Here is a 106,510-nt window from a genome sequence, read left to right on the forward strand (position 1 = left end):
TTTCCTTCAAATATATATAGCGAGAGAATAGAATACCACTCAGCCCTAAAAAAGAATGAAATTTTGACACTTGCAACAGCATGGATGGACTTGGAGGGTATTACACCTAGTGAAGTAAGTCAGACAAAAAAAGAAAAGTGTATGCCATCACTTATATGTGGAATCTTAAAAAAATAAACAACTGAATGATTATAATAAACCAGACTCACAGATATAGCAAACAAAGCAGTGGTGGTTACCAGAGGGAAGAGAAGGGGAAAGAAGGAGAGAATTAAGAGGTACAAACTACTAGGTATAAAATTAGGAAAATTTTCAGGGATATATTTATAGCACAGAGAATATAGTCAATATTTTATAACTTTACATGGAGTATAAGCTATAAAAATTTTGAATCAGTATGTTGTGCACCTAAAACTAATATAATATTGTAAGTCAACTATATTTCAATTTTAAAAGATAAAGGAAAAAATCCTATCTGAATTCATTTATATTATAATGAAGCTAGTTGTCAGTTGAGGTGATTCAACACGTTGAGGCTTACAGTAAGTCTTCTTACTCATAAACATGGTATTTCATACAGAACTTTAGCTTTATTATAAATGGACTTTTCTTTCTATTATATAATCTAACTTGTTATTGGGGTAGGAGAAAGGAATTGAGTTTTTAATGTTGACATTTTGGCTATCTTACTGAACTTTCTGGTGTTATAACCCATCATTTAAGAAGCTTGAATTTTCTATGTAAAATTTGAATTTTTTTTAACAATTTTATACTTCATTTTATATTTTTTATTTTAGTTCCTTGGCTAACCTATCTGGTACAATATGAAGCATAAGCAAGTATCCTAATTGCATTTTTATTTTTGTATGAAATTGTTCTAATGTTTTACCAGTCACATAACTGATGTAGATTTTTAATAAAAATTCCATCTGTTCAAAGCATTTTCTTCTAATCTCAGCTTGCCAAGATTTTTTAAATTAAAAATTTGATAATTATATCAAACATTTTCCAGCACTGATTAAAATTTAATTCAGCACATTAACAAAATTATAAACCATCCTTGTACTCCTGAAAAAACCTGATTGGTTCACTATCCATTGCAGTTGACCCTTGAACAAGGAGGAAGTTAATCTGTGTATGACTTAAGAGTCAGTCCTCCATATCTGCAGTTCCTCCAATTTGCAGATTCAACCAAACATGAACCATGTAGTACTGTAGAACTTACTATTGAAAAATACCTGCATATCAGTGGAGCTGCACAGTTCAAACTCATGTTGTTCAAGTGTAAATTATATTCTTTTAATGCATAGTGGATATCATTTACTTATATCTCATTTTGTGCCTCTATTTGTAAACGAATTTATTACTTTCCATTTTGGGGCCAGTCTCTCAAGTTTGCATTGGGGCTGTGCTGGCAATATCACATAGGTTGAAGAGCATTCCAGGTTTTTCTGTTTTTTTGTTTGCCCTCTCTGCAAACTGGACCGTCTGAGTCAGTGTTCTAACTAATCCCTGATGGTCTCTGAGCTACTGTTCTACCAGACTCAGTAGTTATGTGCTTCAGGAATTTTTCGGTAGAATTGGTCCTATTAGGAGACTCTTGGTGTCATGTTTGTTATGTTAAAAGCTGATCCCTTCGCTGAGGCTCTTAATTTTTTGAAAACTTGATGCTATTTCAGCTGAAAAAAATTGGCAAGGCTATTTAAAAATTTGAGGGAAGCCATTTAAAAAATTGAAAAGTAATCGAAAACAACACTGGGTAGTTGTGACTTTCAGTTCTGTATCAGTTGAATTTTTGTGCTCTTTTCCCTGTGTACATGGTGGTTCTATTTTTCTCCAATAAAACTTTTTATTTAAAAAAAAAAAAAAAAGACTCCAAGGGATCTTCCCAACCCAGGGATCAAACCCAGGTCTCCTGCATTGCAGGTGGATTCTTTACCAGCTGAGCCACAGGGAAGCCAAAGAATACAGGAGTGAGTAGCCTATCCCTTCTCCAGTGGATTTTCCTGACCCAGGAACCGAGCCAGGGTCTCCTGCATTGCAGGTGGATTCTTCACCAACTGAGCTATCAGGAAAGCCCCTCCTTGTAGGCTAGCTGCCAGGATCTATTCTCAGCTTGGCAAAACTCTATTGGCCTTTGCCCTCCTTCATTCCGTACTCCAAGGCCAAATTTGCTGTTACTCCAGGTGTTTCTTGACTTCCTACTTTTGCATTCCAATCCCCTATAATGAAAAGGACATCTTTTTTCGGTGTTAGTTCTAGAAGGTCTTATAGGTCTTCATAGTGAAGTTGCTCAGTCGTGTCCGACTCTTTGTGACCCCATGGACTGCAGCCTACCAGGCTCCTCAGTCCATGGAATTTTCCAGGCAAGAGTACTGGAGTGGATTGCCATTTCCTTCTCCAGGGCATCTTCCCAACCCAGGGATTGAACCCAGGTCTCCCACATTGCAGGCAGACGCTTTACTGTCTGAGTCACCAGGGAAGCCTGTAGGTCTTCATAGAACCATTCAACTTCAGCTTCTTCAGCATTACTGGTTGGGGCATAGACTTGGATTACCGTGATATTGAATGGTTTGCCTTGGAAACGAACAGAGATCATTCTGTCATTTTTGAGATTGCATCCAAGTACTGCATTTCAGACTCTTTTGTTGACCATGATGGTTACTCCATTTCTTCCAAGGGATTCCTGCCCACAGTAGTAGATATAATGGTTATCTGAGTTAAATTCACCCATTCCTGTCCATTTTAGCTCGCTGATTCCTAGAATGTCGACATTCACTCTTGCCATCTCCTGTTTGACCAAAAGACATTGCTGTAAAGAGCAATATTGCATAGGAACCTGGAATGTTAGGTCCATGAATCAAGGCAAATTGGAAGTGGTCAGACAGGAGATAGCAAGAGTAAATGTCGACATTCTAGGAATCAGCGAGCTAAAATGGACAGGAATGGGTGAATTTAACTCAGATAACCATTATATCTACTACTGTGGGCAGGAATCCCTTGGAAGAAATGGAGTAGCCATCATGGTCAACAAAAGAGTCTGAAATGCAGTACTTGGATGCAATCTCAAAAATGACAGAATGATCTCTGTTCGTTTCCAAGGCAAACCATTCAATATCACAGTAATCCGAGCCTATGCCCCAACCAGTAATGCTGAAGAAGCTGAAGTTGAACAGTTCTATGAAGACCTACAAGACCTTTTAGAACTAACACCCCAAAAAAGATGTCCTTTTCATTATAGGGGACTGGAATACAAAGGTAGGAAGTCAAGAAACACCTGGAGTAACAGGCAAATTTGGCCTTGGAGTACGGAATGAAGCAGGGCAAACACTAATAGAGTTTTGCCAAGAGAACACACTGGTCATAGCAAAAACCCTCTTCCAACAACACAAGAGAAGACTCTACACATGGACATCACCAGATGGTCAACACCACAATGAGATTGATTATATTCTCTGCAGCCAAAGATGGAGAAGCTCTATACAGTCAGCAAAAACAAGACCGGGAGCTGACTGTGGCTCAGATCATGAACTCCTTATTGCCAAATTCAGACTTTAATTGAAGAAAGTAGGGAAAACCACAAGACCACTCAGGTATGACCTAAATCAAATTCCTTATGACTATACAGTGGAAGTGAGAAATAGATTTAAGGGACTAGATCTGATAGACAGAGGGCCTGATGAACTATGGACGGAGGTTCATGACATTGTACAGGAGACAGGGATCAAGACCATCCCCATGGAAAAGAAATGCAAAAAGGCAAAATGGTTGTCTGAGGAGGCCTTACAAATAGCTGTGAAAAAAGAGAAGCAAAAAACAAAGGAGAAAAGGAAAGATATTCCCATTTGAATGCAGAGTTCCAAAGAATAGCAAAGAGAGATAAGAAAGCCTTCCTCAGCAATCAATGCAAAGAAATAAAGGAAAACAACAGAATGGGAAAGACTAGAGCTCTCTTCAAGAAAATTAGAGATACTAAGGGAACATTTCATGCAAAGATGGATTTGATAAGGACAGAAATGGTATGGACTTAACAGAAGCAGAAGATATTAAGAAGAGGTGGCAAGAATACACAGAAGAACTGTACAAAAAAGATCTTCATGACCCAGATAATCACGATGGTGTGATCACTCACCTAGAGCCAGACATCCTGGAATGTGAAGTCAAGTGGGCCTTAGAAAGCATCACTATGAACAAAGCTAGTGGAGGTGAAGGAATTCCAGTTGAGCTGTTTCAAATCCTGAAAGATGATGCTGTGAAAGTGCTGCACTCAATATGCCAGCAAATTTGGAAAACTCAGCAGTGGCCACAGGACTGGAAAAGGTCAGTTTTCACTCCAATCCCAAAAAAAGGCAATGCGAAAGAATGCTCAAACTACTGCACAATTGCACTCATCTCACACGCTAGTAAAGTAATGCTCAAAATTCTCCAAGCCAGGCTTCAAGGCTACGTGAACCGTGAACTTCCAGATGTTCAAGCTGGTTTTAGAAAAGGCAGAGGAACCAGATATCAAATTGCCAACATCCGCTGGATCATCGAAAAAGCAAGAGAGTTCCAGAAAAACATCTATTTCTGCTTTATTGACTATGCCAAAGCCTTCGACTGTGTGGATCACCACAAACTATGGAAAATTCTGAAAGAGATGGGAATACCAGACCACCTGACCTGCCTCTTGAGAAACCTGTATGCAGGTCAGGAAGCAACAGTTAGAACTGGATATGGAACAACAGACTGGTTCCAAATAGGAAAAGGAGTATGTCAAGGCTGCATATTGTCACCCTGCTTATTTAAGTTATATGCAGAGTACATCATGAGAAACGCTGGGCTGGAATCAAGATTGCCGGGAGAAATATCAATAACCTCAGATATGCAGATGACACCACCCTTATGGCAGAAAGTGAAGAGGAACTAAAAAGCCTCTTGATGAAAGTGAAAGAGGAGAGTGATAAAGTTGGCTTAAAGCTCAAAATTCAGAAAACTAAGATCAAGGCATCTGGTCCCATCACCTCATGGGAAATAGATGGGGAGACAGTGGAAATAGTGTCAGACTTTATTTTTGGGGGGCTCCAAAATCACTGCAGATGGTGATTGCAGCCATGAAATTAAAAGACACTTACTCCTTGGAAGGAAAGTTATGACCAACCTAGAACAGCATATTAAAAAGCAGAGACATTACCTTGTCAGCAAAGGTCCATCTAGTCAAGGCTATGGTTTTTCCAGTGGTCATGTATGGATGTGAGAGTTGGACTGTGAAGAAAGCTGAGCGCTGAAGAATTGATGCTTTTGAACTGTAGTGTTGGAGAAGACTCTTGAGAGTCCCTTGGACTGCAAGGAGATCCAACCAGTCCATCCTAGAGGAGATTAGTCCTGGGTGTTCATTGGAGGTACTGATGCTGAAGCTGAAACTCCAGTACTTTGGCCACCTCATGCGAAGGGTTGACTCATTGGAAAAGACCCTGATGCTGGGAGGGATTGGGGGCAGGAAGGGAAGAGGATGATGGAGGATAAGATGGCTGGATGGCATCACTAACTCGATGGACATGAATTTGAGTAGACCCCAGGAGTTGGTGATGGACAGGGAGGCCTGGCGTGCTGCGATTCATGGGGTTGCAAAGAGTCGGACACGACTGTGGGACTGAACTGAACTGAAAGCACACCTGCATTCCTTGACATGTGGTCCTGTTCATCTTCAAAGCTTTGAACAGAGAATCTCCCTCCATCAAAACCACACTCATACTTTGTATCTGACTTCCTCTGTCTCTGACCTCTAGAACCACATTTAAAAGCTTCATCATGTGTTTAGGTTAGGTCCACCCAGATAATCTTTTTAAGGTCAACTATACCAAAAATATCACAGGAGTGACATCCCATCATAGTCACAGTCTCAGAGATTATATAGGATTGTACACTAGGGACAGGAATTATTTTTGCGGTTGGGGGGCACATTAGAGTTTTGCAAACCACAGTCAGATAATATGATTTTGTATGATTTAAACCCTTTGAATTTGTTAGTTTTATGACGAAGGATGTGGTCCATCTTGATGAAGTTCCATGTGCACTTGAAAAGAATATGATCTGCTTTTATTGGGTGGAGTGTTCTATAACTGGCAATTAGATCTAATTGTTTGATAATATTCAGTTTTTCAATGTACATGCTAATCGTCTGTTCTATCAGTTACTGAGAGAGGAATGTTGAAGTCTTCAAGTATAATTGCAGATTTGTTCATTTGTTATTTTTTTCAGGTTTTGACTCATGTATCTTTAAGTTCTGTTAGGCGCACATACAATTAGCATTCTTGTCCTCTCATTGAATTGTCCCTTTTTGCATTATTTAATGTCCCTCTTTATCCATGCTAATTATCCTCACTCTGATATCTCTGCCTGACATCAATATAACCACACATCTCTGTTTTGTGTTTGTGTTGCGTACCTTCCCTCCTCCCAATCTTTACTTTTATCCTATATGCATCTTTAATGTTAGTCTTATAGACAGGATATAATTGGATCTTTTTTTAAAATGAATTCTGAAAATCTTTATAATTTTCGTGTTTATCACATGTGCATTTAATGTAATGGCTGGTATGTTTGGCATTAAGTCTACCATTTTATTACTTGTTTTATTTGTTCCCTCTGTTTTTTGGTCCTCTGTTTTCCCTTTCCGGCTCCCTTTTGGATTACCTGAGTATTATTTTGGTACTCCATTTTAATTGATCTCGTGATTTTTGAGTATATGTCTTTGCAAATTTTGTTCGTGGTTGCTGTAGGGAGTACAATAAACATGCTAGCCCAACCAGAATATTTCACAACTCAGGTAGAATATAGCAACCTCCCACCATGTTGGTCCCTTCACCCCCTCTCCTTTATGTTTTAAAAAGTTAAACATATGTATTACATCTACATACAATGAAAATCTCATCAATGTTATAATTTTTGCTTTCAACTGTAATACACATTTTCAAAAATCAAAAGGTGACTAGTCTATCATGTTTACCCAGATCTTGACCATTTCTATTGCTTCTACTTCTTCCTGACATTCCAAGTTTTCCTGTAGTATCATTTTCCTTTACTAAAGAATTAACTTTGGTTTTCCTTTTAGAGCAGGTCCATGCCAATGTATTCTGTTGGCTTTTTTCATCTGAAACTGTCCTTATTTCACCTTTATTCCTGAAGGGCATTTCCCCCAGAGACAGAATTCTAGATTGACAGTTCTTTTCTCTCAGTACTTATAAATAATGTTTCTCTTCCTACTGAAGGTCTGATTTTTTTTTCTTTTAAAGAGACAGCCTTTATTTGAAATATTTTTACACTGAAGAATTCAAAACGTGGTAAGTTCTGGAACTTATTGACCTGTATTTAAAAGGAACTGTTAACAAAGATTCATCAGAAATAATCTGAACAAGCAAGAAAATACAGTTAATACTACTGAAACCTACTAAAAAAATTCCAGGACATATGGTTTCTCTGACACAATAATACCTCTTAAATACTGTCACAGATATGAAACTGACTGGTTTTCTAAACACACAGCAGTATAGTTAACAACATTCAATCACTTCTGTTCTTTCTTGACTATATAAAAATTAAAATACCAATTAAAAAACTAATACAGTCTTATCTTTAAATGTTACAGATACAATTTTCATATTTTCAGTCAATAGTGGTGTGGCTTCAGAGATTTTTCATTCACGAGCCAAACAACAATCTGCCCAAAGGGAACGGATAGTCTATAGGCTCACAGTGCAAATGAAGAGTTTGGGAATGAAGCAACTGACATTTCTCAAACACAAAACAGACAAAATTCTTAGGAGACACACGGTAAGTTCTTCTAAGCAGCTGGCCACAGAACTAGAACATTGGATAATTTCACTGGTGATTTCAGTGGGACTCCAGATGTTTCCAAACTCAGCTTGAATGTTCACCTTCGGCTTTGTATTTTGCTTCTTCAGTTTCACTAGTGACACAAACATGATTCAAATCCCTGAAGTATTCATTATAGTCGAGGGCACATCTCACAAGGAACTTGTCTGGAATTTCAAATCCAACAAAGTCTGGTCTATATCCAACACTTCGAGGGGTCCTTTTCACCAGCAAGCTTGCAACCTTGACCATCTTTGGATGATGCTGCTTGACCAAAGAAAGCAAAGCTTGCATTGTTTTGCCTGTGTCCATTAAATCTTCAACAATCAAGACATTCTTGCCAGTTAAAGTTGAGAGACCATCTCCTCCAATGACTTTTACGTCACCTGTTGACTGGTCATTACAGTAATTACAGGATTTATCAGTCTGATAAAATCCACAGTCATAGGAATAGATCTATCACAATTTCTGTTCATGCTTTGACGTAATCCAGCAAGTCAGCAAAAAATTTATAGGCCCCCATTGAGTACACAGAGGGCCACGATGTGATGGCCTCCCATCTCCATCGCATCTCGAGCAAGCTGCTCGGTCCTGTCCATTATTAGTCCACGAGGAATAAACACCCTTTTCAAATCCTCAGCATAATGGCTGGGTATACAAAATAAATCTAGATCATAACCTGGTTCATCATCACTAATCACGACGCTGGGGCTGCTGGTCGCCGTAACGGAGCCAGCTGTCGCACGGGCTGAAGGAAGTACGCGGAGGAGCTGAAGGTCTGATTTCTGATAAGACAGTTCAGTCATTTAAACTTTTGTCACTCCTAGCAAACTGTTCAAGAAAGTTTATTATCAAGTTACTTCAAACTCAGAACTGTCTTCTTGAAGAAGTATCAACCGAGCAGTATTGGTAACATATGACGACAACCCATCGCATCAAAGAAAAATCATTAAGAGGGTTTGAAGAGGCGATTGTTGGGGCCCAAGGGTGAACTCAGTGGCCGCGTAACGCCCCCCGCCACCTGCCCCTCCCGGTCATTGCCGCCAGTTGGGGGTCCTCGGGTCCGTGGTCACCCTCGGCTCCAGGTACCGCATCGGGGGTGAGTGGCGACACCAGGTTCATGGCCTCCGCCGCGGCTCCGTCAGCCTTGGTTCTCAGGACCTCGAGTCTGGCGGCGGCGCCCAGCTCCTACGGGGTCTTGCGAGGGGCCCTCCCGCACCCTGCCCACCCTGGCATCTGAACAAGAACTTGTGGTACTTCTACCTCGCGGGCTCTGTGGTCCTCAACATGTGCTTTCAGTTACGCTTTCAGAACCCTGATGAAGCCGCCAACATGCCAAACCACCATTATGGCCGACTCCCAAGAAGCGGGGAGCTGAGAGCGATGAGCCGGCTGACTTGCGAGCGTGTCTGGGCTCCCTCTGCGGCTGCGCTCTCCACCCTTAGCAGAGCTCCCAGACTGTCACTGAGACACGGCGTGGAGAATGAGGTAGAGGAAATGACGCGATTCCAGAAACAGAGACTTCAGTTAAGATCCAGTTCAGTTCAGTTGCTCAGTCGTGTCCGACCCCATGAACTGCAGCACGCCAGCCCTCCCTGCCCATCACCAACTCCCGGAGTCCACCCAAACCCATGCCCATTGAATCGGTGATGCCATCCAACCGTCTCATCCTCTGTCGTCCCCTTCTCCTCCTGCCCTCAATCTTTCCCAGCATCGGGGTCTTTTCAAATGAGTCAGCTCTTCGCATCAGGTGGCCAAAGTACTGGAGTTTCAGCTTCAACATCAGACCTTACAATGAACACCCAGGACTGATCTCCTTTAGGATGGACTGGTTGGATCTCCTTGTAGTCCAAGGCACTCTCAAGAGTCTTCTCCAACACCACACTTCAAAAGCATCAATTCTTCGGCGCTCAGCTTTCTTTATAGTCCAACTCTCACATCCATACATGGCCACTGGAAAAACCATAGCCTTGACTAGATGGACCTTTGTTGACAAGTAATGTCTCTGCTTTTTAATACGCTGTTCTAGGTTGGTCATAACTTTCCTTCCAAGGAGTAAGCGTCTTTTAATTTCATGGCTGCAGTCACCATCTGCAGTGATTTTGGAGCCCAGAAAAATAAAGTCAGCCACTGTTTCCACTGTTTCCCCAGTTAAGACCCACGACCATATTTTAAAAACTGTACATCCTTAAAACAAAAACAGAATGAACAGTATGTGTCATAAAAGAGAAGGCTACCAAAATTTTCAGGACAAAAATGTACAAGCTCACAGTGCATATTAATTTAATAAATCAGATTTCAGCAACAGGAGACTGGATTATAAACTGGACATTAATTGAGTAAGAAGCTGGAGATTTAAGGATATACTGTGGAAGGCATATAGTTTTTCATCCCACAAGCGAAAACAATGATAATCAGAAACTTCCAGTGAAAAAATAACAAGGAAACCAAAAATAAAACAACACTATACAGGAACTCATCCTTCAAATACCAAACAATGTAAAATGTTGCAAAATTTTGAACAGAGGGTTGGAATGTATGAAAGTGGACTCTATTTCAGGGTCCCAACTAGTAACATGCAGTTCTAGACCTTGGAGCCAACAAGAAGGAAATCTAGTTATAGCGCAAAGCATTGTGATATACTGAGTAACATTTAAATAATCATGATCATGTAAAAGCTGAAAAAAATCATTAGAAATCATTAACCTTTTAAAAATTGAGGTTAAATACACATAAAATTAGGGCTTCCCTGATAGCTTAGTTGGTATGGCAGTGGATCCCGAAGATCCGCTGGAAAAGGGATAGATTACCCACTCCGATATTCTGGGGCTTTCCTCGTGGCTCAGCTGGTAAAGAATTCACCTGCAATGTGGGAGACCTGGGTTTGATCCCTGGGTTGGGAAGATTCCCTGGGGAAAGGAAAGGCTACCCACTCCATACTCTGGCCTGGAGAATTCCATGGACTATATAATCCATGGGATCGCAGAGTCAGACAGGACTGAATGACTTACACTTTCACACATAAAACTTGCCATTTTAATCATTTTCAAGCGAAACACCCAGTGGCATTTTGTGCATTTACTTTGCTGTACAACCATCACTGCTGCTCAACTTCAGAAGTTACAGATCCCAAATGAAAATGTACCCATTTAAGTAGTAAATCCTCATTTCCCCCTCCCCATAGTCTCTGGCAACTACTTTCCCCTCCAGCTTTACTGAGATATAACTGAGATAAAATTGTGTCATTTTAAAGTGTACAGTGTGTTAGTTTGATATCCTTTCTATACTGTAGTGTTAATATTATTACCAGTGTAGTGTAGCTAACAACTGCATCACAAGAGATAATTATCAGTTCTTTCTTGTGGAGAGAACATTTAAGATCTACTCTCTTAGCCACTTTCAAGTATGTAGTACAACATTATTATTTGTAATCACTGCATTGTGCATTAAATCCTCAGAAGTTATTCATCTTCTAACTGGAAATTTGGTCCTTTTGAGCAACATCCATTGACATTTATTATTTCCTATTTTCATATCTTGGCTATTGTGAATAATGTTGCAATAAACACAGGAGTACAGATCTTTCTTCCAGAGCCTCTTTTTATTTCCTTTGACTATATACCCAGCAGTGGGTTGCTGGATCATATTTTTAATAAAGAACTTCCACACTGTTTTCCTTAGTGACTGTACCAATTTATATTCCCACAAACAGTATACTAGGGTTCGTTTTTCTCCACATCCTCATTAACCTTCATTATTCCTTGTCTTTTTGATGATAGCCATTCTGACAGGTGTGAGGTGATATCTCACTGTGGTTTTGACTTGCATTTCCCTGGTATTTAGTGATATTGAACATCTTTTCACGTGCCTGTTTGCCATCTGTACATCTTTGGAAAAATGCTTATTTGGGCCCTCTGCCCATTTTTAAACCTTTTATATTGAGTTATATGAGTTCTTTATATATTTTGGATATTAACCCCTTTTAAGACATATTATTTGCAGATTATCTTCTATTCAGTAAGTTGCCTTTTCATTTCATTTATTGTTTCCCTTGCTATGCAAAAGCTTTTTAGTTTGATTGGGTCCCATTTGTTTATTTTGCTTTTGTTTCCCCTGCCTGCAGAGACAGAGTTTAAAAAAATATTGCTAAGACTTATGTGCAAGAGTGCCTTTTACTTCTTTTCATTCCTTGATTCCTCTATTAGGACTTCCAGCATTATGCTGAATAAGAGTGGTGAAAGTGGTCACTCTTTCTTGTTCCTGATCTTAGAGGAATAGTTTCAACATTTCACTACTGAGTGTGATGTTTGCTGTGGGCTTGTCATACATGGTGTTTATTGTGTTGAGGTTATTCCTTCTATACCCAATTTATTGAGAGGTTTTTTAAAGAAAGTATTATTATGAAGGACTGTTGTATTTTGTCAAATGCTTTTTCCCCATGTTTCAAGATTATCATATGATTTTTTTTCTTTCATTCTGTTAATTTAGTCTATCCCATTTATTGATTCATGGCAACTGCTTTTCTACTTTTGTTCTGTATGATGTTGAATATGTCTTGTTTTAGTAATTGACAGTGATGCCGCTTTCAATGTCTTCTATTCTTCTAGCAACTCTTCTCGTGAAGGGCTAATACTCTTAGATAAATTTATTTCCTCTGGACAGATTTTCTTTTTGCTGCCATCAAACATAATTTAATTAACTCACCATTGGTAAATGCTTTCCTTGCTTGACTCACAAATGAGCCATTCAGAAACCTACTTTGGTTGCAACCTCATTTTCATGTTTTCCTTTTTTGTGTGAAGAAATTCTACTGTGATGAGATATTCCCTTTTTCATTTTTAAATTTTTCTGAATATTTATTTCCTGTGAGCTAGGGATATTGCATTGAGTACTTAGTCTGATAATGTCAACATATAGTGTAATTTTTCAGCATAGTCACATTATCATCACATAATGAACACAATGTTTTGCCATCTATTTCAATAACACAATAATTTGCATTTAAAAGTCGACCCTTGGAACTTCCTTAGTGGTCTAGTAGTTAAGACTCCATGCTCCCAATGCAGTGGGGATAGAGGGGGCAGGGGGTTCCATCCCTGATCAGGGAACTAGATCCCACATGCCATAACTAAAGATCCTTCATGCCACAACGAAGATTGAAGATCCCATGTGCGTCAACTAAGACCTGGTGCAGCCAAATAAATAAATATTTTTTAAAAAGAGAAGAAATTTGTTTTGTAACCAAAAAACTCCTGAAATAGAAATCTCTAGACCCAGATGGTTTCACTGGTAAATTATTACCAAACAAATAACATAATTTCCACACAATCTTTTCCAGAAAAATAGAAGAGGAGAGAGTATTTCCCAACTCATTTTTTGAGGCCAGCATTGTCTTGATCTTAAAAGCACATATAGACTATGGATAAAACACTACAGACCAATACATCTTATGAATATAGATGTAAATTTCTCAATGAAATATTAGAAAATTTAAAATAGAAGTGTATAAATAGAACACACCTTCACCAGCTGAGGTTTCTCCAAGACTGCAAAGCTGGTTCAATATTAGAAAGTCAATCAATGTAATCCACTCTATGAACTATTGAAAAAAGGAAAACCACATGATCAAGTGACGCAGAAAAGGCATTTGAGGAAAGTCAACATATATCTACAATAAAAATGGCAAACCAGAACTAAAGGAAACGTCCTCATCCTGAAAAGGGCATCTACAGAAAACCTCTAGCTAATATCATATGTGGTGATGAAAGTGGGAAGGCTTTCTGCCTTAATATATGCAACAGGTAAGGATGTCCTTCTCACAATCCCTGTTCCATGTCAGACTGGGAGTCCTAATCAGCACAGTAGGTCAGAAAAAGAAAAAAGAAAGGGCATACAAATAGTAAAGGAAGAAATAAAAAACTACCCTTATTTGCAGATGACATAAGTGTCTAAGTGGAAAGTCCCAAGGAATCCGTATACACACATACAAAGTTAGAATTGGTAAAATGAGTTAAGATTCAGGTTGCAATACATTTTCAGTAGCCCCCAAATAAGCAATTAGTTGGGTGTGAATCTAAAATGTTATGTTTACAGGCTGTGTGTGTAACTTTGGCTGCTGCTGAAAGAAATCAAAGTTGTCTGAGAATTCCCTGGCAATTCAGTGGTTAGGACGCTGTGCTTTCACTGCTGAGGTTTTAGGTTTGATCCATGGTCAGAGAACTATGATCCCACAAGCTGTGTGGAATGGCCAAAAAAAGGAAGAAAGAATCAAAGAAATCCTAAATAAATGAAGAGCCTTTCCATAGTCATGAGCTGGAAGACTCAACATCTCTCCCAAACTGACGGGAAATTTTAATGCAATTCCCACTAAAATAAAATTTAAAAATTGCAAGATTTATAGATCCAGACAAGCATTGTCAAAATACTTCTGAAAAAAAAGAATAGAGTATTCACATTACCCAGTTTTAAGAATAACTATAAATCTACATTAATAAGAGTGTGGTATTGGCAAATGAATAAACACAGGTCAACAGAACAGAATGAGGGCAGAAAGAGACCCACAATTTATTTATTAGCCATCTTTGGTCAATTTATTTAGAAATGTGTCAAAAGGCAACTAACTTATCAAAGAAATAATCATGTTTTATGGTGTTTAATTGGACCACCATATGTAAAACTCAACTAATCCCAATGAAAACTTCACATCTTATACAAGTATAAACTCAATAAGTATCATAGATCTAAATGTAAATTGTTAACCTATCAAACTTATGGGAGAAAACACAAGAGAAAACCCTGAATTAAGCAGAGTTCTTAGGCATGATACCAAAACACCTCCAGAAAAGAGAAAAAAAGTAATTTAAGCTACACCAAGGGCTTCCCTGGTGGCTCAGCTGGTAAAGAATCTGCCTGCAATGCGGGAGACCTGGGTTCAATCCCTGGGCTGGGAAGATCTCCTGGAGAAGGGAAAGGCTACCCACTCCAGCATTCTGGCCTGGAGAATTCCATGGAATATAGTCCATGGGGTTGCAAAGAGTCGGACAGGACAGAGCAACTTTCACTTTCACTTTCAAACTACATCAAAATTAAATCCTTTTGATCTGCAATGGATACTGTTAGAAAATGAGAAGATTAAGCTACATACCTAGAGAAAATATTTGCAAATCATACATCTGATAAAGAATTTTTACACAAACTATACAAATGACTCTCAAACTTAACTGTAATAAAAACAACCCAATTTTTTTCTTTATGGAAGAAAGACTTGAACTGACACTTCATCAGAGAGGATATGTGTGTTAAGTCATTTCAGTTGTATCCAACTCTTTGCAACCCTATGGACTGTAGCTCACCAGTCTCATCTGGCCACGGGATTCTCCAGGCAAGAATACTGGAGTGAGTTGCCATGTCCTCTTCCAGGGGATCTTCCTGATGCAGGGCAGGAGGCAAATAAACACATAAAATGCTGTTCATTCTTGCAAAGATCGCCATTTACTGCTGAAGTACCAACTTGTTAAATGATCCCTCTCAAGGTGTCTGAAGCAACCTAAGACTCCTAGGCTCACATCACTCTGCACCAAGTGGTGTCTCTCACTTGCTGGGATTGATCAATCATCAGAGAGAATAGGAGGAGTCTGAACTCCTTCAGACCAATCAGCAGCCAGATGAGAACTGGCGTCCTCAACCCCAACACACAACCTCCAATCAGTCAATAGAAGTAGAATGATAGAATAGGAGGCGGGGTCTATCTGGTCTCCATGGTAATCCCTGGCAGATTGGCTTGAGGGACAGGCCCTATGTTACCTTAATAGTAGACGGAGACCCATATGCCCTAATGGAGGTGAGGGGGGCAGGGAGAGAATTTATGGGATGACAGGAGGGAGAAAGAGAGCTAGAGGGAGTGGGGAATGAAGGGGCAAGAAGAGTTTAGAGGGTAGAGAGGGGAGGGTGTAGAGAATTACTTAGGGAGAATGGATTTTGAAGAACTGGAAGGTTGTAATTAGTGGAAGGAGAAGAAATTCAAAGGATCACCAAGCTTGTTTCAGAGACAGAGGTGTTAGGAGGAACAGGTCAGGTCTTTAAAAGGGGACAGAGAAGAGGCTATGAGTGGACAAGCAGAGGACTCAAAGTTTATAGTTGCTCTAAGAAGGTCTTAGAGGAGCCAAGTGAGAGGTTATTGGGGAAGGGAGAAGGGAGGAGTTTAGGGGTGAACAATAAGGGTCAAAACAGGACCATGACAGATTCATAGGGACAAAATGAGTGATATTATTATAAAAGGGACAAGCAAATAGCTAGTAAAGACATTACAGGTATTATAGGGTGAAAGTTTTTAAGGAGACAATGGAGGTTTTATACATGAAAAGTGAGTGTGCTAGTGTTGAGTGAGGGTCTTCTTAGTAAGGTGGTTTATAGGGACAAAGAGAAGGTTGCTTGGAGGATGATGAGAGTGTTAATGGAAACAAAGTATGACAGTGGGTCAGTTGAGGTACAAGGAAGCCAAGTGACAGTCATCTGAATCAGTAGGGATTTTTGTGGCGACAGTGGAAGGGGTCACGTGAGACACCCTGTAGGGACCAGCAAGCCAGTTATAGAAGACAAAGAAGAGCCTATTGGAGATGGGGGAAATGTTACAGAGGACAGAGAGGGGTTATAAGGCATGAAGTAGGGGCCACAGGCTGAGAGTTCTGGGGACAGGAAGGTATTAAAGAGGATAGGGAGATGCCAAGAGGAGACATGGTGGGAGTTAGAGGGAGTTGGTGAGAGTTTTCAAGGGGGTCAGTGAAATTTTTATAGGAGCCAAGAAGAGACATGTTGAGAGGTCAGAGGAGACGTTAGAATTCAGAAGCCATATGAAGCTACATAACCCACTCCCTGCCCCCAGTCATCCGAAATTGAGTCTGAGGAGAACCCCAGGGACCACTTCTTGCTGTCGGTCTTGGCCTGCCATATGTGTTGCCCCTTAGGCACCATAGCCTTGTACTACTCTTTACAGGTGGGAATTCGAATTATGCCAACCCTCGCCCTCCCCTCCCTCTCCATCCTGGCCCCAACCCTGAACAAACTGTATCCATGTCCTCCCTCCTGTTTCTCCAGATCCTACCCTGTGCCCCCACAGACCCATGGCTCACCCCATTCACTAATCCTTTTAAGTCCAACTATTCCTGCTCCACCTCTCCTGTCCAACTCAGACAAGGAACCACATCAATAACAATGAACTTGCCTTGGCCACCAACTCCTCCCGGAAAGCCTTCACATTTGCAGTCTCAGCAATTGTTACAGCATCTGTCTGCCTGGTCTGCGTCGTCCTAGTCTTCATCTCAATTGCAATCCTACTATTCATAATTTCTCAGTAACCTCCTCTCCAGCTCCTGAAAAGAACACCAAATATATTTAAGTGTGACTTACCGTGGCTCTAAGTATCCATTTGGCCAAATGGGACACCATTTCGTGCGTTCGTGTGTGCTCAGTCACTTCAGTCATTCCTTACTCTTTGCGACCGTATGGACTGTAGCCCGCCAGGCTCCTCTGCCCATGGGATTCTGCTAGCAAGAATACTGGAGTGGGTTGCCACATCCCCTCCAGGGCATCTTCCTGACCCAGGGATTGAACCCAGGTCTCCTGCATTGCAAGAGGATTCTTTACAGCTGAACGACCAGGGAAGCCCACACCGTCTCATGGTTGGAAGTAAACGATGTTGCCAGCCTGATCCAGCACCTTGTGGTGGCTGATGGGGAAAGGAAGTGGGAGCTCAGATAGCTCACTGGACCAGAGTTCAACACCAACTCTGGACCCTACCAGGACACGGGCCATGGGAGACAAGAGAGGGCATTCTCTCCCCAGGGCAGCCTCCCCTCCTGCCTACATGCATGCATTCATGCCATAAATCTACTTATGCCAACCAAGGGACTTGACTGTGTTGCATGACTCTCGGGACACAGCAGTCATCACTACAGACTCAACCCCATCCCCTCAGAACCGTTAACCAGACAGCGACACTCCAGAGTGGTTTTGTCTCTCGTGGGGGAAACAGGGAAATGGGTTATAAATGGCCGCACCTAACCTGGGGCACTTGTGGTCTACCAGAAAACCAGGGAGTCAAACATCTATCAGTGAACTGGTTAAAATTAGGGTCAAATTAGGATTGTAGAGAGCTTCTATAACAGCTTTGGTTGCCTCCTCTCCCCACCAACACCAGTGCTTGTGATTTAATCATTATTCAACAATACTGTGGGGGCATCCATGATCTACCAGATGCTGTGCTGGGAACTAGGGAACTTTCAAGAGCAAAATAAACAAGACTCCTGTCTGATGGAGCTTACGTTCTAGTGGGAAGAAAATCATAAACAAAAAGATCTTTAAATAAACAAGATAATTACAGTGAATGGAAAATGCTGTAATTTTGGAGAAAATAAAACAGGATAATAAGCTAAAGCAGCGCCAGTACTGGTCCACCAACTGCTAATGGCCTGCTAATGGCGTGCAACAAGGTAAGTACTGAAATTGCTAGGAGGTGCTTAGAAATAGCAATCTGACATCATCACATCCAAGTATACGATCAAGAGTCTTGTCTTATTTAACAAGGTGTAGACCAAAAGGATCAGTCCATGACAGACTGGAGATATCAAAAACAGATAACTACTTCACAACTGGGCTACTGGGCAATATACAAATAAAAATTATTAATTTGAGAAATTAATGAGAAATATGAATCCTGCTATTTGCCACAACATGAATGGAACTTGAGGGCATTATGATAAGTGAGATAAGTCAGACAGAGAAAGACAATGTATGGAATCACTTCTGTGGAAACTGAAAAAGCCAAATTCACAGAAACAGAAAGTAGAATACTATTTTCCAGGAGCTGGGTGATGGAGGAAATGGAGACAGACTGGTAAAAGTATCCAGACTTTCAGTTGTAAGATGAATGAGGTCTGAGGGTGTAAAATGTAACACAATGACTATGGTTAACAGTACTATTGTATATATCAATACTAACACTTGCTAAGAGAGTAAGTATCCTCACCAGAGATAACTACAGAGGTAATAGATGTGTTAATTAACTTCTTGCTTAGTTCCTAAGCCATGTCTGACTCTTTAAAACCCCATGGACTATATAGCCTGCCAGGCTCTACCTGTCCATGGGATTTCTCAGGCAAGAATATTGGAGTGGGTTACCTTCTCCAGAGGATCTCCCCACCCAGGGTTGAACACATGTCTCCTGCATTGGCAGGCAGGTTCTTTACCACTGAGCCACCAGGGAAGCCCTATTAATTAACTGACTGTGGTAATAACATCACAAAGTATATGCATGTTAGATCACTATATTGTACCCTTTAAATATATTACAATTTTGTCAATTATTCCTCAATAAAGCAGGGTAAAAAATTTTAATAAAGCTTTAACCCTAAAGTACCAACTATCACATTTGCTCTCAGTCCATGGGGCAGAACTAGTCTCATGGCCTCATGTGAATGCAAAGGCATCTGGGAAATGTCGTCCCAGACTGGACACCCAATGCACACCTTTCTAAGATGTTCCTTGAGTTGAGATACAGAAGTCAAAGTGTGACAGCTGTTCCAAGAACTGTGAGAACGGAGTTCCCACGAGTGGGAATAGCAAGTGGAAAGGTCCATAAGCTGGAATGAGCTTGGCAATTCAAGGAACACAAAGGAAGCTAATGTGGCAGTAAGTAATGTCGCACATCTCCCACTCTCCAAAATAGGTGGGGCTCTCTCCTCCTCCTGGTAAGAATCCTTGTAAGTGCTTATGAAAGTCGCAAAGATGTCCCCCATTTCCACTTCTCCTGAAGAGGAAACTCAACACCGGTTCTCACAGATATGCTCACAGGAATATTTACAGACATACAGCCACCCACCTGCAGGACTTCCCAGCTCCCCCCACGTCTGGCTCTGTGATGGATAATGCAGGAGACACAACAGTGACCAAGACAGACCTCAACCTTGCCCTCAGGAAATCCACAGACCAATGAGGAAGGCAGGGCTATGAGTTGTTCTTTCATTCAGCAAACTTTTATTGTGTATCTGTTGTTGTGCCAGGCACAGAGGACATATTGCTGCACAAAACATCTCTCCCACAAGCTCCCTGGTATGATTCAGCCTTGTCATCATCTGCCCTGGTCCGTGCCATGGTCTGTCTCTTCCTCTGGTCCACCCTCCACAAAAACATCAGAGTGTTCTTCACTTAAAAAAAAAATTAATTTCTGACTTTATTTAGATAAAGTTTTCAAATTTACAAATTGTATAGAAAGAGTCTGACAGACCCCCATGTACCATCTGGATTTAACAGATGCAAACATTTTCCTATATTTGCATCAGATCTTTTTTCTTAGAAATAAAATGTTGTTGGTATAAATTAAGCTCATGTCCTCCCCTTCTCTATTCTATTCTTCCCTCCCTCCATATCTGGAAGAAACCACAGAACTCCTGTTGCTATAAATCCATCCTGTGTGTATTTTGCACTTTGACTTCATATGTGCAGGTACACACACACATTTCGAGACAAGATGACAGAGTAGAAGGATGTGTGCTCATCTTCTCCTGAGAGAATGCCAAAATTGCAACTCAAAGCTGAATATCCACTGACAGGAGAATGTTGGATCCCACTAAGAAAACATACCCTATGTCCAAGGGCAAAGGAGAAGCCACAACAAGATGATAAAAAGGGTGAAATTACATTTAGAATCAAACCCCATACCTGCCAGAGATGCTCGGAGGGCTCAAACAAAACTTTGTGCACACTGGAACCCAGAGACCCCACAGAGTCTGAGTCAGGCCTGCTTTTGAGTGTTTGAGTGTCTCCAGAGGAGGCATGGGTCAGCAGGGGCCTGACACAGGGATAGGGGTTCTGACTGTAGGCAGACCTGGGACATGCTGTGTGTGGCATAAGCCCTCTTGGAGGAGGTTGCCATTAGCCCCACCATAGAGCCACCAAGCAGACAACCTACAAATTGCAGAACAGTTATACCAAAGAAATTCTCTAGGACCCACAACAGATTTCCCAACCTGGGGATCCAGCAAAGAGACTGAGAATCCCCAGGGAATTTGACTTCGGAGGCCAGTGGCATTTCACTACAGAACTTCCACAGGACTGGGGAAACAGAATCGTGGAGGGCACAAAACCTTGTATGCACCAGGACCCAGGTGAAAGAAGCAATGTCCCCACAACAGACTGAGCCAGACTTGTCTGTGAGTGTCCAGGAGTCTCCAGCAGAGGCATGGGTCAACAGTGGCTGCTGCAGGGTCAGGGACACTGAATACAACAGTGCAGGATAAGTCCTTTTGAAGGAGGTCACTGTTACCACCATTACACCATTACATCTACCATAGTTTGGCCTCAGGCCAAACAACAGGGAGGGAACACAGCCCCTCCCATCAACAGAAAATTGGATTAAAGATCTACTGAGCATGGCCCCGCCCATCAGAACAAGACCCAGATTCCCCCACAGTCAGTCTCTCCTATCAGGAAGCTTCCATAAGCCTCTTATCCATATCCATCAGAGGGCAGATAGAATGAAAATGACAATCACAGAAAACTAACCAAGCTGATCACCTGGACCACAGCCTTGTCTAACTCAATGAAACTATGAGCCATGCCATGTAGGGCCACCCAAGACAGATGGGTCATGACGGAGAGTTCTGACAAAATGTGGTCCACTGGAGAAGGGAAACTGCTTCAGTATTCTTGCCTTGAGAACCCCATGAAAAGTATGAAAAGGCAAAAAGATAAGGCACTGAAAGATGAACTCCCCAGGTCAGTAGGTGCCCAATATGCTACTGGAGAAGAGTGGAGAAATAACTCCAGAAAGAATGAAGAGACAGAGCCAAAGCGAAAACAACGCCCAGTTGTGGATGTGACTGGTGATGGAAGTCGAGTCTGATGCCATAAAGAACAATATTGCACAGGAACCTGGAATGTTAGGTCCATGAATCAAGGTAAATTGGAAGTGGTCAAACAGGAGATGGTAAGAGTGAGCATTGACATTTTAGGAATCAGTAAACTAATATGGACCAGAATGGGCAAATTTAATTCAGATTACCATTATATCTACTACTGCGGGCAAGAATCCCTTAGAAGAAATGGAGTAGCCCTAATAGTCACCAAAAGAGTTCAAAATGCAGTCTCAAAAATGACAGTGACCTCTGTTTGTTTGCAAGGCAAACCACTCAATATCAGTAATCCAAGTTTATGCCCCAACCATTAATGCTGAAGTTGCTGAAGTTGAATGGTTCTATGAAGACCTACAAGACCTTCTAGAACTACCACCAAAAAACAAAAGATGTTCTTTTCATCATAGGGGACTGGAATGCAAAAGTAGGAAGTCAAGAGATACCTGGAATAACAGGCAAGTTTGTCCTCGGAGTACAAAATGAGGCAGGGCAAAGGCTAACAGAGTTTTTCCAAGAGAACACACTGGTCATACCAAACACTCTCTTCCAACAACACAAGAGATGAGTCTATACATGGACATTACCACACGGTCAATACCAAAATCAGATTGATTATATTCTTTGCAGCTGAAGATGGAGAAGCTCTATATGGTCAGCAAAAACAAGACCAGGAGCTGACTATGGCTCAGATCAAGAACTCCTTATTGCAAAATTTAGACTTAAATTGAAGAAAGTAGGGGAAACCACTAGACCATTCAGGTATGACCTAAATCAAATCCCTTATGATTATACAGTGGAAGTGACAAATAGATTCAAGGGATTAGGTCTGATAGACAGTGCCTGAAGAACTATGGACAGAGGTTCGTGATGTTGTACAGGAGATGGTGACCAATACCATCCCCAAGAAAAAGAAATGCAAAAAGGCAAAATGGTTGTCTCAGACGTCCTTACAAATAGCTGAGAAAAGAAGAGTAGCTAAAGGCAAAGAAGAAAAAGAAAGATATACCATTCTGAATGCAGAGTGCCAAAGAATAGCAAGGAGAGGTAAGAAAGCCTTCCTAAGTGAACAATGCAAAGAAATAGAGGAAAACAATAGAATGGGAAAGACTAGAGCTCTCTTCAAGAAAAACAGATACCAAGGGAACATTTCATGCAAAGATGGGCTCAATAAAGGACAGAAACAGTATGGACCTAACAGAAGCAGAAGATTTTAAGAACAGGTGGCAAGAATACACAGAAACTATACAAAAAAAAGATCTTAATGGCCCAGATAACCACAATGGTGTAGTCACTCACGTAGAGCCAGACATCCTGGAATGCGAAGTCAAGTGGGCCTTAGGAAGCATCACTACAAACAAAGCTAGTGGAGGTGATGGAATTCCAGTTGAGCTATTGCAAATCCTAAAAGAAGATGCTGTGAAAGTGCTGCACTCAATATGCCAGCAAATTTGGAAAACTCAGCAGTGGCCATAGGACTGGAAAAGTCAGTTTTCATTCCAATCCCTAAGAAATGCAATGCCAAAGAATGTTCAAACTACTGCAGAATTGCACTCATCTCACACACTAGCAAAGTAATGCTCAAAATTCTCCAAGCCAGGCTTCAATAGTACCTGAACTGAGAACTTTCAATTGTTCAAGCTGGATTTAGAAAAGGCAGAGGAACCAGAGATCAAATTGCCAACATCCATTGGATCATAGAAAAAGCAAGAGAGTTCCAGAAAAACATCTCTTTCTGTTTTATTGACTATGCCAAAGCCTTTGACTGTGTAGATCACAACAAACTGTGGAAAATTCAAGAGATGAGAATACCAGACCACCTTACCTGTCTCCTGAGAAATCTGTATGCAGGTCAAGAAGCAACAGTTAGAACTGGACATGGAACAACAGACTGGTTCCAAGTCAGGAAAGGAGTACGTCAAGGCTGTATATTGTCACCCTACTTATTTAACTTATATGCGGAGTATATCATGCAAAATGCTGGGCTGGATGAAGCACAAGCTGGAATCAAGGAGGGAGAAATATCAATAACCTCAGATATGCAGATGACACCACCCTTATGGCAGAAAGTGAAGAGGAACTAAAAAGTCTCTTGATGAAAGTGAAAGAGGAGAGTGAAAAAACTGGCTTAAAACTCAGCATTCAAAAACTATGATCATGGCATCCAGCCCCATCACTTCATGGCAAATAGTTGGGGAAACAATGGTAACAGTGACAGACTTTATTTTGGGGGGCTCCAAAATTACTGTAGATGGTGACTGCAGCCATGAAATTAAAAGATGCTTGCCCCATGAAAGAAAAGCTATGACAACCCTTGACAGCATATTAAAAAGGAGAGACACTACTTTGACAACAAAGGTCCATCTAGTCAAAGCTGTGGTTTTTCCAGTAGTTATGTATGGATGTGAGAGTTGGACTATAAAGGAAGCTGAGCACCAAAGAATTTATGCTTTTGAACTGCAGTGTTGGAGAAGACTCTTGAGAGTACCTTGGACAGCAAGCAGGTTCAACCAGTCCATCCGAAAGTAAACTAGTCCTGAATATTCATTGGAAGGACTGTTGCTGAAGCTGAAACTCCAATACTTTGGCCACCTGATGGAAAGAACTGACTCATCTGAAAAGACCCTGCTGCTGGGAAAGACTGAACACAGGAGGAGAAGGGGATGATGGAGAATGGCATCACTGACTCAATGGACATGAGTTTGAGCAAACTGGGAGTTGGTGATGGACAGGGAAGCCTGGCATGATGCAGTCCATGGGGTTGCAAAGAGTCGGACATGACTGAGTGACTGAACTGAACTGAACTGAACACCTGATGGTGCAGTGTTGTTGTTTGAGTGTGTAGTAGTCCTTAGTTCCCTCTGCAAATGTTTACAGCTCTTCACCTTCCAGGACTCACCTTCTGGGTCTCTCAGTTGGTCCAGCTGATCTCTTCCTCCATCTGCAAAAATTGGATTGGCCAAAATGATCATTTGGGTTTTTCTGTAAGATGTAAGATGTAATGAAAAAACCCGAATGATCATTTTGGCCAATCCAATATATTCTTCACCTAGTTTCTGGGGAAACACTCTCCATTCTCCTCCTAAACGCTGGCAGCTCTTTCACAGTCTCTTTTACAGGTCTGTCCTCATCCTCTGTACCTGGTCCCCTTGAGGAAAAGAAGGTAACCCAGAATGTAAACACCACTGGACCCAGACACCTTATAACAAGAGGGCCACAGAACCCAGACACCTCCAGACCAGGCCTCTGTTGGAGGAAGTCATCAAGAGGATGTGACCACCAGGTCAACTCCAAAATAAACTTGGGCAATCAGAAGCTCTTTATCCCCTATTCTGTCCTAGGAATATATACTTTGCCCACTGCTGCCACAGTGGGAACATTTCCAAGGACGGTAGCCTTGGGAGAGTAAGGTGTTGTTGAGGCCATCTGGACTGAATATGTGACTGAACCCAGTTGAGGTCTCTATTTAAACTTTTAAGAAGGCTTCCCTGGTGGTTCAGTGGTAAAGAACTTCCAATGCAGGAGGCACAAGTTCGATCCCTCACTGGGCAGGATCCCACATGCTGCGGAGCAACTAAGCCCGGGCACCACAACTACTGAACCTGTGCTCTAGAGCCTAGGAGCCGCAACTACTGAAACCCATGCGCCCTACAGCCCATGCACTGCAACAAGAGAAACTACCATAATGAGAAGCCCGCACAGCAATGAAGACCCAGCACAGGCTAAATAAATAAATAAAATTAATTTTCTAAAATAAAAATAGATAAACTTTTAGGATTCTGGCAGGCAGGTGCAGAGACCTACTCATCCTGCAACTGCCCAATACCAGCTTGGTATATAAGTTTCTTTGCCTATCAAAACTTCCACCGGACTTCCCTGGTAGTCCAGTGGTTAAGACACAGTGCTTCCAGTACAGGGGTGGCAGGTTTGATCCCTGGTCGGGGAACTAAGATCCCACATGCTGAGCAGCATGGCCAAAACAAACAAAAAAAATTCCACTCCACAGTCTGGAGTGGCCTGCCTCTTTCTTCAGCCTGTCCTCCACCTTTGGGGGTGGGGGTGGGTAGGGGGGCCAGGTTCAGATTTCACATAGGCAACTCCTGAGGTTGTGACCCAACAGACACCCTCAAAAATGGATTAATTCAGGCACCGCTGAACCCTGATAACTGAGGAACCCAGAGCTCAGGGACCTCTGTACCTGGACACCTTTGTAAAACAGGAGTCAGCTTGGGGCACTTGGGTACCTCCAGATCTGTGGTGATTTAGTCGCTATGTCATGTCCAACTCTTATGACCCCACGGACTGTAGCCCCCCAGGCTTCTCTATCCCTGGGATATCTCAGGCAAGAATACTGAAGTGGGTTGCCATTTCCTTCTCCAGGGTATCTTCCCGACCCAGAGATCAAATTCAGGTCTTCTGCATTGCAGGCAGACTCTTTACCAACTGAGCCACCAGGGAAGCCCAGAACTTAGTGACCTCTGGACCTAGTCACTTCTGTAAAACAGGAGTCAGCTTGGGCACCTCCAGACCTGGACACTCTCAAATCCGAAGGCCATCCTGAAGTTCACTCTCCTTCAGACATCCACCAACATCCTTCATTCAGCTCTGTACTCTGACATTCAGAACCTGGAACCCCAGGAAAGCAGAAATAGGCCTGGCTGCTGCATATTCTAGGGCAAGTCCAAGAACGAGGTGAGGCCTGGCACTAAAGAGCCACCCCCTCAAGAGGTGTGGGCCAATCAGGATGCTAGGCAGAGGGCTGGCCCAGAGGTAAGGTGAGCAGAAGCTTTCCTTTGGGGTGATTTTAACCTTGTGCACAATTGCTAGGGCAGTGAGGCTGTTATTTAGGGACAGAAACACAGGTGCAGTGATGGGGGTGCCCCTCGGAGAAACAGAGCATGACAGAGGTGATGCAGACAACAGGATCTATTGAGAAGGGAGTATTGGGACATCCGTGGATGGAAGAGGACAGGAAAAACATGCTATCAGAGCAGACGGGGTATCCAGCAGCATTTAAGGAGTCTAGTTCATGACAGTGAGGAAGGATTGGAAGGACATTGTGGGGAAAATAAAAACACTTGGGGTTATGGAGGAGAGAGAGGGTATAACAGGACAAAGCAGTTATGTCAAGACAGAGGGCCCATGTCAGGAAAGACTGACTATATTGGGGCAGGTGGGCAGTTAAACTGGCTCAATGAGGACCTGTATGTGTGTCTCTTTAAGGAAGGAATGTATCTGTGGCTACACAACCCTATGTGGCAGTTTGTGAGTGAAAAGGCTAGAAGAGAGGATATTGAAGATTTATACAGTATGAGGCAAAGAAATTCATGGAGAGAGGAACTAAGGGAACCAAACCTACAACCTCAACTGAGCAGGAAAGCAGTCCTCTGAGCCTTAGCCTGTCTTGCCTATGGAAGAAGCCACCACAGATCCACAGAACCTTCCCAGACCCTAAGACACAGCCCAACTGCAGGATGTCCAGATGCTGGCTGAGAAGCCAGAAGCAAACAAGGACCCACAGGCTCCACAGATGTTGAAAATGCCGGGCAGCCTCTGGCTGAGGATCACACAGGCTCCTCTGCTGCCCCGGTCAGCTTTCCACCCCTGGCATCCTGGCTTGCCTCACCTCTCTCCAAATGCCCAGCACAGCCCCACCCACTGCAGCCCAGCCTCAGGGTGAACACTAGCTTCTGGGGAGCCCTTGTGCGAGTCAGAAGAGGTGCCCATTCACCTGGGCAACTGAAGCAGCTCCCATGAGCTCCCCTGCCACGTCAGGTCATGAGCAATGGGTACAAAACCGAAACAGCTCTAGGTGTCAGCCCTGCCCAACCACTGTCACTGACCCCCATGTGCTTCTTCCTCCCCACCCCTCCCCACAACCTGCAGACCCAGAGAGCCACCCTCCAGGGAGACGTGATCTGAGCCCAGGTCAGCTCTGCCACCACCCTCTGCTTCAAGGCCTGTTCTGCCATCTGCACTTCCATCACCTTGTTCTTGATCGTTTTCCATTGCGGTTGTGGTCATGGACCAGGAGCAGGACTGGCAGGTTCAAGGGTCTCCAGGGCTTCCCACCCACCCCCTGTCCTTGAGAAGAACTCTTAGTTCTTCTAGTGACATAGTAAGAGGCTGGGGCTCATGGTCTCCCCAAGGAAAGTGACACCCCACCTCCAAGGTGGCTGCCAACACTCCTTTCAGGCACCCATTCCAGGATCTGGATCAAATAGCTTAAGGCACTGTCTTAGCTCCTGAGGTGAGGGTTTTCTGCATTAGCAAGAGTGAAGGGAGGGAAGAGAAGAAAGTGCCTCGAGTGGGACTAATGCTGCTTGGCCTGGTTGGTCCTCCAGCCCTAGGCACGCATCCCAGTTGCCGGCCAGTATGGGAACTGCCTGCCAGCCTGCACTCAAATCCCAAGTCAGGACCTGGTGCTGAAGCTAATGAACCTGACTTTGCCTCCGTTTCCCCAACTGTACAATGGCAGAACCCTCATAGATGCTGTGGGGATCAAGTGAGTTGACAGAGTTCACAGAGCCACAGCAGCACATAATAACTACTGTGAAAGCGCTTGTTGTGAACACGGCTGATTGCAGCGTGACAGACACAGCTGCCCCTCCTGCAGAGTGAAGGTAGTCGAGGCTTTCTCTCTGGTTTGATTTTTTCCCTTGGCATGACGATGCTCAGCAGCTCCACAGCATAGCCAGCTCTGCACTTGCCTGAACACACCTGGGCTGGACTCAGAGGACCTCTCCTGGCAACAGAAACTGGCAAAAGAGGCCTCTCCCTGTGATGTAGAGCACCAACCAAGCCAGCAGGACTTCTGAACTACGGGGGCTTCACCCTAGAGTTCACAGCCAGTCTGTGTCCTCTTTTCCCGTCAGACATGCAGCCCTTCCCTGGAGAGGGACTTATTCGAGTTCTTACGTAGCAGCAGATATGCCATGGACCAGAAAACATGATCAGTCAAAGCGATGTGTCTCTTTATCTATACAAAGGAGAAATTATGACACGACGGGGCTGAGGACACAGCTGCAGGTATGAGACCAATTCAAGATCATCTGTAGAAAAATATATTAGCTACTCCTTAACAGAAATACGTAAGATCTCACTTATGTGCCTCCCCTTGTGGAAAAAAAAATTGTTAATTGGTAAAATACTTATACTGGGTTTTGTTTGTGCCAGACTCAATCATCCAACCTCTAGAAGAAAATTAGCACCCTCCTACTGCAAGTGACACTTGTCACATGTTCCCTCTCATGAGCTACAGTTTCAACCTAGCAAATTAGGGTCTTGTTTGTTTGTTTTTTTTCATTTCTTTTCCTTTCTTAAAAAATTATTTTCTTGAAGTATAGTTGATTTACAATGTTGTATTAATGTTTTGGTTGTTGTTCAGTCGCTCAGTCATGTCTGACTCTTTGAGACCCCATGGACTGCAGCATGCCAGGCTTCCCTGTCCATCACCAACTCCCAGAGCTTGCTCAAATTCATGTCCATTGAGTTGGTGATGCCATCCTCCATCATCCTCTTCACTCCCTCCCAGAGTTTGCTCAAACTCATGTCCACTGAGTCAATGAAGTCATCCAACCATCTCATCCTCCATTATCCCCTTCTCCTCCTGCCTTCACTCTTTCCCAGCATCAGGGTCTTTTCCAAGGAGTCGGCTCTTCGCATCAGGTGGCCAAAGTATTGAAGGTTCAGCTTCAACATCAGTCAGTGAGATATATATATATATATATATATGTATATATATATATACACACACTCTTTTTTGTATTCTTTTCCATTGTGGTTATCACAAGACATTGACCATAGTTCCCTGTGCTAATCAGTAGGATTTTGTTGTTTTTCCATTCTGTATGTAATAGTTTGCATCTGCTAATCCCAAATTTCCAATCCATCCCTCCCCAACCCCTTTTCCCTTGGTAACCACAAATGTGTTCTTTGTCTCTGTGAGTCTTGTTTCTGTTTCACAGATATGTTCATTTGTGTTATATTTTAAATTTCACATATAAGTGATATTATATGGTATTTGTCTTTCTCTTTCAGACTTACTTCACTTTGTATGATAATCTCTAGGTCCATCCATGTTGCTAGCATTATTTCATTCTTTCTTATGGCTGAGTAGTGTTCCACTGTATACATATATACAACTTCTTTATTCATTCATCTGTTATGGACATTTAGATTATTTCCATATATTGGAAAGTTAAACCATGCTCTTATACTGGAAAAATCAAGATTGTTAAAATGGTCATACTCTCCAAACCAAACAAATGTTACTACAAATTAATTTGATCCCTATCAAATTACTCATGATGTTTTGCACAGAATTAGAACAAATAACCCTAATAAAATGACCATAAATGACCCAGAATCGCCAAAGCAGTTCTGAGGAAAAAGAACAAAGCTGGAGGCATAGCCCTTCTGGAAGTCACACAATACAACAAAGCTATAGTAATCAAAACAGCATGGTGTTGGCACAAAAAACAGACATATGGATCAATGGAACAGAATAGAGAGCTCAGAAATAAAGTCACATACCTACAGTCTATTAATCTTTGACAAAGGAGTCAGGAATATACCATGGAGAAAAGACAGTCTCTTCAGCAAGTGGTGCTGGGAAAACTGGACAGCCACTGTAAATCAATGAAGTTAGAGCATTCCCTCACACCATACACAAAAATAAACTCAAAACAGCTTAAAGACTTAAATAAAGGCAGGACACCATAAAACAGAGAACAGAGGCAAAACATTCTCTGACGTAAATTGGAGCAATGTTTTCTTAGATCAGTCTATGAAGGCAATAGAAATAAAAGCAAAAATAAGCAAATGGGACCTAAGCTTTTGCACAGCAAAGAAAACCATAAACAAAGCTAAAAGACAATCTACAGACAGGGAGAAAATGCAAATCAATGCAACTGGCAAGGGCTTAATTTCCAATATATACAAATAGCTTGTGTAACTCAATAAGAATAAAACAAACAACCAAACAACCCAAACAAAAAATGGTCAAAAGACCAAAATAGACATTTCTCAAAGAAGACATACAGATGGCTAATAGGCACGTGAAAAGATGCTCAACATAGCTAACTATCAGAGAAATACAAATCTAAACTACAATGAGGAAGCATCACACACCAGTCAGAGTAGCCATTATTAAATCCTACAAACAATAAACGCAGGAGAGGGTGTGAAACAAAGGGAACCCCCCTATACTGTTGGTGGGAACGTAAATTGGTACAGCCACTATGGAAAACAGTATGGAGGTTTCTTAAAAAACTAAAAATAGAGTTACCATATGATCCAACAATCCCACTCCTGGTCATATACTCAGACAAAACTCTAATTTGAAAACATACATGCACCCCTATGTTCATAGTGGCATTCTTTGCAATATCCAAGATATGGAAACAGCCTAAATGTCCACTGACATGTGAATAGCTAAAAAAGAAGCAATATATATACACACACAACAGAATACTACACACTCATAAAAAAGGGATGGAATAATACCATTTGGAGCAACATGGATGGACCTAGAGATTGTCAAACTAAGTGAAGTAATTCAGACAAAGACAACATATCATGTGACATCATTTATATGTGGAGTCTAAAATATGATGCAAGTAAACTAATTTACAAAACAGAAAGAGACCCACAGACATAGAAAACAAACTTAGAGTTACCAAAGGGGAGAAGAGGTGGGGAAGGATAAATCAAGAGTTTGGTATTAGCATATACAAGCTGCTGCTGCTGCTGCTAAGTCATATCAGTCATGTCCGACTCTGTGCAACCCCGCAGACGTCAGCCCACCAGGCTCCTCCGTCCCTGGGATTCTCTAGGCAAGAACAGTGGAGTGTGTTGCCATTTCCTTACCAATGCATGAAAGTGAAAAGTGAAAGTGAAGTCGTGTCCAACTCCTTGAGACACCATGGACCGTAGCCCACCAGGTTCCTCCATCCATGGGAGTTCCCAGGCAAGAGTACTGGAGTGGGCTGCCATTGCCTTATCCGCATATACAAGCTACATACATAAAATAGATAAACAATAAAGTCCTACTTGTTATAATATATGTAATATATAATCTAGCACAGGGGACTCTATTCAATATCTTGTAATAACCTATAATGGAAAAGAATATGAAAAAGAATATAAATATTATATGTATAGGTATATATATAACTGTACCTCTTTGCTGCATAGCAGAAACTAATACCACAGGTTTCCCTGGTGGAACAGTGGTTAAGAATTCCCCTTGGGACACAGGTTTGATCCCTGGTTCAAGAAGATCCCACTTGTCACAAGGCAACTAAACCAATGTGCCACAACTGCCGAGCTCACACACTAGAGCCAGCAAGACAGAACTACTGAGCCCACGTGCCCTACAGCCTGTGCTCCAAAACAAGAGAAGCCACTGCAGTGAGAAACCCACACACTAGAGAAAGCCCTCACACAGCACAGAGCCAGCAAACTATATAAATAAATAAATAAATTTTTTAAAGTAACACAACATTGTAAATCAACTACACCTCAAAGAAAAAAAGCTTTGTGAAAATTCCTAATGGTTGAGATGAATAACTGTATCAGTCTTTTTGCTTTCTCTTTAAAAAAAAAATTATTATGGACCATCTTATACTGAAATCTAAAGAGAACACAGATATTTTGTGTTTTTATCCCCATAATTTATTCCCCACAATGTATGATACTTTATGACCCTAACCCAAGCACCAGAACTGTAAGGTGGATTGACTACATTATTTAGGTTGAGGGTCAGTACCACAACCTAAGTATCACACACACACACCCCTATTCTGTTCCCATTGCATTGGCCAGAATTTAATCACATGGCCTCTGACTTTCAGAGAACCTGGAAAATGCAGTCTTTACTATGGGTGGCCAAGTGCCTGAATAAAATGAGAATTTCAGGATTGGGGACCACGCATGTATATCACCTTAACTCTAGTCTAGAGGAATAAATACATCTGTGATATATGAAAACTGAACAAATACATCTGTGATTTTATGAAGATTGAGCATCAGTAATGAGAAGAAAAAAATTAAAATGGCAGTCGGAGAAAGCACATTGGTATGAATCTGACCGACTTTCAATTAATCTAATGAAAAGCCAAGCCAAGATGAAAGTGTGTGTGACTACCACATTGAACACAAAACCTTGTGCTGGTCTGATTTTATCTGGCCTCGGGTGTTGTCTGTAAACAACATTCCATGACTTGATGTTGTGTTAGGAAAGATTCCTCCCTGTTAACACAAAACAAATGAAAAAGCTGAGGTGGACAAAATTCTTCTCTCCCCTCTGGTACATTTAGAGAGTCCATGTACTTCTCAACATGTCCAGTTACAGCTGGAATTGCTATTATCTGTGTCGACTGAGAGGACTGAGAGTTACTCAGGTTTAAAGCTGGCTGCACTGTTCTTGAAACGTATCTGGAGGGACCTCCCTGGTGGTCCAGTGGTTAGGACTCCAAGCTTCCACCGCAGCAGGCACAGGTTCAATTCCTGGTCAAGGAATGAAGATCCCACATGCCGAGCAGTGTGACCAAAATAAATAGATAAGTAATTTTATTAATGTATCTGGAATATTGAATCAGTGTCTGTGTTTTTCAAATACAGGATGAATCATTTACAATCTGGGGTCAGGGAAACAGAGCTGTAGTCTTCACCTGGATGTGCAATATCCAAGCATTTAGCTTCTTATGCTCTAAAGAAAGCAATTTAGTCTTGCCTTTAATATCTCCTTTCTTTCAGAAATTACTTTATTACTCTTTACTAATTTGGGGGGGATTTATTGAGACATAATTCACAAAACTATAGATATTTCAAGTATACAGGTTGGTAAGTTTTGACATATGTATACATCCATGAAACCATCACCACAATCAAGGAAATGAAAATATTCATCACCACCAAACAGAAAATAGCTCTTCCAGTAAAAGAAAAAATTAGAGGAAATATTTCCAAAATCATTTCATTAAGCCAGCATTATCATGATACTAAAATCAGAAAAAAAAAGTACCAAAGATTACAGATCAGTATCTGTTATGAATATAGATATGAAAATTATCAAAGAAATAATATATAACCAAAAACAAAAGTATATAAATTGAATACAGCATCATCCACTGGGATTTCTCCCAAGAATGCAAAGTTTGTTCAATATTAGAAAATCAATGTAATCCACTATATGAACTGTCTAAAAAAAGGAAAAGCACACGATCAATCGATACAAAAAAGGCACTTGAGAAGAGTCCATATCCGTTAAGATTAGAAACTCAGCAAACCAGAACAGGAAACTTCCTCATCCTGATAGTATCTACAGAAAATGTATAGCTAACATCATATGTGGTGGTGAAAGTGCGAAAGCGTTCTTCCCTCATATATGCAACAAGGCAAGGATGTTCTCTCATCACCCCTATGCCGCACCAGACTGGAAGTCCTAATTAGCACAATAAGTCAGAAAAAGGTGAGGGGTGGCGAGGAAAGGGCATAGAGGACTTCACTGGTGGTCCAGTAGTAAAGAATTTGCCAGCCAATGCAGGAGACACAGGTTCAATCCTTGGTGCAGGAAGATTCCACATGCTACAGAGCAACTAAGCTCACATGCCACAACTACTGAGCCCACATGCCGCCACTACTGAAGCCTGTGCATCGAGAGCCCTTGCTCTGCAACAAGAGAAGCCACCTCAGTGAGAAGCCTGTGCACTACAACTAGAGAGTAGCCCTTGCTTGCCACAACTAGAGAAAGCTCTCATGCAGCAAAAAAGACCCAGTGCAGTCAGATAAATAAACTTTAAAAGGGCATACAAAAAGATATTAAAGCTACCTTATTTGCAGATGACATGATTCTCTATGTAGAGAAGCCCAAAGAATCTGAAAAAAAAAATTAAAATGAAATAAAAACTCCTAGAGTTGAGTTTAGCAAGATGCAGGTAGCAATATCAATATTCAAAAATCTACTGTATTTCCATATACTTGCAATAAACAATCAGAAACCAAAATTAAAAAGTGTTTTTAAAATACCATTTCCAGTAGCTCCCAAATAGGCAAGTAGTTCGGTGTAAATCTGAGACTTCCCAGGTGGCGCTAGTAGTAAAGAACTTGACTTTCAATGCAGGAGACACAAGAGATGCGGGTTCGATCCCTGGGTTGAGAAGATCCCCTGAAGTAGGAAATGGCAACTCACTCCAGTACTCTTGCCTGGAAAATCCCATGGACAGAGGAGCCTGGCAGGCTACAGTTTGTGGGGTCTCAAAGAGTCGGACACAACTGAGCACACACACATTGGGTGTAAACCTAATGTACCACGTGTATAAGTTGTGTGTGTAACTAGATGGCTGATTAAAAAAATAGAAGAACTAAACAAATAGAGAGTTTGCCCACAGTTGATAATTGGAAGGTTTGACACCTCTCTCAACTCATTCTGAAATTCTTATGGAATTCCTTAATATATATTTTTTATTGAAGTATGGTTGATTTACAATGTTTCAGGTACATAGCAAGGTGATTCAGTTATACATATACACATATATTATTTTTGAGATTATGCAATTCCTATTTAAAGACAAAAAAGATTTGTAGATCTAGACAAGCATAGTCAAAGCAATTCTGAAAATTAAGAATAAAGTTGGAGTACTCACATGACCCAACTTTAAGAATCATTATAAAGCTACATGAATAAGATAGTACAGTACTGGCAAATGAATAAACACATAAGTCAAAAGAATATAATAAGGAGTGCAGATAGAGATCCACATTAATTACAGCCATTTTATTTAGAATGGAATGCAAAGGTAATTTACCAAAGAAATAGAAACAGTTTCAAAGAAATAGAACAGTGTTAGGTTAATTGGACCACCATATGCAAAACAACGTCAACTAAAACTTCACATTTGAAACTCAATATAGAGCATAGATTTAAATGTAAATTGTATTATAAATCTATTAAACTTTAAGATTAAAACATAGGAGAAAATCTTCCTGACCCTGGTTAAGCAAGAGTCTTAGACATTATACCAAAAGCACCTTCATAAAAAAAATAATTTAGATTCCATCCAAATTAAAAAATTTGATCTGCAGTGCACACTATCAGAAAATGAAAAGATGAACTACAGAACCAGAGAAAATATTTGCAAATCATACATCTGACAAAGGACTTGTATCCAAAATATATAAATGACCCTCAAACTTAACTGTAATAAAAACAAAGCAATTATTTTAAAATGGGCAAAAGAGATGAACTGACCCTTCATCAAGGGGGATATATAGGTGTTAAGTAAACACATGAAAAGATGTTAATTCTCACAAACAGCAGCCGCCACTGCTGCCGAACCTGAACCTGACTCAAATCGTTAAATGACCCCTCTCAAGGTACCTGAAACAACCCAAGACTCCTAGGCTTACATTACTCTTCCCTCAAGCGGCGCTTTGGCCCTCAAGGCACCTCGGGAATTGATCAATCACCTGAAAGAGTAGGAGGAGCCTGAACCCCTACAGACCAATCAGCAGCCACTTGAGTACTGGGTTCCCCAGCACACACAACCTCCAATCAGCCAATAGAAGTGGAACTACAGAGGCGGGGCCTGTCTGGTCTCCATGGTAATCCCTGGCAGGGCGGAGTGGGAAAGAGGCTCTATGTAGTCTTGGTAGTACCAAATCCAGGTGCCCTAAAGGAGGGAGTTGGGGGGGATTAGAAGAGGTAGGGAGAGAATTTATGGAGTGACAAGTGCCAGGAAGAAAGTTAGGAGGGATAGGGGAGAATCAGGCGGAAGGAGAGTTTCATGAGCGGGCAGAGAGGGTTTATTAAGAAGAGAAGTATTTAGAGACAGTTACCAGTTTAGCAGAACAGGGGGGTTGTGTAATTAAGAGGAAGAAGGAGTTCAAAGCTGGTTTCAGAGGTAGAAAGAAGACGTTAGGAGGACGCAAGGCAGGTCTTTATAAGGGACAGAGAAGAAGCTATGAGTGGATAAGAAGAGACTTCGAGTTTACAGTTGCTTAAAGAAGGTCTTGAAGGAGCCAAGTGAGAGGATACGGGCGTGGGGGATAGATGAGGGGAGGAGTTTACAGGTGAACAATAATGGGTCATAACCGGACCATGATAGATGCTTAGGGGCAAAAGAGTGATATTATTATAAAAGGGACAAGCAGAGAGCTATTAAAGACATTAAAGTATTATAGGGTGAAAGTCTTTAAGGGGACAATGGAGGTTTTACACATGAAAAGTGAATGTATTAGTGCTGAGTGAGGGTCTTCTTAGACGGCTGGTTTATAGGGACAAAGGGAAGGTTGCTTGGGGGACAATGAGGGTGTTTATGGAAACAAAGTATTACAGTGGGTCAGTTGAGGTACAAGGAGGTCAAGTGAGAGTCCTCAGAGTCAGAAAGGACTTTAGGGGGACAGTGGAAGGGGTCAAGTGAGACATGCTGTAGAGAGCAGCAAGGCAGTTGTAGAAGACAGGGAGTAGCTTACAGGAGATAGAGAAAATGTTACAGAGAACAGAGGGGTTATAGGGCATGGGGGTGTGGAGAAGAGAGGGTCTGGGAGTTACAGGGTAAATGGATTTATTAAAATGGATAGTAAGGTTGGAGGGAATACAGTGTGAGTTAGAGGGAGTCAGTGAGTCTTTTAAAGAGTGTCAGTGAAGATTTTACAGGAATCAAGGACAATCAAGGAAGGAAGTTACAGGGAATGGTAGGGTCCAGAAGCCATGCTGAGCTATAACCCACTCCCTCTCCCCAGGCATTTGAAATTATGGCTGAGAAGCCCCCCAAGGACTACCTCCTGCTGGCGATCGTGACCTATCTCCTGTGCTGTCCTTTAGGCACTGCAGCCTTGTACTATTCTTCCAAGGTGGGAATGTGCATCGTGTCAGTCCTCACCCTCCCCTCTCTCTCCATCCTGGCCCTGTGTGTGTGCTGGTTGCTCAGTCATGTCCAGCGCTTCCCAACCCCATGGTCTGTAGCCCACCGGGCTCCTCTGTCCACGGAATTCTCCAGACAAGAATACAGGGGTGGGTAGCCATTCCCTTCTCCAGGGGATCTTCCTAATCCAGGGATCAAACCTGGGTCTCCTGCATTGCAGGCAGATTCATTACCATCTGAGCCACCAGGGAAGCCCTGACCCTGGATAAATTTCATCCATATTCTCCATCCTGTTGGTTCAGACCCCACCCTTGCAGTGCCTTCACCCCTCCAATAACCCTTTTAAGCCCATCTCTTCCTGTTCTGTCTCTCCTATCAAACTCAGACAAGGAGCTACAACCGTAGGAATGACCGAGCCTTGGCAGTCAAGTTCTCCCACAAAGCCTACAGTTATTCAGTGGCGGGAATTGTTATGGCATGCATCGCTGCTATCGTTGTCTGGATTATATTTGCAATAGCCACTTTTAAACGGTAACCTCATCGCCGGCTCATGAAGAAAACCACAAAAATATACAACAGTATTACTTATCAAGGCTCTAAGTATCCATTTGGGCCAGTGTCTGGCATGCCAGGTGTTCTAATTTGAATCACCTTGAGGTGGTTGATGGGAGAAGGAAGTGGTAACTCAGGCAGCCTGTTGGACCAAGCTCAAACCAACCCTGGGACCCTGCCAAGGGGGTGGGGCTCATGGGAGACAGTGTAGGGCTCTGTTTCTCCAGGCAACCTCCCCTCCTACCCAAATACATGCCACAAACCTGTTTATGTCAACCAATGGCCTTGACTGAGCTGCCTGACTTTGGGAATACTGCAGTCAACTTCAGATCAAATCCCCACCCTCTCAGAACTTATAAACCAAGGAGGGAAGACATATCACCAGATAGTGACCATCCACATTAGAACTATCTGTAATTGGGGAAATCCAGTGGTGGGTATTGGAGGCTGAACCTAATCTGCACCTAATCTGGGGTACTTGTGGTCTATCAGAAGACGAGAGAGTCAAGCAGCTGTGAGTGAACTGACTAGAATTCAGGCCAGGTAGGAATGTAGAGAGTTTCCATAACAGCTATGGTTGCCTCCTCTCCCCACCAACACCATTGTTTGTGATTTAGGCATCATTCAACAATACTTTATGAGCACCTACTATGTCTCGGCCACTAACCGGGAAAGCAACAGAGCAAAATAAATCAGACCTCTTTCTAATGGAGCTTATGCTCTAGTGAGAAGAAAACCATAAACAAATAGCCCTCTAAATAAACAAGGTAATTACAGGGACTGTAAATACTGTGGAGGAAAATATCACAGGGTAATAAGCCAAAGCAATGCCAGTACTGGCCCACCGACTGTTAGTGTTAAGTACACCAGACAGGTGCAGAAATTGCCAGTTTAGTTCAATTCAGTCACTCAGTCATGTCCGACTCCTCGTGACCCCATGGACTGCAGCATGCCAGGCTTCACTGTCCATCACCAGTAATCGCCAGTAGGTACGTTGAAAGTGAAAATGTTAGTTGTTCAGGCCTGTCTGACTCTTTGTGACACCCATGGACTGTAGCCCACCAGGCTCCTCTGTCCATGGAATTCTCCACTCAAGAGTACTAGAGTGGGTTGCCAGTCCCTTCTCCAGGGAATCGTCCCAACCCAGGAATTGAACCAGTGTCTCCTGCATTGCAGGCAGATTATCTACTTTCTGAACCACCAGGGAAGCCATATGTTCAAACTTACAGCAATTTGACATTGTCATGGCATCCAAGTATAAGATCAAGAGTCTTGTTTCAATTAAAAATTAAAAAATAAAAATAAAGAGTCTTGTCTGGTTGAACCAAGTATAGGCCAGAGTACGGGTGCAGCGGCCTTGGCCCGGGAGCGCTGGGGCAGGAGTGGGTGGCCTGGCATGTTGGGCTGGGAGGAGCTGAGCGGGCCTGCATAGGGCGAGAGGCCCGGCTAGAGCCGGAGCCCCGGTGGCAAAGCAGCTGTGTCCCTCACGATGAAAGGTCTGGGGATACCTCTCTCTCCTTTGTATAGTTGATAGTTTAGGCAGTGAAGAAATGGCTTACAGTGTCAAAACCTTTCTGCGGGACCCTGCCAGGGGAATCAAAACCTCCATCTGGGGAATTTATACCATCTCAAAGCTAGATGCTCAAATTCAACAAAAGAGAGAGGAGCAGTGTCCAAAAAGGTTAAGCAGTGTCCTGGCTCAGAGAAGAGCCCAGAGCACTGAGAGAAAGCAGGAGAGTGAACCACATGTTGTTAGGAGAATTTTTCAGTGCTGCGCTTGGAATGGTGGAGTTTCCTGGTTCAATCTCCTCTTGTTTCATCAAGTGTTTATTCCTGTGCTTCAGTCAGTAGTGGCCCGGATTATTGGTGATCCCATCACTACATGGGGATATTTGGTCATGGCTGGAGATTTTCCCTGGATCAACTTTCAGAGCTTTCTCGGTGCACTCCCTCTTTGCACTCACCAAAGTCATAAGCTCAATTTGGTGCCATGATACAGCTGACCTGGCATCAGAGGTATCAGGAAGGAAGCCTCCCACATTCCCTAGTGTAGCAAAATAATTGCTGACATGCTCTTCAGCCTTTCGCTGCAGGCTCTCTTCTTCCTCCAGGGGATGTCTGTGAGTCTCTTTCCCATCCAGCTGATTAGTCTGGTTAGTCTTCTGCATATGTCTCTTTTCTACTCACTACTCACAGTCCATGGAATTCTCCAGGCCAGAATACTGGAGTGGGTAGCCTTTCCCTTCTCCAGGGGATCTTCCCAATGCAGGGATTGAACCCAGATCTCCCGCTTTGCAGGAGGATTCTTTACCAGTTGAGCCACAAGGGAAACCCAAGAATACTGGAGTGGGTAGCCTATCCCTTCTCCAGCAGATCTTCCTGACCCAGAAATCGAACCGGGGTCTCCTGCAGATTCTTTACCAACTGAACTATCAAGGAAGCTCTACTCACTATACTGCTTCAGTGGATGGTTCAATAAAGGAATTGAAATGCACCAGCGGTTGTCAAACACAGAAAGGAATTGGCCTTGCTTTGGATTTGGTTTGCCCCTGGCTTTCCTCACAGCATGGCAGTCCTCCAACATTGTCAGTGGCTGCCTCTTCTCTGTCCTCTTCCCTTTATTCCTTATCAGTGCCAATGAAGCAAAGATCCCTGGCAAAGCATACCCCTTCCAACTGCACCTCTTCTCCTTAGTAATTTTCTTAAGCAGCAGACTCTTCCACAAGATGGGTGAACCTGCAGTAATTTCCACTTCTGCAGAGTTTCTTCACCATACCCATCTCCTGCCCGAACTGAAGGCTGCTGCAGGCCCCCGAGCCCATCACCAGCCATCTGGAGGAGATGGCAGGGATCGGAAGGACGGACGCCATGGCAGCTCTTTTCCTGGTTCACCTCCATCCCCTCCCAGGGAAGGCGGGGCCCACCATGCCAAAGGCCCTAGACACATTCCCTTCTCTCTGAGGAATCCAGACTTTTGTCTCTGGTGCACATAAGGCAGAATCTTCCTGACACCACTATGGACTTTAAACACTGGTGAGTCTGAAAGGACCTCAGGTTTTTCTGCAGCTCTTCTCTAACCCTTGCCAGCCTCGTGCCTGGACTGATTTGAATACTCTTTCTCCTTGTGCCATTTCCCCTTCCACTTACCCTTCCTGCCTCCCACCACCCTTGGATGAATGGATTTTTGTGATTCTGGCTGCTGTATATTATGGATCTATTATTTTTGTTTTTCTGTGATGCACATATATTGGCTGTGGGAGGGACAGGAGGCTCTGCTGCTCCTTGGTTACTCTCTTTATAGCCATCACTGTCTTTTTTCTTTAACTCAAGTTAGATTTTGGTCTCTTGCTCCACTGCAAAAAAAAAGGAGAAACAAGCCTGAAGAGATGGGACAGGGAGAAAGACTGCACAGCCACATTTGCTGGGTTTTGAGGAGTGATTTTCTTTCTTCCCCTTGAAGGAGAAAAGCTTTTTTCACTGGTACATTTAAAGCTCACTCGACGATAGGGAGGTACCAATTTTGGACAAGTGCCACTGCAACATGGAATGCTCAGAGAATCTGACTGTTGGCCACTGCCGGTTCTGTCTGGTATTTCAAAGAAATATTGGGTGCTGCAAATAGGAACTGTACGGGTAAACTTATTAAACCCATTAAACCTGAAAAAAAAAAAAAAAGTACAGCCCCAAAGGATCAATCCATGACAGACTGGAGAAGATAGCAAAAACAGATCCTATACTACAATCACAAATAGTTTGAGATGCAATGGGCTAGCGGGCACTGAGGTCTAGAAAGTATATTGTTTTAGGTCATGCTAGTGGCTGTAGTAAATATACTAGCTCACAAAATAGAAGTATATTTCACATTCCCAGAACCTCAAATTTGGGCATTTCAAGTGACCCACAAATAATTCAGGGATCACATCTCCTTCTATTTGGTAATTCCACCATCCCCAGAGGACCGAGTCCTTTGAATTCAGGTAGAAGTAGACAGTGAGATCCCCAACTTGATTTTTTAAAATCCCTGGCCTACAAGTGAGCACTTGTACATTGTTGGTGGGAAGGTAAACTTGGACAACCACTATGGAAAAAAGAATGGAGGACCCTCAAAAGTATAATTTATAGATTAATTATGATTGTCTATCAAGTGATGCAACAATTTCACTTTTGGGCATATGTCCAAAAGAAAGAAAATCACTGCTTCAAAGACATATCTGTTCGCCCTTGATCACTGCAGCATTATTGACAATAGGCAAGATAAGGAAACAACTCAAGTATCTGATAAAAGACGAATGTCATCCACATAAAGAAGATGTGATACATGTACAGAAAGGAATATTATTAAGCCGTGAGAAACATGAAATCCTGCCAATTAAGACAACACAGATGGACCTTGAGGGAACTGCCATAAATGAAACAGGTCAAACAGAGAAAGATTAATACTGTATGATACCACTTACATATGTAATTTTTTAAAATATATTCCCATAGAAACTAAAAGTAGAATGATGGTTGCCAGGGGCTGGAAAGTGGGAGGGAAAGTACAAGCTGGTAAAAACTTTTTAAAAAGTAGAAAATCTCAGTTACAAGGTGAATAAGGTTTGAGGGTCTAATATATAACACTGTAACTACCATCAACAATACTATATTGTGAACTTAAAACTTGCTAAGAAAATAAGTCTTAAGCACTCAACACCCCCACCCAAAAAAATAAAGAGGTAACTGTGTGAGCTAGCAGATGTGTTAATTAATTTGATTGTGGTAATAATTTCACTAAAGATATGATACAAATGAATAATCATAACAAAACAGAAACAGAGTCATAGATACAAATAGTTGCCAAAAGGAGGATAAGTGGAACAGATGAGGGAGATTAAGGGATCCAAACTTCCAGTTAAAAAATAAGTGAATCACATTTATGTACATCATGGGGAATATAGTAAGTAGTAATGAAATATCTTTGTATGGTGACTGATGAAACTAGACTTATCACGATGATTATTTTGTAATGTATGGAAGTATCAAATCACTATATTGTGCACCAGGCATAGGTCAATTATGCTTCAAACAAACTCATAAAAGAGATCAGATTTGTGGTGACCAAAGGATGGGAGTGGGGGAGGAGGAATTGGATGAAAGTGGCAAAAGGTACAAACTTCCAGTTATAAGACAAATCACTACTAGAATATTATGTACAATGTGACAATATAATCAATACTGCTGTAAGTTCTATACATAAATTGTTAAAAGAGTAAATCCTAAATCCTAAGAGTAAATCATCACAAGGCAAAAAAAATTTTTTTCTGTTATTTTGTATCTGTATGAGATGATGGATGTTCACTAGATTTATTGTGGTGATCATTTCATGACATAGGTAAGTCCTATCATCATGCTGTACACCTTAAACCTATGCAGTGCTATATGTCAATTATATCTCAATAAAAATGGAAGGAAAAACACACACATACATATATATTCCTAAAATTGGTAACATGCATTTAGAAGATCACAGGGCACAATATCAACAAGCAAAAATCTAAGATATTAGCAAATGCTAGCAATGAAAAATAAGAATGCATACCTTTTTAAAATACCATTTTAAATAGTTAAAAAAAACTAGTAGAGTGTATATCTAAGAGATTATGTGTATGCACTGTCTATTTAAAAAACAGCAGCTGATGAAAGAAATAAAAGAAGACTTAAAAGTGTTCCCACAATCGTTAGTTGAAAGGGTCATCTCTCAAGTAGATATGAAATTCTAACACTATTCCTATTAAAAGACCAACAAAATTTGTAGATCTAGACAAGTATATTCAAAACAATTATGAAAAATAAGAATAAAATTATAGAACTCATGTTACCCAATTTTAAGAATCATTATAAAGCTACATTAATAAGACAGTGTGGTATTGGCAAACAGATAAATACATAGGTCAACAGAATAAGGAATGCAGAAAGAGGCACATAATAAATATGGTCAATTTATTTTAAAAAGAAATCCAAAAGTAATTTATGAAAAAAATGGGTATTCATGGTGTTTAATTGGATCACTATAACCAAAATATAATTAATCTCAATGAAAACCTCATATCTTATACAGATATACTCAATACAGACCATAGAGCTAAATGTACATTGTAAATCTAACACTTAGAAGAAAACATAGGAAAAAATCCTCCTGAGTTAAGCAAAGAGTTCTTAGACATGATACCAAAAACACCTCCATAAAAGAAAAAAAGTAATTTAGACTCCCTCAAAATTAAAAACTTTGCTCTGCAATGGACACTGTTAGAAAATAAAAAGATTAAGCTACAGACCCAAAGAAAATACTTTCAAATCACATATTTGATATCTGGATTCAAAATATATATGACCCTCAAACCTAACTGTAATTAAAAAAAAAAAAAAAAAAAACAACTATTTTTTAATGGGAGAAAGACCTGAACTGACACTACATCAAAGGGGATGTACAGGTGGCAAATAGGCATGTGAAAAGCTGTTCATTCGTGCAAAGATCACCCTCCACCTGCCACTGCTACATGATCCCTCTCAAGGTGTTTGAAGCAACCTAAGACTCCTAGGCTCATATCACTCTTGCACCAAGCAGTGTCTCTCCCTTCCTGGGACTGATCACTCATCAGAGAGACTAGGAGGAGCCTGAGCTCCTTCAGATGAGAATTCAGCCAGATGAGAATTGGATTCCTCAACCCTAACACACAACCTCCAATCAGTCATAGAAGTAGAATGATAGAATATTCTAGGATAGGAGGTGGGGCCTGTCTGGTCTCCATGGTAATCCCTGGCAGACTGGAGTGAGGGACAGGCCCTATGTTACCTTATTGGTGTCAGATCCATATGCCCTAATGGAGGTGAGGGGGGCAGGGAGAGAATTTATGGGGTGACAGGAGGGAGAAAGAGAGCTAGAGGGAGTGGGGAATGAAGGGGCAAGGAGGGCTTCATTAGAGGGCAGAGAGGGTATAGAGAATTATTCAAGGATTTTGGGGAACTGGAAGGTTATAATTAGTGGAGGGAGAAGGAATTCAAAAGATCACCAAGCTCATTTTAGAGGCAGAGAGAAGGTGTTAAGAGGAACTGGTCAGGTCTTTAAAAGTGGACAGAGAAGAGGCTATGAGTGGACAAGGAGAGGACTTGGAGTTTATATTTGCTCAAATAACATCTTAGAGAAGCCAAGTGAGAGGATATGGGGGTGGGGGAAAGGGAGGAATTTATAGATGAACAATAAGGGTCATAACAGGACCATGACAGATGCTTAGGGTCAAAATGAGTGGTATTATTATAAAAGGGACCAGCAGAGACCTATTAAAGACATTAGAAGTATCATAGGGTGAGAGCTTTTAGGGGGACAATGGAGGTTTTACACATGAAAAGTGTGTTAGTGTTGAGTGAGGGTCTTCATAGTAGGGTGGTTTATAGGGACAAAGAGAAGGCTGCTTGGGGGACAATAAGGGTGTTAATGGAAACAAACTGTAACAGTGGGTCAGCTGAGGTACAGGGAGGTCAAGTGAGAGTCCTCAGAATCAGTAGGGACTTTAGGGGAACAGTGGGAGGGGTCAAGTGAGACATGCTGTAGAGAGGAGCAAAGTAATCACAGAAGACAGGGAGGAGCTTGTAGCAGATGGAGAAAATGTTACAGAGAACAGAGAGAGGTTATAGGGCATGGGGGTGGGGAGAAGAGAGGGTCTGGGAGTTATGGCGTAAAGGTATGTGTTAGAGTGGGTAATAAGGTTTGAAGGAAAATGGTGTGAGTTGGAGTCAGTGAGACTTTTAAAGAGTGTCAGTGAAGATTTTATAGGAATCAAAGACAGTCAAGGAAGGAAGTTACAGGGAATGGTAGGGTCCAGAAGCCATGCTGAGCTATCACTCACTCCCTGTCCCCAGGAATCTGAAAGTGTGTCTGACGAGGCCCCCAGTGACCACCTCTTGCTGGCGATCTTGGCCTATCTCCTGTGCTGTCCTTTAGGCACTGCAGCCTTGTACTATTCTTCCCAGGTGGGCATGTGCATCGTGTCAGTCCTCACCCTCCCCTCTCTCTCCCTCCTGGCCCTGACCCTGAATCAATTTCATCCATGTTCTCCATCCTGTTGGCTCAGACCCCACCCTGAGTCCTTGCAGCGCCTTCATCCCCACCCCCACCCCCCGCAATAACCCTTTTAAACCCATCTATGCCTGTTCTGTCTCTCCTCCCAAACTCAGACAAGGCGCCACAACCGTAGGAATGAACGAGCCTTGGCAGCCGAGACCTCCCACAAAGTCTTCAGTTTTGCACTGGCAGGAATTATTATGGCATGCATCGCTGCTCTCAACAGCTGGATTATATTAATAACAGCCATTTTTCAACGGTGACCTAATCTCCAACTCACGAAGAAAACCACCATAATATACAACAATTATTAACCTAGGCTCTCAGTATCCATATGCGCCAATGTCTGGTGTGCCAGGTGTTTTGACCTGAAGCACTTTGGGGTGGCTGACGGAGGAAGGAAGTGATAACTCTGGCCAGAGCTCAAGACCAACCCTGGGACCCTGCTGAGGGGTGGGGGTCATGGGAGACAGTGTAGCACACTGTTTCCCCAGGGCAGTCTCTGCTTCTGCCCAAACACACACCACAAACCCTTTTATGTCAGCTAAGGGTCTTGACTGAACTACCTGACTTTGGGGATACAGCAGTCAACTTCAGATCAAACCCCCACCCTCTCAGAACTTATAAACCAGGGGGGGAAGACATATCACCAGATATTGACCATCCACAGTAGACCTATCTGTAATCAGAGAAATCTAGTAGGGGATAAAGGAGGCTGGACCTAATCTGGGTACTTGTCGTCTATCAGGAAACTAGGGAATCAAGCATCTGTGAGTGAACTGGCTAGAATTCAAGTCAGGTAGGATTGTAGAGAGCTTCCAGAACAGTTATGGTTGCCTCGTCCTTTTTCCACCAACACCATTGCTTGTGATTTAGCCATCATTCAACAATGCTTCCTGAGCACCTACTATTTACCAGGCATGATAACAGGAACTAGGAATGCAAAAGAACAAAAGAAATCAGACCCCTTTCTGATGGAGCTTACAGACAGAGCTTTAAATAAACAAGATAGTTACAGGGAATGTAAATGCTATGGAGAAAAATAACACAGTGTGATAAGCTGGAGCGGTGCCAGCACTGGTCCACTGACTGTTAATGTTAATTACAACAAGCTAGGCAGAAATTTACAGTAGGTGCATTGAAATTTACAGCAATTTGACAGTGTCATGGCCTCCAAGTATAAGATAAAGAGTTTTGTCCTCTTGAACAAAGTATTACCCAAAAGGATCAATAGGTGACAGACTGGAGAGGTAAAAAACAGATCCAATGCCACAACCTAAACTAGTTTGAGATGCACTGGGCTAGTGGGCACCAAGGTCTAGAAAGTATACTGTTTAGAGTCATGCTAGAGGCTGTAACAAATAAACCCCCTCAAATCAATAGCTCACAAGATACAAGTTTATTTCACATTATCGCAACCTCAAAATGTGGGCATTTCAAGTGACCCACATATAGTTCACAAATCCCATCTCCTTCTGCTTGGTGATTCCACCATCTCCAGAGGGCTCAGAGTCCTTTGAACTCAGGTAGAAGAAGACAATAAGACATTTGCTTCTTAATTTTATTTATTTTCACCTGTGCTGGATCTTCACTGTTGCACATGGGCTCTCTCTACTTGTGGTACGTGGGCTTTTCATTGCAGTGGCTTTTCTTGTTGCAGAGTAGGGTCTCTAGGGCATGCAGCCTTCAATAGTTGTAACGCACAGGCTTAGATGCCCTGTGGCTTGTGGGATCTTCCTGGACCAGGGATAGAACCCATGTCCCCGATCTTGGCAGGTGGATTCTTAACCATTTGACCACCATAGAAGTCCTCCACTGGCTTTTTAAAATCCCTGGCCTGAAAGTGAACACTTGTACACTGTTGGTGGGAATGTGAACTTGGACAACCACTATAGAACACAGGATTGAGGACCCTCAAAAATATAATTTAAATATTAACTATGATTGTCTAGCATATGATGCAGCAATTTCACTTTTTGGCATATGTACAAAAGAAATAAAACCACTGCTTCAAAAAGATATCTGCTTTCCCTTGATCATTGCAGCGTTCGTCACAATAGGCAAGATAAGGAAACAACTCAAGTGTCTGACAATGGATGAATGGACAAAGAAGATGTGTTATATGTACAGAAATGAATATTATTAAGCCTTGAGAAATATTAAATTCTGCCAATTAAGACAACACAAATGGACCTTGAGGGAATTACTATAAGTGAAGTAGGTCAAATCAGAAAAATAGAAATACTGTATGATATCACTTATATATAGAATATTAAAAAAAAACATAGAAACTGAAAACAGAATGAAGGTTGTCAGGGGCTGGAAGGTGGGGGACAAGCTGGTAAAAAAAAATAGAAAATTTCAGTTATAAGGTGAATTTGGTCTGAAGGTCTAATATATAACATTGTAACTATGGTTAACAATACTGCATTTTGTACTTAAAAATATGCTAGGAAAGTAAATCTTAAGCATTCAACACTCCCCCAAAACAATCAAGAGGTAGCTGTGTGCGCTGATAGATGTGTTAACTAATTTGATTATGGTAATAATTTTACTACCAACATGATACAAATGAACAATCATAATGAAACAGAAAAAGAATCATACATACAGAAGGGGGTGGGGGAATAAGTGGAATAGGTAAGGGAAAACTAAGAGGTACAAAGTCCTAGCTAAAAAATAAATGAATCACATTTATGTACAGCATGGGGAATATAGTCAGTAATAACGTAATATTTTTTATGGTGATGGATGATAACTAGACATCACAGTGGTTTTATTGTTCTGTATAGAAATATCAAATCATGATATTGTGCACCAGGGATAGGTCAACTATACTTTAAACAAGCTCATAATAAAAAAAAAATAAAATAAAGGAAACCAGATTTGTGGTGACCAAAGGAAGGGTATGGGGGAGGGGGTATTGGATGAAAGTGGTAAAAGGTATGAACTTCCAGTTACAAGACAAATAATTACTGGGATATAATGTTGCTGCTGTTGTTCAGTCGCTCAGTCATCCGACCCTCTGTGACCCCATGGACTGCAGCACACCAGTCTCCTCTGTCCTTCACTATCTCCCAAACCTTGCTCAAATTCATGTCCATTGAATCAGCGATGCCATCCAACCACCTTATCCTCTGTCATCCCCTTCTCCTCTTGCCTTCAGTCTTTCCCAGCATCAGGGTCTTTTCCAATGAGTCAGCTCTTTGCATCAGGTGGCCAAAGTATTGGAGCTTCAGTTTCAGCATCAGTTCTTCCAATGAATATTCAGGGTTGATTTCCTTTAGGATTGACTGATTTGATCTCCTTGCTGTTCAAGGGACTCTCAAGAGCCTTCCCCAGCACCATAATTCAAAAGCATCAATTCTTCAGAATTCAGCCTTCTTCGTGGTCCAACTCGCACATTCTTTACGTGACTCCTGGAAAAATTATACATTTGACTATCCAAATCTTTGTCAGCAAAGTAATGTCTCTGCCTTTTAATACGCTGTCTAGGTTTGTCATAGCTTTCCTTCCAAGGAGCAAGCATCTTTTAATTTCATGGCTGCAGTCACTGTCCACAGTGATTTTGGAGCCCAAAAACATAAAATCTGTCACTGCTTCCATTTTTTCCCCTTCTCTGTGCCATGAAGTGATGGGACCAGATGCCATGATCTTAGTTTTCCAAATGTTGAGTTTCAAACTAGCTTTTTCACTCTCCTCTTTCACCCTTATCAAGACACTTTTCAGTTCCTCTTCACTTTCTGCCATTAGAGTGGTATCATCTGCATGTCTGAGGTTGCTGATATTTCTCCTGGCAGTCTTGATTCCAGCTTGTGATTCATCCAGCCCAGTATTTTTCATGATGTACTCTGTATATAACTTAAATAAGCAGGGTGACAATATACAGCCTTGACATAGTCCTTTCCCAATTTTGAACCAGTTTTCCCATGTCCGGTTCTAAATGTTGCTTCTTGACCTGCATACAGGTTTCTCAGAAGACAGGTAAGGTGGTCTGGTACTCTTACGTCTTTAAGAATTTTCCAGTTTGTTGTGATCCACACAGTCAAAGGCTTTCAGGTAGTCAATGAAGCAGAAGTATGTTTTTCTGGAACTTCCTTGCTTTCTCCATGATTCAACAAATGTTGGCAAATTGACCTCTGGTTCCTCTGTCTTTTCAAAACCCAGCTTGTACATATGGAGGTTCTCAGTTCACATACTGCTGAAGCCTAGTTTGAAGGATTTTGAACATAACCTTGCTAGCATGTGAAATGAACACAGTTGTACAAGTAGTTTGAACATTCTTTACCACTAGCCTTCTTTGGGACTGGAGTGAAAACTGACTCTTTCCTGTCCACTGGTTGAGTTTTCCAAATTTGTTGACATATTGAGTGCAGCACTTTAACAGCATCCTCTTTCAGGATTTTAAATAACTCAGCTGGAATCCTGTCATCTCCACTAGCTTTGTTTGTAGTAATGCTTACTAAGGCCCACTTGACTTCACACTCCAAGATGTCCAGCTCTAGGTGAGTGACCACACCATCATGGTTATCCAGGTCATTAAGACTTTTCTTGTATCAGTTCAATCACTCACTCGTGTCTGACTCTTTGTGACCCCACGGACTGCAGCACTCCAGGCCTCCCTGTCCATCACCAACTCCTGGAGTTTACTCAGACTCATGCCCATTGAGTCGGTGATGCCATTCAACCATTTCATCCTCTGTCGTCCCCTTCTCCTCCCACCTTCAATCCTTCCCAGCATCAGGGTCTTTTCCAGTGAGTCAGTTCTTCACATCAGGTGGCCAAAGTATTGGAGTTTCAGCTTCAGCATCAGTCCTTCCAATGAATATTCAAGACTGATCTTTAGGATGGACTGGTTCAATCTCCTTGCTGTCCAAGGGACTCTCAAGAGTCTTCTCCAACACCACAGTTCAAAAGCATCAATTCTTCACTGCTCAGCTTTCTTTGTAGTCCAACTCTCACATCCATACAAAACTATTGGAAAAACCATAGCTTTGACTAGATGGACCCTCAAGGCACTCCTAGAATTGATCAGTCACCAGAGAGAGTAGGAAGAGGCTGAGCTCCTTCAGACCAATCAGCAGCCACCTGAGTATTGGCTTACCCTAGTCATCACACACAACCTCCAATCAGCCAATAGAAAGAGAGACTAGGAGGCGGGGCCTGCCTGGTCTCCACGGTGATCTCTGGATAGTGAAGGAAAGGCTCTATGTAGCCTTGGTAGTACCAGATCCAGTTGCTATAATGGGGTGTTTGAAGGGGCAAGGAGAGAATTTATGGGGTGACAGATGGGAGGAAGAGAGTTAGAGAGGGTGGGGGGAATAAAGGGAGGAAGTTTCATAAGGGGACAGAGACAGTTTTATAAGTAAAGAAGTATCTAGAGGGAGCACAAGTTTAGGAAAACAGGGAGGTTGTAATTAGTGGTGGGGAAAGGAGTTCAAAGGATCACCAAGTTGGTTTCAGAGGTAGAAGGTTTCAGTGGGGGACAGGGCAAGTCTTTATAAAGAGATAGAGAAGAGGCTGTAAGTGGAAATGGAGGGAACTTTAGTTCACAGTTGGTTAAATAACAGAGGAGCCAAGTGAGAAGTTATGGTGTGAGGGGGAGAAGGGAGAAGTTTATGGATGAAAAATAGGGTCATAACAGGATCATGGCAGATTCACAAGGACAAAATGAGTGGTATTATTATAAAAGGGACAATGAAATGAAATGTTAGTTGCTCAGTCATGTCCGACTCTTTGCAATCCCATGGGCTGTAGACTGCCAGGTTCCTCTGTCTATGGGATTCTCCAGGCAAGAATATTGGAGTGGGTTGCCATACTCTTCTCCAGGGGATCTTCCCGACCCAGGGATCAAACCTGCATCTCTTACGTCTCCTGCATTGCAGGCAGATTCTTTACTGTCTGAGCCAGCAGGGAAGCTATAAAGGGGACAAGCAGAAAATTATTAAAGACATTAGAAGTATTATAGAGACTTCCCTGGTGGTCCAGCAGCTAAGACTCCTTGCTCCAAACGCAGTGGGCCTGGGTTCAATCCCTGGTCAAGGAACAAGATCCCACATGCTGCAACCAAAAATCTGAAGTGTCAAAACTAAGACCCAGCACAGCCAAGCAAATAAATGTTTTTAAAAAGACATTCAAAGTATTATAGGGTGAAAGATTTTAGGGGGACAATGGAGGTTTTACACATGAAAAGTGTTGAGTGAGGGTCTTCTTAGTTGGCGGTTTATACGGACAAAGAGAAGGTTGCTTGGAGAACGATGAGAGTGTTAATGGAAACTAAGCTTGACAGTGGGTCAGCTGAGGTACAGGGAGGCCAAGCGAGAGTCCTCAGAATCAGTAGGGAATTTAGGGGGACAGTGGGAGAGGTCAAGTGAGACAAGCTATAGAGATCAGCAAGCAATTATAGAAGACAGAGAGGAGTTTACAGGAGAAGGGGAAAATGTTACAGAGAACAAAGAGGGATTCTAGGGCATGGGGGTGTGGTGGGAGGTTGCTACCAGGTCTAGTGGTCAGGGAGGTATTAAAAGAGAGAGGGAGATGTTAGGGGGAGACAGTGAGCATTTGCAAGATCTAAGGGGGTGGTCAATGAAGAATTTATAGGAGCCACAGAGAGATGTGTTGGTGTAAAAAGGGAGGAGTTCAGAGAGAATATGAGAGACCAGAGGCCATACTGAGCCATAACCCACTCCTTCCCCAGGTGTTTGAAATTATGTCAGAGGCGTCACCCAGCGAGGATGACATCATGCTGCCATCCATGGGCTGCTTCATGTGTTGTCCCTTATGCACGGTAGCCATGTTCTACTCTTCCCAGGTGGGAATCTGCATCTTGCGAATCCGAGCCCTCCCCTCCCTCTCTCTGGTTCTGACCCTGAACCACCTTCCTTGTCCTTCCTCCTTGGATTCAGGCCCCTACCCTGGGTCTGTACACTCCCAATGGCTCACCCCCATTCAATAACCCTTATAAGCTCATCATACCCATTCTGTCTTTCCTCTCAGACTCAGACAAGATGACTCAAAAATAAACTGAACAGTTTTGCGGGGACAGTGGAAGGGGCCAAGAGAGGAATGCTCTAGGGGTGTGCAAGGCAGTTAGAGAAGATGATGAGGAGGTTGTAGGCGGCAGGGAAAGGGTTATAGAGAACAGAGAGGGATTAGAGGGTGTGTGGGTGGGGTGGGGGCTAAATGAGTTCTAGGGGACATCAAGGTATTACAGTAAGGTTAAAGGGGGTACGGTGCAACTAGTGGGGGTCAATGAGACATTTTTAAAGAGTGTCAGTAAAGATTTTGTAGGATCCAAGCAGGGTGAAGGGTAGGAGGTATTGGGAAACATAGAGTCCAGAAGCCACACTGAACCATAACCCACTCCTTCTCCCCAGCCTTTTGAAATTAGGTCTAACAAGCCTCCAAGTGACCACCTCTTGCTGGCGATCTTGGCCTATCTCCTGTGCTGTCCTTTAGGCACTGCAGCCTTGTACTATTCTTCCCAGGTGGGCATGTGCACCATGTCAGGCCTCACCCTCCCCTCTCTCTCCATCCTGGCCCTCACCCTGAATCAATTTCATCCATGTTCTCCATCCTGTTGGCTCAGACCCCACCCTGAGTCCTTGCAGCACCTTTGCCCCCTCCATGAACCCTCTTAAACCCATCTGTTCCTGTTCTCTCTCCTCCCAAACTCAGACAAGGCGCCACAACCGTAGGAATGAACGAACCTTGGCAGTCAAGACCTCCCACAAAGTCTTCAATTTCGCTGTCTCAGCAATTGTTTCGGGATGCGTCATCATACTCCTCGCCATGAGTGTATTCTTAACAATCTTACTTAAGCGGTAACTTCCTCTCCAGGTCATGAAAAAGCAACAAAAAAATATACAACAGTGTGTCTTACCTTGGCTCTAAGTGTCCACTGGGGCCAAATGAGACTCCTGCCTCTCAGTGTCTGGCGTTCTGAGTGCTGCCAACCTGAGCCAGTACCATGAGGTGGTTGTTGAGAGAAAGAAAGTGGTAGTTCAGGCAGCCCCTTAAACCAGAGCTCAAGACCAACCTAGGGACCCCGCCAAGATGTGGGCCATGGGAGACAGGGTAGCATACTGACTCCCCACAGCAGCCTCCCCTCTGTCCACATTCTTGCATTGATGCCATAAATCTACTTATGTTGACCAAGGACCTAGACTGTGCTGCATGACTCTGGGGACATAGCAGTCATCACTTGAGATCAAATCTTACACCTTCAGAATCTCATAATCTAGGTTGGAAGACAGACATATCACTAAACAGTGACAGTCCATAGTGACCCCATCTCTAAAGGGGAAAACTTAAAGAGAGGGACTGTAGGAGGCTGGACCTAATCTGGGATACTTGTGAGTCTATCAGAAAACCAGGGAGTCAAGCAGCTGTGAGTGAACTGGCTAGAATTCAGACCAGGTAGGTCATAGACAGCTTCCATGACAGTCTCCTCTCCCCACCAACACCATTGCTTGTGATTCAAAATCAACAATACTTTCTGAGCACCTACTATGTATCAGGCACTAGACTGGGAAGTAGGAAGACAACAGAGCAAAGTAAACCAGACCCCTTTCTGATAGAGCTTAAGTTCCAGTGGAAAGAAAACCATAAACAAATAGACCTCTAAATAAACAAGATAATTACAGGGGACAGTAAGTGCTACAGAGAAAAATAACAGAGTAATAAGCTAAAGCAATAATGTAATGAACATTAACAGCTGGCCCATCAAACTGCTAATGTTCATTATAAGACAGGTGCAGGAATTGACAGTAGGTACTTTGAAACTTATAGCAATTTGATGTCATCATGACATCCAAGTATAAGGTCAAGAATTTTGTCAGACAAAGTATAGACCAAAAGAATCAATCCATGACAGATTGAAAGTGAAAGTGAAAGTCGCTTAGTCATGTCCGATTCTTTGCGACCCCATGGACTATACAATACATGGAATTCTCCAGGCCAGAATACTGAAGTGGGTAGCCTTTTCCTTCTCCAGGGGATCTTCCAAACCCAGGGATCAAACCTAGGTCTCCTGCTTTGCAGGCAGATCCTTTACCAGCTGAGCCACAAGGGAAACCCAGGAATACTGGAGTAGGCAGTCCATCCCTTCTCCACTGAATCTTCCCGACCCAGGAATTGAGCCTGCATTGCAGGTGGATTCTTTAGCTATCAGGGAGGCCCTCCATGACAGATTGGAGATACCAAAAACAGGATCTATGCCACAGTCACAAATATATTGAGATGCATTGGGCTAGTGGGCACTGAGGTCTAAAAGGCATATTGTTCAGAGTCATGATAGAGGCTGTGAAAAATAAACCCTCACCAAATCAGCAGCTCACCAGATACAAGTTTATTTCACACTATCACAACCTTTCCATGTGAGTATTTCTAGTGACCCATAGATTAAGCCAGGGATCCATGCTCCTTTTATTTGGTGATTCCACCATCTCTTAAGGGCTCAGAGTCCTTTGAGTCTGGGCAGAGGATGAAAGAGTTAAAACCTCCACTTGTTCCTTAATATCCTTGGCCTGCAAGGGAATCCTTGTCCACTGTTGGTAGATTGTAAATTTGAACAGCCACTATGGAAAATAAGACATGTGTGTGTTTAGTCACTAAGTTGTGTCCAACTCTTTTTCAACCCCAAGGACTGTACTCCACTAATCTCCTCTGTCCATGGGGTTTCCCAGGCAAGAATTCTGGATTAGGTTGCCCTTTCCTTCTCCAGGGGATCTTCCTGACCCAGGGATCAAACCCAAGTCTCCTACACTGCAGGTGGATTCTTTACCAGGGAAGACCAGAAAATAGGATGGAGGTCCTCATATATTAAAATTATAACTACATATGATGCAACAATCTCACTTCTGAGTATACATCCAAAGGAAATAAAATCACTATCTCAAAGAGATATCTGGAGTCCCATATTCATTGCAGCATTATTCATAATAGACAAGACATGGAAACAAACTAAGTGTCCATTGTCAACTTAAGAAATAAAGAGGATTTGGTATCTACGTACAAAGAAAAAGTATTAATCTGTGAGAAATACAAAATCCTGCCATTTGAGACAACACAGATAGACCTTGAGGGTGTTATGAAAAATGAAAAAAGTCTGACAAAGACAAGTACTGTATGATATCACTTACACATGGAATCTTAAAGAAAACAAATTCATAAGAACAGAAATTAGATGTGGAGAAAAGGGAACCCTCTTACACTGTTGGTGGAATGCAGACTAGTACAGCCACTATGGAGAACAGTGTGGAGATCCCTTAAAAAACTGGAAATAGAACTGCCATATGACCCAGCAATCCCACTCCTGGGCATACACACCAAGGAAGCCAGAACTGAAAGAGACACGTGTACCCCAATGTTCATCGCAGCACTGTTTATAGTAGCCAGGATATGGAAGCAACCTAGATGCCCAACAGCAGACGAATGGATAAGAAAGCTATGGTACATATACACAATGGAATATTACTCAGCCATTAAAAAGAATACATTTGCATCATGTATTATGATTATGAATAATCATATGTATGAATAATCATGAATAATGAGATGGATGAAACTGGAGCCCATTATACAGAGTGAAGTAAGCCAGAAAGATAAACACCAATACAGTATACTAACGCATATATATGGAATCTAGAAAGATGGTAATGATAACCCTATATGCAAGACAGAAAAAGAGACACAGATGTACAGAACAGACTTTTGGACTCTATGGAAGAAGGTGAGGGTGGGATGATCTGAGAGAATAGCATTGAAACATGCATATTATCAAGTGTGAAACAGATCACCAGCCCAGGCTGGAGGCATGAGACAAGTGCTCAGGGCTGGTGCACTGGGAAGACCCAGAGGGATGGGATGGGGAGGGAGGCGGGAGGGGGGATCGGGATGGGGAACACATGTAAATCCATGGCTGATTCATGTCAATGCATGGCAGAAACCACTACAATATTGTAAAGTAATTAGCCTCCTACTAATAAAAAATAAAAGAACAGAAATTAGAGTAATGGTTGCCAGAGGGTGGAAGGTGGTGAGGAAAAACAGATAGGCTGGTAGGGAATTCCCTGGTGGTCCAGTGGTTAGGACTCAGTGCTTTCACTGCAGAGGCCACGGGTTCCATCCCTAGTCAAGGAACTAAGATCCCATAGGTGAAGCCACACAGTCCCCCAACCGAAGAAAAAGAATATGCTGGTAAAAAAAAAAGTTTATATCATATACAAACTTTCAGTTACATGACAAATAAGGTCTGAGGGGCTAATAGATAATATAGTAACTGGAGCTAACAATACCATTTGGTATACTTATAATTTATTAAGAAAGTAAATCTTAAGTTCTCCCAATCCCCCCCACCAAAAAAAGGTGAAAAAAAGGGAACTGTGAGCTGATGGATGTGTTAATTAACTTCAGTAGGTAAAAATTTCACTATAGACATGTATATCAAATCACCATGTTGTACATTTTAAATATATTACAATTTTATCTGTCTCATATACCTCAATAAAGCAAGGGGAAGGGTTTTGAAATAAAACTTTGGTCTTAAAGTAACACACATCACTTTTTTTCTTAATCACTTTTGTCTCAGTCTTGTACAGAAGTAGTCTTATGGTCTCAACTGGATGTAGGGGCCTCTGAGATAAAGCCCCCAGAGAGATCCTGAGACGTTCCCAGACCCTGAGACACAGCCCAACTGCAGGATGTCCAGATGCTGGCCAAGAAGCCAGCAGCAGACAAGGACCCACAGGCTCCAAAGACGTTGAAAATTCAGGGCAGCCTCTGGCTGAGGATCACACAGGCTCCTCTGCTGCCCCAGTCAGCTTTCCACCCCTGGCATCCTGGCTTGCCTCACCTCTCTCCAAATGCCCAGCACCCCACACCCACTGTGTCCCAGCCTCAGGGCCAGCACCAGCCTCTGGGGAGCCCTTGTGCGAGTCAGAAGAGGTGCCCATTCACCTGGGCAACCGAAGCAGCTCCCATGCGCTCCCCTGCCAGGACAGGTCATGGGCAATGGGTACAAAACCGAAACAGCTCTAGGTGTCAGCCCTGCCCAACCACTGTCACTGACCCCCATGTGCTTCTTCCTCCCCACCCCTCCCCACAACCTGCAGACCCAGAGAGCCACCCTCCAGGGAGACGTGATCTGAGCCCAGGTCAGCTCTGCCACCACCCTCTGCTTCAAGGCCTGTTCTGCCCTCCGCACCTTCATTACCTTGTTCTTGATCATTTTCCATTGCGGTTGTGGTCATGGCCCTGGACCAGGACTGACAGACTCATCTTCATCTCAGGCAGTAGGACAGAGGAAGAGTGGGGGGAAAATGAAATGCTTACTCCATTTTAAGACACTTTCAGGAAATTTTACACACACACTTATACACAAACCTATTCTGCTGCCATCACATTGGCCAGAATTTAACTACAAGGCCTCTGGCTACCTCCCAGGGAACCTGGAAAATACAGTCTATTCCAGGATGCCAAGTACCTGGATAAAATGAGAATTTCAGGTTTGGGGACTACCTATATATGCCACCTTAATTCTAGTCTGGAGGAACAAGTGTACCTGTGATAGCTTTTGTTTGGAAGACTGAACATCAGGAATGAAAACTAAAATAATTAAAATGGCAGTTGGAGAATATGCATTGATATGAATCTAACCAACTTCCAATCAGTCTCATAAAAACCCAAGATGGAAGTGTATACAATTACCATGCTGAGTGCAAAACCTTGTACTGGCTTGATTTTATCTGGCCTTGAGTATTGTCTGTAGAACTGTCTGTCCATGACTTGATGTTATGTTAGAAAAGATTTCTGCCGGTTAACATGAAACAAACAAAAAAGCCAAGATGAACAAAGTTGTTCTCTCCTCTTTGGCACATTTACAGTGTCCATGTGCTTCTCCGTGTGTCTAATTACAGCTGGAATTGCTCTTACCTCTGTCAGCTGAGGAGGAAGGCAGGGCAACCCACTCCAGTATTCTTGCCTGGAGAATCATATGGACAAAGAAACCTGGCGGGCTACAGTCCCTAGGGTCACAAAGAGTCAGACGGGACTGAAGGGACAGCACAGCATGGCACATGTCGGTTGAGAGGGTTGAGAGTTACTCAGGTTTGAAGTTGGCTGCACTGTTCTTAAAATTTATCTGGAACATTGAGTCAATGTCTGTGTTTTTAAAATATAGGATGGATCATTTACAATCTGGGGTCATGGAAATTCAGATTTATAAACACAAAGTGTAATTCCCAGGCATTTGTTTTTTATTTTTCATTGGCATATAGTTGATTCAAAATATTGTGTTAGTTTCAGGGGTACAGCAAAGTGATTTAGTTATTCATATATATATTCTTTTTCAGATTATTTTCTCATATAGGTTATTACAGAGTATTGAGTACAGTTGCCTATGCTATACAGTAGCTCCTTGTTGATTATCTATTTTACATATAGTAGTGTGCATAAGCCATTTTTTTTAAACCCTAAAGAAAAAAATTATCTTGCCTTTAATCTCTTTTTTACTTACAGAATTAACCCTGTTGCTCTTTTATTAACTTAATCTTTCAGAACTTTATTAAAGTATAATTGACAAGACATGATATTTTAAAATACAATGTGATGAGTTTTGACACAAGTAATACACCCATGAAACTATTATCACAATCATAATGAACATATTCATCACCTCCAACTTATTTCTCCAGCCACTTTGTCATCCCTCCCTCCCATCTCTCCCCAGGTGACTACTGATCTGTTTTCTGTCACTATAGATTAGTCTGTATTTTCTAGAATTTTATGTAACTGGAATCACAAAGTATGTGCCCTTCTTTTCTCTGATATCTTTCAGTCAGCATAATTATTTTGAGACTCATCAATGCTGTTCCATTATCAACAGTTCATTCCTTTTATTGCTGACTACTTCATTATATGATTATGCCACAGTCTGTTTATCTGTTAACCTGTTAGTGGACACTATGACGGTTTCCAGTTTTTGCCTAATACAAATAAAGCTGCTGTGAGCATTCAAACACAAGTATTTGTATGGGTGTGTGAGTACATGCTTTCATTCCTTATAGATAAATAACTAAGAGTGGGATGGCTAGATCATATGTTACGTACATATTTAGCTTTTAAGAAATTGCCAAAGTGTTTTTCCAAAGTGGTTGTACTATTTTACATTCCTATAAGCCATTCCAGTTGCCCCACATCTTTGCCAAGCCATGGTATGGTTAGTCTTTTCATTTTAGCCATTCTATTAGTTACGTGATGATATCTCACTGTGATTTGAACATGCCTTTTCCTAGTGACTAATACTATTGAGTATCTTTCTAACTACTTATTTACCATCAATACTTGGTGAAGTGTTTGTCAAATGCTTTGCTTTTTTTTTTTCTTTTTTTTTTTTTTGCTGCAACAAGTGGCATACGGGATCTTAGTTCCCTGACCAGGCATGGAACCTGTGAGCCCCTGCAGTGAAAGCATACAGTCTTAAGCACTAGACTATCAGGGAAGTCCCTTGCCCATTTTTATTGGATTGCTTCTTTTCTTTTTTAAAAAAATATTTATTTGTTTGGCTGTGCCAAGTGTAGTTCCCTGATCAGGGATCCAACCTGGTTCCTCTGCATTGGGAGTGCAGAGTATTAACCACTGGACCAGCAGGGATGTCCATGTTTCTTTTCTTATTATTGAGTTTTAAGAGTTCATGATATATTCTGGAATCAAGTCCTCTATCAGATTTTCCAGCCTGTACCTTGTCTTTTGTTTCTCTCAACAGTGTCTTTTGAAGATCGGAAATTTTAACTTTGATGATGGCCATTTTGTCAATTTCTCTTTTATTACAGATCACATTTTTGTTGTTGAATCTAAGAAATCAAGGATTTCTTAACCCAAGGTTTCTCTTATCCTCCTCTACAAGTTTTATGGTTGTAGTTTACATTTAAGTCTAGGATCCGTGCTGGGTTCATTTTTATTAGATGCAAAGTATGCATCTGAGTTTACTCTTCTGCATGCATGCATATGCGTGCTCAGTCATGTCCAACTCTTTGTGACCCCAGGGATTGTAGCCAGCCAGGCTCCTCTGTCCATGGGATTTTCCAGGCAAGAATACTGGAGTGGGTTGCCATCTGCTTTTCCAGGGAATCTCCCCAACCCAGGGATCGAACCTGAGTCTCCTGCATTAAAGGCAGATTCTTTTACCACTGAACCACCAAGGAAGCCACATATAGATGTCCAATTATTCCAGGGACATTTGTTGAAAAGATTGGCCTTCTCAACTGAATTGCCTCTGCATATTTTTTAAAAATTCAAATGCTCAGATATGTTAAGATCTAGTTCTGGACTAAAAATAGGTTGCACCCTTCCATTGATCCATTTCTCTATCTTGAGATTAATACCACACTTTTTAATTTTCCATGCCTTATATATAATAGGACTTGAGGTCAAGGAGTGTGACTTCTTCCACTCTGTTCTTCTTTTTCAAAGTCATTCTGGCTATTCCAGTTCCTTTTTATTTACATCTGAATTTATGAAGAATCTTATAAATTTCTAAGACAAATTTTAAAGGCCTGTGAGTATTTTCATTGAAATTGCACTGACTCTATAAATAAATTTGAGGAGACCTGACATCTTGGCAGGGCTTCCCAGGTGGCGCTAATGGTAAAGAACCTACTTGTCAATGCAGGAGACATAAGAGATGCAGGTTGGATCCCTGGGTCAGGAAGATCACCTAGAGGAGGGCATGGCAACTCACTCCAGTATTCTTGCCTGGAGAATCCCATGGACAGAGGAGAGCTACAGTCTATAGGGTCACAAAGAGTTGGACACGACTGAAGCGACTTAGCACACACACACAACATCTTAGCAATATTTTATTTCTTTCTATCTATGAGCATGATATATCTCCCCTTTTACATAGGTCTTCTTTTAAATCTCTCAGCAGTGTTTTGCAGTTTCCAATGTACAAATACGGCATATCTTTTGTCAAATTCATCTCAAATTATTTAATATTTTTGACACCAGTATAAATGGCATTTTCTAATTGTGGTAAAATATATATAACACAAAATTTACCACCTTACAAATATTAAATGTACAGTTCAGTGGTGTTCAGTACATTTCATATTGCTGTTCAACCAATCTCCAGAACTGTTTTCATCTTATAAAACTGTATCTCTATACCTATTAAACACAACTCCCACCCTCTCCCTGCCACCAGCCCCTATAAATCACCATTTTACTTTCTGTCTCTACACATTTGACTACTCTAGATTCTTTATATAAATGAAAATCATAGAGTATTTGCCTTTTTGTAACTAGCTTATTTTGTTTGTTTTTTGCTTGTTTGGCTGCACTGCATGACTTTCAGGATCTTAATTAACTGATCAGGGATTAGTTCAAGTTCTAAGCACTGAACATCCAGGGAGCTCCCTGTATGAACTAGCTTACTTCACTTAACATAATGTCCTTAAGGTCCATCCATATTATAGCGTTTATGAGAACTCCTTACCTTTTTAAAGCTGGATTTTGTGTATATGGAGAAGAATTTTTGTGTATATTGGAGAAGGCAATGGCAACCCACTCCAGTACTCTTGCCTGGAAAATAGATTGGACAGAGGAGCCTGGTGGGCTGCAGTCCATGGGGTCGCTAAGAGTCGGACACGACTGAGCAACTTCACTTTCACTTTTCACTTTCATGCATTGGAGAAGGAAATGGCAACCCACTCCAGTGTTCTTGCCTGGAGAATCCCAGGGACGGGGGAGCCTGGTGGGCTGCCATCTATGGGGTCGCACAGAGTCGGACACGAGTGAAGCAACTTAGCAGCATATATATACATATATATACGTATATATATATAAATGTTCTATGATATATATATACATGAAAATGTTTTTATCCATATAAAATACAGGTATTTTATATATATCCAGGCTCTTCTTTCCATGGAATTCTTCAGGCAAGAATACTGGAGTGGGTAGTCATTCCCTTCTCCAGATCTTCCTGACCCAGGGATTGAACCCTAGGCTCCTGCACTGCAGGCAGATTCTTTACCATCTGAGCCACCAGGGAAGCCCAATATAAATATACATGTGTGCACATGCATGTGTGCTAAGTTGTTTCTGTCATTTCTTACTGTTTGTGACTCCACGGACTGTAGCGTGCCAGGTTCTTCTATCCATGGGATTCTCCAGGCAAGAACACTGGAGGGAGTTGCCATGCCCTGCTCCAGATCTTCCCCACCCAGGGATTGAACCCTCATCTCCGGCAGCTCCAGCATCGCAGGCGGATTCTTTACCCTGAGCCACCCACATATATTATCATGTATTATAAATATGTGCTTATATATATATATACGCAACTTTTTGCTTATCCATTCATTCATCAGTGTATACTTGGGTTGCTGTCAACTTTTAGCTATTGTGAATAATGTTGTTATGAACATGGGTATGCAAATTCTTTTGAAAACATGAGTGTTTTTAAGCCTTTTGAACATATACCCAGAAGTGAAATGGTTGGATCATATAATTCAATTTTTAATTTTTGAGGAACTGCCATAGTGTTGTCCATAGCAGCTGTGCCATTTTGCATCCCTACCAACAGTGCATAGGGGTTCCAATTTCTGCACAACCTTGTCCTCACTTGTTATTTTCTGGGGTTTTCTGAGAGTAGCCATACCGACGGATATGAGGTGATAGATATTTCATCATGGTTTTGATTTTGCATTGGGAATGACTGATGATGTTGAGTACATTTTCATATACTTATTGGCCTTTTACATATCTTCTTTGAAAAAATATCTAGTTCTTTGCCCATTTTTAATCAGATTATTTTGTTTTTATGAGTAGTAGGGTTTCTTTATATATTCTGGATATTAGCCCCTTATGAGATTATATGATTGGCAAACATTTCCTTCCATTCCTCCATTTTCTTCCATTCCATCCATTTCCTTCCATTCCAGGTGGCATTTTCACTGTTAATGTTTTATGATACATACAAGTTTTTTTATTTGTATGTAGTCCATTTTATCTATTTTTGCTTTTGTTGCCTACCCAAGAAATGACTGCCAAATCCAGTGCCATTAAGCTTTCCCTGATGTTTCTTTCTATGAATTTTGTGGTTTTAGATCTTATGTTTAGGCCTTTGATCCAGTTTAGTTAATTTTGGTGTATGGTGTACTTCATTCTTTTGCACGTGGATATCCAGTTTTTCCAACACCATTCATTGAAATGACTCTTCTGCTTGGTTTTATTGTAATTTGATCTCCTTTTTTCAGATACTCAAAGTGGAAGCTGACATCATTAATTTGAGATGATTTGCTATAGATCAAATGTCCATGTCTTCCCAAAATTCACATGTTTGAAGCCTAATCCCCAGTGTTATGGTACTTAGATACACAGCCTTTGGGAAGTGATTAGGTCATGAGGGCAGGTATTAAGGCAAACTATTGAGCATAAGATAGGCTCAAGGATGTATTGTGCAACATGAGAAATACAGAAAACATTTTGTAATAACTGTCAGTGGAAATGAACCTTGAAAACTGCTTTCAATTTTTTTTAATTTTTAAAAAGATAGACCATATCTTTGATCATAAAACTAACGAATTCAAAGAATTTAAATCATACAAAATCATATTATCTGACTGTGGTATGTATGCAAAACTCTAATGTGACCCCCCCCCAACCACTAAAGAACTCCGGTCCCTGGTGTGCGATCCTGTAAAATCTCTGAGATTGTGACTATGATGGGATATCACTCCTGTGATTTTATGGTACAGCTGACGTTAAGAGAAGAAGATTATATGGATGGACCTGACCTAAACACATGATGAGGCACTTAAACGTGGGTCTAGAGGTAAGAGACAGAAGTCAGACACAAAGCATGAGAGTGATTTTGATGGAGGGAGATTCTCTGTTCACAGCTTTGAAGATGAACAGGACCACACGCCAAGGAATGCAGGTGTGCCATAGAAGCTGAGAATAGATCCTGGCAGCTCACCTGCAAGGAAGAGGATGGCCTCAGTCCCCAAGCCACAGGGAACTGAATTTGGTCACAACCACATGAGTTTGGAAGCGTATCCAGAGCTACAGAGAAGACCACATTTCAGCAGACACAGTGATACCAGCCTTGTGAGAGCCTGAGCAGGGAACTCAGGCACACCATTCCTGGATTTCTCATCCTCAGAACTGTGAGCCAATATATGGCTGTTGTTTTAAACCACTAAGTGTATGTTGATTTGTCATACAGAAACAGAAAACTAATGTGCTGACCATAATAAAAGTAATGCAGAAATAAATAACTGAAAGTTAACAGGAAAATCTTCAAACACTTGGGAAATAAATCCTGCAAGTCAAAATAACTCATTAATCAAGGGAAATTAGAAAATGTATTTAACACATCAGAAAGGAAGTATAGGGCTTCCCTGGTGGCTCAGCGGTAAAGAATCCCCACACTAATGCAGGTGACATGGGTTCCATCCCTGATCCTGGAAGATCCCACAGGGTGAGGAGCAACTAAGCCTGAAAGTCGCAACTACTGAGCCCATGCGCCCTAGAGCCAGTGCTCCGCAATAAGAGAAGCCATTGCAATGAGCAGCCTGCATGTCACAACTAGAGTATAGCACCGACTCCCTGCAACTAGAGAAAAGCCCACGCGTGAAGACCAAGAACAGCCAAAAAAAAAAAGAGTATAGACCTTATCAAAACATGTGGATGCAGCTAAAGCAGTGCTTAGAAGTAAACATATTATACCCAGATGCTTATTATATTAGAAAATAACATGTCTCAAATTAACAATCAAATATATAATGTAAATCTATCAAACATTTGGAAGAAAATATAGGAGAAAATATTTCTGACACTGGGTTAGACAAAGAGTTCTTAAACATGATACCAAAGCACGTTCCTAAGAGAAAAATATGTATATATACACTATCAATATTAAAAACTTTTGCTCTGCAAATGACAAAAAATAAAAAGATAAAGACCCAAGCATAATAATTGCAAATCACATATCTGACTAAGGGCTTGTATCCGATACAGATAAATAACTCTAAACAAAATAAAAAGAACATTAAAAAAAAAAACCCTAAATTGCAGTAAAAATAACTCCTAGAAATGATCAATCACGGAGAGATTAGGAGAGACCCGCACCCCGTGAGACCAATCAGCATTGGTTTCCCCACCCCAACACACAACTTCCAATCAGCCAATAGGAGAAGGTACAGGGTAAGAGGCGGAGCCTGCGTGGTCTCCATAGCAATGTGGAGTCAGGGAGAGGCTCCATGTAGCCAGATCCAGATGCCCTAATGGGGGTGTTTGAGGGGGCAGGGCGGGAATTTATGGGGGGACAGGGTGGGAGGAAGAAAGCCAGCATGGGTTGAGGGGAATGAGGGGACAAAGTGTTTCATAAGGGGAAGGGAGGGTATTAAGTATTTAGAGGGAGGCACGGGTCTAGGAGAACAGGAAAGCTGCTTGTCATAAGTGTACAGGAATACAGGAAGTTCACAGGGTCTTGAAGCTGGTTTCAGACCTAGCGAGAGGGCATTAGAGGACGACATGGCAAGTCTTTACATGGGGACAGAGAAGAGGCTATGTATAGACAAGGAGAGGACTTAGAGTTTATAGTTGCTCAAAGGTCTTAGAGGAGCCAAGTGAGAGGTTATTGGTGCAGGCGGGGTGGGGGGTGGGGTGGGGAGGATTTAATAGGTGAACAATAAGGGTTATAACAGGATCATGACAGATTCATAGGGACAAAGTGAGGAATATTATAAATGGAGCAAGAAGAGAGCCACTAAGGTCATTAGAAGTTTTTAAAAGTTGAGAATTTGGCAGGAGCCTAATGAAGGTTTTACACATGAAAAGTCAGAGTGTTAAAGTGTCGAATGAGGGTCTTCTTAATAGGGTGGTGAATAGGGACAAAGAAAAGGTTGCTTGGGGAAATGATGAGGGTTTGTTTTATAGGAACAAAATGCTCTTAGGGGGTCAACTGAATTTTCAGGGAGGCCAGATGAGAGTCCTCAGAGTCAGTAAATGATTTTGTGGGGACAATGGAAGGACCAAGTGAGACGTGCTTAGGGATCTGAAAGGCAGTTATAGAATATGGTGAGGAGTTTACAGGAGATGGGGAAAGCCTTACAGAGAACTGAGTGGGATTATAGGGTAGGGGGGATGGGGGTGGAGGCAGGGGCTTACAGTTCTAGAGGACAGAGAAGGTATTAAAGGGAATAGGGAGAGGTTAGAGAGAATGCAGTAGGAAGCAAATGGAGTCAATGAGAGTTTTAAAGGGTGTCAGTGAAGACTTTACAGGAACCGAGGAAGGTCAAAGGGAGCAGGTCAGAGGGGATGTTAGAACCCAGGAGCCATACTGAGCCATAATTCACTTCCTACTCCCAGACATTTGAGATTTTGCGTGATGAGCCCCCCAAAGACTATATGTGCCTGTCCATTTTGGCCCTCTTCCTGTGTTTTCCCATAGGAATTGTGGCAGTGATCTTCTCCATCCAGGTGGGAATCTGAACCATGCCAATCCTTGTCTTCCCTCACACTCTCCATCCTGGCTCTAACGCTGACTAAAATTCTTCCTTGTTTCCTGCCTCTGGGTTTAGGTCCCCACCCTATGTTCCTATAGTCCCATGACTCACCCCTCTCCCATACAAGAACCTTTTTATGCCCATCTATTCCTGTTCTACTTATTACCTCCAATCAGACAAGGCACTGCAACAGATGGAATAATCGAGCCATGGCAGCCGAGACCGCCCACCAAACCTTCTACATTGCAGTCCTGGGGATTGTTATGGGAAGCGTCATCATACTCATCATCTTGATTTTCTCCATGACGGACTTATTTTCTCGGTAACCTCCTCTCCAGCTCATGAGAAAAAAAAAAAGCACCAAATATATCCAAAACTGTTCCTTACTTTGGTTCTAAGTATCCATTTGGGCCAAATGAGACACCTGCCCCTCAGTGTCTGGTGGGTCAAGTATTGCCAACCTGAGACAGCACCTTGAGGTAGTTGATGGGGGAGGAAGGCCACTGGACCAGAGCTCAAGGCCAATCCTGGGACCCCGCCAAGATGTGGACCATGGGAGACAGGGTAGAACACTGTTCTCCTCTGCCCATATTCATGTATTCATGTCATAAATCTATTTATGTTGACCAAGGGCTTTGAATGTGTTGCCACACTCTGGGGACAGAGCAGTCACCACTTAAGTACCACTGGTACCTCCTGTGAACTTATAAACCAGGCTGAAAGACAGTTATATCATCAGACAATAACAGAATAGAGGGTCCAGTCTCTACTGGGGGAAACCTAGGGAAGTGGGTTGTAAAAGGTCATGCTGGGTGCTGTGGTTCACCAGAACACTCAGGAGTCAGCAACTGTCAGTGAACTCGTTGGAATTTGGAATTTTGATTGTAGAGCTTCTGTAATAGGTAGATTACCTCCTCTCCCCTCTAACCACCAAGTATGAGGCTTATTCATCATTCAACAAGTACTTATTCTGTTGAGTAGGTTGAATATTCTGAGCACTTATGATGTAGCAAGCACTGTACTAGGTACTAGAATCACAACATAGAGCTTACATCTGGGAAGTTTTCCCCACATTCTAGTGGGAAGAAAACCACAAATAGAAATAAATAATTACAGGGAATGGTGAATGTCACAGAGAAAAATAAAACAGGGTAATAAGCTACGGCAGTGATAACACTGGTCTACCACTATTAACAGTTTGCAGTAAGGTAAGTGTGGAAATTGCCAGTAGGTGCTTTCAGACTTACAGCAATTTGACCTGTTATGACATCCAAGTATTTGAAACAGACTTGTCACATTGTGTAGGGCATAGGACCAGTCCATGACAGATTGGGAGATATTAAAAAAAAAACAGGTCCTATTCTACAATTACAAATAGTTTGAGATGCACTGGGATAAACAGCAAAAGTCTAGAAGGTATATTGTTTAGGGTCATGCTAGCGGCTGTAACAAATAAACCCCACCATTTAGTAGTTCACAAAATAGGAATTTATTTCTCACTCACAGAACCTGCCAAGGTGGGCAAGGGACCCAGGATCCTTCCATGTGGTGATTCCACCATCCCCTAAGGACTCAGAATCCTTTGAGTCCAGGCAGAAGATAAGAATGGAAAACTGCCACATGTTTCTTTAAAGCCTTGACTTGAAAGTGAACACTTGTGCACTGTTGGTGGAAAGTAAGTTTGTAGAGCCACTGTGAAAATCAGGATGGAGGCGTCACAAAAATTTAAAAATAGAACCATCATATGAATCAGCAATCTCACTTTTGAGGGTATATCCAAAGGAAATAAAATTACTATCTAAAAGAGATATCTGGACTCCCACATTCAGTGCAGCATATTCATAACAGCCAAGATATGGAAACAACTTAAGTGTCCATGAACAGATTAAGGGATAAAGAGGATTTGATATCTGTATTCAAAGGAATATTATTAAGCCATGAGAAATACAAAATCCTGCCATTTGCAACAATATGAATGAAACTTGATGGCATTTTGCTAACTGAAATAGGTGGAGAAAAACAAATACTATATGATATCACTTATATGTAGAATCGTTTATAGATTTGTTTTCAAACTTGTAAGAACAGAAAGTAGAATGGTGGTTGCCAGGGACTGGGAGTGGGGGATATGACGACAGGCTGGTAAAAGGGTAAAGACCTTCGGATAGAAGATGAATAAGGTCTGAAATTTTAGCATATAACAAGGTGACTGTGATTAACAATACTGTATTGTATACTTAAAATTTGCTAGGAGAGTAGCTCTTAAGCACTCTCACCAAAAACAGACAAAAACAAAGGTAACTCTGTGAGGTGATGCTATTTAACTTGGTTGTGGTAAAAACTTCACAATGATACATATATCAAATTACCATGTTGTACATTTTAAACCACATTACAATTTTTGTCATTTATACCCAATAAAGCAGTATAAATTTTTTAGTAAAACTTTGGCCCTAAAGTACCAACTATCACATTTGCTCTCAGTCCATTCAACAGAACTAATTTCATGACCTCAACTGGACACAGGGCCTCTGGGAAATGTCGTCCCAGACTGGACACCCAATGCACACCTTTCTAAGATGTTCCTTGAGCTGAGATACAGAAGCCAAAGTGTGACAGCTGTTCCAAGAACTGTGAGAACAGAGTTCCCACAGAGTGGGAATAGCAAGTGGAAAGGTCCATAAGCTGGAATGAGCTTGGCAATTCAAGGAACATAAAGGAGGCCAATGTGGCAGTAACTAATGTCACACATCTCCCACTCTCCAAAATAGGTGGGGCTCTCTCCTCCTCCTGGTAAGAATCCTTGTAAGTGCTTATGAAAGTCCCAAAGATATCCCCCATTTCCACCTTTCCTGAAGAGGAAACCCAGCACTGGTTCTCACAGATCTGCTCACAGGAATATTTTGCACATACAGTCACCCTCCTATAGGACCTCCCAAATCCCCTCCATGCCTGGCTCTGTGCTGGGTGATGCTAGAAACACAGCTGTGACCAAGACATACCCCATCCCTGCTTTCAGGAAACCCACAGCCCAGTGGGCAAGGCAGACTCACCCCTACACGTGGCTGTGAGTTGTTCTTTCATTTCTTCTTTCATTCAGCAAATTTTTATTGTGCATCTATTGTTGTGCCAGGCACAGGGCACAACAGAACAAACCAAAAAACTCCTACCTCATGGATCACATGTTCTTGTGGGGTGTGAAAGGTAACAAATATAGTAAATAGTGAAATATTAAGAGAACTGTGGGGAGAAATAAAGCAGATTAAGGGTGATTGGAAGTAACCAATCACCAAAACAATAACCAAAATGACAGTGAGGGGCTGTCATTCTAAATAGGGAAGCAGGTAATGCTCCAATGAAGATGTGACTTTTATTTATTTTGGCTGTGCTGGCTCTTCATTGCTGCACATGGGCTTCCTCTAGTTGCAGTGAGCAAGGACTGCTCTTTAGTTGCAGTGCTCAGGCTTCTCACTGTGGTGGTTTCCCTTGTTGTGGAGCACAGGCTGTAGAGCGTGGGCTCAGTAGTTGTGGCACATGGGCTTAGTTGATCCGAGGCATGTGGAATCTTCTCAGGTCAGGGATCAAACCTATGTCCCCTGCATTAGCAGGAGGATTCTTATCCCCTGGACCACCAGGGAAGCCCCAGATCTGACTTTTGATCTAAGTCCTGTAGGACTTAAGTGAGGAAACTAGGCAAATATCTAAATGAAGCTTATCCCAGGGAGATGGAATGCTAGTTCAAAGGTCTGGAGGGAGAAGTATGTCTGATATTTCTGAGATATATTAAGGAGGCCAGGTGTAGCTGAAGGGCAGAGGCAAGACAGGGAATGGTTAAAGGAGAAATCAGGGAGGAAACAGGAAGTAGGATGGAAGTGAGCTTGCTTCACTCTGAGTAACATGAACAGCCTTTGAACAGATGAGTGACAAGAGCTGACTCAGGTGTTAACAGGCTCTCCATGACTTTGGAATGGAGCTGACTGTGGGGGAAATGTAACAGCAGCAGACTTCTGTGAAAGTCTAGATGGGATGTGATGGAATATCAGGTCAGTGTAAGGGAAGTGGAAAAGGAAAAGCCTTGATGAATTTTAAAGGTAAGGTAAATAGGATTACTGATGCATGAGTATAAGAGAAAAAGAGGGATTTGGGGCCTCAGAAGCTTGAAGGAGAGAGCTGCCCTCATCTGAGCTGGAGAAGGAGGTGAGAAACACCTCTGGGATGTATGGTGTAGTGATCATTATGAGTGTGGGGAGTCATAGTCTGGCTCAGAGATTGCTTCAGCAGTGGGCATGTGACCCTGCTTGAGTCAATGAAACTTAAATAAATGGCTTCTAGGGCTTATGGAGGGCTTCCCCAGTGGCTCAGTGGTAAAGAATCAGTCTGCAATGCAGGAGGCACAGGAAACTCGAGTTCGATCCCTGGGTCAGGGAAGATCCCCTGGAGGAGGGCATGGCAACCCACTCCCAGTGCTCTTGCCTGGAGAATCCCACGGACAGAAGAGTCTGGTGGGCTACAGTCCACAGGGTTGCAAAGAGTCGGACATGACTGAAGCGACTTAGCACGCACACAGAGCTTACGGAAGGAAGCAGAGCACCTCTTCCAAATTAGCCTCTAACCACATCTTTCTCTCTTACCTCGCAGGAGCAGGGACAGTCATTCTACAACCACATGAAAAAGCCTGGGGTTTTCAGGATGAAGGAGGGGCCGAGGAAAAAGCAAGTACTAAGAAGTGGAGAAGCAGGGAAGTGGGTCTTGCTCATCAGGACCATCACCATCACTATCATCAACATTGTAGCTACCGAGCAGTCAACTGTGTCAATCACAATTCAAGGAACTTATGCATATTACTGCATTTAAATCCCACTCACTAACCTCAGAGTACCTGCCAAATGGTTAGGGACCTACTGGAACTCTCTCCAGGACTGAAGGTTCCAGCAAGTGGCACTGTCTGATCCCCCAGGACTCCCCACAGCTTATGCCTGCTCCTGCTCCAGCTGCCTGCCAAGGCTCCTACAGCATGACACATCCCTAGACTGCCCAGTCCACATGTGCTCCAGCTCCAGCTGTCCCCCAAGGAGGCCTTGGCACAACATGCTCCAGGGTTTCCTCTGGCCCCAAAATAGCTTCCAGGTATCTATCAAGGACACCAGCACAGTGCCCTGGGACTAACCCCAGCCCTTGCCCAGTTCTCCTCCAGTAGGCCTGCCAAAGCCACCGGGTACAGGCAGTCTACACCAAGGATGCTCCTATACAAGGCTGCTTCTTCCAGACTGAAAGAGGTGCTGGTTCATCTAATTAACAGAAACAAACACAGAAAGTCAAACAAAATGAAAAGACACACAAAAAAAGAACAAGATAAAACCCTAGGGGAAAAAATCCCTAATGAAATGGAAATAAGTAATTTATCCAACGGGCTTCCCTGGTGGCTCAGACGGTAAAGAATCTGTCTGCAATGTGGGAGACCTGGATTCAAGGCCTGGGTTGGGAAGATCCCCTGGAGGAGGGTATGGAAACCCACTCCAGTATTCTTGCCTGAAGAATCCCCATGGACAGAGGAGCCTGGTGGGATACAGTCCATGGGTCACAAAGAGTTGGACACAACTGAGCAACTAAGCACAATTTATCCAATAAAGAGTTAAAAGCAATGATCATAAAGATGCTCACTGAACTCAGGAGAGGAATGGATGAACTCAGCAAGAACTTCAACAAAGAGTTAGAAAATATAAGAAAGAACCAAACAGACTTGAAAGATACAATAACTGAAATAAGAAATACAACAGAGGGAATCAACAGCAGACCAGATGATATAGAACAGGTAAGTGATATGGAAAATATAATACTGGAAATCACCCAATCAGAACAGCAAAAGGAAAAAAATTTAATGAGGATATTTTTAAGGGACCTCTGGGACAATATCAAGCATATTAACATTCCCTGGTGGCTCAGATGATAAAGAATCTGCCTGCAATGTGGGAGACCTGGGTTTGATCCCTGGGCTGGGAAGATCCCCTGGAGAAGGGAATGACTACCCACTCTAGTATTCATTGCCTGGAGAACTCCACGGACAGAGGAGCCTGGCAGGCTACAGTCGATGAGTTCACAAAGAGTCAGACATGACTGAGCAACTTTCACTTCACATCACTTCAGAAGGATAACAGAGAGAGAGAAAGGGACAAAAAAAAAAAAAACTTATTTGAAGAAATAAGAGCCAAAAACTACCTTTGCCTGAGGAAGGAAACATCCAGGTCTGGGAACCATAGAGAGTCCCAAACAAGATGAGCTTAAAGAGATCTGCACCAAGACACAATTAAAATGGCAACAGTTAAAGAGAGACTCAAGGCAAAAAAAAAAGAAAAGAAAGGAAGAAATTCCATTCAAAATCACATCAAAAAATAAAGTAAAATACCTAGGAATATACTTAACCAAGGAGATGAAAAACCTATACTCTGAAAACTATAATATACTGATGAAGGAAACTGAAGATTATTCAAAGAAATAGTAGGGTATCCCATGCTCTTGGATTGAAAGAATTAATACTAAAATAGTCATATTACACAAAGCAATCTACAAATTTAATACAATCCCTATCAAAATATCTATGATAGTTTTTACAGAACTAGAATAAATAAACTTTATATGTAACCACAAAAGACCCCAAATGCTAAAATGATCCCAAGGGGAGGGGGGAAAGTTGATGGTATAACCCTCTCAGACTTCAAACTATATTACAAAGCTACAGTAATCAAAACAGTATGTTGTCACAAAAAATAGATCAATGGAACAGAATAGAGAGCCCAGAAATAAACTCCTATCAGTTCAGTTCAGTTCAGTTCAGTTCAGTCGCTCAGTCGTGTCTGAATCTTTGCGACCCCATGAATCGCAGCACGCCAGGCCTCCCTGTCTATCACAAACTCCTGGAGTTTACTCAAACTCATGCCCATCGAGTCGGTGATGCCATCCAGCTATCTCATCCTCTGTCGTCCCCTTCTCCTCCTGCCCCCAATCCCTCCCAGCATCATGGTCTTTTCCAATGAGTCAACTCTTCGCATGAGGTGGCCAAAGTAATGGAGTTTCAGCTTCAGCATCAGTCCTTCCAATGAACACCCAGGACTGATCTCCTTTAGGATGGACTGGTTGGATCTCCTTGCAGTCCAAGGGACTCTCAAGAGTCTTCTCCAACACCACAGTTCAAAAGCATCAATTTTTCGGCGCTCAGCTTTCTTCACAGCCCAACTCTCACATCCATACATGACCACTGGAAAAACCATAGCCTTGACTAGATGGACCTTTGCTGACAAAGTAATGTCTCTGCTTTTTAATATGCTATCTAGGTTGGTCATAACTTTCCTTCCAAGGAGTAAGCGTCTTTTAATTTCATGGCTGCAGTCACCATCTACAGTGATTTTGGAGCCCCCCAAAAATAAAGTCTGACACTATTTCTACTGTCTCCCCATCTATTTCCCATGAGGTGATAGGACCAGATGCCATGAACTTAGTTTTCTGAATGTTGAGCTTTAAGCCAACTTTTTCACTCTCCTCTTTCACTTTCATCAAGAGGCTTTTCAGTTCCTCTTCACTTTCTGCCATAAGGGTGGTGCCATCTGCATATCTGAGGTTATTGGTATTTCTCCCAGCAATCTTAATTCCAGTTTGTGCTTCTTCCAGCCCAACTCATATACCTATGGTCAATTAATAGAATATGCAATGGAAAAAAGACAGTCTCTTCAACAAGTTTTGCTGGGAAAGCTGGACAACTACATGTAAAACAATAACATTAGAGCATTCTCTCACAACATATACAAAAACTCAAAATGGTTTAAAGACCTAAATGTAAGATGTGAAACCATAAAACTCCTAGAAGAGAACATAGGTGGAAAAGTCTTTGACATAAAGCATAACAATATTTTATTGGATCAGTCTCCTAAGGTAAAAGAAATAAAAGCAAAAATAAAATAATGGACCTAATTTAACTTAAAAGCTTTGCACAGCAAAAGAAGCCATCAACAAAACAAGACAACCTACCCAATGGGAGAAAATGTTTGCAAATGAGGAACTAACACTTCATCATAAGTACATAATATCCAAAATATACAAACATCTCATAGAACTCAATATCAAAAAAAAAAAAAAAATCCCAAATGGAATCAAAAAGTGGGCAGAAGACCTAAATAAACATTTTTCCAAAGAAGACAAAAGGTGGCTAACAAGAATGTGAAGAGACTCAATGTCACTAATTACTAAAGCAATGCAAATCACAACCACAGTGAGGTATCACTCCACATCTGTATGAAGGGCTATCATCAGAACGTCTATAAATAACAAATGTTGGCAAGAATATTGAGAAAAGGGAACTTTCATACATTGTTGGTGGGAATGTAAATTAGTGCAGCCTTTATGGAAAACAGTGTGAAGTTTCTTTTAAAAACTAAAAATAGAACTACAATTCAGAAATCTGTTGCATTTCTATACACTAATAATGAACTATCAGAGAAATTAAGGGAAAAATCCTATTTACAAAGGCCTCAAAAAGTATAAAATACCTAGGAATAAATTTAACCAAGGAGGTGAAAAAACCTGTACTCTGAAAACTACAAGATACCAAGGAAAGAAATTGAAGATGACAAAAGAAAAGCACACCATGCTCATGGATCAGAAGAATCAACATCTTTAAAATGTCCTTACCATCAAAAGCAATCTACAGATTCAATGCAATCCCTGTCAAATGCTCAAATGCCAATGGCAGTTTTCACAGAACTAAAAGAAATAGTCCTAAAATTTTTATAAAACCACCAAAGACCTCAAATAGCCAAAGATATCTTGAGAAAGAAGAATAAAGCTGGAGATATCATGCTCCTGGACTTGAAACTATACTACTACAAAGCAATAGTAATCAAAACAGTATGTTACTGGTAGAAAAATAGACACTTATCATAGGAACAAAATAGAGAGTCCAGAAATAAACCCACTCTCATATGGTCAATTAATCTAAAACAAAGTAGGCAAGAATATAAAATGGGGGAAAGACAGTCTCTTCAATAAGGATGATGGGAAAATGGGACAGCTACATGCAAAATATGGGCTTCCCTGGTGGCGCTACTGGTAAAGAATCCTCCTGCAATACTGGGGCTGCAGGAGACCCAGGTTCAATCCCTGGGTCAGGAAGATTCCCTAGAGGAGGGCATGGCAACTCACTCCAGTATTCTTGCCTGGAGAATCCCATGGGCAGAGGAGCCTAGGGATACAGTCCATAGGGTCATAAAGAGTCAGACCAGACACGACTGAAAAGACTTAGCACACACACATGCAAAAGAATAAAACTGACAACTTTCTTTCTTTTTGGTGAGAATAAGTTTATTGTTTGATTTATTGTGACAGGTGGTTTTACCTAATTGGATACTATTACTAATCTTAAAATTTTGCTATTGTACTAACTGAAAGCAAAACCTCATTTCATGCTTAATGTTACTCTATTTTTGTTAAATCCATGTCATTCTATTTGTTAGGAATTTCATAAAATACCTAGTTCAGTTCAGTCACTCAGTCGTGTCCAACTCTTTGTGACCCCATGGCTTGCAGAACTCCAGGCCTCCCTGTCCATCACCAACTCTCAGAGTTTACTCAAACTCACGTCCATTGAGTCAGTGATGCCATCCAACCATCTCATCCTCTGTCGTCCCCTTCTCCTCCCACCTTCAATCTTTCCCAGCATCAGGATCTTTTCCAATGAGTCAGTTCTTTGTATCAGGTGGCCAAAGTATTGGAGTATCAGCTTCAGGATCAGTCCTTCCAATGAATATTCAGGACTGATTTCCTTTCAGATGGACTGGTTGGATCTCCTTGCTGTCCAAAGGACTCTCAAGAGTCTTCTTCAACACCACAGTTCAAAAGTGGTGAACACAGTTCAAAAGTTCAACAGTTCAATTCTTCAGCGCTTTAAAATACCTAAGTTTCTTAAAAAGCCCACCTAGTCTGCCTGCCAATGCAAGAGACACAGGTTTGAGCCCTGGTCTGGGAAGATTTCACAAGTTGCAGAGTGACTAAGCCCATGCATCACAACTATTGAAGCCCAAGTGCTCTAGAGCCCACACACCTCAACTGCTGAGCCCACTAGCTCTAGAGTCTGTGCACTACAATGAAGAGTAGCCCCTGCTCACCACAACTAGAGAGAGCCTGCTGCTGTTGCTGCTGCTAAGTTGCTTCAGTCATGTCCAACTCTGTGTGACCCCACAGACGGCAGCCCACCAGGCTCCCCTGTCCCTGGGATTCTCCAGGCAAGAACACTGGAGTGGGTTGCCATTTCCTTCTCCAATGCATGAAAGTGAAAAGTGAAAGTGAAGTCACTCAGTCGTGTCTGACTCTTAGCAACCCCATGGACTGCAGCCCACCAGGCTCCTCCATCAATGGGACTTTCCAGGCAAGAGTACTGGAGTGGGCTTTGCCTTCTCCCTTCATTGGGAGTGCCATTGCCTTCTCTGAGAGAAAGCCTGCACAAAGCAACAAAGACCCAGCACAGCCAAAATATTAAAAATAATTAATTAATTAAAGAATGAGGAGGTGGTAGCCTTTGAAGATAACAAAGAAGGGTATTGAGTTAGGGGGCAGAGCAGGAATAAAAGCTCAGATGTGAGAGGGAGGGAGTCTCGACAGGTACTATCCCAAAGACAACAGTGCTTTCCTCTCTGGAAAGGTCTTAATCTTAGAATCAGTTCCCTCCAGTTAGTCCTATCATCAGTCTCACCAGTCCCTCGCGATGCTTCAGTTCTATCATCCCCTGCCCTAGGTCCCTGCCCTGGCCTCAGTCTCCTCCTGATATCAGGGTTCAATTAGAGAGACTGAACCAATAGCGGGGGATAGATAGGTAGATAGACAGACAGTCAAACAGACAGACAGGGATTTGACCTTATGCAACTGGTGGAGACATTAAGCAGTCCCTAATATTATTGTCTTAGTGTCTGATGCTGCCACTCAAAGTGCAGACGGCAGGCAGTTGTTAGGAAGGGAAGACAGATGTAAATGGGGGAAAGCTAGCACAAGCTGGAACAAACTTGCCTCTGACCTTATTGGCATGAATGCCCACAGGAGAAGCTGAAGCTAAACACACACATGGCCCAGGAGTTGCAGAAGTTGAAGAAAGAGCCAGGAGGTGAAACAGTTGCTGACCTGGCTGCTACCCTATGCAAACATGGTGTGCCAGCAGCCAGCCAGGGACAACCTGCATGGCTGGCAAGATGTAAGCTGCCTCATTTCTGGATTTTAGACATTCTAATAGATATGTAGAAGTATTCCATTATTGTTTCAATTTGCAACTCCCTGATGACATCGTGTTGAACAAGTTCTCATATGCTTACTTACATTTATCTGTATATTTTCCTTGGTGAGATATCTGTTCATAATTTTTGTCCATTTTTAAACTGGATTATTTTCTCATGGTTGAGTTTTAAGAGTTCTTTGTATATTTTGGGTACAAGTTAATAATCAGATATGTGTTTTGCAAATATTTTCTCCCAATCTGTGATTTGTCTGTTTATTCCTTTAATAGTCAATACTTTCTAACATCCCTTGAAAGGTTCAGAGATCCATGGCAAACGTGCTGTCTAATTGCTTTTTTAAACAGCAAAACAACCCACAAAAGTTGGAAGGGTGGAGATGTTTGAGAGAAATCAAAACTGTTGAGAAATCAAAATGGTGAAGTAGAAGCTGCTAATCTTTCCTCCAGGAAGCCCATCTGGATTTTACATCAGCCCCAGGCACCCTCTTCTGCATCTCGGCCCATAAGAAGCATTTGAAGCTCAATTCAGCTTCTCCCTGAAATCTGCTATGTCAATGGAGACCTTGTAGTCCCCTTGTTCCTGGAGCAGACTCGGCTGACCCTTGGACATCTCCTTGACTCCTCACACCCATGGAGTCTGTTGATAACATTGTTGTCAGCATCTCCTCCAAAGCTGTCCCTTCTCTTATCTTCCCATATCAAGGTCTGTTCCACCTAATCCCCAGCCTAGAGTGCTGTATTTCACCCTTCTACAGCCAGTCAACTTCACATAAGACCCACTCAGGTACCTCTCTACTCAACATCCCTACAGTTGTCCAGCACTGTCCTCAACACCCACCTCTCCCTCATCCTGCTCCATCCTCTACCCTGGGTTCCCAGCTTTTAGTCTCACCCCGCCATCTTTCTCTCCCATTTGTTTATTCAACAACTATTTAGAGATTCAGGCTCTGTATTGGACACTGAAGACAGTGATTAATGACACAATCATATTGCATGAGAGGTCCCTGAATGGTACCATTTCTCAGGACCATGTCTGAGGCTGAGTGGGCTCTCCAGGACTCCAGCCCTAGTATTTAGCGCTTTCTGGGGGCACTCCACAGACCTCTCAAGTTCCTTGACCCCAAAGTGACCCACCCCTGCTGCTTATGTCCTATCCATTCCTACCTCGTGATGCGTCTACGTCCCTCACCGAACTGTAAGCTCCGTGGCATGGAGACTGGGGCTGTCTCAGCCACCAGGGTGTCCCCAGCACAAGGACAGCTCACGAATGTTACGGATTGGTTAGGACGAACGAATACCTAGAAGAAAGCATGCCAGGGAAATATTAGGCTCATGCCAACTGCCCCCGTCCCTCACTCAGACCTGACACCCTGTTTCTGAAACCAAAGGGCAGTAATTTTGGCATCCCCTCGCCTGATTGTCATCCTCCTAGGATGAAAGTCCCATTTTGCCAAGAAAATGAAGGGAGGCATTAGGGACCTTTAGCTTCTTAGGGAACAGCTGGTAGTAGGAAGGAAGACGCAGAAGGCAAGCGGATCCCACCTTTTCTTCAAGTTCCTTTCATCTTCGCTCACAGGAAACCTGAGGTAAGAGAGCTGTGGGTCGGCTCTGAGACCCCGCAGAGCAGGAAATCCCCCATCTTCCTGGAGACCGTGGCGTTACTTCCGGCGCGTGCGTGACGTCAGAGAAGGACGCCACACTTGAAGAAGGGGCGGGAGGCAGCGGCCTGGTCATTGTCATGGAGTTAGCGCAGCAAGCGCGGGAACTGGGTTGCTGGGAGGCGGAAGAGATGGAGGTGCCCGTGGCGGCCCGGGTCCCGGAGTCGACGCTGCGCAGGTGAGAGCCGCTCTGGGAGTTAGGACTTACCACCCTGGAGATGGAATCTCGCGGGAATGAGACCCACATCTTCATCCAAAACGCGCCATCCTCCCCTTCCCCCTCTGCCCCAGTGAAAATAACCTTTGAGGGCTCTCCTGCCGCAGTGCAGTTAACCCTTGAGGGCGCTCCTGCCCTGCAGGTAGTAAATCCAGACAGAGAATCCTATATTGAGTGAGGGCGTCCTGGTGGTGACTCCGACACTCCCACCACCATCCTCTGAGGCCACCCAAAGTGGGGTCCCTTGCACTAGTGGGGATCCTCCATGAGTTAGTAATAAAGCTCTCTTTTATCAGTGTGAAAATTGGATCTCCAGGGTAAGGCTGTCCCTCAGTACATCACCACCCACCCCAGCTAGTGAGGACACTCAAGTCAGCAAAAACCACCCCATTCAAGACTGAATGTATAGGAGTGATGACCCACAACTGATCATGAGAGGGCCCTTTCTGGCAGTGTAGCCCTCACCCCACCTCTGGAAGTAACAAGATAATCCTTTGCCAGGAGAAAGGGAGCACTCCACCAAGGAATGAGAATACCGCTACCCCCAGTGAGACACCCACCCTCTCAGTGGCTGAGAACTCCTCAGGAGGGAATACCTTACCCCCAAAAGTATGGACCCTACCCCCCGTACAGATGAGAATTCCCTAGTAAAGATCTTACCTCCTCACCACTGTGCTAGTGAGGATCCTCCATCCTGTGTCCCAGGCATACCTTTACATGCTGTTCCCACAGGCTGTGTCTGGGCCAGGGGGCCGACATCTGGGCCTACGTTTTGCGGCACGTGCACAGCCAGAGGTGAGCCTGGCCACAGAAGGGAAGCTGTGGCAGAGGAGGGGACCCAGGAGAGCCCCCCTGTAACTCCCCTTCCTCCTACGTCTCCATTCAGGAACGTCAGGAAGATCCGGGGAAACCTGCTCTGGTAACTGGTCCTCAAAGCTGTCCCTTCCTGTCTTCCCCAGCCACATCCCTGCTCCCAGCCTCACACCTCCCATCTCTCCCCTGGAAATCCCCATCATCCTCTCACTCTGGTCTCATTTCCTCAGGTATGGCCACCAGGACAGTCCAGAGGTGAGAAGCATGTGCTGCAAGGTTTTATTTCATCCAAAAAAAGGACTTACAGATCTTCTGCTCTGGGCCCAGGCTTGCGCTGGGTGATGCCAAGGGTCACTGTGTCACAAGACAGCCCGATCCCTGCACTCACTTGCAGTCTGGGGGCAGGAGGCGTGAGCTGTGAGTGGGGGGACAGGGATATGAAGCATCAAAGCTGGTGAGGTTGATGGGAGAAGAGACGGGCTTAGGAGAAATGCTGAGGCCAGTATGGGACCCAGCGTGACATCTCAGAGGAGGCTTCCTGGAGACCTCAGGACTCCAGCTGTGGGGCTCCAGGCAGTCCCAGAAGGAAGGAGGGGAACAGGATAGTACCCTGGTGCTCTTCTTCAGGCGCTGAAACTCCCTAGGGAAAACCCTGTGCCACATTAACTGGGCAGGAAAGAGACCACTGCCCCACAGAGAGCAGTCAGGCCATGCATCTGACCCTATACCTGATTCCACCAGGCCCGCCGGAAGCTGGAGTTGGAAGCTGCTGTTGCCCGCCTGCGGGCAGAGTTCCTGGAGTTAGACCAGAGCCTGGAGCTGATGGAGCAAGAGACTGAGGCTCAGGGTGACCCATGGGGCTGGAGAGATGGGCAGCAGAATGGGGTGAGGGAAAGTACTGATGGCCACCCCTGTTCCTCTCACAGATATAGCCATGGAGCAGAACCTACAGAGCGTGCAAGACACCCAGCGCCGTGCTCTCCTCCTCCGGGCTCAAGCTGGGGCCATGCGGAGACAGCAGCGTGGGCTCCAGGATCCCATGCAGCGACTGCAGAATCAGCTCAAGCGCTTGCAGGACATAGAAAGGTGGGCCTCAGGTATCCAGGGAGCATCCCTCACCAGGCTGGGCATACAGACATCCTTAGAGACCCAGGGCTTTGCCCGGACCCCTTCTGGGTACTAGAATTCTGAGCTCCACTCCTTAGGATTTAATGTCCATGGAACCAGGAAGTTTTGCCATCTCAGCCACCTGTTGTTCCAGTGCCTAGAATGGTGCTAGCTATATGTAGAACGCCAGTGCTGGGGGGAGGAAAAAAAAACAGTAAACGGGACAGTCCTGCCCTCATGGAGCTCACACTCTGATGCAGAGGAGACAAGTGCTAAACTAGGACACAGACAAACCCTATAATCACAGGTGGAGATGAGCGCTATGAAGAAAAGGGGATGTAGAAAGGGAGAGGGAGATGCTATTCTAGGTACAATGGTCAGAGAAAACGTCTCTGAGGATGTTAACATTTGAGTTAGGGGAGGAGTTTCCATGGCGAGGAACAGCAAGAGCAGAGCCCCCTGAACCTGGCATGTGGGAAAAACAGCCCAGATGCCAGTTCAGCTTAAATTTTGAAGGCAAGAGGCAGAGTAGTAAGGGGGTAGGTTAGAGAGGTGGACAGAGCGCTGTGGAGGCATTGGAGTTTTATTCGGAGGCTGGGTCCATGCCCTGGCTCAACCACTTAGAGCTGTGTAACTTTGGGCATAGTCTAACTGCTTTGTGCCTCAGTTTCTAAGTTCTGTGGAAGGGGATAATATTATCTACTCTAAAGGGTAGGTATGATAATTGAGTTAAATCACGCAGAGTGTTTAGAAGCGTTCTAATTGTTATTCTGTGTGTGATGGAAACCTATAACGTTTTCGAAGGTTTTGAGCAAAACAGGGATGTGATCTGTCTGAGGTTTTAACAGGATCGTTGGCTACTGCAGGATGGAGAAGAGACTGCAGAGGGTAAGAGCAGGGAGATGGATGAGGAGATTAATGCAGTCATCCAGCCAGGAGATGACCGTGATCTCATTTGGGGGTTGGCCTCTGAGATCCAGGCTCAGTGATCCCTGTGACTGGCTTTGCTGGCAGCAGGAGGGAAGACCAACCTCTGTGCTGCCAGCCACCTCCTCCCAGGAACCCCAGCCCCAACTTCACTCCTCCTTCCAGGAAGGCCAAAGTGGATATAAACTTTGGACCCTTGGTATCAGCAGCCCTGGGCCTGGAGCCTGCGGTCCTGGTAAGAGTCCTGGGCCAGGGGGCAGAACGGTGGGGTGTCCGGGGTTAGATGGACCTCTGGGCCCCCCTCATACTACACTCTCTTCTTCACAGCACGATGTCCGAACAGCCTGCAGCCTCCGGACCCAGTTCCTGCAGAGCCTCCTGAGTCTTCAGGCCCAGGGAGGCAGTGTTCCGTGAGTAGCCCTCAGCCACCAGAGACCCTGTAAAGAACCTTGTTACAGACACTGTACCTCTGGGCTCTGTCAGCCTCAGGCCCTGTCCTGACAGGGCTCCCAGGCTGGGTAGAGAGGAAGCAGACCTTTAGAGATAGTGACGACCCAGGTAGTTAGGGCTCTCAGAGGGTGGGCAAGCCTAGGAGGCTCTGGGTTCCCAAAGGAGACACCTTTCCCAGCTAAGGAGGCAGAGAAGATGGGTGCTTTGGTGAGGAGGGGTAAAAGGTTGAGAGGGTGTTCCAGGTAAACTGCACACACGAATGGGTCCAAGGTCAAGGCATTGATATGCTGTTAAGTGGGACGCTCAAGTCTAGCTGGTATAGAGGAACCTGGTTTCCAATCTTTAACATGGGGACAGTGACAGCCCCTACCTTACAGAGTGGCAGTGATCATTAAAGGGTGAATTAATGGTTCTTGTAACATTCTCTGTCCTCTTCCCCAACTCCACAGAACCCTGCAAGATAACCACTTTGGAACTTCCTACCAGCAGTGGCTTAGCTCAATGGAGGTGAGGGGCACTCTCAAGAAAGGCTACACCCCCTGCCCCATGATTAAACCTCAGGGTGCCGGGACCTCACTGATCATCCCTACTCCTTCTCCATGGAGTCCCAGCTCACAGCCCTGCCACCATCCTGTCCTGACTTCACCCCTCTCCCCACCAGAGCCTACTGACAAACCACCCACCAGGCCACGTCCTGGCTGCCTTGCAGCATCTGGCTGCAGAACGAGAGGCAGAGATCCAGTCCCTGTGCAGTGTGGATGGGCTCCAGGATACGGAGAGAACCAGGTGGGGTGTTGGTGCTCCCAGTCAGCGCAGGGCAGGTGGCTGGGTGATCTGGGACAGGTCAGGACCAGGCAGGGTGACTTGCCAATGGGAACTGAGGCCCAGTAACCAGTCTGGCAGGTAGGCTGACACTGGTTACCTACAAGGGGACAGGGCTCCTCCCACTACAGCTCAGCCCTTATTCTCAGGTCCCAGGCACCAGACCAGTCAAACTCCAGCCAGACCCTGCCATCCATGGTGCATCTCATCCAGGTAACCCCCCAGGACCCTTCCCAGGACTCCATCCCCTTCCCAAGCCAAAACATTTCCATGCCCTCCCTGCCAGGGACCATGTCACCCTGACTTTGTGCTTACTCCAGGAGGGCTGGCGGTCTGTGGGTGAGCTGGTCACCCAGCGGGACCCCCTCCTGAAGGAGCATCAAGTCCTGACCCTGCGCCTCCAGGGCCTGATGGAGAAGGCGGATAGATGTATCCTGGGATCCAGCGAGAGGTGAGGAGTCTCCAAGGGCCATGGCCTCGGCCATGTCTCTCCAAGGGGTCTCAGAATATGGACTTCTGCACCCTGGCTCCTGTTTCAGCCTCCCTGCTTGCTCTGCTGGGTCATCTCCCTATGCTTAAGGCTCTTTGTGCATCCTTGCAAGTCTGATCTCCCTCCTCTGCTGAGAGTCTTAGTCACTTTCCTTCTCCTTTGCTTTTTTCTACTTGGGCCGCAGGCAGACTTTGGTGCTGGGGCTCCGGGTCTGTGCCCTCTGGGCCGAACTCAAGGCCCTTCATGCCCTGAGCCAGGAACTGGAGGAGGCCACTGGGCGTCGGCAGATTCTGCTCCAGGAGCTACAGGCCAAACAGCAACGGATCCTGCGCTGGCGCCAGCTAGTGGTGAGAAGTGGGACTGCATGAGAAGTGGCCAGGCCTGATGGAGGGCCTGAGTCAGACTGGGAGCCCTAAGGAGCCAGAACTGGGCCTCCTGGTGAGGGGAGGGGGCCTCGGTGAGACTCCCAAGAGGAGTCAGGGCCTGTGCAAACGGGGTGAGCAGGGGCAGAGGCTGGAAGGTAAAACAGAAAATCAGCCCATCTCCATGGCATCTTGGTTGCCTAGGAGGAGACACAGGAGCAGATCCGCCTGCTCATCAAGGGCAACTCAGCCATCAAGACACGCCTGTGCCGGAGCCCCGGGGAGGTGAGATGGAAGCTGGGGCCAATTCTGGGGAGGGCTGGGCCTCCTCGGGAGGGGACTACACAGCCTCACGCTGTCCTTCCCATCCCTTTCCTTCCCCACAGGTGCTAGCTTTGGTTCAGCGAAAAGTGGTCCCCATGTCTGAGGCAGTGGCTCCACAGAGCCAGGAGCTGGTGCGGTGTCTGGAGCAGGAAGCCCAGCACCTGCCCCATCTTCCTCTGGGCCCCTTGCTGCAGCACGGCCCTGGAGGGTGAGATAGGGGTTGCCACATACCCTGTCGTGGATGACTGCTACTCCCTGGGCCCACTCCTAAAACACAATCCTAGGGTTCCCAGGCTGCCAGACCTCACCCTCAGCCCCACCTCCAAGTTCCTGGGCCTCTGGAACCTGGCCTCCCTCTCAGTGCCCCTCCCAACCTGGACTTCACTCCGCAGATTGCAGCCCCTCCCTACGGTCCTGCCATCCATCCACCAGCTGCATCCTGCATCCCCAAGGGGCTCCAGCCTCATAGCGCTGAGCCACACGCTGGGGCTGCCTGCAGGGAAGGTGAGTGCCTGTCACCTCGGACCTGTCTTCCAACCCCGACCTCCGCCCCAAGTGATTATTCTTCCTCCTCCCTCCAGGCTCCGGAGCTGCTCCTCCCAAAGGCTGCCTCTCTTCGGCAGGACCTTCTGTTCCTCCAGGACCAACAAAGTCTCCGACGCTGGTATCTGCTCCACATGAAGACCAGCCTGCCGCCAGGACCATCCACCCAGGGTAGGCTACCCCACTTCCTTATCCAGCATCCCAGCCCCTTCCCAGCACCTTTAGCCTCCAGAAGAAATCACAAATACCCACTGCTTACACAGTGCGCACTGTGCATTGAGGTCTTTGAGCATGCTCACTAGTGTCATCTGCACAGCATCCCCAGGGGTTCTCTCCATATTACAGAGGAGGGAACTGAGAAGCATAGGGCTTGCAAGCTGCCCAGGCAGCCAAGCTAGATTTGAACCCAGGCCGTCTAACATGGGTCTGTGCTCCTAACCACTAGGTGACACTGCTCATCAAACTGCCAAATATTCATCCATCATCAAACAGCAGTATACTTGAGTAGTTACAAACCAGGCTGTATAGTTAAACTACTGGATTCTTTTCTCAGCAATCCCTCTTCCTTGCTGCATGGTCTTCCTCTGCCTCAGTTTCCCCTGAAGTGGACTAGGCATAATCGTATTAATAATACCTTACAGAATGGCTTGGAAGACTCGGTCAGGTGACCTGAACAGGGTATTGAGCTTTGGCTGGCTGCAATTAAGCATTCTGTGTCCCTTGTGTGATTCCAGTCTCTGCTATCTGCACATGCACAGTCTCTTCTAGTCCTTACCATGAGGGAAGGGAGTGTAAGACTACAATTTACAGAAAGGAAGCTAAAACTCAGAAGTCCTTTATTCCTGGATTCACTGAGCAAGTACTCACTGCTTATATGCCATGTGCTAGCCCCCGAGAATTCAACAGGGAGAGAGGCGAGAGCTATCCAGCCCCCAGGGTGTCCCAATTGTAGAAGTGAAAAATTCAAGAGAGAAATAGATGGAAGAGATGGCTTGAAGAGAAGTGAATCAGTGTACTATCAGCAAAGCAGGAAGAGACCATCTTCAGGCCTTTGAGTTTTGAGCTCCTTACCCCCACTCTTCACTGGGTGAGGAGCAGTGTGGAGGACCAGCAGAAAGAGCACGAGACGTGGCACAGCATTGTCTTACCGCGTGGGCATCAGGGGCTTAACACGTCTATAACCAGAACTCAGCTCCCTTTAGTCCAGAAAGCAGTTCTGTTTTCTTCCCTCCTGGTTTCCTTCCCTCAATAAATGAGCCCCCTGCCCTCATGAAGGTGCTAAAGCCAGAAGCCCAGGAGTCATCCGTAATTTTTCCTAGTCCTCTGAACCCCTACCTTCAACCTGTCAGTAACCCCTGTGGGTCCCCTCTCCAGAGTGCCCCCATCTGCCCCCTGTTTCACTAGCCTGTGGCTCAGATAATTCCATCTGTCCCTAAGAGTGCCCAAAGAAAGGGCAAGTGTCATGCCTGAGGTTACAAGGCCAGGAAAGGGTTCAGGCCCGAAGGGTCTGACCACACTGCTGATCTGTACTTACTCTGAGCTGGGCTTATTCTGAGTCTGTGGAGAGAGACTAGATGAGTCACAGTGCCCAGGGAAGACACCAGTGGAGTGAAGGACTGCAGCAGTCTGAGGAAGCAGCTGGGATGAGGAATGCTGGGAAGGGTTGCCAGGAGGAAGGATGGTGTCTCCAGTGGGCCTGGGGGACAGGTGAGGCTTTTGCTCCAGAGTAGTGAGCAGAGGCCACGTGATGCATTCCTCAAGTACTAGGCTGAGAGCTTGGGCTTGGTCTTGGGGCCCTGAGGAGCCTTGGAGGGCTCTAAGCAGGAGAGGGAAAGGATCAGGTTTAGGCTGTGAGATCACTCTGGCTGCCACGTGAAGGATGGACCAGTCAGAGGCCGAGGCTTGGAGCCTAGGAGGGAGGCTGGGGGACAAGCAGGGAAGCAGGTAGGACGCTGAGGGAGGGACCATGGAGACTGAGGGGGTGGGAGGAAGGTATTCAGAAGGATACCTGGGGCATGGTGGGCTTGCACCTGGTAAGAGGACCTGGGAGAAGAGAGAGGTTTAGGAGAGACGCTGAGGTGAAGACTAGATGATTGGAGACTTGGTGACTCATTAGCTGCGAGGCACCCGGGAGCCCGAGGATTCAGTGCTGCACCCTGGGTTTCTAACCTACAGAGCTGCTGCAGATCCAGGAATCCCAGGAAAAGGAGCAGAAGGAGAGCCTGGGACAGGCTCTGAAGCGGCTGGAGAACCTGCTGAAACAAGCGCTGAAGCGCGTCCCTGAGCTCCAGGGAGTTGTGGGAGACTGGTGAGAGGGGGACATGACTAGGTTGGGGCTGAACTGGGAGCAACGGGCAGAACTTAGGCCGGGGGAGGCGGTGGGGGGCTGATGACAAGCAGACCATGGTGTTGAGGGTTGGCTAGTGAAGGTCTGAAGGTCCTAGACCTTCCCCTATAACCCCATCCCCTTCTCCAGGTGGGAGCAGCCAGGACAAGCTGCCCTCTCCATGGAGCTCTGCCAAGGCCTGTCGCTGGCCCAGTGGCGGCTGCGCTGGGTCCAGGCCCAAGGTGCCCTGCGGCAGTTGTGCAGATGACGAAGTAGCTCAAAAAAAAGTCAAGAGCTTCGCACCTGTTCATCCCAACACATCACTTCCCTTAAGACCTCTGGAAAAAAGCACTGCCTGGACACATCAGCCCATGGTCTCTACCACACCTGCCGCCCACATCCCCGGCTGTTCTCGGTTCTCTCAGTTGCCTTGCCCCGTCCTGTCATTGCACTAAAGCCAAGATGAACACGATACTATGGGCCCCACCCTAGCTGAAACTCTCATCACTTTTACCCTCAGTAAGAAGTAATCAAGTGCCTGCTGCAAACACTGAGGATCCAGCACTGAAAAAAATGGACAGAAGTCCCAGCCTTCAGGGAGTTGTCATTGTAGGACAGGAGAACAGACCACTGACAAAATAAGTAAGCAAAATATCTAGTACATGGAAGAACCGCTATGAGAAAAAGCGATTGCAGAGGTGCAGTGCTACATAGAGGGCTAACAGCAAGGTGACCCTGTGTAAAGGCAGTGGGAGGGAAGCACCCAGGGATGTGGGGAGGGCCTGCAGAGGGGAGACTGCAGCGAGTGCAGAGGCCCTAGTTCACAGGTGTTGGTGTGAGGGCCGAGGAGGCAGTGGCGCTGTTGGAAGAAGGGAAGGTTTGAGAGATGGGGTTGTCTTTGAGTTTCTATACAGTTTTGTTTTTTTTTTTACATTTAAATCTTTGAGCCATTTGGAATTGATCCAAATGGATTCCATTCTGTCTTATTTTAAGCACTTACTAAAATTCTCATTCAGAGCAGTGGTCACCTCTAAGGGAGGGTTGGGTGGCAAGGAGGAGACAAACTTTCTAGAGTTAAAAATATATTGTGTGTTGAAGGTGGCGAGGGTTACACAGGTGTATGGATTTGTCAGAACTAGTCTGGCTATACTCCTTAGGTCTGTGTATTTCACTGTGAACTATCTTCAATTTGTAAAGTAAAATTTTACCCACCTAAACTTTATAAAGTAGACTTAGATATTTTTCATACACTAAATTTCCAACCCTAATTGGGTTATATCTGGGTTGTATTGGTTATATCTGGCTGTATCCAAGACCATCTGTCTGACTCTTGAGTGCCATCTCCACAGTGTTTTAATTTTAGAGGCTGTGTAATATGTCTTAACTGCAATGACTGGTTGCCATCTTGCTCTTACTTGTCAGTGTTTCCCTGTCTCTACTTGCTGTCTTTTTCTTTTAAATGAAATTAACTTTACACCAAATTTGGCTGGTTCCGGAAGAAATACATAGATGGGAGTTTTACTGGGGTTGCAGTTAGTCTACCAATTAGATATATTTGACGTCTTTGAGATTTTAAACCTGACTTTCCACCTCCCTTCCCATAGCTCCTCTCTTGACCTCCAGAGCACCCTCACTCCCAATGCCCCTCCTGTCCCTAGCTGCTCTTTCTCAGTCTTCACACATTTGCTTTCCCACTTTAGTGTTCCCCCTCCTTTGTCTTCTCTTCGTCTCACTTGCCAGTCACCTCCCTACAGAACAAGGTGATCCTTACCCTGTCCTTGCTTAATTTTTTTCTGTAACATAGCTTCTAATGTATACAATTTTAGTTTATCTTTTATTGTCCTCCTCAAACAAAATGTGACCTCCATGAAGGCTAATTCTTCTGTAAACTAGAAGCTGGACAAACTTTCTTCAATATGATTTGAAATCCATATGCAATAAGGGGAAATAATACTGACAAAAACAGAAAACAAATTTTTACATGATTTAAAAAAGGCCAAGTTAACAAGAAATGACTAATTAGGGGGAAATGTTTGCAGTTTATACTATAAAAGGATGTGTGTGTGTATGTGTGTGTAGTGTCAAAATGGAAAAGAAAAATTCCAAGTCCATAGAAAAATGGACAAAACATATGAATGGATAGTTCTTAGAAAATATGCTCAAACTCAATAAGAGAAAAGCTAATGAAAACCCCACTTTGATACATTTCCCACCTATCAGACAGGGGAAAGGAAACCTGTGATTTTGGCAGCTCCCTCTGTCGACAAGGCAGAAGGAAACAGCATTCTGATGTATCAGTGGGTGTGCCATATGAAACACCTGTGAGATAATCTCCAGCAAAACTATATGAGGACATACTCTTTGCCAAAACAATGCTACCTGTAGAAATCTATCCCAGAGACGAACTGGGTAAAACATAAGTTGTGGGACTTTGTACAAAACTACTAGATCACATCTTCAGAAAGTCAGGAGGGGTACAGAGGGGACTGTTTTGGATTAAAGGAGACATGACAGCCAAATGTAATGCAAGATATTGATTGAATCACAGGCTGTTGTGACTTTTGTGTTTGGGTTTGAAAGTACACTTTTAAATCAGTAGGGGAAATTTTCATATGAGAAATGGAAAATTGGCATATTGGAAAATGTATCTTTATTACATTTCTTTGTGATAATGGTATTGTGCTTAGGTGAGAGAATGTGTACGAAGTATTAAGGATGATGTCTCCAACTTACTTTCAAGTAGTCTTATTGTTCATAATACTGATTTTTTTATTTTGATAAAAGTTTAAAATTTTGAGACCCAACATCATATATTTTGAAATTATATATATTAGACTAAAGCATATAAGTATCTATGCTAACATTACTGGGTGAATGCAAGTGAAAAGAAATACAAATATAAGAAGTAATACCCTGTGATCTTTCATTTGAATTGGAAATACCAGAATGAATTCATGGGTTTTCCTCTTTCTTAAACAAACAAATATATATATATATATATATATATATATATATAGTTCTCTAGCTAAGTCCACAGAAAAACTACATACAACCACCCAGTAATGCTCATGCCTAGGTTGTGGTCTCTAAATACCACTTCTGACTCAAAGGAACCAAGGATCCTTGGAGAAATAACTGATTCTAGTCTGGGGCAAGAAATGTGCAAAATGAATATGAAGCATTTTGTGCCAGCAGCAAGGAAGTACTCTAAAACCACTGGGATTGAGTCAAGGGACTCAGAAGTCAAAATGAAGAGGTTGTTGATGCTTAGTCACTAAGTCATGTCCAACTCTTTGCGACCCCATGGACTGTAGCCCACCAGGCTCCTCTTGTTCATGGGATTTCCCAGGCAAGAATACTCCGGTGGGTTGCCGTTTCATTCCCCAGGAGATCTTCCAGACCCAGAGATGAACCTAAGTCTCCTGCATTGCAGGTGGATTCTTTACCTCCGAGCCATCAGGCAAGCCCATTAAGTTCAATACTCTATCTTAATAGAAACTTCACTTACCTTGAATCTACAATTTGTAGTTGGGCCCACATACTCACACTGTGCTTTTACAGTACCCAGAAGGGTGATAAATTTTGAAGCATTCATTGCAGTAGTTTGCACTACAGTCCATGCAACTTTTTGTGGATTCTTGAGGCAGTGGTTTACAAAGGTCACACATACTGGCTGTGGCTGCCCTGGCTGCCTGCCATTATCTTTCAACAATAATTTCCCAAGTGAAATTTCAAAACAGACCATTGATTCCCCATTTTCCAAGATCCACATCATGCTCACAACCAGGACAAGGAAAAGTAGTCGTCCTAGGGGTCAATGAATCGCACTTCCAGCCTGTGTATTCAGTAAATCTTTGTTTAGTTACATCAGTAGGAAAATGAATAGAATGAAAGAAAAGGAGGGGTCATGTTTTGGAAGGATACGTATCTAAATATATGTATTCCAAAACAATAGTCAACATGGCTCCATATGAATCAATTTGTGTAGTAAAAAAAATTTTAATGATTTTTCCTTGGCATATGAAAGATAAGCCAAAGCTACTAAATAGTTATTAAAAAGAAAAATTATTCTATAATAAATCTCATAAAAACCACATTAAATCAAACAGATATGTGAACAAAACATATAATGCAGTAGTACACAGGGTCAAGATCTTTTGAAAGTATACAGCTAACCTTTATAGTTATTTTTATGTCATACCCAAAGGAATTTGACTTGCATTTAAATGAAAACATCCTTGACTGATTGATAGGAACTCAGGTTATGCATAGAAGAGCAGGAGTCCTTACCCCAGCCATGGTCCATGGATTGACTCCAGGAAGATTCAAATAGTTTAGTAGACCATTTGAAATTGTATGGAAAATTTTGCATCTATGTATCCATACATACTGGCTAAAGATGGGACACTTTGAGCAGCAATTAGAATAACTTGAAGCACATAAGTATGTTTGAAAATGTAATTTTTATATTGATATTCATACACATATACCTTATTGGTCCTTTGAAGGGTGCTAGTAACCAACTCATTTCTTCCCTCCTCCCCATAAAATAGGGAAAGAATCAGGCATTTTCTGTCTTCTTTCCTGTTTGTGAAAAAGTAACCCAAGTTCTGAAAAGAGGAAGTTTATAAAAGTCACTAATGATTTTAGAGAGAATGATAAAATTTGAAAACCACTATCTTCAATACATTAATGAAGTAATAGATACAGGTGATGATGATCAAGTACTGTTAAAACTTAATGGAAGGGCTGATTGAGCTTTTTTAAATGGATGAACAGGATGACACTGCTGATCAATCTCGGCATCACTGAAGCAGGACAACCAGACACCACCCACTCCTGACAGGACAGTGGTAGTGGTTTAGTCACTCAGTCATGTCCAACTCTTGGGACCCCATGGACTGTAGCCTGCCAGGTTCCTCCATGGGATTCTCCAGGCAAGAATACTGGAGTGGGTAGCCATTTCCTTCTCCAGGGGATTTTCCGAATCCAGGGACTGAACCTGGGTTTCCTGCATTGCAGGTAGATTCTTTACGGACTGAGCTACATGTAGGATTCAATGGCTACTTTATACCAGCACTACTTAAGCACTGTTTTACAAAATTAAACCAAAATCTAATCAAGCTTCTTGTCAAGAAAGGGAGAGGCCAGCCCACCCGCCCCACCCCGTGAGGAACAAGTGAAACATGTAATCAGTTAAATCCAAAATGTAAAATCCAATAGGGCAAGTGATCAGTTTCTCCAACAAATAGGGAAAAAGAGAAAGAGAGGATCTCGGGGAGAAGGAGAAAAGAAAAAATGAGAAAGATAAAGAGAAGGACATTTTTCAGGTCAAAAAAAAAAAAAAGACTTAAAAGCTGAAACAATTTGAGCAACAAAATAAGTATTGAATAATAACAAAAAGTATAAGATATCCATGAGTCCATACTGATACAAATGATTTAATAATTAAATGAAGGGGGTGGCCTAGACATCCCCTATGTAAGACAAAGAGCTTGAAAGGGTTTTTTGTTTTGTTTTTAAGTGAAGGATGATTGCCTTACAATATTGTGTTGGTTTCTGCCATACATCAACATGAATCAGCCACAGTTACACATATGTCGCCTTCCTCTTGAACTTCCCTCCCTCCTTTCACCCCATCCAACTGCTCTGGGTTGTCACAGAGCCCGGGTTTGAGTTCCCTGAGTCACAGCAGATTACCACTGGCTGGCTGTTTTACACATGGTAGTGTTCATGTTTCCACGCTACTCTCTCCATTCCTCGCGCACTTTCCTTACCCACCCCCCTCCGCCACATGTCAGCAAGTCTGTTCTCTAGGTCCGAGTCTCTATTATTGCCCAGCAAATAGATTCATCATTACCATTTTTTTAGATTTCATATATATATATGTTAATATATGATATTTGTTTTCCTCTTTTCTTACTTCCCTCTGCATAAACAGGCACTAGAACTGACTCAAATGTGTTCCTTTTTATGGCTGAATAATATTCCATTATATATATGTACCACAGCTTCTTTATCCATTCATCTGTTGATGGACATCTCGGTTGCTTCCATGTCCTAGCTATTGTAAATAGTGCTACAATGAACATCGGGGTACATGTGTCTTTTTGAATTATGGTTTTTTCAGGATACATGCCAAGTAGTGGGACTGTTGTTCATATGGTAGTTTTATTCCTAGTTTTTTTTAAGGAATCTTCATACTGTCTTCTATAGTGGCTGCATCACTTTACATTGCCATCAACAGTGCAAGAGGGTTGAAAAGGGAGGTTTCTTTTTTTTTTTTAAGTAAATTTATAGTAGATACCTGACAAGTGCTATCTCAGGAGATTAAAGTTAATAATAATTCATGTTGACAGTATGTACCCTTGATATGATAAGAATTGCACTTTACCTCTATGGTCTTCCCCCCCCCCCCTCAAAAAAATATAACCTCAGCCTAATAATGAGAAAAACATCAGTGAGGTCCCACATGTGAAATATTCTACAAAATCCATGACTAGTACTCCTCAAAACTATCAAAGTCATGAAATAAGAAAGAGAAATTGTCACTGGCAAGAAGAGCTTAAGGAAACATGACAACTAACTATATGTTATGTATCATCCTGGATGGAATGCTTGAACAGAAAATAGATAAGGTAAACACTAGGAAAACTGAATAAAGTATGGACTCTAGTTAATAATTTTTAAGGTATCTTATTCTCTTATAATATCTCTAGCACATAAGCAACCAAACTATTTTAACAAATCACTCATTTATGCTGATTCAAACTGGAACTTCCAAGAAACCAAGGCAGGCAGTAAAATTAAGTTTTAAGGGGTGGGTTGAGGGGTGAAGGAGACTGACCCACTGACCAAATGAAACGTGGGCCTTACTTGGATCCTGATTTTTACAATACTATTGTAATATAAACACATTTTGAGGCAGGGAAAATAGAAGGCAATCTAGGTGTAAGATGATAGGACAGTTTCCTGGATGTGAACATGGTATTTTTTTCTTTTAAATACTCCTTATTTAATAGACATCTTATCTGTTACACATTATGAAGCAAGTACAGGCGAATTGACAGATGTCTTCAATTTGCTATAATGTAAAGCGGAAAAATGTATAGACAAAAGAAGGGTAAAATTTTAGTAAATTCTTGAGAGGCATGTGGATGTTCGTTATATTATTCTCTCTACTACTGTGTAGTTTTTTGAAAATATTCATAAAACATCTTGAGGACTAAAAAAAAAAAATAAAAGCTATGTCTCAAGAAAGCACAAACACCAAAAGTCTACACGTGACCTTCTGAATTGAAATATTTGACTACTGTCCCTTGGCCTTTGCATGAACTATTCATCCTACCCAGAGTCTCTATACTCATTTTATCTAGTAGAAGTCTTCAGGTGTCACCTCCTCCAGGAAGCCTGGGTCAGGCGCCTCCTCTGAAATTCCCACATCATGGTCCTGGTTTTTCTTGGAACTCACTGGTAGCGTGTACGAAAGTGGGCGACCATGGCTTCCAGCTGTCTCCATCTCCATCCCCATCCTGCCCTGGGGTGACTGGGATGTCACTGTGTTTTAAAACTTCCGGAACTGGTCTCGCGGTGGCGCAGGAGGAACCTCCGAACTTCCCAGAGTTCTCAAAGGTCAAGTTTTCACTTGAGGGTCGGGCCGTGTTCTCCCAAGAAGGCGTGGCCGTCTGTCTGGGTTGCACGCCCCTAAACGCAGCTTCTTCCGTTGACTCGTTTCTCCGGCACTCTGACTGGCCTATATTTCTCCTTGGGGGCGGGCCCTCTGGGTGTGGCCAGGTTCTCATTGGCTCTCACTCCAAAGGCCAGCCCTGTTGACGCATAGTGTCATGTATCGGCGCCCGTCGCTTTCGCTGATACGTCATCCGCGGGCGCCCACCCTGACGTAGCCAGAGAATATACAGCGGAACCGGCGGAGGCGACTGAGCTGAGGCTGCAATACCGGCGACAGCGACGGTAGCAACGATGGCCGGAACGGGGCCAGCCCCGGGCCTCCCGGGCGCAGGAGGACCTGTGGTTCCGGGCCCTGGTGCCGGCATCCCGGGAAAGAGCGGCGAGGAACGCTTGAAGGAGATGGAGGCGGAGATGGCCCTGTAAGGCCCGCGATAGGGAGCGATTAAAGCCATCCTAGAGTCAGAGTCGTCGAGCCCTGGAGCCTTCAGGCACCGATAGACTCGATATATAGTTCTGTCTTGGGGAAATGGGACTTTCGGGATTGTGGGGACGAGAGTTAAGGAGGAGAGGTTGGCAGGGGTGAAGGCGCTGTCGCGATATACCCACCGTTTCAGAATTGGTGCAAGGTCCTGAGCTGTGGTGTGTCCTGCCTTCCCAGGTTTGAGCAGGAAGTTCTGGGGGCTCCCGTAACAGGAATCCCAACTGCCGTGCCTGCGGTGCCTACAGTCCCCACGGTTGAAGCGATGCAAGTCCCAGCAGCTCCTGTGATCCGCCCAATTATCGCGACCAACACATACCAGCAGGTACGGCTGACATAAGGCATAGAAGAGAGCACAATGCCTCAGACACACGTTTGTATACAGAGAGCTATTGACATGCTGGCTTGTTGATTAATAAGCATGACAAATATTTCAGGTGTCAGGCACTGATGACTCAGTAAGGACTGAGACAATAATTCTGCCCTTTGCAAGCTTTTGTCTAGATCATGGTGGCCAGTAGGACTTTCTGCAAAGATGGAAATGTCCTGTATTTATTTAAAATTCGGTATTAGAGTTAGATAGTTTCCCAGTCTGATTAATGACATTCAAGTTCTCCATATACTATATGTGACTAGTGGAGAAAGAGATTACCAAAAGTGAACAGTAAATGAAACTTCTTCATTCTCTCGACAAATAATTTTCAGGTGCCTCTTCTGCACCAGGTGCTAATCTAGGCCCTAGACATATAGCAGAGAATAAAACAGAGAAACAGTCACTACCTTTTGTGGAGTTTCTATTTTACTGTGGAGAGACAGATTAAAGTAGATTAAGAAGGGCAGAATTTTATCAACATGGTCAGGGAAGACGTTTCTGGGAGGTGATATCTAAGCAAAGATATAAAGAGCATGATGGAGGGAACTATGCAGATATCTTGGGATAGAGTATTCCCAGACAACTGTTGATCAGCAAAGACCATGAGGTAGGTGCATACCTGATGTGTTCAAGGACCATCAGGGAGAACAGGGTGGCTGGAATGGAGTGAGCAAGGGAGAGGATAGGAGGAGATATGGACAGAGAGGTGATAGAGACAGATCTAGTAGGACCTTGTGGATCACCATAAGGACCTTGGTTTTTACTCTGGGATGAGAAGCAGTTGAAGGACTTTGAGCAGTGGGGTGATATGGTCCAACTTAGATGTCACCAGGGTCACTTTGGCTGTGTTTAGAAGACAGATTGTAGGGGGCCAGGGCAGAATCAAGCAGTCTGGGGAAGAGGCTACCGTCATACTCTAGGCAAAAGATAATGGTGGCTTGGAGCAGGGTGGTGGCATGGGAGATGAGGAGGACAAGCTAGACATAATTTCAGGTAGTGCTGAGTGCTTTGGGGAAGATGAAGCAGGATGATGAAGTTGCACCAGGGAGGGATTAAGGACACCTTGAGCTAGTGTGATCCCAGAAGCCTCTCTGAAAAGTGATGTTTTAGCTGAGACCTAAAGTTTGAGAGATAGCCACACAGTGCAAAGAACAAAACCCTTGGTTCCCAGGTGAGCCTGCCAGGCAGCTTGGGGGCACTGAGTCAGACTCCTCACCCCAACCCCCATCCAACAGGTCCAACAGACTCTGGAGGCCCGAGCAGCCGCTGCAGCCACAGTGGTTCCTCCCATGGTGGGTGGCCCACCTTTTGTGGGTCCAGGTAAGTAAGGAGTGATGGGACGAGGGAAGCAGGGTGGTAAAAAGGGAAGCCTGGGACTCTCCTCTCCCCCCCCCTCCCCATCCTCATCACTCCCCTCCCAACAGTTGGCTTTGGCCCTGGTGATCGGAGTCACCTGGACAGTCCAGAGGCTCGAGAAGCCATGTTCCTGCGGCGAGCAGGTAGGTCTGAGGCCAGAGAATCCCACATTTCACCAAGCACTCTTGTTTTGACTACTTCACCCTCTCCATTTCATCCCCAAGATATCATTGTCTTTCTGAAGCATAAACCTAATCATGTACTTCGTTGATTTGGCTTTAGTAAGGCTTTACTGGGTCATTGCAAACCAACCCCTTTATTGTGACTCCTAATCTGTATTCTTTGCTGTTTCTTCATAGCACTTCATGTGCTATAAAGCTGTATAGCTTTCTAACAAGTTATACTACTTACTTGTTTATTATGATTATCATCTTTTGCTTCCTCTAAAATATAACATCTGTGAGGGTGCCTGCCATCTTGTAAGCATTACATGCTATCTGTTGATGGGATGAACAAACCAGACCATCAAACAAGCACCTGTGATCCTCACCTGACAGTCAAGACCTTACATCAGCCAGCCCCTTGCAGAGAGAGACCCCCATTTCCTTCCCTGGAGCCCCAGACATTGCTGGGATGTGCTAGCAAGGCTCTTGTTGAGGTCCCTTTCCTCTCGTGCTCATTGTCACCCAACTTTTAACCTTCCAAACCTATCAACTAAACCAAAATCTAGCTAACCAAAATCAACTGAAATATATTGTCTCTACAGGACACTCTTACTTCCTGTTGTTGAGATGACTTTTATACGCACAGTCAATTTTTGTGACATTAACTTCCTTACATGTAGGAAAAGGATATGTGTTCTGTAATGTTCTGGAGTCATCCCATTAGATCAAACTTGTTAATTGTGTCACTTAAATCCTGATAGACTCTTTTACCTGATATCTGAGGTTTAATATCACCTATAATTTAGTATGGTTTTGATGAAAGTGTAAATCTGACCTAGTCACCCTGCCCAGCTTCCAGCTCTGCTGTGGCACCCTAGTACCCTCTAGAGAACAACCACTGAAACAGTCTTTCAGCCACCAAGACTATGCTTGGATGCCTATTGACCTCTTGACCATCCTCTTATGATGCTCTCCAACTCCTGACTTCCCCTATTGGAATTACACTAAACTAAAGAGGGGAAGTTTTTGGTTTATAAGCGTTTGGTTTATAAGGAGAACTTGCCAGTAATATTTCCAAACTTAACCTTTGCATTACCAGCTCTTCATTATCCTTTGGGTCTCAGCTCACAGGTCCCTTTCTGCCAGAAGCCTTCTCTAGTCCCACTGGTGTCCCTCTTCTGAGCTCCCTTGGTGCCAGCCTCGGTCACCCTACCTGGGCTTCCCCCATCCCAACCCTGACCAGTCTGGCTGTCACTCTGGTGATGAGTATGTTCTTTCCTGCTCTGGACCAGGAGCTCCCCTAGGGCCTGTGGTCTTTAGGTGTGCCCCTAGCATTGCCCAGGACAGGGCCGGGCCCAGAGGAGATCATCAGTGGTACGTGTTTTGCTGAATGAACAAATGAAAAGGACCCTGCATCTCCCAGAGGGTTCCCCAGTCTCTTCAGCAGAATTTCTTGGGAGCTCAGAGCACCCACAGGCACATAACTTGCCCTGAGTGCCCCAGTCCCCCTTGACGCACACCCTCATCTCTCCCACAGCTGTGGCCCCCCAGAGTGCCACTATTCTGCGTCCAGCCTTCGTCCCTCACGTGCTGCAGAGAGCAGGTGAGGGGGCCAAGGTCATCATCCCTGCCACATAACTCCTCCCCAAGTCCTCCAACTCCCCCACTAACACCCTGACAGATTCTGCTCTTACCTCTGCAGCAGCTGGGCCCCGCCCTATGGCCCTGCGGCCCCCTCACCAGGCCCTCGTGGGGCCCCCCCTGCCTGGGCCCCCTGGACCACCTATGATGCTGCCACCGATGGCTCGGGCCCCCGGCCCGCCCTTGGGCTCCATGGCTGCTCTGAGGCCTCCTCTGGTGAGTTGATCAGGGAACTGAGGGTCAGGTGCGGTGGACAGAGACCCTCACCCTGGCCTGATGAGCTGTGTCCACCACGTCTGCCTTTCCTCGGCTTTACGTGTCTCTGCCTCTCTCTTCCCCTGTTTCTTCCTGTGGCCATGTCATTCTGTTTTTTGCTTTTTTTTTGAGGGACATTTAGAGAGAAAACACAAATTATAGGTGTATTTCTCTTTGTGTATCTCTATTTTCGCTTTGATTGTCCCTCTCTTTTTCTGTCTTTATTTTTTTTAGTCCCTGTGTTTGTCTGTTTCTCTATCCCTGTGTTGGTCTGACAGGAGCAGACACTGTTCCCTGTCTTGGTGTCTCTTGCCTGCTCTCTGGCCCCGGTGCCCTTGGTCTGTTGTACAGGATAAGGATGAGACGGAGGTCTGAGCCTGTGATCTGGCCCCCCTCATGCCCTCCTTTTGCCCACAGGAAGAGCCAGCAACACCCCGAGAGCTGGGCCTAGGCCTGGGGTTGGGCCTGAAAGAGAAGGAAGAGGCTGTGGTGGCGGCAGCAGCCGGGCTGGAGGAGGCTAGCGCGGCGGTGGCGGTGGGAGCCGGGGGCGCCCCAGCTGGCCCTGCAGTCATTGGGCCCAGCCTGCCACTGGCCCTGGCCATGCCTCTGCCTGAGCCTGAACCCCTGCCCCTCCCGCTGGAAGTTGTGCGAGGCCTGCTGCCCCCACTGCGCATTCCTGAGCTCCTATCCCTGCGTCCGAGACCCCGGCCACCTCGGCCTGAGCCACCTCCTGGCCTCATGGCTCTTGAGGTAAGCAGGGAGCAGAGTAGTAGGGGACAGAATGGGTTGGATGGGCAGACAGCAGCCCATGGGCTTCCCCACACAGAAACACATGTCATCTTCTGTCCATGGAGGTAGGAGGGACCCAGGAAATTGGAAGGTTTGGGAGAACTTGGGGAAGAAGGAGGCAGACACACACATACACCTGACACCCAGAAGCATATCCTGTGCTTTAACTATGGAGACAGGAGAACTAGGGGGACCAAATGGGAGAGCCTGAAGAGGGCAGATGGGCCCAAGAGACTCAGCTCTAGCTCTTAGTACCCTTCCTTTTCTCTGTAGGTGCCAGAACCTCTGAGTGAGGACAAGAAGAAAGGGAAACCAGAGAAACTGAAGCGCTGCATTCGCACAGCAGCTGGGAGCAGCTGGGAGGACCCCAGCCTGCTAGAGTGGGATGCAGGTGAGTGGGCGCGAGTGCAGGGCCTGTGCTGCTCAGCCAAGGGAGGTGAACTGGGTAGCTCCACACCTCACTGCAGGGCGGCCTGTTAGCCCACCTCCTGGAGAGCCAGACTGTGGCTCAGGGGGCAGGCCCGCACCCAGCCACTGAACAGAACTGGGTAAAGGGGATTGGTGCGTAGGACCTCTGGCCCATTTCATTCATGAGGTGCCTGGCTTGTTAAAGGAGAAAGACCATTCTTTTTTTTCCCTAACTTGTGAGAAATTTTAAATTTCTCACAGTTGCACAGTTAACTATATATCAACCACCTAGATTCAGCAATTAACATTTTGCTATCTTCACTGTAACCCTCCATGTGTATCTTTTTTTGGTTTTTGCTCAATCGTGTGAAGTAAACTATAAATGAGGTTATCACTTCACTCCTAAATACCTTAATATTCACCTCCTAAGAAAAGTAATATTTTCTTTCATATCATTACATGGTTAACACATCTAAGAAAGTTATCAGTAACTGTGATATCTCATATTCTGTTTATATTGTGATTTTCCCAGTTGTCTCCAAACTATCTTCTTATAGCTGTTTTTCCCCTAAACCAGGAGGCATGCAGTTTTGTGTCACTAGATTATCTTTTAAAGAGAATTGTCTCCCTCCCACTGCTTTGTCTTAGGTATAATAGTTTTTTGAAGTGTTCAGATCAGTTAGTTTATGGACGGTCCTACCCTCTTAAGTTTGTCAGATTACTTCTGCCTGGGGTGACCTAACTTGTTCAAGAGTGCCCTCAGTCACCACCAAAGCTGTGAGGCAACCACAGTGGTAGCCAAGGGAAGAGGCCTAAGTCCCACCGCACCCCTTCACTTCTGCCTCTTTTCCTGGGACCATCTGCCCACCCCAGGCCAGAGCCATACAGCACTGGCCCAGAGGTGGCTAGGCGGTAGACCCTAATTCTGTGACCTTGGACAAGTCACTCAGCCTTTCAAGCCTCGTTTTCCAGCAAGGGGGTAGTAATAGTATATGCTCATGGGGGAAGGGATTCTTTGAGCTTGAGCACATTTGGTCAAGACCAGGCTCAGCCCAGGAGGTATATCCAAAAATGGCAGCTGAAGTTGACCTTGGAGAAGAATCAGGCAGTGTGTTCAAGTTTCAGGGACTCAAAGGGGGTCAGAGTGGGCTTTGCAGAGGAGGCAGAGCTGAGTAATGATGAAGTCTGCGGTCCTGGGGTGCCATTATGGGAACCAGTGGGTGTCAGGGGCCCAGGGAGTGTCCATGGAGAGGTGTTCAGGAGACCAAAGGATGCTGGGGGCTCAGAGGACAGGCCAGGGCTGTGATGACAAAGGTAGGGGCTTCATCAATGGCGTGGGTGAGGTGGGGCAGGGCAGTGCCATTAGTTGAAAGTGAAGGCTCTGGAGCCAGATAGATGCCTGAGTTCTTGTCCCAGCTCTGCTGCTTGCTGATTAACTTTGGGCAGGTGACTTGACTTCACTCTGTGCATTGGGGTAAAGGGCTGTTGGGAATGCCAGGTGTGTGAAAACTTTATGGGTGCTTTGCAGAGAGTCTAGCACAGGGTAAATACTATCCAAGTGTTGGCTGTTAAAACTAAGAGGACAGAGGGAAGAGGGCTTGGGGGATGCTCCCAGAGAAGGTGGGATCATTTCAGTAACTGGGCCACATATGTGTATCCTCTAATCTTCCCTCTCCCAACCCCAGATGACTTCCGGATCTTCTGTGGAGACCTGGGCAATGAGGTGAACGATGACATCTTGGCCCGAGCCTTCAGCCGCTTCCCATCCTTCCTTAAGGCTAAGGTGATCCGTGACAAGCGCACAGGCAAGACCAAGGGTTATGGCTTCGTCAGCTTTAAGGACCCCAGTGACTATGTGCGCGCCATGCGTGAGATGAATGGTGAGTGCCGTCTCCCCTAGGGTCAGTGGGCATGGCAGGCATCTGGTCTGAGCCTGACCTTGAACCCTCTCTTCCCACAGGGAAGTATGTGGGCTCACGCCCCATCAAGCTGCGCAAGAGCATGTGGAAGGACCGGAACCTGGACGTGGTGCGCAAGAAGCAGAAGGAGAAGAAGAAATTGGGCCTGAGATAGGGTCTGTGGCCAGGCACCCGCTCCCATCCGGCCGGGCGCTGGTTCCTCCCCACAGTTCTTTGGAAAACCCTCAATTGTCTACCCACCTATTCTCCCCAACACCAGTTTCAATAAATTTACGTTCATTTCCATCCTTGGCTAGGCTTGGAAGTACTCTTTGGAGAGCAGGGCTTAGCATCCCCAACTCTGGAGATAGTGGGGAGCCTTGAAAGTTTATATAAACTTGCAGATGGGCATTTTCAACACTGCTACATGCCTGTTAGATCTTCTTGAAACCTCTCAAGTGTACACTGAGTACAGCCCATTCCTCAGAGGAGGAAGTAGAGGCTTAGTGCAAGGTCAAAGCCAAGTGGAGGCTCACCAGTGGTCTTCTGACTGCCTTGTGTTCTCAGCACCAGGGTAGTGGGTCTTCTGGGCCCTGCCCTTTTGGAGCTCAGAGCTTTCCAGGCTTTCATTCATTCATCCACTGTCATCAATGACCTGGACAGTGTGTGGTACAGTGGTAACAGTGTTCCTAGCTAATGGTTCAGTGGCAGAGATCAGGCCATTGCCAGACAATGACAGCCCAGAGTTATCAGGGTTGGGATGGGGAACCATCCCTAGGAGTCCAGGAAGGCCTCCTGAAGGCACTGGCCATTTCTGAAACTATTTCATTCTCTTCCTATTAATATCATTCTCTCTCCTTGTTTCTGCCGTCCTCACCCTTTAGGTCTCTGAGACTGTTTTCCAGTTTCTTCACTCTGCCAAAACCTAGTCAACTTCTGCTGTCTCTTTGAATGTTTATGCCTCCTGTTTCTCTTGAGTCCCCCTCGGCTGCTTTTCTCTTTCTAAATGTCTCTGAGTCTCTCCTCTTTTTCCATCTGTAAGTCTCTTCACAGCTCCAAGCTTGTCTCTGCTTTTCAGAAGTAAGTGTGCATGCAGGACCTTGAATGCCAGACTGAGAGCTTAGACTTTACCTTGAAGGCAGCAGCCAGCCATGAGAAGCTGAGACAAAGTTCAAGCAGGGGCCTGGCATCACAGATTTGCACTTTAGAGCAAACTGGGGTTCAGGAAGGAGATTGGAGCAGTGACCAGCCAAAGTAGGGAGATGGCATGGGGAGGGGACAAGGGTCTCCCAGGGACATAGCCATCAGAACCCCAGATTGGGAGGGGAGAAACAATACCAAGGCTTCTCGGGAAGCCAGTCACCCAGGAGAGGTGTCAGATTTCCTCTGTTCCGGTCTTCCTCCCTTACTGCCCACTCTGACGTCACATTTTCCAGTCTGGTTAGAGGGGTGAGGGCCTCCTTTCAATGACAGGAAGTGCCCTCGAGCCCCCTGCCACCTGGCTGGACCACCCAGCTCCAGAACCCTCAAACCCCATCCCCACATCACTGGCCCTTCCCTTCTAAACCCCTTCTATTCATTGCAAGCAAGGGAGGAGATGCAAATGATTCCAGAAAGGAGGGTTTTAAACATGCATTTAAGTCCCAAGGAGAGAGAAGATCAATGGGAGTGAGAGACAGATGGACCGAGATGGAGGGAATGTAGTCAGCAGAGACTGAGGGGTGGAGAGGAAGACAAAAAGAGGAAGAAATGAGAGCGGTGGGTCAGAGGCAGTACAACAGGAAAGGGAGTTGGGGGGAAAGTCCAGAGAGGGAAAGAGATGGAAACAGATAAGGAGGTAGGGAGAGAGAGAGGAACACTTAGAGACAGATGGAGAGGGACTGTGGTCCAGTGGTTAGGATTCCACACTAATTGTCAAGGGCAAAGGTTCAATCCCTGATCGGGGAGCTGAGATCCCACAACCAAGAGTCAGGCCTGATACAACACAGGACACCAACCCAGGGCAGGAAGACATGGAGAGAGACCAGCTTCAGGCCTGGTGGGGCACAGCAGATACAAGATTCCTCTCAGACCGCCGGGTTAGATGGATGGAGGGACCAATGACTCCTGAGGGCTCTGTGGTTCAACCAACACTGGGTCCAATCCCAGCACCAGCCACCCTCTGTGTGACCTGGTGAATGGCTCTTCCTCTTGGGGCCGTTTCCTTTGTGTAACACAGAAAGGCAGTGCCCACACCCCCCAGAATGGCAAGTGGTTAATGATCAAACTGGGTGAATGTTGGAAAAGGTCCATATTAAAGAGGAGGTTTTTTTTTTTTTTTAATTTTTAACACACAAATTTTTGTATTGGAGTATAGTCGACA

General features: G+C 43.9%; 2 protein-coding genes, 1 long non-coding RNA gene and 2 pseudogenes across 6 annotated transcripts; 3 read left to right on the forward strand and 2 right to left on the reverse strand.

Annotated features, from left to right (window-relative positions):
• Positions 1 to 7,240: 7,240 nt before the first annotated feature.
• On the reverse strand, positions 7,241 to 15,278 carry LOC133054240 (hypoxanthine-guanine phosphoribosyltransferase-like; annotated as a pseudogene).
• A 1,799-nt stretch (positions 15,279 to 17,077) lies between these two features.
• Positions 17,078 to 80,723, reverse strand: LOC133054242 (uncharacterized). Of its 2 annotated transcripts, XR_009692390.1 has the most exons (4): positions 80,601 to 80,723; positions 80,223 to 80,356; positions 34,594 to 34,640; positions 17,078 to 17,222 (listed from the first exon to the last, which is right to left on the reverse strand). It is a non-coding gene; the product is annotated as an uncharacterized LOC133054242 (long non-coding RNA). The 2 variants fall into 2 exon arrangements; XR_009692389.1 differs by lacking the exon at positions 34,594 to 34,640.
• Positions 39,730 to 40,873, forward strand: LOC133050977 (etoposide-induced protein 2.4 homolog; annotated as a pseudogene).
• An 8-nt stretch (positions 80,724 to 80,731) lies between the features above and the next one.
• Positions 80,732 to 91,945, forward strand: HAUS5 (HAUS augmin like complex subunit 5). The gene is made up of 19 exons (XM_061139041.1): positions 80,732 to 80,894; positions 81,666 to 81,728; positions 81,820 to 81,852; positions 81,977 to 82,001; positions 82,488 to 82,593; positions 82,673 to 82,832; positions 83,946 to 84,015; positions 84,108 to 84,190; positions 84,680 to 84,737; positions 84,892 to 85,016; positions 85,202 to 85,265; positions 85,373 to 85,503; positions 85,727 to 85,889; positions 86,109 to 86,189; positions 86,291 to 86,436; positions 86,621 to 86,732; positions 86,810 to 86,942; positions 88,947 to 89,079; positions 89,248 to 91,945. Exons 1-19 carry the CDS (start codon positions 80,797 to 80,799, stop codon positions 89,363 to 89,365), a joined length of 1,902 nt encoding a protein of 633 aa, XP_060995024.1. The 5' UTR covers positions 80,732 to 80,796; the 3' UTR covers positions 89,366 to 91,945.
• Positions 91,946 to 96,980: 5,035 nt separating this feature from the next.
• On the forward strand, positions 96,981 to 104,454 carry RBM42 (RNA binding motif protein 42). 3 transcript variants are annotated; one of them, XM_061139042.1, is made up of 10 exons: positions 96,981 to 97,205; positions 97,445 to 97,589; positions 98,873 to 98,957; positions 99,062 to 99,136; positions 100,695 to 100,760; positions 100,839 to 101,014; positions 101,471 to 101,803; positions 102,116 to 102,233; positions 103,936 to 104,130; positions 104,211 to 104,454. In XM_061139042.1, exons 1-10 carry the CDS (start codon positions 97,078 to 97,080, stop codon positions 104,321 to 104,323), a joined length of 1,434 nt encoding a protein of 477 aa, XP_060995025.1. In that variant the 5' UTR covers positions 96,981 to 97,077; the 3' UTR covers positions 104,324 to 104,454. The 3 variants fall into 3 exon arrangements, with proteins under 3 accessions (XP_060995025.1, XP_060995026.1, XP_060995028.1); XM_061139043.1 differs by having other exon boundaries at positions 100,860 to 101,014; XM_061139045.1 differs by lacking the exon at positions 100,695 to 100,760 and having other exon boundaries at positions 100,860 to 101,014.
• The last annotated feature ends 2,056 nt before the right edge of the window (positions 104,455 to 106,510 follow it).

The sequence above is a fragment of the Dama dama genome, chromosome 4 (genome assembly GCF_033118175.1).
Source record: "Dama dama isolate Ldn47 chromosome 4, ASM3311817v1, whole genome shotgun sequence".
Classification (NCBI taxonomy): domain Eukaryota; kingdom Metazoa; phylum Chordata; class Mammalia; order Artiodactyla; family Cervidae; genus Dama; species Dama dama.

Excerpts from the sequence above, each read along its gene's own strand:
- HAUS5 (XM_061139041.1), top strand. The coding sequence starts at position 80,797 with ATGGAGTTAGCGCAGCAAGCGCGGGAACTGGGTTGCTGGGAGGCGGAA. Across the intron at positions 82,833-83,945 it reads CGCTTGCAGGACATAGAAAG|GAAGGCCAAAGTGGATATAA; the intron begins GTGGGCCTCAGG and ends TCCTCCTTCCAG. Across the intron at positions 89,080-89,247 it reads CAGGGAGTTGTGGGAGACTG|GTGGGAGCAGCCAGGACAAG; the intron begins GTGAGAGGGGGA and ends CCCCTTCTCCAG.
- RBM42 (XM_061139042.1), top strand. The coding sequence starts at position 97,078 with ATGGCCGGAACGGGGCCAGCCCCGGGCCTCCCGGGCGCAGGAGGACCT. Across the intron at positions 97,206-97,444 it reads ATGGAGGCGGAGATGGCCCT|GTTTGAGCAGGAAGTTCTGG; the intron begins GTAAGGCCCGCG and ends CTGCCTTCCCAG. Across the intron at positions 98,958-99,061 it reads CCCACCTTTTGTGGGTCCAG|TTGGCTTTGGCCCTGGTGAT; the intron begins GTAAGTAAGGAG and ends CCCTCCCAACAG.